The sequence below is a fragment of the Cavia porcellus genome, unplaced genomic scaffold, assembly GCF_034190915.1.
Source record: "Cavia porcellus strain 051 isolate PalLab524CR breed Dunkin Hartley unplaced genomic scaffold, mCavPor4.1 scaffold_1, whole genome shotgun sequence".
Lineage (NCBI taxonomy): Eukaryota > Metazoa > Chordata > Mammalia > Rodentia > Caviidae > Cavia > Cavia porcellus.
In genome coordinates this window covers 135949634-136093812 of record NW_026947484.1, presented here as the reverse complement: position 1 = coordinate 136093812, position 144179 = coordinate 135949634, and the positions used below count along the sequence as shown (strand labels likewise).

At 39.9% G+C, this 144179-nt stretch overlaps 1 protein-coding gene and 1 pseudogene across 3 annotated transcripts; one reads left to right on the top strand and one right to left on the bottom strand.

Annotated features, from left to right (window-relative positions):
• Window positions 1–1286: 1286 nt before the first annotated feature.
• On the bottom strand, window positions 1287–53791 carry Vangl1 (VANGL planar cell polarity protein 1). Of its 3 annotated transcripts, none has more exons than XM_003479260.4 (8): window positions 53673–53791; window positions 44744–44944; window positions 38076–38208; window positions 33828–34435; window positions 17240–17373; window positions 15877–16009; window positions 12549–12783; window positions 1287–8245 (listed from the first exon to the last, which is right to left on the bottom strand). In XM_003479260.4, the coding sequence occupies exons 2-8, from the start codon at window positions 44812–44814 to the stop codon at window positions 7985–7987; spliced, it is 1575 nt and encodes a 524-aa protein (XP_003479308.2). In that variant the 5' UTR covers window positions 44815–44944; window positions 53673–53791; the 3' UTR covers window positions 1287–7984. The 3 variants fall into 3 exon arrangements, with proteins under 3 accessions (XP_003479308.2, XP_012998508.2, XP_063112081.1); XM_013143054.3 differs by lacking the exon at window positions 53673–53791 and adding an exon at window positions 53057–53621; XM_063256011.1 differs by lacking the exon at window positions 53673–53791 and adding an exon at window positions 52732–53002.
• A 4660-nt stretch (window positions 53792–58451) lies between these two features.
• LOC100733927 (mortality factor 4-like protein 1) lies at window positions 58452–112654 on the top strand (annotated as a pseudogene).
• The last annotated feature ends 31525 nt before the right edge of the window (window positions 112655–144179 follow it).

The following is a 144179-nucleotide window of genomic DNA, read 5'->3' as shown; positions in this document are numbered from 1 at the left end:
TAACAATCTGACTTCTTTAGAGTAATGATGATTATAATGCAGACTCTCACAAGTTCTAACAACTACGCTAAAATATTCGTATGTGATTAGAATTGTGGCCAGTAGTTTTAGCAGTGTTCCATCATGATCTAATTCATTTGCTCTCTCAAAAATTCAACTAATGGACCTTGCAGCTTAGCATGTGCTGATCACAGGAGACAAAAAGTGGGTAAATGGTAGAGCCAAGAAGAGAGCTAGGAAAGAAAAACTGTTTGAAGCACTTTGTGTTAATTCCATCAGTGCATCATTTTACCCAAAATACTACAGAGACACATCTCAGAAATATATTCATATATGTAGACAGAGAATGCACTAAAGATTACACTATAATTTTTTTTTTTTTTTTACCAAGCTGAGCCTGTATATTTAGAAGCTGCTTGTGTGAGACAGACATCAAGAGGGAACCATGTCTCTCCAAAAGCAGGGAGACTTTAGTGCCCATGCATACTCTGGTGCCATGAACCAATTCTGGCTCTGGGCTTTACCTGGTCTCATCCTGATATCCCTCATTCCACTCCCATAATCTGATATTTTATCAACTGGGATTCTCTAACTCTTGCAAATTCTATAGCTGCATCATGGGTAATGAACAAAAAAAGTCTTTTATTTATGTATGTGGTCTTTATCTTTTCTTTAGCAGATTTGTTTTGCATTTATGAACTGTGCACATCTTGATGGCCCAAAGGGCTTATCAATAATCTGTACAAGTATCTTCAATTTAATGTTCTAATCCTTACCCTTGCAACTAGTACAGACGTGTGCTATTAGCATTCTACACAGGTAAAGAACAGTTGTTAGCAAAAGGCAATTAACATTTCTTTGTCAAACAATCGTGTTCTCTTTGAAATGACTTAACCTACATTAATACCTTAATTACCAAGTCACTCTCAAAAACAAGTCAATACCTGCCCCTCACTCCCGAACCTGGGTCTCACACGTTTGTCTCCTTACTTGACTTAAATATCTTTGTTACTTGGTTAATTTAAAATGTCTGCTTGGCCTGAGTTTCAAAGCCTAAGAACTTCATTTTTAGTTATCTGTTCATTTAGAACATTGTCACCATAAAATAGTTGGAAGTATAGTTTTGTTACAACAGTAATTCTTCTTTCCCAATCTATCATGATTGGTTTTCACAGAAACATGATGGGTTGTCTTTAAGACAGTATCAAAATTGTGAGTGAAAATGTTCCCTAAAAAAACAAACCACTTTTCATGTTGAAATAATTACACACAGAAAAGAAACAACATACAATTTAGGATTTAGATTTATTTTCCAAGTTTACAGTATAAAAAACATAATGTTTTAAAATGTGTTATAGCTAATTGGGATGGAGAAGGGCTATAACTGGAGGACGCAAAAGGGAACAAAATAACTTGGATACCAGGTACGATGTGTCCATGACAGATCCCATCACAATGAGAAGAGGTTTCATAGTATAAACTTTATGGAAGCAAGAAAAGGGACTTGTACAGATAGTTGCTGGTAGTGTAAATCACTCACATGTTCCGCGATGGCTCAGTGGAGCCCACCAGCCAGTAAATACAGCAACTCACACGTAGGCTTTGTCATCCGTATTTGGTAACAGGTGATTAGAGGTTAGTTATCAAAACTGTCCTTCATAGTAGGACAGCAGCAACTAGTAATCAGAAAGGACACAAAGAATCCCCTTTCATCTTTTTTTTATCACAGTTGACTGCATCAGACAGAGACAGATGGTTTTATCACTGAATTTGCTGGATTAATGCTGAATTCAAAATTCAAAAATGTGAAGTCTTGCTAACAATAGCAATTCTGAAATAACTTCTTAAATAACATCTAACCCAGGCGCCTCTGGTTTTCTCACTAACACCTTTGTTGAAGATGCAGACCTCCAAGAAATGGGTTAAATTCCCTGCCCCTGTGAGACAGTATGTGTCCCCACCTCATCTTTGCAGGTGTCCAGCACTCTATCAAATAGTTCGTGAATGACATCTTACAAATTAAATCTGGTTATGCATGTCATAATTTAGGGAATCCAAGAGGAGTTTTTTCCATTTAATGAAAACCCAGAATGAATGTACCATAAAAATAATAGGCTGGCGATAGCACACGACTGATTCCTCAACTGCTTGGGAGGCTGAGGCAGGAGGACAAGTTTGAGTTCAGCTTGGGTAACAAAGTGAGACTCTCTTTCAAAATAAAATAGAAAAGCTCAATATAGTTCAGTGGTAGAGCACTTGCTTACCATGTGTAAGCTCCTGGGTTTGATCTCTAGCACTGGAAACAAAATTATTAAGGTTTAGACTTTTTTAAAAGAAAAAAAAAAGAATGACAACCAATAGTGAGTATTTCATTATTCCTATAACTGAGGGGCACTGGCACAAGAAGGCATTGGCCATATTTTCCTTCCTGGCATACAACCACACAAGGGTGCACGTGTGCCTGTAACATGAGTTGAACTAAACTTGTCACTTGCATATCAGTTGCTCATCACTAATCCCTGAGAAAGTCTAGGTGCTCTCAGATGATGATGCTCTCCTAGGCTGAGGGCTTTGTATGGTTTAAAACTCCTAAGTAAGAAGCAATTTCATAATGAACACTTCTGCCCACAAGGGAAAGCATAGATAAATACAGACCCATAAAACCAGACAACTGTACATTCAAATATTGTCATCCCAATATTGTTTCAGTGCCAAAAAATGTACGAAAGCCACTCTTAAGATAAAAGCCTGGGAGTTTGTTGCATCTGTTCCCAAGGCTAAAATAAATGTCTTTTTTTCCATAAGATAAAGAGAGAACACTGCTATTTCTGAGAGATATCAATATTGAATTCTCAGTGCCACACTGAAAGCAACCTCCTTTCCCTGCCTCGGGCTTTAGGAGTCTTTGTGGTGTTGGAGAGATCCTCCAGCAGTCCACGAAAGAGATTTATTTCACAGGCAAAACAAACTGAGTTACCTAACTAGATACTTGACAGAACCTGGTGAAAAGGACTCAGAGTCCTAAGATCTACTCAGTAGTTTTACATTTCCTACGCACCCTTGAAAGCTCAACTTCCAATGAGAAGCGAGGCTGAGGGACGTGAGTGCCACCCTTTCTTTTGTCTTCTATTAAAACATCAGGCAGAGAAAGATGGTTTATGTACAGCTGAATCAAAACTCAGAAAGTAGAAAAAGGGACCTTTTTTTTCCACAGTCCTCCTTATGTATGTTCTAAGCCCTGAGGGCAAGAGCAGGCAAACAGTGGGTGCAAATTGCTCACTGAGAACACGCTGTCAAGGAGCCAGGAGAGAGGGCCCCCCAGCTGCAGACCTCCCAAGGCAGCCTGCAGGTATCTTCTTCCTGTCACTGCGGAGGGGAGGGGACCTGGCCCTAAACCAGCAAGGGATCAGCTCGGGTTGCTGCAAGCCTCCCCCAGCCCAAGGCCGATGCACGCTCTGTCTACACCAGCAGGAGCGGCAGAGCAGGGAAGCAGGAGCGCAGGACTGCTGCAGGAACGGTGGCGCCACTGGGTCTCACAGCTATGGCACTGCTAGGGCCGGACTTTCCTGGGAGAACGGGTATTCTTGGGTTCTTCCCACAAGCTGCCCCAGAAACCTGCTGGTATGGTGGGCAGTTTCCTGAGGGACCTCAGGGAGTAGATCTGTCTCTCGTGGAACACCCTGCTTGGGTCCTGACTCAAGATGGTAGCCCTAGATCCCTCCTCTGCATACAGAAATGCCAAACTGTAGAACCTGCTTCAAGGTGAAATGGACAGACAGACCGGAGTGAAATATCTGTCTAAAATTTTGTATACTAGCCAGGAGTCAGATCTCCCTTTTTCTCACTTGTAAAATGGAGATGGAGATTCAAAGGCTGTGTAGAGCAGTATCTTACACATAATACCTTAGAAACATGTTAGTACATTTTCCTTCCATGACCAAAACACAATGCTTTATCAAATGTGAGCATCTATTTGATTAAAGCTTACTAAGTTGGCTTGATGGAATGTCTACCCTCTCTCTACATGGCTATGCTGAATACCATTCAAGAACTGCACTATGGGCTTAACAATCTGTGTTTTATTTATAATGGGATATGACAAAGTTATATAGTAATAAATTCACAGTAGTGATTTTTTTTGTATGTAACAAGATCCATAAAGTACAAACTACCCAGAAATACATCACTTTACAATCAAGTCTGTCTCCGCTGCAGAGCTAGTTAAATAAATATGTTAATATTTCTGTGCTTCTAGCAACCAATCATTGGTTGTCTTTTTCTTTTTACCTAAGATATATTAAGATATACTAAATAGTAAGGCTTTCAGGGTGGTAAAGTTTGAGCAGTAATTCTCGTAGAGCTTGATTGACCTTCGTTTCCTACCGTTCTGGGTCATAGGGTCCTAAAGCAAGACAGAACAGAATGGACATTGATGCAAGACAGCCAGCCTCCAAGAGACATTGGTGAGCTAAAGCCCATCACTCCTGGACAAGAAGACAGTGTAACTCAGAGAAATGACTAAAATAAGGGAAGGAGAAGAAATTGGCTTTAGAATTGCTTTTCAAAAGACAGGAGCTATTAGGAAATCTCAAACCAAGACATATGTAGAAACACATATATCTTCACACACAACTTATACACAATCACAAGTATGTGCTGAGATAGATATTCACCTTTTTGCCACAGGTAACATGGATGTGAAGATGGACAAAATGCAAAACTGCCATCTATCTGGTAATACAAATTCAGAAAAACGCAGACGTAGATGGATACAAACATCCGCCTTCAAATTTGCATCCTCATGCAGGCAGCCTTTCCCAGCAGGCACCAGGCTGAAGAGGGTGAATCAAGGAGTTGATTTCGTTGGTTTCACTGGGTGGCAGAACACTCACTCAAATCAGGGGCTGGTAATGAGGAGGGACAGGTAATCCATTTCTGTTAGTCCAATATGCTGGTGGCATCTTGCGGTCACAGCCATTTTATAAGTACAAGCGCTTGACACAGGAGACACTAACCAAGAGAACTGAACGCCACCACAGACTGCACGGAGGAGGCAGGTTAGCAACCCTTCCCTCTCCAACACACCATCACAGCCAGCCTCCCCATTAAAAGGAAGCCCCTTTCAACGGAGATCTGCAATGTGGCAAACACACCAGAGCCATCTACCTTTCATTTTTTGTTGAAAAGAATTTGTCCTTTTTGTAGATTTCAAAGGGGAAAGACAGAGGAAGAAATAGAAGTAATAATAATTGGACAAAAACTGGTGGTCAGATATTTGCAAGGGCTTACTTTCTGAACCTTAACACAGGCTTATGAATTTTGACTTAATGGATAATGCAAAAGATGGAGGAACTACATAACCTTAAAATCCCTTCCTACTCCAGAATGTACTTTTTAAACATTCAGCTCATAGTCTATTAAAAATTGCCACATTTTTACAAACACACTTATGAACAAACATTATCTATTGGTTAAAACACCACCAGGGAGGACAGCAATCTCAGACCTACACTCCTCATTAAGTTCTTTCACAGTTCATGTCAGAATTTTAATAACTTAAGTTGAAAGCTATAGAAAAATCTATAAACATTTAAGGTAAATGAAATCCTGTCTCCTCTAATAGGAACACATATTCTACTTGCCTTAGGGTACAGTTTACCCTGTTCAGAAAGAATAGCCTACTGGTTCCAAGAACTGAAATCTAAATTTACTGTGTTCAATTGTGTGATTCAGCTTTCCAGAACCTTACTTTTTAAAACTATCATTCACCTAGTTCCCACTGCATTAGTAACTCAAACTATTTAGAGGTTGAAAGTGCAAAGGCTTTAGAAGGATTTTGCATTTGATTTTGTTACTTAAAAAAAAAAAAAAAACTCAATACAAAGTTAATGTAAAAAAAAATCGATATTCAATTTAAAAAGAAACAGTAATTTCAGAAAGCCTGACAGTTTCCTATGTAAAAAGTCAGAGAAGAGAGAAAATAAGTTCCTTTAAACCTGTCTTCAATCTGCTGGGAATGTACAAGCAATAATGAATGACTCTAACTTAATCCTTTCTGGACTGGCAATTTAAGACAGGGTTGGAAGCACAGGGCTTTTCAATGCTGATGAATAGCGTCATTATTAATTCTGTCTTACATTTGGCATTTCCAACTGCACCGCATTCGAGCACAGCAGCTGGTCTGGGCCATCAGCCACTTACACAGTCAAAGTCTCACTCACATTCACCATCCCTTACCCTATCCCCCCAAATATTTCCTGAGAAACACAGCATGAGGAACTTCCAGCCTGAGAGGAGCTAGAGGCAGAAACTAAGAACAAAAGCACCATGGTTACATGGTATGTGTTTTCACAAACAGAACCATGTCATAAGATAGTACACCCTGGCTCCATGCCACACCTTGGGTTTCCCCTTCCTCCTTCTCCAGCGCATCTCTTTCAGCTGAAGGCTGTTGATTCCAGGACAATGTTTACTTTTTCAGGTACAGGTGTACTAAAACATTCAAAGCCGATCGCGATTTTTAAAATGACACACAAGATACTATACCACTTGTGGAATTCATAAGACAATAAGGTTCGGTGCACACCTACAAGGAGCATTTCATAGCATTATCCTGAAGCAAGGTGGCTGTCATAAAGAGATAGAGAAAGAGGAGGGTGAGCACTTTTTAAAGGTATATTGAAGATACAGGAAGGCAAACAGAGGCAAAGGTTACCCACTGCTGCATGCAGGATGTGGCTCCTGAGGGGTGTCTCTGCAGCCAGGCTCCCCAGAGGGCTGTTCTCCACAGCAGAACAGCTGGGAGAGCCTCTGAGACCAGCTCCAAAAGGAAACACACGGCAGAAGAACAACTCCAGCTGAGAATACTGGCTTCCTACTCTCCCCTTCCCCCAACTCCCCAGCGTCCACTCCCCTCCACTTGACAAGGACTAAAAGCATGGCACAAGCCACGCAAGGCCCTTTCCTGATAATAAGTGGCTGAGGTGATAAGGTGCACAGTGATGTGGTCAGATGACACAGGGCTGGATAGCAGCAGCTGCCAGTTGGTCGGCACGGTTTGGTCTTCCTCAGCAGGGCAGCATGGTAAAAAATTCACCTCCCTGGGACATCAGATGGCCCCAACAGGGACTTGCCAACCTCAGTGTCACAGTGTTAGTCTCCCCTAGTTGGTGTGGAGCAGGGGAAGAGGACTGGGCAGGGTCAGCTTTGGCTATAGCTTAAGAGAGGCATTCCAGTGGCTGACTCTCCTCTCTTCTACCTGGTAGGCCATGCCATACTTTCCCATGGAACAATCTGGGATGAATAGTGCTTAGACTGTGCAAAGGGCCTGTGGCATGTCTGCTAGGGTGAGTGAGACAGAGTGGAGCCAGGGTGAGAAAACCCAAGGCTAAGAGCAGAATGGGATCAGAAACATAGCAGGGAGGTTTTTCTTTGGGAAAAAATAAAAGTGAATCACTTAAGAGCTGTAACCTGATAGTGTACATTTTTTGTTGGACTCTTCTCTGAGAAAACTAAGGCAACAAAGAACAACGAAGAAGGCAGGCATCTCCTAAACAGCTCCAGCTCCACTGGTGATGCAGACAGCGATTCACATATAGAGGTGCAGCAGAGAGATGGTCCCCTCGGATCTTCAAGGTGGTCAACCAGAAGCGATGGGGGGCTCCGGGACTGGCTGGGAGTCAGGGACGAGTTGTAAGGCGAGGCTCCCAAAGACTCAGCAGCTCCACTTTGGTTTATAGCACTGGCTTCTCCCGAAGTCCCATCCGAGACAGTCACATGCCACCGGTCACTTTTTGTCAAGGTGGATTTCCCCTGCTTCCTTCCAAATAAAGTGCAGATGGTCAAAGGGTACTGGTCTATCACCTGCCAGCTTCAGTCGGCAATGAAGAATAAAAAATTTTAAAAAGACACCTCTCTGGACATATATATCTCTATATATATTCTTCTTCTTTTTCTTTTTTATAAAGCCTCAAATATAGAATTTTTAAACTGATGTCTCAGACTGTAAGCGAAGGACAAACTTGTGAGACTTGGGATCTATAAACTCTTCAGAGAGCATGATGAATGGGATTTTCTTCACATTGATGATGAGGCTGAAGTCCAAGCATTTAAGGACGAAAACAATTCCATCCCGCAGCCCATTAGTCACGGCCTCGTCACTAATAAGTCTCCACTGCATAGAGAGCCAGCGATCCTTGTCATACTGCAAGGTGGGGCCGGCGCTGAGGTATCGTTCTAGGAAGGCCTGAAAGTGAAGGAAGAGCATTAGTGGAGAAATACGCAAGCGGGGAGCGAAGTCCTGCCAGGGGCTGTCCTTCCCCTATGTAAGAAAAGGTTTCCCACAGGCGCCGAGGGTCTTCAGCTGGAGCCCACTTATCACACTGACTTCCCTCCTTTCACACCTCCCACTGGAGTCACTGCGGCAGGGAAGTCCTCTTGGCCTTCCTTATTCCTTTTTGTCAATACCCAACCAGAGGAGAGGTGGGGCTACCCACAGAGGCAAATAAATGGCGGGGGATGGATGCCATTAGTGATGCACCAGTCCTTGAAGGGCTCAGGCCGAATGTACATGCTTTTCTCACTTTTTCTCACTCTTTCAACCAAATGGAAAGCTTCCTGGGGAGCAGGCACAAAGGGGTACCCAGTACATGCTTGCTGAATCAATAGAGAGCCTATATTTGCATTGAAAAAAGTACCTGGTCTACCACTTACTGGGCCATGACTTAGCACGAATTACTTATCTTCTCGTAAGTAGAGATGATAGCAAGAATCTTACACTCTGGATCTGAAATGTCCCCCGAAAGCTCCGTGTTGAAGGCTAGGTCTCCAGCTGATGGGCTATTGGAAGGTGTGTCTACTAGACAGAAATCACTAGGGACTGTCCTTGAGGGGTACCCTGGGATCCTGACTCCTTCAACTGCTATTCTTTGTTTCCTGGCTATCATCAGGTGAGCAGCTTTGTTACCCCATACTCTTATCTGCCATGATGTCCTGTGTTAACATAGACCCAGAGACAACAGAGCCAAGTGACCGCAGACTGGTACCTCTGAGCCTATGCGCCAATAAATCTTTCTCCCTTTTAAATTGTTTTTCTCAGGAATTTAGTTATAGCAATGGAAAGCTGACACTGCAGGGCTTAACACTAACAAATGCTAACACTGGAAGGATTAAGGCTCAGTAAGCCCTCAGCTCTGTACAGTAAGCAGTCAGGGTGAGTGACGGTTATTTCATGTTGAACTGTGCACAGATGGCCAGCCCAGGGACCGAAAGGCCAATGCACCCCTCCTTCTCCCAAGTTCTTCTGCAGGGGCACCTGCTTCACTAGAGTTTGTTGATCGCATGACATCTTCACATGTGTCATTTCTCCTCCACACTGTTCTACAAATTCCTCCTTGACCTTCAAATCTCAAACCATCTCCCTGAACCGCTCACGTGTGTTAATATGTGATCCTCAAACATTCTATAATCAATCGCATGACCTCCTGTGACAGTTTACTTGCAGATCTATCATTGTTGATTTGCTTGCCTTTTCCCATACTAGACTTCACTTTCCTCTAGAGAGAAGGAAATATGTTTTCTATTTCTAAAAATTTGAATTTCCAATGTCCCTGGCACAGACTAAAGCTTAAGAGCATGTGAATTAAATATACATAATGATTTAGCTGTGAGAAGTTAAAAAAAATGAGCCAGTAATACAAATAGAAAAGCATTAGGTTATATCAATATGGTGCTAGACAGAGGCCAAGGACAGTGGGACCCCTTCCATCCATACCTTGTTGCTCCTGCCAGGTATATTACTTCTTAGGGCCTGGGGCGCCTACTCTAAGGCAGAAAGTAGTGCCTTACCTACTGCTGTACCTCTAATATAAACACAGCTCCAAGGAGTCATGTGAAAAAGAATTAGCAGTGAGAGAAATGAAATAATTTTTAGGATACCTTAATGGGAAATTACTTAACAGGAAAAATTTAAATCACATTAATAACTGAAGACATATATATTAAAACACTTCCCCCTATAGATGGGCAGTGATTAAAAGAATGATAACATCCCATGCTGTGGGGCAAAGTGAAAGTCTCCACTGCCTGATGCAATGGTATGAAATGGTGATAGGGCTCATTGGGCAGAACCTGTAACTTCGATCCACCTGTTCTTCTACTAGAAATTTATCCTTCAGAAATGAAATACTTCCATAAACACATATGAAAAAAGATGATTACTGCAAAACTGTTTAGGACACACAATGACAGACTTTTCTATAATTGTATTTTCAGCTTTGCAAGCGGCATGCTGCAATAACTACTCAACCCTGTGGATAGCGAGTAAAAGCAGTCACTGTGGTATGTAATGTACGGAGCATGGCAGGGTACCAATAAAAGCTGATTGATAAGAAGAGCCTCAGGCTTTGGCTAATGAATGAATGTGCATCAACAGGCAATCAGTTAAACAAAGCACAGTGTTTGGTAAAACAAGATGTAGCTATTAACAGAGGAGAGCTGGATCTGCATGAGTTGAGTCTAAATTCAGAAAAGTATGAATTTTTAAATGAAATAGGAGGCAATTAGAAAATACCCTGAAATCTTGAAAAAGAAAACAACTGTGTTTCTTCATGATATAAGCCATCAGTCTGTGCATGCAAGCAATATTTTCCTTATTTATTATCAGTATTGGTGTCCTTTGTATTCTATGTTTTATAACTTAATACTTAAGGTTTTCTTCCTGAATTTAACAAGCGATACACCGTAATTTGCAAACCCTTACTCTGTTTGTAATTCTTTTCAGTTTGCAGTTATTCGAGGTTACTGTGCAAAAGTTAAAGACAAACCCTTACATACAGTCACATGTGTAATAGTCCCTGGGTGTCCACAGAAGGACTGTTTCTAGGATTCCCTGCAATGCTAAGATCTGAGTATTCTCAAGTCCCTCAAACAAAATGACATACTTTTTGCACTTAACCTATACACAACGTCTCATAGACTTTTTGTTTTTTTTTTTTTTTTTTTGTCTTTTGAGACAGGGTCTCACTAGGTAGTTCAGGTTGGCCTTGAACTCACGTCAATTCTCCTGCCTTAGCCTCCCAAATGCTAGGATGCTAGGTATGCATGACCACACCCAACCCTCTCATACATTTTAATTCATTTCTAGATTACTTATAAAATCTAAAACAATGTAAATGTTATGTAAACAGGTATCATATTAAGTTGTTTGGGATATAACAAAGAGAAAAGCCTGTATGTTCAGATGGATGTATTTTTTTCCCCTCAATCATTTTCCATATGGAACCCATAGATTTGGAGAATTGACTGCATATCTGATTATGCCATATTTTAACAGAGGGATTAGTGAGTCAAAGAATATGGAAAGCCTTAGAGTTTCTTACTGAACACTTCTGTGAAAGCTTTTCCTAAGGCTTGCAGTATTGACAATGTAACCACAGGATACATACATACCGCAATACACAACACAGTTCTTTTTACAAATGGCTGCTAAATGTTACTTGTACACTGAAGCTGAGCTCTTTCACTCTCTACCGTGTGATGCATGTATCATATTGCTATGTGTAACATCATTCTTACACAACCCCACTGAGGAGGTATTAATAGCTCCCTTTTATAATAATAGCTCCATTTTATAAGAGGAAACTGTAGATTAACTTGTGCAGTTACAAACCATTTGATGGTAGAGCCAGGATTTGAACTCACTGCTTGCTAAGATAGTTTTTCCCACATCCTTAATCTACTTTACCTCCTTGGCCACCCTTCTCTATTGGATACATCAATATTTATCATAATAACTCGAAAAGTACACTAATATCATAATCCAAAAGACCATTCAATGAAACTAATTCTGCAAAACCACAACGACTAACACAGTGATGGCACGATTTCTACCGTAACAAGCTACTTAGTCTTTATCTTATATTAAGTACTATTTTAAACATTTTACATGAATTAATTCTTTTAGCTCCCTAAATGACCAAATGAGGTCGATATTATTATCTCTAGCTTACAAGTTACAAAAATGAGGCTGAGAGCCAGTAAGCTATTTCTCTATGGTTGTAAAAAAAACTTAGTGAAAAAGCCAGATTAGAATGAGTAAACTCAGTCCAGTGCCCACAGAATATTCCTAACCATTATGCTGCGCTGATTCTAAGGTGAGACTCTCTACTCAGAAGCTAGACGCCTCTGAAAGGCACCCTTAAGAACAACTATGTGTATCACTAATTCTTACCACCTGGGCACCAACATGACACTATAGGTCCAATGCATAAAACTCTGTTTCATTATTAAAATAAAATTATTAAAAATATTCAGCCTATGTGTATGAACTGTGTATAAAGCACAAGTGAATTTCATATTTAGACACGAGTCTCACCTCAAAGGTATCTTATTATACATATGCAAATATTCTGAAACCTGAAAATAATGCAATATCTGAAATACTTTTGGTTCTAAGCTTTTAAGATACGGATACTCAATTAGTAACACTCTAAATTGTGATTGGCCAAAGTTGGTGACCCCTCGGGCTGACAGCTGGCCACATATCACACCTTGGGGGTCATGCTGTTGGTGATGCAGAAGGCCAGATGTTGGAGGATGCTCTCCATGCTGTGGTAGTGCTGCTGCCGAGTGGTTCGCAGGTACTTCTGTAGTGCCCTGGCCATTGAGGGGAAGATGGCCTGTGCCGCCTCCCTGGGATCCATCACTTCCCCTGGGGCTTTCTGCTGCTCCTCAGCCTGGAGACGCTGGATGTGGATGAATGCCTCTTCCACTGCCACCACCAGCCTGGGAAGTGACATGACGTAGTCATCAGAGTAGAACCCATCACAGTGCTTGAGAACAGTCCCATGGGGCTTGGAGGGCCACCTGCCCAACCTGATCCTGTCATTAACTTGCCCAAGCCTTGATCACATTATCCTCCAAAGGGCTGGGGGAAAGAGAAACAAAAGCAAAAATAAGATGTGGGGTGGGGGCGCTTGGAATGGGAGATGAACTCTTTTTGCAATTCTGCTACTAACAAGCTTGGGAATCTCCAATCAAGTTTTCATTTCTACAAAGAGAGTTTAGCTTTAAAGAGTTTGGAGACCCCATAAAACTCTGCCCTAAAAAGGTCTCTGCATACACTGAGAGGCAGTTAGTGCAGAAGCAGCTTACAAAGGACCAGAGATTGGTCTCTGAGATCTAGTCACCCATTTCACTTGGTCCAGCAGCCCCTGGGAAAAAGAGGAGGTGTAACACACATAAGGGAAACCACAGGCTCTGATATGGATCAGAAATGTTCATCAAAAGGTCATGTGTTCAGAGGTGGGGCTGTGGAAAGTGATTGGATCGTGCAGGTTCTAACCTCATCAATCCACAAGGTTTATAACCAAATGGTCTGTTAGGAAGTGAGGCCTTGCTGGTCACTGCAGGCATAACTTGCAAGGCATTATCTTGTCCCTGGCCTCTTTCTCTTTCCTCTGCTTCCTGGTTGCCATAAGGCAAGCAACCATCCTCTTCCACCATGTTTCTGCTGCACCACCAGCTTAAAGCAAATGGGGCTGGCTGACCATGCTGAAACCTCTGAAACCATAAGCTAAAATAAATCTTTCCTTTTAAAAATTTACTCATGTGAAGTGTTTTGTTACAATGCTGGGATGTTGACCAACACAGACTATGGTATTGAGAAGTCATTGTTATACCTACACCTCACCATGTTGGTCAGAAGCCCTTAGACCTGGTTGATGGGATTTTAGAAAGGTTTGGAGATGCTGACTAGAGAAGCTCTAGGATGTCACACGTGGAGCTTAATGGGCAATTAGGGTATATACTCAGAAGACCAGAATGCTGGTGGGAATGTGTTCATGAGGTTTCCAGTGGGAATTATACTGGAGGTAATGCAGGTTACATTCTGGCAAAGAACTTGTCAACATTCTGTCCATTTCCTAGGACTATAAGGATAAATTTAAAGATGACAGACTAATTAATCTGGCAAAGAAAGTTTCAAAGCAGCAAAATATTCAGGCAGTGGCATGTGTACTGCTGACTGCTTTTAGCCTCATTTATAGTATGAATCATTAGCAAAAAAACAGAGTGGAAAGATTTAACAAACTTGTAACTTTGGCCAGAAGTGCATTCAAAACTGAGGAAAATGAGGGTGTGGCTGAAAAGATTAGTGCCATTAAAAAAAAGTGCCAAGTGTTGTGCACTGGGATACAGGAAAGATGCCTTGAGGCATCTCAAGAATTGGTCTAACCTTGACTCACTGCAGTCTTATGGGGTAAATCTGTGAATTCATCTTACGGGGTAAGTCTGTGAAAGACTGCTTTGACTAGAGACTACCAATATGCCGTGTTCCTGCAGGGACCCCTAGGAAGTTGCTTCCCAAGGATTCATTTCACGGTGTTCAGCCATCAAGGCACTCAGAGGCCACTGCATCCAGGGTTCCAGTAGACCCAGCTACTGCTATGGTTAGTGGCAAACCTTGGCATCATCTCCACAATATTGGTTTTTCAGACACACAGAATGCAACAGTTATGAGGTCATGGAAGCTTCCATTTTAAGACTTCAAAGGAAGATCTCAGAGAAAGGCCTGGAAGACTAGATATTTTCAGCATTGCTACAGGCAATGCCCAAGAGGTCAATGCAAGAAGTTGTAGCACTCAAAGTGAAGCTGCAATAGAAATTCTGGAAAGTAGAGATACCAGAATCATGGTATGTCTGTTGAGGAAAGCCGCAGAAGGTGGGCGGAGTCATCCCAAGAAAGATGCCTTGTGAGTTGTGAGTTACAACCAGCCATGCCATAGCAGTAGAGATATGCAAGACTTTAGCTCACATCATGCTACCATATTCTCTGGATGCTGAACACCCAGCTATAAGATTTAATGTTTGTCCTGCAATTTAGTCTTGCTTAGGTCTCATCTCTCCTTTCTATTGGAATGGGAATGCTTACTTTGTATCATTGGATCTTGAAACTATGTAACTCACTTCCTGAGTTTTACAAAGATTCACAGCTAAGAACTTCACAGCTAAGAATTTGGACTTTTGTTAGAACTGTTGAGACTTTACCTACTTCTGGAGATGGACTAAATGCATTTTGTATAACAAGACAGCTACAGACCTGGTAGGCATGAGCAGAATAATATGGCTTAAATCACAGACATCTCCCAAATGTCTCATGTAATTAGAGGTGGAGATTTGGAAGGTAACTGGATCATGGATCCAGGCATCAACATCAATGGATTAATAGTTGAATGGGCTGTTAGGAGGAAAGAGCTTGCTTTAATGAATAGGTAACTGAGCGCATAACCCAGAAGAGCATATCTCCACTCTCTCCCCATGCCCTACTTCATGGCTGCCACAGATGTGAACCTTTCTTCTACCATTGCCTTCCACCAAGGCAGATGCTTCTGCCTTGCCAATGGAGCCTAAGGCAACGCAGCCAACTGACAAGAACTATAAGTCAAAATATACCTTTCTTCTTCAAAGTTGATCTATGTCAGGTATTTCGTCACAATGACAGAAAGCTGATTAACATCCCCCCCCCCCCCCGCCTTTTTCTCTCTAACTTACAGGAGCAGACATGGAAAATTAGCAAAGGTTGAATGGGCAGGACAGGCCTACTCCAAATGTGGGCCACAGACTAGCAGCAGCATCCTCTGGGAATCTATCAGAAATGCGAAGTCCCAGGTCTCATCCCAGAACTACTGAAATGGCATTGTGACCTTGTGGATGGGTCCTGAGCCCAAGATCTAGGTCAGCAAGCCCTTTCTGTGAAGGGACCATCTGAGGCAAGCGCACTCCAAGGGCTCACAGAAGTCATGTCTGTAAACAAAAGCTTTGTTTTGCCAGTGAAAAAAAGAAAAGAAAGGGGTTCTTGGAGGAGGGTTGGCCACACACCTTGCTCTCCGCTTCCTCACCCGACGCTCGTGCTCAGCTTCTTCATAATACAACTCATTGTGGCTCGAGTCCCTGCGCCTGGCGGCTGCAGCGATCATGGCCCGGGACTGACCGGTGGCGTTGTTACTGGGGCCTTGGAGAACGGATGAAGGGAGAAGCACAGCTTTAATACCAAGGGGCTGGGAATGGAGCAGAAAATAAGCACCAGGGTCTATCAGTGCTGTCCATCCACCCACTACAAAGCAAACACACAGATCCTAATAGTATCGTCCCAGGAGAGATACTCCACATTCCCTAGTCCTATTCCCTTTTTCTATTTCTTCCAGTCAGGAAATCTGACACAATATGACTGGAAGAAATAGAAAAAGAACTCAGAAGGGGATAAAGAATGTCAGTCAGTCAAAAAAACATATGGAGTGTGCTGAAGATGTCCTTTATCATCTGTTACACAGAGTTTCAGTTTGGCCACAAGGGCAGTTGGGATATCACAATGAGAGAGAATCGGTGGGATAGGAGAACAAAAGCAGAGGAAAAGAAAACCAAGGGACACTGATCACATATAGAAAAACAAGCTAAGCTAGAATGTCATGGGCAGTAATGACATTTTTGGAAAATACAAACACTTGAGGACTTAGAACTCCTATTTCATCCCCTGACTGCTGACCACAAAGACAAGGCAGAACCCAAGCTTATCAATGAGTTATTTGGCTGGAGACTTGGGTTCCCCAGTGGGTACATCCTAAATTTCCAGATCAGAGGTGAAATTTCCAGAACAGGATTCATAGGAAGTCATACATTCATATGCAAAGAAACCAAATTAAAAAAAAAATCTAAGGGAGATACTGTCACTAAAAACTGACACTACACATAAATCACTTTACTTGTTGAAAACATGATCTCCTCTGGAATCCGCAAAGCTCTTGCCCTGACCCAAGGTGCCTGGCAAGAAATGACACCGTGTCCTGTTTCTTACACTTGGACATCTGATACCTTCAGCCCAGTTCACACTTCCTTAGTCAGCCTCCAGCCTTTTGCTACCACTCAACTCCGGTCCTAGCCAACACGGAGAAACCAGGCACCTGAACTACTGAGATTTCTACTCTGAAAGGACTTTGACTACCAACATTCTGAAAATTAGTCCTTTCCTAATAGCTTTCAAGATGAGGGAGTCCCAACAGGAGGCAGAACATATTACTATTGTTTTCAACCATAAAAATTCTAAAGAATGAAAGTCCCAGATATTTAGACTATAAATCAACAATCTTCTGAAAATGTCTGCCTACTTTTTTGAAAAAAAAGTAATTGGTCTGAAACGAGAATGTACATAAGGCAAGCACATCACAGACAGTTTTAAGGCACATACCATCTACATTGTACACTTTCAGCCCGGCCATGTGCTTGGCTGCTCGGAATTTGGAAGCCGTTAGGAGGTTTGGGTTATAGATGGTGAAATCTTTGTAGTAATTTTCCAGAACCACCAAAGCTGCTCTTTGGATACTGCAAAAAGAAGATGAAATTAATACAAAGTAAATTAAGCAGGTCTGAAGTAAAACATCCTTTTCTCTGAGTCAACGAAACATCACACTGAAGTTTGTAGTTTCCATATACCTTGTATCTCCAGGATTAAAATTTAAAGACCCAGCTAAGTCTGGTCACCAAGTGGTTTCCTTGCCAAGGCTCCGGCAGTAGCCATATCCCATCTAGCCAACAGCAGAATGAGGAAGTTACAACTCATAACTGACATTTAGGGTTAGGTTACACAGAACTTTTCCTATTTTCTCCAGTTCACGAAAAAAGGACACTGAGACCTTGGAGAGGCAAGAGACTTACTGGTGTCACAGAGTGAAAGAACAAAGCACATACTCAGGTTTCTTAGGACCCAGTTCAGTGCTTTGTCTCACAGCTCACCACTCCTGTGTGTGAGGAATTCTGGGTTTAGGTCTCATGTGAATCAGAAGAATTCTGGGTTTTAGGTCTCATGTGGATCAGAACAGTGGCACTCACAAAGGGTGCACTTTAAAGAAGACTCCATCAAAGATCATTTGAGGATTAGGGTCCTCAATGCCTCTTGACTCTTGGACTTCTATCTCTGGCTCTCAGTAGAGGGGTCAGTCTGAGTTCATCAAATTCTAATTTGCTCAGATCTATAGAAAGCAGCAGGGAAGAAGAGGACAGGGAATCTCTACAGTAGGACTGTGTATGTGGGGAGAGTGCCCATACTCAGAAATGGGCAGTGGTGACACAAGAACATATTCTTGGTCACACAAACAGGATATCTTCTACCTCGCAGAGAAACTTGCAATGGTGCAGTGAAGGTTTTTGCATAGCCTATCTTATGTGAACCTTATGATCATTCAAGATAAGAAACTGACGCTCTAAAGTCTATGATCAACACCATCATCTAATACACAAGAGAGCTAGAACCCTGATGCAGACCAACAAACTTCCAACTCAAGCTCTTTCCCCTGTAAGCCTGTGTCTCCCTGCAGCTCTCTAAGATGTTCACCAACCACCAGGAGGCTAAATATCATGCGTACATCCTTATTGTACCCCTTACATTCACATTCCTAGTATTCTGCTGAATAGATGGGCTCATGAGGTTACTAGAATGGCCAGAGGACCAGGGCATAGCTCTCTTTGATTCCTGGATGACCACAGTGCACTCCAATGCTCTCAGTGGCTTGGAGATCCTCATTTCACACCAGGTAATACAGTGCCCACGCCACCAGGTGGAGATTTTGTCAATCTACCCTTTCAGCTTGGATCTAAAAGGATCTAGAAGCTATTTAATAGCTAATTAATTTCCTTGAGAGTACATCAGGCAGTGTTTCCTTAGTTATATCACCACCAGCACTATGATTAGTGCTCTGTACCGATTCTACATACATACAATGCATGGAAGTACTGTCAGGGAAAATCTGATGAGCATAACCTTGCATTATGGAACTATCTTTATGATTCCTAAGAATAAATTCCCATTTTGAAAGTTCTAGCCAGTCCACTCAGTTACTCACTCACCAGTCTCATATTTAAATACCTGCATGTACTTACAACGACAGATAGGAAAAGCTTCACCGTGGCCAGATACACAGAGCACAAGCCATTTGACAAATGCGTCCTCACTCTGTAACACAACGGGGTTAACCAAGCACACAGGACAGCTTCCATACTAGGAAAGGACAGCACACAAGAACAGCTTCCCCCGGAGTTGGCACTGGAGCTGAGGTTTGTGTCATAGATTTTTGCACAAAAGTCCACTCCACTTGCTGTGATCTCCGGCAGGACTCAAGCTTAGCAGGGCTCCAACCTCCTTCTTGTCTCTTTGCCTGTGGCATTCTCCAGAGAAAGGCAAGTATTTCTTCATCTCTCTTGCATCCAGATATTTATCATGACCCTCTTCCTGGTAACAAACATGTGCTCTCCTGCATACCTCTGCCACGTACTACTCCAATCACCTGCTGATTTTCAAGTCTCTAAACTTTCATGAGAAAAGGAGTCCCTCTGTGCAGAAATAAGCCCTAGTTATACACACAGACTTTGTGTGTTCAAACCATTTCATTTCACACATAAAAATTTGTCTTGGCATCTAAATTACAGCAGAAAATTATTTTCATAATCAAAATTTAAAAGTTAAAAGGCAATTTTGGAAGTTTTTCATAGGCCTGTTTTCAAAGCAAAACTCTCTTGTGGCTGTTGAGTTTTACATTTTTGCTCATCCAGGCCACCAGGAAGAATCCAGCACCTCAGTTGGGTCAGTAAAGGAAACTGTCACATTGCTCACCACACATCACAATCACAGGCCACTGCCTTGTTCTATCTCGGAACTGCTCCAGCAGGAATCACACTGTGCCACCTTCCTCTGGCAAATGCTGTCCATACTGGGCAAGGCCACAGCTACAGCAAAGTACCTCGGAGCAAAGTGCGAGGCCTCCTCTAGAAAGAGTCCAGACACCTGGGTGTGAACCTCAGCCTTCCCAGGACTGAAGAAGAATCCTCTGCTCCAAAAACCCCACAAAACAGAAGATCAGAGTCCTGCTCATCTTGCAGCATGGCTTCTCAGCACTGTGACTCAGTGCTGGTGTGGACCTGGCTGGCCTCCCAGGCCAGCACAGTAAACTGGAGGCGAAGGACTCTCAGTGCCAAGTTTACAAACGCCTGCAAGAGCTGAGCACACTCTTACCTACAGAGCATAGTTTGCTTGACATTCAACAAATATAGCAACTCTAGGGACTGAGAATTACTACACAACTAAAGATAACACATAATCAGTGTAGACAGCTTTAAAAAATGGGTATAGCCTTTTGGATTAAAATCCCCCATGTATCCTCCACCTTGTTACAAAGTAAACTATAGCACACATTGGTGCCACTTGCGAAGATGTTTACGCCTTCATCACTGAACTGCAGTGTGTCTGAACAGTGAAGACACAGGTACAAACAGCAACCAAAGCTGTCTGCCCCTGTGCTCCATGCGCCAGGACACAGTGCAGTCTGAATACTTGAAGCTCTTTGGTGTTTATCCCTTACTCTGTTCTGTTACTACTGGCTATCAAAGTCAGTTTAGTTGCTATACTCTGGCACTAGTCTCTGTCACAGTCCCTACAAAGCCAAGATGTAGGAGGACGTATCCCCCTAGCCAGAAGAAGGGCTCAGAACTCTACCTGCCTTTACTCCTGCAAATATGGTACCACATGGGGCCGAAGTAGGATTGAACTCTTTCAGGAAGCTTCTCCACACTGTCTCTCCTTAAACCCACAGCATCCCAAATCTTCCAAGGAGTCAAGTTATTCTTGCCTGTTTGACAGCTTGTGTGTGGTTTCTCATGCCCAAGGGACATCTCCTTTGATTTCTCCACAGGCATAATGTTTATTGGCTCCACTTCTGTATTCATGAAACCCTATAATTCTATAGATCTAAAGATCAATTTGACAGTATAATTCACAAAACTGTAATTTCAGAGGCAAAAAGGGTCAGAGAGATGAATGAAAGCAAACCCTTTAACTAATCCCAATCTCTAGACCAGGTAGTCTGGGGGAAGAAAGCAGACAAGAAAAATCAAGGCAGTGTGGATTATGCCACCTCTCGTCACTACTTTATTCAGAGGCAAAAGGTAGTAACCCGGTCAGCAAGCCTCAGGAACTCTGTACCACAGTAAAGGGGATCCTGAGACCCAAGGCAAGGGCCTTCTCCACCAAAGCTGATGCCAATAGACTCTATTCTGTCACTAACCCAGGAGATATTCTTCCTTCACAGGCCCCATAGATTTGTGGAAAACAACACATGGACAAACGCCTAGTTAAAACAGAATTTCACTAACGTCTACATATAAAAAAAAAGCACACTCCAGATACAAATATGAAAAGACAACAGAGAAAACAGAATACTCAGGCTTTGGAGAGGCTGATGTCATCAACTGGAAAGGAGCCTCCACTACTATGCTTGGGCCCAAGTTGCTTCAAACCTGAGCATATGGGAAAAATACAGCGGCACTGGATTAGCCCAAATCGCTGAAGAAACTGACACCCCATTTCAGTTTAAAACTCACTGCTGACTGGGTGGCCTATTTTCTTGATAGGACAAAGACCAAAGGTGAAGTGGTAGGGTCTTTTGTGCTAATCAACCACAGAAACACTTCATGTCATTGCAACTGTTACAACGACACTGGGGCAACAGGGAAGAGGAGTTTACCCTTTATCAGACCAGAGGAGAGCAAGCACCTGGAAACAGTTCAAATTTCAGTTCACAAAAAGCTGAATGATACATTTTTGAAAGATAAATTTTGAAGAAAACAAGAGCACACACCAAAACAACAACAAAAATGTCTATATTCCCAACACCTCCCCCACGCTCCATGCAGGCCTGACTCTAGATAAAAGGACTATGAGAGACTGCACACATAATACGAATGGTGTGGGCCACCAGCATCAGACTATATTAAGCTTGGCTCTGTCATATTCTAGATCTTAAACAGTTATTAATTTCTCCAAACCTCAGAGTTTTCATCTGTAGAATAGGAGTAACAACCCAGGAAATCTTGTTATATCCTGGTAATGTTATAACCATATAAGCCATGTTATATCATGGGCTTCAAAATATTCATTGTTATAAAATTTATTACTGAAAGGATAATAAAACTGTGAGACAGGCCAGTGCAGCCAGCAATTCTATTAAGAGTCCACTAGATCCAAATATAGCAGGTGGGGGCTAACATTGGCACTGCCTTGTGCAAGTTGTCTAATGAGCTTTATTATTGTTGAGGAAAATTCTGAGTTTAAGATTTTCTGAAATTATAGATATAATCAGCACACAGGCCAGGAAAAAAATAACCTGGAGACTTGGAAGTTCACTCTCTACTTTCCATGATTTAGGTTAGTTTTAAGGATTAATAATTAGGATCATACATTTTAAAGTGCTTGCTCCAAAGCAAATGCCTCAAAGATGTGGCTACTATGACCTTCTAGAATTCATGTACACTGGAAAAGACAATCTGTCCCCCATGTGCACCTGTACCAACCTCCCCAAAAAAGGCCCTCGATAAGGGTATTGGCAGGAGGGGCCCTCTGCAGTTTTCCTTAGGAACAGAGATCAGAAAGTTCTGCTATACTTCGTTGCAGTCATCTGTGTTTCTTGTCATCTGCGAGCCTCCTGAAAATCAGATCTACCTGGAAGGTGGCATTCATCGTACACACAGTAAAGCAGCACTAAGAGTCACAAGGTCTGGATTTCAGACCAGATCTTGGCTTTTTTTTTTTTGGGGGGGGTAAATTTATAGAAGTGATTTCCCTTTTCTCAGCTGGTGATGGAGAGATAATAACAATCACTACATCTGGTTGTTGAAAAGAGCAGATAAATCATGCCAGTGAAAGCATTTACAAACTATAAAACATTATGCAAACACAAGATACCCTATTACTAACAGTGAGTATGATTATTTTGTAGCTGAGTCAGGGTTGGCTGATGGCTAGAAGATTCATGCATTCTTTGGGCTTAAAAACATGACTTGATTTCCCTTTATACTGATCACTATACTGATGTGTACCTTAAATGGTCCCCAGTGGCCATGCGCTGAAGGCTGGTCACCAGTCTGCGGTACTATAGGAAGGTGAATCTTTAAGAAGGGGGCCCAAGTGGAAAGAAGTTAGAAATTTAGAGTGTGTGTTCCTGAAGGAAATATTGGGACCCTCTCCCCTTCCTATCTCTCCCTTTGCTTCCCAGGTGCCAAGAGGCAAGGGGCTTCCTTGGCCACATACAGCCTACAGTGATATTCTGTTTAACCAATGCAATGGGGCCAAGCAATCATAAACTGACACCTCTGAAACTGGGAGGCAAAAGGAATCTTTCCTCTTTCTCCGTTAAACATCTCAGGTATTCTCAGTTATTTTGTCACACTCATAGAAAGCTGACTCAATCAGTGAATTCGAGAAATGAAGGGAATCTAAGTGTTTAGCCAGAGATTCAAGAAACAAAATCAGAATGTATCTCAGTAGTTTAGAAACTCAATCTATGTAATAACTTTTTGGTAACACAATCTCTGGCATCTGAGAGAGTTTATTTTCACAGGGTACTGAAAGAACCCTTCTGTAAGTTCTAACTAGTCCATCAACCACTTCCTCTGTACCAAGCCCATCTTTCTTGTCAAAGCCCCTCAAATACCTGAAGGAAACAATTGTGGCCATGAGCTACCTCCTCCTTCCTTCTTCCCTTCCTTCTTTGCCCTCTTCCTCCTTCTTCTTCCTGCCCTGTGGTCCCCTCCTCCCCTTTTCTCCCTCTTTGTTTTCTTCATGTCGGGGTACTGAACTCAGGGCTTTGCCCATGCTAGGCAAACACTTACTACTGAGCTGCACTCTTAGCCACAAACCATCTTCTTTTAACTCCCTTTTTTTACAGATAAAAGCACTGAGGTCTAGAATTGTAAATACACACACACACACACACACACACACACACACACACACGCACGCACACACACATGCACGCACACACACGCACACAAAGGGTCCCATATTTCCTATTTGTTCTCTATTCCCTGGCCTTACTTGGGATGGGGGGGGTGCTATAATGAAACCAGGTCACATTATTAAATCCAGGAATTAACGTTGATCTTTGGAGCTCATCAAAGCCAAAGACTTCACACTTCACAGCCTTCAATTGCTCCCAGAGCAGGAAGAAAAGAGAAGTCATGCAGTTAAGCCCCTTTCAGCTTTTGGGCACATCTTTTCGAATATTAACTGGGTCCCCTTCACAATATCAACAAAAACAGCTTTCTTCACAGCTGAAAAACATGAAAATACTTCTCGCATGCTAATGCTCCACCTCTATGGCAGGATATTATTGTGATCACCTAGGAAAGTCACTGAACACTTTCTCATCACATAGTTAAATCTGACAAGTTTCCTTTTGGGGTGTGTCCTCATCATCCCATGAGGCAACTAAGGATGCTGACACTCAGAAAAATCCTAACCACCCCTGTCTTCCGCTTTATCACAAGAAGTTATGAGCTATGAACACCTGCTAAATCTTAGGTACTGAGATACGGATCTGAGCCAGACTCTCAAAGGGCTTTCACTCCAATCAGAGGTGACAATCACTCAAACATTGAGCACAATCATGAGATTCACACTGTGACAGAACACAGGTATAAGGAGGAGAAAAAAAGGGAGTGTCCACTGATTTCCACAGGAGAGGCAAGGCTGAGTTTCTGAGTGAAGCATCAGAAGTGTGGGAAGCAAATTCCAGGCAGAGGAACTAGCATGAACACCAGGTGTTAAGTGATCCTGTCAAATATCAACAATGGAAACGGCAAGGCCAGTGTTCGGTCACAGGACAGCTCCAAGAAACTATTTTGGGAAGTGTGTCTTGAAATTTGTCTTTACCTAGAACCTCAGAATGTGAATTTTTGAAACAAGAGCTTTAGAGCCGTTATTATAATTTAAGGAGGGCCACACTGGTGTCTTTAAAAGAAGAAACAAGGACACACTGGGCTGATGGAGGTGGAGACTGGTGTGATGTAACTGTGAGTCAGGAAATGCCAAAGACTGCCAGCAATCACAGGGAGCCGGGAAGAGGCAAGGAAGGATTCCTCCCCGTCGCCTCTAGGGGGACACGGCCCTGACATCACCTGGAGTTTGAATTTCTGATATTGTGAGAGAGAGTGTTTTGAGCTGCCCACTTTCCAGTCATTTGTTAAAGCAGCTTTGAAGAAACAGTACCTGTGTGTTTGGGAAGGAAGCACGGAAGCAAGTCAAGGGCAGCGCTGGACTCACATCACTGAAAATGAGGCTCTGGATGAATGCAAAGGTAGAGAGGATAGGGAGCAGGTGAGTGGGCCGTTCTGATCCCGAGGACAATGACACTAAAGGCTCCCGGAATACCCTGTCTCCTCTTTGCAGTGTGTTTGTTTTTTAGGGCCCAAACTTGATTTTGTAAAAAAACTCTAAAACACAGCACCTCTAAGTTATTTCAGTCTTTCATGGAAAGCCGCAGTCAGGGTAGAAGTGCTTTTAACTGTTCCTCTGCCCTGCAAAACTCTCTGATAGCTGAGTCTATCGCATGTGTGGGCATCACTGCTGCCCAGACCTGGATGAAACTGACAGCCAGGAAGCCTTACTCATGTGGGTCCCTGAGAAGCAATATAATTAGCCCCTGAGCACCACCGCCTCTGCTGACAACCAGGCACAGGCGTGTTTACATTGCCTGACCCTCTGCCTTTTAATTAAAATGCTTGTCACGCAGCTGCATATTGGACATTACTTCTCTGAAGACCCACACAAATAATAGGCAATGATCACCTCAGAACTTGAAAGGATAAAAAAATGTCAAAAACTAGACGCAGTGTTCACTGACCTTGGAGAAAGGGCCCCTGGCTACCTGGATACCCCAGGCTTGCTAGCACCTCAGGTAGATGGAAGTTTCAGTCGTCAATTTGCTTCAGTCACTATTCAGAAGCTGACAAGTGTCCCTGGGCTCTGCTTTGAATATCAGGCCGTGGACAAGCCTCATAGGACATACCTCCTGAAAGATGAGCAAGCAGGCTGGGTGCCAGGATATCCAGTCCCAGAACTCCACGTGATAGAATCAAGAGGACTGAGTAATCATACACTGGCCTCTGAAGCGCAGGCTCAATGTTCTTCACTGTCCACAATTTAAGTTTCTAATGATAAAAGTGTAGTCCTGAAAAATAGCCACTTTGATAATACCAGTAAAATCATACCCAGGGGGAATCACTGTATTTACACTGGGAAGTCTTCTGTTAGGTTCACTGTTGAGGAGACACAAATCTGTTACCACTGTACACCCCCTCCAGGTATAACAATATGATCCCACAGACGATTATGAGTTTGGTGGCCGCTGTTGGACACAGCCTTCTTCTGAGCTGCTGATCAGTCTTGGTGAGGCCCCTCCTGGAGGACAGAGATGCTGGATCTGCTTCTATCTGGTACCTGGGAGTCACGTTCCTGCAGGTGACAGGTTTGGCTCTGCCACATCTGCCTAGACTAGCAGCCCTGCGTGGAGGCTACAGCATAGACCCTGCCACGTTGCCACCTTCCAGCACGGTCCAGCCTGGGCCACATCTCCCTGCCTGGAAAGGGAAATTAGCTTTCTCAGTGTTTTAAATTACTGTGCTGAATCACACCAAGATAAACAGCAGACTTGGTGATCACAGCTAAGTGCTCTAAGAAGTATATCTAGATTTAGATTAAGTGCACTTCCAGACCTGCTTTCCGTGGGATACTTAACTGGTCTGGTCTTTCATTCCCAGCCTCACCTTCCTCAACATCAGTACCTCTGGCCTTGGGAATGCTCCAGGAACATGGATGACAAATGCGGAGTCCAAGAGCGATGGGCCTGCCTAGCTGTATCTCTGCTAGCTGGGACTGGGAAAGGAAGATTCACATTGCACAGTATGAAATCACATCCTAGTGCATGGTGAAATGTAGGCACAGGCCAGTCTATGAAGATACATTGAGTGAAAAGAGCACAACTGTGTCCCTTCAGGAAGGTCATCCAGACTTGTGTGCCTCCCTGGAAGGCTGTCTAAACCAACACCTCTCTCAGGAAGGCCATCTAAACCAGTATGGCCCTCAAGAAGACTGTCTAAATGGGTGTGGACTCTGGAAGATTGTCTAAGCCAGCATGGCTCTCCAGGAAGGTCATTTAAACCACCTAGTGGCCAAGAAGGCTGCAGAAACCAGAGTGGCCCCCAGGAAAGCGATCTACCAATGTAGCTCCACAGGCAGGCCTTCCAAACCAGCCTGGCCCCAGGAAGGCCATTTAAACCAATACACTCCCAAGAAGACTGTCTAGTCTAGCATGGCCCCAGGGAAGCATACATAAATCAGTTTCCCTTCATGGAAGCACTGAGTCCTCTGGGCCAGCTTGCAGCTGTGGGCAGCCGTCCTGCGCAGCAAGCCATTCCAGCTGTGGTTACTGCCAGAAGGCAGCTGTATAAACACAGGGCTCCAGTGTCGGCCACCTTACACTCTCATTAAAGTCACTTTTAAAAGGCACCACAACACCAAACCACAAACGGCAGCTCCGTTCCTGCCTTCAAAATCCCCCCACAGTAAAGCAGAGTCTGCAAAAAGTTTCACACTCCACATTTTAAGTGCTTGTTCATTTTCTTTTTTTTAGAGAGCAGGGATGAGACCCGGTGAAATATCTTCATTTAAAAGTAAGTTACACAGGTACAAACCATGTATTTCTATAAATAGCACTATACATATAAAACCATGATGGTAATAACGTAAGCCAAAAGCCCTGATGATCATTTGAAACCACTCCCTGATGTTGTAAGCAAGGGTTCTGGGCTCCCCTGAGACTATTGGTGCTAATCCAAACTGTGAGAGGGAAGGGCCTGCCCAGCAGGATGGCCAAATCTGATCCACAGTACAATCACGGGCTCCCACATTACTGGACTCAGTATCAGAGACATAAGCTGTCCTGAGAGTACTGAAGTAACTTTAACCTTCCTGGAAAACTCTATCTTGTATTTAACTAGAAAAACAAAGTAAAATCAGGAGAAGCAAGACCTCCATTCAAGCTAGGAGACTCCATGTGTGAGATGGAAAGAAGACAAGATGAATTGTTTTCATCAGGACCCTTACTGACCCTGAAGCTCTGGGGCCAAAACTTGCTAGTACTACAGGTGTGGTTGCCCATGCCTATAGCCTATGCAGAGGCTGAGCAGGAAGGTCACAAGTCCAAGGCCAGCTCGGACAATTTAGCAAAACTCTGTCTAAAAGTAAAAATAAAAATAAAAAGAGCCAGAGATACAGCGTGTTAGTAGTCTTCCTGGATTCAATCCCAAGTATTACATGAAAAAAAAAAAGTCACTACTGTTCATAATGTTTCTATCTAAGCATGGGCTGCCATAACAAAATACACAAGACTGAGTATCTTGTACAACAGAAATTTATATTCCCACAGATCTAAAGGATAGAAGTCCAAGCCAAGGTTTCAGCCAATTTTCTTCTAGGAAAGGGATCCATTCCAGGGTTTTGGATAGCTGCTCGCTTTCTATGATTTCCCAGGGCCTTCCCCACGGAAGGGGAGATGGCTATGGAAATACAGTAAGTTCTCTGTATCTCTGCCTACAAGGACACTAACCCTATCAGATCAGGTTCTTAATCTGTGAAACCACCTAATCAATTACCTCTTTTTTGTTTTTTTCAATTATTTCTTCCTCTTTTTTTTTTTTTTTTACTGGTTCCAGAGATCGAACTCATGACCACGCACTTGCAAGGCAGGCACTTATGCCGCTGAGCTAAATCCCCAGCCCATCAATTACTTCTTTAGCAGCTCACTTCAAATACAGTCACTGTGGAGGTAAGGGCTTCAACATACAAATTTGGAAGATATTGAGAGAAGATATTCAGCACATAGCTATTCCTTTTCAACACAATACAACAGTCTTGCACAACGATAAACTTCCAATTCTTGAGAAACAACCAAAGATCATCTCTTCAAACACAAGAAACTTTATGATTAACTACCAGAACTTTCACAAAGAAGTCTATAATATTCAGTGTCAACTTACAAGATATTTTTAGTCTCAGTGAACAAACCATGCATGTAACCCTAATGGTTAAAACCTGCTGGCTGAATTACGAACAGTGGAGTTCAGCAGTATGAAAATGTTACAGAGAAGATCATTGTGAATGGGGGTCCCCCCAAAGTGCTCTAAACTGTCTCTGTTTTTGTGAGTTCCTTGCTCATGACTCTCAGCTGTCTCTTTTCAAATGATGTTTTGTGGCTACTGAAAGCAGCTCATTCCCCTAACTTGAAACAAATTATTTCTGCCTTTTTAAAGGAATAAAAATCAATAATTAAATCTGTTAGAACTATATGCAAAGTAAGAATAAATATGCTGAGAATAGGAGCCTGATGTTGTGGGTGTCTGCTAAATTCAACTAGGCCAACTATATTACCCGCTTGTGCAGTCCTTACTCCTTGAGTCTGGGCTGGTTTATGATCCATTTAACAGAGACAATGTAGCAGGAATAATACTGGGCCAGTTCCACCCTTGCTTGTGAGCTCCCGAAGCTGAAGCTTCTGCTCTTGTGCTTTTGGAAGCCTTGAGCTGCCATTTAACAAATCTCAAAATACAAATGCAGAAACCAGGAAACGAGGCCCTGTGGGGAGGCAGAGCACTCCAGAATACATGGAAGAGAAAAGCCCAGCCCTAGCTGGCTCACATGAATGTAATCACACAGGCACCTCCAGCAGGACCAGCAAAAGAACTCTGTTGCTGAGCCCACCCAACGTTGTAGAACTGATAATAAGGTGGTTGATTTAAACTGTATTTTCACAGCAAGGGGTAAAAGACATCTTCCTTAAAACATGTGAAGAACAGAAAGTAAAAAGGACTAACCAAAGGCTTCCATCTACCACTATGGTCTTAAGGACCAAGTTCTGCCCACTGAGTGAATGAAAGAACCAGGGAAGCTAAGGACCGAACCACAGTGCATGAGTTAGCATCCATGTGTATCCTCTTCATGCCGCCACACCAACCTTGAAGCCAGAAGTTGAATGAAACACGAATGGGTAGCCAACACATGGCCTGACATGTAGTAAGCATGTGACACTGCTCAGGAGTTTGCTTACCGGCTCACAAAGCAGTAAATGCCAATGTGAACTCTCCGCTCAGAGGTAGTAGGGTGAGTAGCTGAGATACTTTTGGAACTTGATCGCCAGGGCTAAAATCCTGGCTGAGACAATTATAAAAGTGGTAAGGGCTTGGACAACTTACTTATCTCTCAAAGCCTCAGTTTCCTCAACTAAAAACAAGGTTGACAATTCCTAACCTGGAGGAACGTCATAAGCAATCAGTTGTATGTGAAGAGCTGAGAAGTTACCTGATAGGTCCTAAGAATTGTGCAATTGTTCACTGTCATGGTTTGCTTTGTCTCTGTTCTACAGTTTTGCATCTCAGAATCAGCTACATTAATGTCTGTGTTCCAACATGCACAGGGTTTTCTTTTAAGGATTTCAAAACTGAAAAATTATTCATTAGGATAATTAAATGTCATTTTAGGTCTCTTTATTCTTATGAATTTCTTCTCAAATACAATTAGATCAAAAATCACTAGTTTCTAGCAAAACTATAGAAAAGTTAGCAAGTCACTGTAAGAACCAGGCCAAGAAAAGTGACAAATGGGGTATGTATGGAGAATTAGAAACCAACCACAAAGAGACCATGGTGCTAAGGAGAGAGAGAACAAGGGTATGACACACAGCAGGGCTGGAGTCCTCAGAAGTTACATTCTGGCCCAGTGACTCTTCCAGTCACTGCTGGGTTTGTACACCCTGGACTCTACCCGATCTGCTCTCATCTCCAGAGGAAGGGTATATTAAGACCAGACCTATGAACGGTGCTGGATGAAGGTGAGGCAGTCTCTTCATCTATTTATGGCATTTCACATCTTACAACAATAACCTTTTACATCTCTAAAAATTTTCAACCAAACTTCGATCTCTGCTCCTGCCAGCAAGCAAAGCCACAGCAAGTGCCTTTTATGAGAGCTAGCCAGAGGCCTCTTTTCTCTAAGAAGCTAAAAGAGCAGTCACTCTTTTGACAATTCTCAAAAATAGCTCAGGCCATTCAATATCACCATCTTTGAAGCCATGAAAAAAGAACTCCCTGTTGCTCTGGCCCTCACCGAAGTAGATCTCTCTAGTGGCCAGGTTTTGCATGAAGGGAAGGCGAAGGGTCTGAGCCTCCAACTGGGTCTGACGAAGACCTGGTATTATGAGGCCTAGGAATTGCTTTGCTCATCCCCCTTCCCTCTTGTGCTTACACTTCAAAAAAAGGGCTCAAAAGTTACATTCTGGTCCAGTGACTCTTCCAGTCACTGCTGGGTTTGTACCAGATTTAGCTCAGGGTCAGCAGGTGACTGGGACCTCAACAGTGTCAAGGGAGGTGTCCACACTGTTCCAGCTCATGCAGACTGGCTCTGTAAGGCATACATCCCTGCCTGGGGGCTCTGTACAGATGTCTCCCATTTCCCAGCCATATGACCTCAAAATCCAATTGTCCCAAGGAGGAGCAGAGAGGGCTTTATAAAAGGGAAGGAAAGGAGTCAAAAGAAAGATCCTGAATTAGAGCGCATTCAAAATGCTCTCCTCCAAGGCAACTGGACATCTGTGGGTCTCCCTAGGGAGCTGGAGTGGCTAGCTTGCATTTAGAGAATGAAGACAGTATTGTCTGTGATAAAACAATGAGAACTGCCTAAGAGATCTGCACAACCCTGTGAGCTCTGTGGCATCATCAGTCTGGTGTCTCCCACCCAGTTCAAACCCAGACCAGCACAGCTCTGTGGCTCCACGCAAGTCTCCATGTCTCCCTGGGACTGTCTGCTCCCCTCTGGCCTCTACCAAGATTTTACTGTGCAGACCACATTGACCATCTTAGAGGGAGAAGCAATGTGGGAAAGTCAGTCCTGCCTGCTGGATTGACCCAGTATGACACAGCCGTGTCCACATGGAGTTCAGAGTTTGCAGAAGAAAACAGGTAGAAAAATAAGCTGCTCAATCAAAGGGAGAGATGCCACAACGGGGCGTTAATTAACTCAGTCCTGACCTCATGACATGTGAGTGAATCCTGAACAAGATTAGACATAGTATTTAAGGAAGATACTACTCTTGCCTTTCCAGGTGGGATTCACCAACTACAAATGAAAGCCAGAAGGAAAAAGTCACTGCACATCTCACTTCTGGCCAGAGTTCTGGTATCTCACAACTAGCCACAGTTCCAAATCCTATGCATTTCCACTGTGACCACAGCTGAATTCCTCTCCATTGCTTTAACTTCAGCAAAACCTTTCCTGAAACAAACTACTACTGGCTGAGATTTAATGCTGCCACTGTCTTAAATTTGCTGCCTCTTACACCCAGTCGTCTGTCTTTAGGTCTATTCCAGCAACTAGGTACACTCAACAGTCTCCTGGCTTCTGCCCCAAGTGACTGAGCCACCAGAGTTTGGAAACAAACTCTGACTATAGCCACCCCCAGGTCGCTGAAGTCCCAAGGCTTGGGTTCTAGACACATAAGTCTGCTGACCATTCTCCAGTGTAGTATGGTGAAAGAAAGCTCCCAGAAATGAATATGGGAGGTATATGGGCAGCTGAAAATCCCTCACAACAATAGATTTTATTGCAAAGACTATGTGAATTAGACACCAATTCCCTCTGCAGATCAATCAGGGTGGTGGCAAGCTTCAATACTAACATCATCTAGTCCTCTGGTGCTTTGAGCTGAGCCAGAGGAATGAAAGAGGATGCATGCCAACATGATGATGGTTTGGCAATGTGACCCGACTCCAAGCTGGGGCTGGGCTACCTCCCTGGGCTCCAGCCAAAGCTACGAGAGAGCCAATTGTTCTGGTGCCCATTAAAGGCCTTTGCCAATCTTGGTTGCTTTACCATCGCACATGGCAGTTTATACCCTTCAGTACACACTGCCCAGGAGGCAGAAGAGCCCAGGGGAAAGGTGAAGCTTTGAAGTCAGGCATCCTGAGTTATTATCCCAGGAAAAGCTTTGAAGTCAGACATGCCAGAGACAATCTGATTGTCAACACCTTGCCAGGCCAGACACTGAGGATACCACAAGGAATAAGACACAGCTATGTCCTCAGAGAGGTCACAGCTTGCAGAAAAAAACAGGTGGAAAAATAAGCTGTTCAACGCAAAGGGAGAGACGCCAGCATGGGACATTAACTCAGCCCTGACCTCATGATATCTGAGTGAATCCTAAACAAGACTAGACATATTATTTGTGCAAATTATTTAAATCCCCTAAACCTCAGTTTCTTCATCTGTAACAGTGATTAAATTGCAAGGCTCTGTGGAGACTAGATATGCAATCTATAGAAAGCAAACTTACTTTTACTTTGTTATAAAATAAATGCTTCGCACTCTTTTAGCAACAAAAATAATTAGGTTTCATATACTGATTTAAACTATGGCATCCTGATTGATATCTAACCTTTTCTCGTGTGCATGTTTTCAACGCTTACATCTTTGGAGTCTTTAACCCACAGTTGATTCCTTACTGGGAGATCAGTAAGATGTCCATATAATTTACTGCACAAGCCAGGATATTAGGGTAAACTAGGGGTATCATTTGGGGCAAAATAAAATTAACAGTCACTGCATTCATTGTCCACAAGTCAATTTCAGGGTCAAGATAGGCAGCCATAACTATACCTGTGCATCACACCAAACAGTGTCCCACTAGCTTGAAGGCAGGCTAAACCAAAACCTGAACCTGGCTCACAGCCAGTGAGTCAGTTCATGGACACTGCACCACATGTCCCCAGTTCACACAGCCTAACACAAAACCAGAAAAGAGGCTTACATTCTGTCATCTGCATCTGTCATCACTACTGCCACGCTGAATACCAGTGACCTTCTAGATATCACTTGCCCTTTCTGCCTCCAGAACGCCCCCCCTTACCTCAGGTGTCCCAAGCTGTAGAAATGGGACTCCCCATCAGTGGAGCGTACAACCTGCAGCGTGAACATGGGCTGAAGTTGTCTGAGTTCCAGCAGGACGATGGCCAGGTAGTGTATGAAGAGGAGGGCATCCACGAGGGAGACTGCATATTGCACGATGCCCTGGTAGTTTCGGTCCCGAGAGTCCAAAATGCGGACTCCATAAAATAGCCAATAGGAAACCACGAAGAGAAAGATGAGGACCAATAAAACGGCACGGAACACAAACACTCGTGGCATGTCTGCTCTCTGCTTCCGGAAGAAAAGCGCCCATGTCCCAATGAGCAGAATAAGGAGTTTGAATGACACAGAAATAAAAAGTCCCTCACAAATTGTGCCACAAGGCTCAAGCTCATCCCTCCACAAAATTGGGGGCAATAAGATGAAGGCGATGGGGGTGAGAAAAACCAGAAGTCCAAGGAATGAGGCGATGGTGAGGGCCAAGTAGCGTTTGCAGTCCAGCCCCACGCTATCCTCCATGTCCTTGCTGATCCGGGCAATGTCCTCCTGGGATATGCTGTGCTCTGAGGTGCCTGTGATGGCCGTGGTGGTCTCACCCCAGTTGTCATCCTGATGAGAGAGGACAATGGCCATAAGAAACTGGTCATTTGCAAAAGACACAATGAACTTGGAGGACCTGCTGATTTCATTCTATCCAACTCTGTGTATTAGTCTTTCATAAGAATGGGAGCTGAATCAACTTTTAATCTAGAATTTTTAAAAACCTTCTAACAATTTTCATTGAAACTTCCAAAATGTATTATATATGTACCTTTTGCAACACAGAAAATATAATTGAACCTTTGGATCTGCTTGGGTGACTCACTGACACAACACTAATTATAATCCTGTGTTGAAAAGCCCTGAGAAGCTCAAAGGCTTGTGCCTGTTTGCCTTATCAGAAAACATCCAGTTGTTAGATTAATCTTTTGGGAGCTCACCTATTGAAGAAACCCCTCTGTGTTCTCCTCCAAATTCATGCAGAGTCCTAAAGGCTTACAAAGTCCAAGTTCTGTAAGCAGGGAACAATACTACCCCACCATATACCTCTATGAAGCAAAGAGCACAGAAAGAGAACTTATATCACTGCAGGAATCCAAGGTCACCTGCAGCTGGCACATAAATTATTTTTAAACATATAATGCTCGAAAGTCTTCCTTAATAAGCAACACTGTGACAACATTTCTCACCAACCAAACTGAACAATTCAAGAATCTAATTATGGTCAGACAAGCTCAAAAATTCTTTTCAAAACATGTTTTCATGACAAACTAAACATCAGGGGCACACAAATAACTACAATTATTATAATGTACATTTACTGTCTTATATTCGCTCAGTTTTTAAACTTATAGGTAGTTATTAGAGCAATTTATCTATTCATGCAAAAAGACTCAGTTGCTAGGAATTGTAAACACATTCGCTGTTTCATTGGCAACTGTGATTCCATTCCAGGGCACAACAGAGCAAGAAAAGCAATGGGGGATGCACAGAGGTTTTGCCTTAGAGATTCAGGGAAATGATTTAACTCTGAAAAAACAGACATAGCAGCAATATTGGTGAAATGGGGATATCAACTTAGAGAAATACATGGAAGTTAACAGTTGAAAGCAAGAATCAGCAAGGCAGATAACTAGTAATATCTCAAATAACTAGTAATATCTCAAATCCAGTAATGATAAAAACAAGCTTTCATGATTTATGAAATGTATAATAGGGTATGATTAAGAAGTGGCAGTGGTGGTAAAGTTCTCAACCCTACAAACAAAAGCTCTTTTGGAAGGTTACAACTATCACCCACCACAACAAACAGTTGGATGTAACCAGTACGCCCAGACATTGCTGGTGGAAGTATAGGATGGTTTGACACCGCTTGAGAAGTGAGTAATCCTCTAACTATATGTCCATATTCCACTCCCAGGTTTTACCCAAAATTGATGAAAATATACATTCACAAAAGATTTGTAAATGAATGAGTATTCTTAATGATTTTATGATTTTACTTATAATGGCCAACATTGAACAACTCAAATGTCTACCTCATCAGGAGATTGGATAACAAGCTGGAGTAAATTTCTACAATAGATTAGTGTTCAGCAAAAATAAAAACTGCCTACACACATCAAAATCTAGATAAATGTAAAAATCATTATGCTGAATGGGAGAAAAATCAGATGATTCCAATTATATTAAATTCTAAAATAGGCAAAACTAATCTACATAGGTAGAAACAGAAACAGTGGTTGCCATGGAGAGATGGTGATGGGGGTCTGGATTGATTAGTAAGAGTCTACAAGCATTTTTAGTGGTGAGGAATGTAGGTTGCATGTACTTATCTATTACAATTCATCAGAGATTTACTTAAGATCTGTTTTGTTTCTCTCTGTGTAAATTCACAGCAATTTGTCAGCAAGAGGAAAAGCCACAAAGTCAAAGCTATATAATTCTCTTTAATAAAAGGTCAATTCACATGCTATATAGAAAATAACTTATTTTGTAACACACTTAGTGAAGATGAATAGTGGATACCACATTTGTGTTAAGTCTCATATTCAGTTGCTGAAAAGTTATCACTAGTACATCATAGAGCCCTTGTTGCCTACACACTGCTGCAATGTAATCTGCTCATCTTTTTTCCTGGCCATTGTTACCAAGTCCCCTGAACATTTTAAGGATCTGTGAACATGTGTGTCTTTAAAAAACAAGGTAGATATAAAGTAGAAAGGATTCTCTCAAATTTGAGATTTTCAGAACAAAAATGATCTAAACTCCTCTAATCCAGTCCTCTAGATTTTCAGTGAAGAAACCTAAAAGGTTGCAATTCACCATTGTAAAGCTGTGAAAAATACAACTTCTACATTCTTTTTCTACCACATCCTTCTGATGCAAACACCAATGGCTTCCCAGCAAGTACAATGTGTAGAGAAGCTGAAAGAAAAGAAATGTCTTTGTGGTGGGCCACCAGCACCTATGGATCCACTTTTAGGAGAAAACTGACCCGTAAACTACGTAAGTGTGGTGCAAATATAGGATTGGCCCCACTTCTCCATCCATCCATCCATCATCTACCGAGTCACCCACCCACACCACCTGAGCCAAGCCAAGCAGTAAAGCTCTATCAAAGGCATCTGCTCATCACTGAGTAAACCCTATGTTTAACCCATGCCTCTAGATTGAGTCCTAAGAGCACCGTGTATGCTCTGAGGAAACGCAGTTGCAGTCCCTTTATCTGATTGCAAATGTATATTTGTGTGGCCCTACAAGTGTGTACAGATACATGCTTATCTATAGTCCTCCATCTTTACAGCTGTGTACCCAAACACAGCTTTTGTTTACATCAGGCAAGGCTGGGCATGCATATATTCCAGGATGTGCGGAGGGTGTGCTAACATGTTTTTGAGTATGGGTCAGCTATTTATTTAAATCAACTAAGGTGCCAGACAGTTGAAATCTAGAGAAGCACCCACATTTCTATCTTTTATAAAAGTAATGAACTGTCAATTTTTGAAATTGGGTAACTTCATATAAAATCCTAGCAGCTAGTTCTCCTTAAATATTGTGAGATCCAGGATCACTGAGTTCCTGCATTCCTGAGAAGCAGGAAGCATCCTGAGTACCGGTGCCCATTCCCTTGAGAGAACCAACTCACTCTCAGTTTGCCATAGCTCCTTTGCTCTGTCCAAGGCTGTGCACTGAGGCACTGCACAGATCTCTAGTTATCCCAAGGCTTGCTTGATGCATTTTTGTCTGTTCTTTCTGAGCCAAGAGGTTATCTCGTTCATTCACATTTCCCAATCAGACATGTGAGTGCCTAGACACTGGCTTATTTCATCTGGGGTGTCCTAACCTTCTCTCCCTTTTTCTCAACACTACTTAGGCTTTCTGTTGCATTTTGAAATGAGTCTCCTGAGACTCTAGCCTGTAACTTTTCTCTTCTCTGCCCTGTCATCCGCTGTGCTGGCTTCTTTTCAACATCATTCAAAGCACACCAGCCAATCACACTTCAGAATAATCCCCCAGCTACCCAATGGCAAAACAGGCTGTTCTTAGACCAACAAGAAACCGCAGGACATAGATAAACTAATTATTATGCTAGAAAAATAAAGATAAAAACCCAAGAGAACCTATTGCAACAAGACTTAGAAAAATATTTATGGAAAAGAGACTTGGCCAAGTAGCAGTATGCTTACAGACTGCCTTTGATCCTTACCTGAACCTCCTCAGTCCTAGTAGAATCATTTGCCAACAGGGGTTCTCCAGTGGGAGCTTGAATGGTGACAGATTTTTCTGACCCCCTGCCATCTTTATTCCGAGGCGATTTATGTCTCTCTCTACTTCTCTCCCTGAAAAAATAAATAATAATGAGCTATCAAATTTATGCCATGTAAGTAACTGATCCATCAAAATAGAAACCTCATTTTAAATTTAAGAAAACTCTACACTTAAAACTCTGCCCATATGCACACACACACACACACACACACACACACACATTCCTGCAAGGAGTAAACTGATCTTTACTCTTCACTTAATTATTTCCTTTCTGCCACTCTATGACTTAAGAAAAGACTTATCACTTCACTACAACAATGATCAGATTTTCTCTGAGAGCTTAAAATGGTAATTTTAGATTTCCTGGCTAAGGGACATTTTACTAAATAATTACTTAGTTGACTTGAGTGATTTGCCTAAACTAATTTTCTAGGACTTTTTATTAGGAACCCAGTGCAGAATAGCTAAAGCTTTGGTCTGTACAAAAAAAAAAAAAAATCTGGGACACACTGTCACCCTACCCTTCATCCTTTTGACAAAAAGAAAGGAAACTAAACTAGGACAGAGAAATCATTCTCTTCTCATTCTTACAAATTCAAAACTGAAAGTCATTCCCATAGGTTCTGAATTCAAAGACACCCACAGAAACAAACAAAGCGATGACAAATGACACCAAGAAGTGAGAAGGGTGTGTGTGTGTGTGTGTGTGTGTGTGTGTGTGTGTGTGTGTTTTCAGGTCTTCTAAGGAAAGCAGGCTGCTGCATACTTTTATCCCAGGTGAACTTTCTGGGTGGTCTTCCAGAGTGACAGGAGGGTATATACTACTATGAGCCAGTCTGCAAATTACAAAACTACTCAATCACTGCGGCCAAGACCAGAGGTGACATCCTGGTCATTAACCACTTCTGGAAACTGGCAGTCTGCCTCCAGATGCCAACAGAGTCCTGGAGCCCCTCAGTCGTAGACTGTAAGTTCCCTTAGCCTCCTGTCCCCACCAGCCAGTTGCCATTAGTCTTCCTGCCTACAACCCTTTGCTCTCATTCCTGCTCCCAGGAAAGACAGAATTATGAATGTAGATTTTGCAGACAAGTAGTGAGATCTCAATCTGTCCCACAACATGGGTAACCTTGCACAGGTCACTCGATCCCTGAAGTCTCAGTTCCCTCCTGTGGGATATGGGGACAATGACGATGCCACACAGATAATGTACACACCATTGGTGCAGGGTGTGAAGCACGTGTACTAACACAGTGCCATTATTATTGTATTACTGTTAGTTAATGGCAAAAAATGGTGTCTTGACTTTGGGAAGTAGCGAAGTTACCTTGGAGAAAAAGATGTAACTAGAACCAGGAATACATCATCAGACCTCCTTCCACTCCATCCACAAATCTTGTATTAACCTACGACTCAGCAATATCAATGGAATCCACAACAGAAACATGTCACATGTAGGTTTCTTGTCAAACACCTACTTTATCATTATGAATGTAACATAACAATAGCCATCACTTCAATTTATAGAGCGCTGTGTTAAGTGCTTTATTACATGAGTTTCATGAAATCCTAATAAACCTTTGGGACCATTATTACTGTTCCTATTTTATAAAGGAGGCAAACTTCACAGAACTTTGGTGAGTTCTCCAAGTTGTAGTAAGTAGCAGAACTGGATCTGAACCCAGGTCTGATGCTGTTACTTACCTGCAAACACTTCTGAAGAAGTGGAAGAATTTATAGCATAAATATTCCTCCTGCTTATCCTCACACTGACATTTGTCATACTTACCAGAACTATGAAACATGCCCTGCTAGTACCACCACACTATTTGTGAGACCAGCATTCCCCAGTATCACTTCCAAGGGCATTCCTCATTAGAAATAATAACAATGTGGGAGAGATCGCCATGTGCTTAGTCTTCGGAATGAACATCAGATCAGGGCCAGAATCCAAGCCCCACAAGCACCAGATCCACGGGCCCCTCTTCTGTCTCATTCCATTTCCAATTTCCCTGCTGCTCTCACAGTTCTCACTCTCTTGGCCATCAGCCAAGTCACATGCTTTCCTTACCCACCTCTCTATGCACAAGTCCCATGGGTCAAATCCTGTGACAGCACAAATTCCACTGGAAATCAGAATCTTTCACTGAGTGCCAATTCCCAGCTCCTGAACACTATCAGGCAGAAAGAGATAGGGAACCACCCAGGGCTGGAACAGCCTCTCTCCACCAGCCCCAGCTCCCACCCCCAACCTATCCACCCCAGCTCTTAAGGGGCCCAAAAGCACCCGATGCAGAATAACTATCTCACAGCTCCCCAGTTTAAACCAGATAAGATCCTTTCATTTGATAACCTGAGGAAGGTTTCTCATCCTCCAGAACCTGAAATCCAAAACCCATGCTTCTCAACCTGCAGTGTGATGAAAACCACCCTAGGTGCAGATATTAGAACAGATTTCTTGGTCCCACTGTCAAAGGATTTGTCTGGAAAGGCGACAACAGGAATCTACATTTCTCACCAGCATGCCAAGCAATCAGAATGCAGGCTGTCTTAGATATTTTCCCCACGGCTCTTTCTCCCAGCTGCTCTTGAGGATATATAGAGTAAGTCCTACCATCTCGGCACCGGCTTGGACCATCCTAGCCTTGTTGTGGAAGGAGCAAGACCTGCCACAGAGTTTTAACAGAAACTGCCACTCCTCTAGAACTTAAGAGAGATTCAACCAAAACAATTTTGTCCGTCCAGCGCTTTCTGCTTTGCAGAATAAATCATAATGCTGTCCCTTCACTGCAGTATGTATCCACATGCTCATGCCTGTGTCTCCAGGTGCTGTGACTCAACAGGGATGACAGGGCACCTGAAGCTGCCAACTGTCCTCTGGAAGTGGACTCCTCAAAGATGAAGACAAGTGGTCTATGTGTCTAAGCATCTAGAAACAGATGTCCCGAGAATAGTCTACTCATCAGTGGAGTTTAACAATCACATTCACCTTTGTGCCTTTCACTCATTTTGCCAACACATGGGATCACCTACGCGCTTTTGCTGGGCAGCTATGTTACTCATGGGCATCTATGTAGCTTTGTCTCTGAATCTGCCCCAAGCACCATCTATCCAGCAAGGAAAAATTTATCTGTGTGAGTTTGCACATGTACACTCAAGCGGGTGGGAAGAGCAAGAGGCAGCGCACCAGAGGAACCTGCATGTGTGTGCTCAACAAGTGTGTGTAAATGCATCTATGTAGGCAATTCAGGAGCTAAGTTCTTGGGGGCCAATGTAATTTTCTCACCCCAGCCAGAATCCTACAGTTCCCACACTGTGCTCACTTATAGTTAGCATTTCCTGGGAAGATTATTTGGTCCTGTTTCTGTTGTCTATTTCTATTTAGGGAAAGCTGGCCCCACCGGTTACTCCTCCCTTTCCTTCTCTACCACCACCCACTCACTCACTACCTGTCCTTCCCAGCCAACTGCCCGGCCTGGCTGACTGCTTCCTGTCAGCACTGACTAGAGTGGGAGGGCTGGATGCAGGGCAAACTGGCCCTGAAGTGGCTTCAGAATCCTCCACTGCCCAGAAAGATCTCCTTTGGACAATGTACTTTAGTAAATCACTCACTTGAGTTACCCTTCATGTCTCTTTCAAAAGTGGCATTTCCTTTCCAGTGGACCAACAAGCCTGAATCCTGCCCAGGGCATCTATCTGCATCTACTAAGGTTACAATCACAGGCAACAGTGCTTTTCCCTGTGCCTTGGTGTTACCTCCTGTGAAACAGGACTACTACTTCTCACCGCACCAGGTCTGCTGTGAGGATAAAAGATATTAACTATGAAGGGCCCAGCAGGTACTCCCAAAGCTATCTTTACCGTCACTGGAAGCTGCTGTACTAACCCAGTAAACTTGCACCGTAAACTCACAGGTTAGACAATGTCAGTTACAGTCTGTACCATTTTCCCAGCAAGTTAGCTCACACTCTCTGGAAATTTCAAGCATCAAAAAACCAGGCCATTAACCTCTTTGTTATAAAAGAGGTGCTGGCCATCTGCTTGGAACTGGCCAACCCTCCAAGATAATCATGGTGTCATCAGGCATCTTGAGTTTGGAACATTTCGTTTTTCCTCTCTGAGCTGGAGTTGGACTAAAATTAGCACAGGGTAAAGTCCTTTCCCTTTTTTTCTATTCAAATTCCCTGCAAATCACTGACCAGTGAGCAGCTTCACAGTGGCACTCCTGGGATACTTACTATCAATGTCCTTGATTGTGTTTAGGGCCTGTTCTGTGCCTGTGCAGGGTAGTGTTACCATTCAACATCCTTTATGCTGGGTCAAGTACTCCACAGCCACACTGCCAACAGATTACAGCCATTACCCCCAGTTCCTGTAGCCGATTTTGCCTTTAGGGGAACCCTTCACCACCAGGGATGGTGGCATTGCTTCTAAAGAAGGCACACAGTGCATCTACAAGTCCCTAAGGCACAAAACTCTGAGCAGGCATTTGGTAACATAGTTTGATTAACCAATTCGAAGTCTTGGTTTGTATTAACACTTGCCAACAACTTGGTTTGTATCAACATTTGTCAAGGATCCAAGAAGGCACTAAAATTTCTGCATGTTGCTTTAATATAGTTACAGTCTTTTAAAGTTCCCATAACAACATCAGAGTATCACTTTCTGGTGGTCCCAAGAGGCCCAAGGAAACAGCAGAGAACAGCAATGGGTCCTCAAGTGTGGAAGTCAAGATTTGAGCATAAACAGGAAGCTACCAGCATAATTCCTCAGAATCCGGCAAGCTTCTCTCTCCTACTCATCCCAACAACCAAGAAAATCCCAAATTCTTACTTTAGTCCTAGCAAGCATAGGAGAGGAAAGATACTGATGAGAGAGAGGCTTTTACTAGTTAGGGCTAAAGAGCTGGTATTTTAAAGGAGACTTTTAGAGTATTTTATAACTAATCTGTAAATTCACCCAATGGTTGAAATCGGCAATTCAAGTTTTATCATCACAGTGTTTCTATTTCAGGATCTAATTTCTGACATGTCTCACCCCTACAGACTCCCCTCAACCCCACCCCTGCTGCAATAGAGATGGACATCCTGCACTTCCTGTCCTGACTGCAAAGGCCAACCACGGCTCCAGCACCTACAGACAGTTTTTATAATGAGAGCAATACATGAAAATGTAGAAAAGCATGTAAGTAAACGCCTACACTCATGGACAGACAAGGTCAGTATGTTAATATATATAAATGTTACACATTTATATGTAACATTTTGAGTTTTGAATCTCATTTTTAAAATAACATGAGTGTATAAATTTTTTCTTGTATCCTTTATACTCCTGCATCTCTCATTTTTTTTCCATGTGGCTAAGGCAATGTTCATTTTATTTTCACTCACTTTCTTAAAAATTTACCAAATATATTCTTTAAAGTCAAATAACTACAGAAAGACCAGGCACAAATGACAGGACCCATCGCGGTCACTCTGCTGCTGAGCCTTCTCCCTGTGTCTGTCTGCTCTCGGCAGCTTGGAGAACCCTCTCCAGGGCTCTTTCTATGTACGTGCATACACACAGCCTGACTCGAATTAGATGTACACATTGTAACATGGTTTTACAAAACAAAGTCTTACTCTGCACTGATATTTTTTATGGGGAGAACTACTCATCAAAGGAAACAGCACTACAGCCACCTTTTCTACACCATCACTGAGTTGTGATCACAAGTTGTGATCTCTTTGGGCTAGAGAAGGCTGAATATGGTGCTGAAATGTGAAAGTCATTGACAGTTTTAACACAGTTGGTGACCTCCAACTACGCACTAAGTTATACGTTTAGCATGTACGACCTCATTTGACTTTACAACCCTGTAAGCACTTACTGTACTCACTGTGTGGGAAATCCTGCAGATGGCAGAGGGAGCCCTGTGCCCATTTTACAGATAAGAAGAAACTATATTCTGAACTGCTACAGGTCACCATTCATTCATTGTATCACCCATTCCTCTACCCAGCAAACATTCTGCAGGTTAGTAACAGTAGACCCTTCAATTACTAGTGCAGACCTGTTTAATTTGCAGAGGATGGGGAAATTGGCCCCATCACCCCAACATATTTTTAAAACTCAGGCTGTTCACTGGGAAGACCAAGGATAAGAAAGGCACCAGGCCAATCATGCTGGCTTGTGTGCAAGCCATGGCAAATACATAATGGACAATGAGTCAGCAGTTTTGGTGAAAAGCAGCAAATTAGCACTTGTTTTTTTTAACCCTGCTTTACATTATTGTTATAGCTCAGGAGAACTGACATCTGCAAAGTACTTAGAAAGGAACAGTGCTTCCACTGCAGGGGGAGACTTTAATTTAAAACTAATTGTGAGAAATTAAGGTCATCAACAGTAATGGTGGCTATAAAATGTAAATTGAGGTGGCTATAAAATGTAAATTGAGGATATAGTTACTCCAAATCCAAGTCACCCACTCTCACAGCTCAGGCTTCTGTGGGCGGAACTGCTAACATCAACGGCTCTGCAAGTGGCTGTTTGCAAACTGAGTCTTAAAGGCCCCACCAACCTGCAGATTTCGCAAATGCAAAGCACAACAATCAGTGGTTTACATACCCTTGTCTGTGAGACTTTTTTGAATGGCTTGAATAGTATGAATATCCAGAGTATGTGGATTCGGTATCCATAGCAACGGAGAGTTGTGTCTTGAAGGAGCAGGCACTGTTTCTCCCTGGAGGTAGACAATTTCACCTAAGAGCTTCTAAAGCCTCAAGGAGTCTGAATTGGAAGAGGACTTACTCATCAACAGGAACAATTCTGGGAAAAAGGGAAAAAAGAGAGCTCAATCTTCAAAGCTAGTGTTAACAAGGCAGATAGCAGCAGTCTCTCAAAAGCAGCCTCCTCCTCTTCGGGTCGTTATTATGGAAGGAGGGGAGGTTGGGCGAAGCACTGGTCTGTAAATGCTCAGCGCAAGCAGGAACAGGCTTCCCAGGTACGTGGGAGAAAGGCTGAGTGCTGAGCAAGCTGAACCCCATCACAGCAGGAAGAAGATGGGCAGTGGGAGAGAGCTGGGCGCCGGTCCATTTCCTGCGCAGAGTCACCTTCCTCACCATTTTTGGCTTCTGCAACAACCCCGAGTGCTCAGCTCCCTCAGTCCTTTCGTGGCCAGTTTTCTGGTATAAAAATAATACCCAGGGAAGGTGCTTTTCAAGGAATTTATCATCATCAAAAGTAAAAAAGAAAACCTTTTAATCCAAGAAGCCAAAGTCTGAAGAATGTATCTTAGAGAAGTAAATCTTCAAGAAAATTATTGCCCAACTGTCTGTAATAATAATTTTTTAAAAACCTACTCTTGATGCCCTTGAAACAAAGGGAAAACATGACTCATCCATCCAAAGAAAAATCATGCAGCTATATGAAATGATAATTAGAAAGAATATTTATAATAGAATGAATTTAAAATTGGATTGCAGATACATACTGAATTAACATTACCCCTACATTCTATATCAAACAACTTCTGTAAGGACAAGGATTCAAAGGGGACATCAGAAAATGAAAGCAGGTGATTTATTAGTTGCAAGGTTCTTGGGTCCTTTCCCACACTTTCATTAGATACTGCTTTGCAATAAAAATAAATTGGAAACATTTCCAAGTACATTCCTAAGCTCCCACACAGGCTAATCCTTTACTTTTAGAAAACATCTAAAGCTGTGTCTCCCCGCACCCCTCACCTCAGTGCTGGTCTCCACCCACTACAGTTCTTTCTCTCAAGAAGCTAAATTGCAAACAGACCCAGAGAGGTAAGTGTGAAGAAAACACAAAGAAGTTGCAAATACCTTAGCCCAGCCCCACAGGGAGGAGCCCATGTTCCCAGATCCCAGCAAGCACCACCTGGGCAATCAGGCTGAAGCAGCACTCACCAACACAGATCCTAGAACTTCAGCCTGGAAGTGACACTCTTTCACTGCCAAGGTTGGTCACCCAAGGCTAGCTTCCCTTAGCCCACACCCAGGTGTCCAAAGTCAGCCATGAGGAAGCCTGGGTTCCAGCCCTAGTTAAGCCACTGCTTCTCACAACCTGAGATAAGCCACTGGTCTTCTTGGGCCTGTTTGCTCATTTGTTAAAGCAGTTACCAACCTCACTGGGTGGATGTGAAGATACAAGCAGACATGGTATCGAGAGTGGGGTTTCAATCACAGACTCCATTTGCTCCTGAGCTATGGGACCTCTGTCAAATGATTAAACCTCACCGAACCTGCACCTGCAGGCTGGGACTGTCAGGACTACTACAATGACCACATGAGCACATGCACCCGGTAATGACAGTGGGTGGCCAGTCTTACTCCAAAGCTCCAAGTTCTCCTTCTCCTATTGATGGAAAACCTCGGAAAGCATCAGGGCAGTAAGCAGGAGGCTCACCTGTAGGCCCACCATAAGCTGGGAGGTCACTCTAATTCCACACCCTACCAGGCTGGTCCTGCATCCCACCACTTCCTACCAGGTTGCTACTGAGTAAGGCAGTCAGACCTTGGTGTGACCTCAGGTTTCCTACCCCATGAAAAGGAAATAAGATATTCTATACTGAGGGAGTGACTCTAAAGATTAAATGTCAAACATACAGGCAAGCGTTTTTTAACGCTTTCCAGAAAGACTTGAGAGCCGGGGGATCTTTTTTCACACTTCTCTGTCTCCCACCATTTTCACCAGCAATTTCAATGAGCTTTCAGAGCCTTCCAGTCTCACTTCCTCTCTGCTCTGGGCTTTGCTGCATTTTCACCGGCTTCATACCTGACAGACATCAACTTTAGGAAGCACAGCCAAGATGTGCAGCCAGTATAAACCAAGACTCTCCCTGGGAGCCCGTGGCCTTGCTCTGCTGACTGCCAGTTCCAATGTTTGCTCTTTCCCCCCCAAAATGGACCTGCCTTTTCTAGATGCATAACTGACTCTCCGTAACCTCTAGACTTGCTTGTGCCTTCTAATATGAAACTCTTGAATACCTGTTCCATCCAACCCTTGCTATTTGTCACTAAATGATGAGAGGTGTCATGGGACAGCCCAAGCCCTACACTCCAGAGGTGATCCTGTCTTTTCACTTCCCAGCTGTGATGCCATGAAGCAGATGCTCTAAACTTTGTGTCTAGGTTTGTCTCTAAGCTTCTGTCCTACCTCCCACCACAAACCCCCAGTAAAATGAGAGCATTTAATAGTTTCTTCCTAAGGTGGTAGTGAGGATTAAAAGCAGAGCATATATAACCCAATTTTCATTCCCTCCCCTTTTTGCCAATGACCATCACTCCTCATCCTCATTAAAACTTGGCCATTCATTTAGATGCCAAGAAATGACAAACCCCAAGTGCTCTTTAGATGCAGGATTTTCCTAACTCTACCAACCACCCATGCTCAGTTTCTCTCCCAAAATTCCTGCCTACACTTAACTAAGGGCTGTCAGTACATGCTGTCACTGGCTCTCTCTCTGTTGTCACCAAGTCTTCCATCCTTATCTCTCTAAGTTGGAGCCAGGTACAAAGATGATATCCTTATCCTCCTCTAAGTCCTTCTTACCCCCACTGATTCATTCCTATATCTATATTTGAGCAGCCATGACTGTGATTAGCAACGTGAGGGGTATGGCAATGACAGAGGACACTGCCTGTCCTCAAAAGGTGTTAATGTTGGCACCTGTATATTCATTCTGCTCCAATACGCCCTCCCTTGTCTTCACATCTTGTTATCCCTTAGCATTCAAAACATGCCCCGAGGGGCTGGGGATTTAGCTCAGCGGCATAAGCACCTGCCTTGCAAGCAGGCAGTCGTGAGTTCATCCCTGGTACCGATAAAAAGGAAAAAGACAAAAAAAAAAAAAAAAACATGCCCCGGGGCCGGGAATTTAACAGTAGCATAAGGGACTACTTGGCAAGCACAAGGTCATGAGTTCAATCCCTGTACCAAAAAAAGAAAAGTATCTCTAAAACATGCCCCATTCTTCCCCATTTGTGGATTCACAATACTGAAGAATAAAGCTCAGATGCACACTTCTTGCTAGAAAGGACGTCTCTTGCTCCACTTGGGATGACCATCACCCCCTCCACGGCTGCTTTCTCACATCCTGGCCTCAGCTTGCCAATTTCCTCTGCCCACAATTTCCTCTCCCATCACTCTGCACTATGAAGCCAACCCTGTGCCATTCTCAGTACTCTCCCTTCTTCATTCCACACATGCAAACATCGCTAAGTTCCACCTGTCCCCAGAATACAGTATTCCTGTTATTTTGTCAGCTCACAGCAGCCCAGGCTAGTCTACAGTAAAGCCTCCCAGTCTCCTCAAGGATTCCAGGCTGCACAGAGCCAGAGCCCAGCCCTTCTTCTAAATCATACTACTTGCATCATGCTTATCAACACTTATCCTTATCTGAGTCACAATAAAGGAGAAGCAAAGGAAGCAAACTCCTACAATCTACAACTCATTTTAAAAGAAGATTTGAGCACAAGTAAGAGCTCCTATGGAAATGTCCTGAAGCTTATCACTATAAGGACTTTATGTACCTATGAGACCAGTTCCTCTGCATACACAAGGAATTAATAGAACTCATGACAAGGCCAGAAGAGACTCCTTTATCAGGAAGGACAACAAACTATGAAAAGAAGTCAGCTTCCCTGAGTAATAAGCTGATGGGCTACTGCACTGGCCTGAATGCGCTGGTTTCACGTAAATGTGAAAACATGGAGCTAAGAACCTGCCTCTCTATCATTCTGATCTCTCACATGACCAATACTGTGTTTGAACCAGGATGGGCAGCAAAGACAGAGATCTTTAAATTACAATGCAGATACCACTCTGCTTAACATCCTTCCATGGTGTCCTTCTGAGTACTGAATAAAATACAGAATCTCCCATTTTATGTGTGATGTCCTGCCTCAACGCCTGTTCTTCTAAGGTATCAGAGTCTCTACAGCCTCAGGGCCCTGGCAGAGGCCAGTATATCTGCTGATACCCTGCTTTGCCCAATTTCTCTCAATTTAAATGCAGTACTACCTCTCTCAAGAGGCTCTTTTGATCCTGCAGCCTATATCAGGCTTTCCCAACACTTAGCACTCTTCCTTTCTTAATTTTCAGTGAAGTATGTACTTGTGTGATTACTTAATGTCTGGTTCCTATAACACACTATAGGTTTCATGAGGGCAAGAGCCACTTTCATTACTTTCATTCCAGCTCCTACAACATACAGTAATTGGCATCCAGTAAATGTTTCCTAAATGAATGTTTGGCAGCAGAGCTCAGGACAGTGAGGCATATGCTTGCCATGGAAGAAATCTTGCACAGATATATTGAGAGTGAAGTCATCTTGCTGGCTCATAAGGCAGCTCACCAAGCAGAAGTTTACAATGTAGGTGTGCTAAATAGAAACAGCAACAGCCTCTTTAGCCCTTCCCAAGGGCATCCTGACTGTCCCACCATCCCCTTGCTACAGTCAAGGCACACTGCTCAAGAAGGGTTGTGGGGCCCATCAGCAGGGGCTAGGCTCAGCAAACCCCATCACATGACTGGCAAGAGGAACACTTAAGATAGGTGGACTGGGTACCTCAGTGTCTTGAGATCTGAAATTCCTAGGCAAAAATGCTGTACAGAACCTACTTTACTGTGGTTTATTAAAAGCAAAATGAACGTCAGCAGTGTCAGAATCTCCTCCTAAGGTCATGTTCACTCATATAAAATACACTTGACTCCTACTTAAAAGGAAATAGTGTTCAGAAAATCACATGAGGGAAATGATAGGTTATGGTAATGACAGTGGTAGACATAAGCTAATTGTCACCAAAAGGAAATTACAAAAACATCAACAGCTCTGCCTATAGCTATTAAGTAATTAAGGGGCCTTGACTGGGAAGAGAGGAAGTTAAACATGCAGGGGGTGCAGGGACACATACAGCATTTAAAGAGCCACTGCACTCCCTCTGCAGTGGCTAATCTAGGTGTCCATATATATTGTGTATATTGCTCTATTTGATTTTTATTATACATAGAATTGTAAAGGAATAACTCCATGAATTATTTATATCTTGAAGGTAAGAGTCTTCTCTAAGTTCTCCCTTTTAACTATATGACACTCAAGGGGAAAAGTGACAACATAAATAATTTTGCTTAGAGTCTACTTTTCTCCTAGAGAGGAAGAGCACACGGAATCAGACATCACTAACTTATCAGCTGTGTGACTCCAAGGCAAGTTGTTAAACACTCTGCACCTCAGTTTTCCTACTGTAGTAAGAGTTACACTTACCACCTTTTAAGATCGTGGTGTGTATTAAACAAAATAATCCATAAAAATCATTTAGAACACTGCCTAACACAGTAAGTAAGCACTCCCAACTGTCAGCCATTACTTCAGTAATTCAGAAAAGTGAAAGGCTTTCAATTAGGAAGAATACCTTTGTAGGGCACATGACTTACAGGCAGCTGTCATTTCACTGTGTATATTGTTTTGGTCTACACTAATCCGTTTTTAACAACTTTTATTAACTAACAAATTCATATCCATTCAGTCTCTGGAGGCCTCTACTTACCATTCTTCAGTCTGGAAATGAATGTCAGAGAGAGTAGAGAACACTGCATGAGTTTATCTGGAGGTAAACAGGACTGAGAAGAAGGGCACAGAGAATTATAACCAGGCCCACAAAACATTTTGCCGGACTTGTAGACTGTAACTAGAAAGCATCACCCAAGTCAGTGACGTGAGGATCTGTAGATCGTATGGCACTGATGACAAGTCCAGTGATACTTTCATGGTATCTGAGTTCTTACAAATCTATGATTGTGGGCCACTAACCACAAGAAAAGAAAATGCTCACCTCATTTTATCTGTGTTGTCACTAATTTCAACTCACCTTCCCAGAATAACTTCTCTTGGCTAGAGTCATTAATTACATCTAAAAAAAATAAAGAAAACACTTCCAGAAGCTGGATATAGATTTCTGTAGAGCTATGAGTGACTAATGTGGATAATCAAGCCAATCCTTTGTCCCCTGCTTGATTTTTAAGCTTCAGGGTAACAGATTTCATGAACACTACCTTCTCAGTGAATCCCACGAGCCCAGTGACTTCTGTTAATAAGTGTACCTCAAAAGGACACAAGTGGACAGAGCTTGAATCAGAAAATGCAGGCAACTTTTCTTGAGGCTTCAGCAAGCTCCAACTGCTGGCAGAGACAGACAACCACAGCCACACGCCACCTCTTCTTGCCCAACTTAAGGAAACTGCAGAGCACATGCACAAATCACCTGCCACATACAGTTAGACACCCGGCCACAGCTAGTGCACTTTTCAGAGAGATGATAGCAGTAACAGTCTAGCTACAATTATCAATTGCTTATTATGTGTTGAACTAAATCATCTGCATATAACATCTCACTTAATCCCCAGAACAAGCCTATAAGGTAAATAAAATATTAATATCATGCATAATTAAGGAAACCAAGTTTGCATATCTGGTATTTGACAACTTGAATTGAGTCTAATTATGAACTTCAGTTCTTAACTATAGAAAATTTACAGCAATGTAATCACCAGAATCATTTATTTACATAAAGGAGGGTATGCAACAATCACAAATGCTCCAAAGCACATATAACCTCACAAACAGTTTTGCAATTTCAACTCCTACTCACTGGTTCAGTATGTTAAATACTGTGAGGAGTTCAAAAGAAATAAATGATCTGAATCCTGAAAAAGTTCTATCTCTGAAGGCGCCCATGGCCCAAAGTTGGAGATCACAATTAAAATCCAAAGTGTTAAGGACTCAAATAGCAGCTGAAATCTAGAGTAACAAACTGGTTGTGTTTTTGTATGTATCAAGTAGAGAGAATACGTCCCTCCCACAACACTTATTAATCCATCTTAGACAAAGATGAATGGAATTGTTGTTGGGTAAGGAAACTTAAAATTTTCTTTATGGTTTCATCCTATTGCTCAATATGTAAAACAACAAAAATGTACCACTTGGCACATAGTCCTTATAAATATACCACTCTCAAAATTATTCTCTCATTTTACTTGCAAATTAAATTGCAACCAAGTCACACTGTCAACACAGTAACAGTGAAAATTTCACAAAGGGTGTTTTCATCCATGTAGAAATGATACGAACTCACTTGCAGATAGGTGAAGTGGGTTACTTCTTTGAACTGGAGAATAAAAATTTCCTCCCACAAATCAAAGCCCTAACTTTATCACACTGATTTAATTCCACTCTAAAAACTCTAATTAGTGGTTACATAAAATGGCTAATTATGACTCCCTGGATTCAGCCAGTTTCTGCCATCTCACCTAAAGAGCCTAGGAGCTGTATAATCAAACAACCCACCTACTGGAAAGAGAATGCTAATTAGCATTGTTGATTGGTGACACAAATTATAATATTTTTCAGCAACCCTGTAACATTTACAAACATGTCAGTGAAAACACCAGATTCTCAACAGCCTGCTAGCTAAGCGTCTAAGAATACCCGCATTTCCAACCTCAAAACTTTTAATAGAATGCACATGCCAGCCACGCAATCATAATAAAGAGTTTTACCATTTCCCCCAAGAACAGCGAAAGGAGCTCACATTCTCCACGAGGACATTACGGCTGGTTTGAAAGCATGAAAACAAATTTCTCCTCTTCAGGTCTCACCAGCTCATCCCAGAGCCGCCAGGCCGCGGCTCCGCCCCACTCTTGCCTCCACCACCGACGCGTTTTAAATTTTTTATAAAGCTTCACACTTCTCTGGGCGCGTTGCTTGGGGGCAGTTCAAAGACTGCAGGAGGAAATGAGGCTCTGCCGGTGGCTAAGGCTGCCCCGGCGCGGTGAGATTTTCCAAAGCAAGGACCCTTTGGGCAGACTGGCCGCAGCCTCTGCTCCACCCAGGGGCTTTTGAAAGTAAACTCCTACCTGCCTGTTGCGCTCCCAGATGCCCAAACAGACGTTCCCCCCAGGCCAGCAGGGCCGCCTGAATTCTGAGAGTGAGGTGAGAAACACAGGCCAGCTCTGTCTCGGTGCCTGGCCACCGGCCCGCTGACCCCGCACTGGCTAGCACCACTGGAGCCCGGCGGCGGAGTGGGCAGCGCGGTGCGCGCACGGCTCCCGAAGAGCGCAGGGCGGCCCGGCCACCGCCTGCACCGCCAATCGGAGCCCCGAGCCTCCACCAACGCTCGGCCACTCCCTGGTTACCACCCGCCGCGCCCAAGGGGCGCACCCCAGGGCCAGCCCGGAGAGAAGGGGCGTCCGACCTATGGGCAGGGCTCCCCAAGACCCGAGAGAGTGGGTGCGCCCAGGGCGCACGGCTGGGACAGAAGGGCGCCCCGTGCGGGATGGGAGGACAAGGGTCCAGGCGAGCACGACCCGGGCGCGGTCCGGAGGAGCCCCCGGCAGAGGCGGGAGGCCCGCGAAGCGTTGAGTCCCGCAGAGCGAGTGCAGGAGGAGCGTGCGGGGACACACAGATTCGGGGACGCTCCCGCCGGGGTTCTGCGGGGCCGCCCCGCGACGCACAGGCTTCCGTGGGACTCACCTTCGCGCCGGCCGGCGGGCTCCGCGGCCCGCGGTCTCGGCTCCCGGGGGCCCGGGCTGTGCGGCCTGCGCTGGGCTCCCGTACAGGCAGCGCCCCGCCGCCGCTGCCGCCTCCGCCGCTGCACTGCTGCTTTCCGCTTCCTGTCCCGGCGCCGCCCTGCAGCCCCAGCCCAGCCCAGCGAGCCCGACGCGGCCGTGAGCCAAGAGCTGCGAGCGCTGCGGGCCCCCGCGCATGCCGGCCCACCTGCAGCAGAGGGCGGAATGGGCGTGCGCGGTCACAGTGGACACCCGGGATAGGGCACCGACCGTCCTCCATACACACACATTTGAACATAGACAAGCACAATCCACGCCCAGCGATTGACCCCCACCACGCACAGTACCCCAACAGACTTGCACCCTGAAACTGAAACTTAGAGGAACATACTCACAATTAGGCACAAAGCTCAAGGCCTTGTGCTTTGAGGCCCCACTCACATATTTACATGTGTGCCCCCTGCCCCACAATGCATACGGCCACCCACTCACTCATACACACACAGCCACCCAAAGCCAAGAACTGACCCACAAATACTCAAATGTACCCACACCTTAAGCCATATAGCACTCGTATTTGAGCTCCTGTGTAGCCAGGAAGTAATCATATAACCTCACATCCCTACAGGCATGCTTCTCCCTGCTTCTGCCTAATAGCAGGTGCTAGCCCCTGACCCCTAACCCATAGACTCTAGGGACAGCTGGAAGATCACAACTCTGAAGGCAGGTAGCTCCAGGTACTGTGCCTTTGGAGCTTTGCTTTTCCTGTCTAAAGAATGGCCAGCATGCTAATATGCAACTTGCAGGATTTTACTGAGGACCATAGAAACCTGCCATGCTTAGTTAGGCAAGGAGCAGAGGGTGACTCAAAACGGAGCGAATATGTGCAGTCTTCTTAGTTGTTTTGTGCTGTTAGGGTTAGGAATCCAGGCGAGTATGCTGGAACTAGCTGGGGCTCAAAGTTGCTGCTGTGACACAATTTTCCAGTGGACACAATGGATACTGAAATGCTGAGTTTGCAAGGATTGTTACAGGAGTATTGTGAGTAGTTGGGCTGAAAAGGGCTCACTCTGAACTAGTCTTGGTCAGGAACTTTTATCCCAAGAAACCCTTGCTCCAGCAACCAAGGCTTCTACCTTATCCCCTCTAGCCACCATTCTCTCTCCCATACTTGGCACTCCTAAGAAGATACCCAAATGTTCAGTGTAGCTGATTTTTACTGCTTCCCGCCACCCGGCTCCATTGTCCCCCTTGCTGGAGCAGATCATTTGCACCTGAGTGGACTCCCAAGGTAAGTACTGGAGACTAAAGCAGCCAAATTCCTCACAGGAAAGCCACCCCACCCCCATTAAGCAGTCAGGCACAGAACTCCAGAACTGTGCAAAAAGTTCTCTTTCATTTTAAAACTTAGAATCTTCAAAGCAGGTCAGAACTTTCCAAATCAAGTTGTGATGCTGCTGAGTAGCCCAATGGAATCTGAGGATCCTCAATGATTTTTCATGCAATAACTATAGTGTACTTTATGTCTCCTGCAGTGCTTTTCTGGGAGAGAAATGTCCAAAACAAATTTTTAAAATAATAAATTCATCCTTAAGTGCTGTTTACTATTCATTTTTATCCAAGAATCTCAGTTTATCCAGAATCCAAGTACCAAAGTTGGAAAGACTGGCATTGGAAACTGGTTCAGGCTCAGATTGATGTCAGTACAACCTTTGAGGCCTGGTTGGCTTTCACCTGAAGCTGTGTCTTGCAGCTTGGCCTCTGTTAATATAAACGTAAGCTAGTGAGTGCTCTCTGCCATTCTGCCTCCCCAAGCTATTTATTTCAAACTCAGTTGGGGAAGAAAACTGGGTTTTCTCAAGCATTTAGCATGGCTGCTTTGCACACATGCATGTGCATATTTCTCTCTTCTTTCCATCCCGTAGCTTCTCCCCAAACCTTGGAATATGACTCACTAAAATCCTTTCTGCGTATCAAGATCTATCTCAAATGCCACCTGTTACACAAAGCCTTCCCTAGTTCTTCCAGCCAGAATAATCTCTCTCCACATTTGAATCTCCAAAGCACTCTGAATTTTTGTGTTTATCTTTTTGCCGCATCGTGGCAATTTGCACCTTTTTCCTTAATAATGTGTAAATATCATATTATTTTCTATCACAGATCTCCCCACATAATAGTTACTTTAAATTATACTTAGCAAATGAATGAAAAATAATAAAAACTTTCTCCTTTGGAAAGCTAATAAACTAACCAAGGAACAATCTAATTGAAAAGTTACATCTGTGCATACAGTTAGATGTTTTACAACAGATATATGTAATACACTAAAAGCAATGAAGCATGCTTTGTTAGAAATCATGTATCCAACCTGAAGAATCTTAATATAACCAAAAAACAAGAGTAAAAAAAAGACTGATTAAAAAAAAAACTTGTAAAAGTCTATTTTAAAGTACATACACTTATAAATAGGGGACTGTCTTGTCCATGCTCAGATACTGGTATGCTTAATTTACAGGCAATTCTAATAACCAACATTATCTGATTACTAAGCCCACTGTACAGTAGAGACATCTTAAAAGACAGCTGAAGTTGGCCTTAGGGATATGCCAGAGATTGTAAAGAAGGTCATTGAGATTCCAAAGAGCATGCGCTTTCCTTTACCATTTCTCCTCCTGGAACACAGTTCTATCACTGAAAATAAGTTGTGTGCACAGGGACAAGCCTGTGTTGTAGCATTCCAGCTGGATGTTCCCTACAAGTATACTAGTCCAGTTTAAAGATTGTTTTCTGTAAAATCTACCCTATTTAATATGCTTACTGGTTAATAATATCATGATGAAATGCTACATATGGGTCATCAGTGACAGGGGAAGATCACACAGGCCTGAGTGATCAGGGAAAGATTCCCAAGAGAAGGCCAGTTTGTCATCACCTAGAGGAAAAGGAGAGACGGAGTACCCATAGGTGGAGGGCTGAGGCTGTCACAGTGACTGGCTTATCCCAAGTACTGTGTGACTCTACACTAAGTAAATGGACCAGTAGTGTGTCTGTTTGAAGTGGGGTGCAGAGAAATCAATGCCTGGATATATTCAAGGGAGCAAAATGGTTAGGACCAAGTTAAGAGCTTATCCTGAGATCTAGGAGATTTAAAATTGTGTGACTAGGATTAGAAGGTAGAGAACATTGAACCTAGCCCTAGGGTTTGAACTCTTGAACAGGCTAGCAGGTGATATTCATTCAGCCAAGGACAGATACAGGGATAATCTGAGTTACAATAGTTCTACTTATGATTTTTTGACTTTATAACATGCTCAACAGAAACCATACTTTGCCTTTTACTCTTTTTCAAGGTTAGTGTAGTGAACCACAAATCCTGGGCAGTCTTCAGATCAGCAGAGGAGTCAACAAATCCATAGAATGCTACATGGCCAGTGTCGTTTGCATACACATGTCCAACAAATTACATGAGATATCAACACTTTATTATAAAATAGGCTTTGTGTTGGGTTTTCCCTAAATATAGGGTAAGTGTTCTGTGCATATTTAATGTGAAATAAGCTATGCAGTGATGTTTGATAGAGTAGGTACATTAAATGCATTTTGGACTTGTGATGTTTTCAACTTAATAGATTTATAAGGATGTAACTCCATTATACATAGAGGAGCCTCCATACTTAATATCTACAATGTGCCAAACAATAAAGCTGATCAGTGATTCAACAGTTCATTGACTATTTATTGACCATAGTCTTAGTTACTTTTTCATTCCTGAAACAAAATACCCAAAACACACAACACTAAGGAGCAAAGGCCTATTTTGGTTTTCAATTTGTACAGTTTTCAGTCCATAGCTAGCTCTAAGGCAGGGCAGCATGGCAGAGGGGTATAGCAGAGGAGGCTTGTTTATGGCATGGGGGTGAAGCAGTGAGAGATAAATCAAGGAATAGGGAAGAGACAGACCCAGGCCATGCCCCCAGGAGTCCCCCTCACCTTTCTGGCTAGATCCCACCTCCTAATAGTCAGTCATAGCCCCCTAATTCAGTCACCTTCCAAAAGTCCTGCCTACAAGTGCATGTGACTTTGGGAGACATTTCAAATATACTGTAAACCCTAACAAGCACTTACCATGTGCCAATCACTGCTTTCTGCTTTTGCTCTGGGGACACATTAAAACAGACCAAAGCTTTTACATTCTTAGAGTTTGTATTCTCGTGGGGAGAGATGGACAGATGAACATGCAAAGGAAAAAGCAAGGCAGAAAAGATAGAAGATGGAGGAAAGAGTGTACAATCCCCTCCTGGGGGAGTTCAGGTGCTCTGCATGAAGCTGCTATCTAAACAGAGCCTTACAATAGAATATGATGTGCTGTGACAGAGGCCAGGGTAGGATGAGTATTTTGGAGCACAGAGACGGCATACCCACCTCAGCCTGTAGAAGCAACATGGCTTCACTTAGCAGTGGCCCTGGAGCCAGAGTAGGATGAATATTTGGTAGATAGAAAGATAGGCAGCTTTCTGGTCAAAAGCAAAGACGTGTCCAGGAAGGTGCATTAGATCCATGTGCAGTGCTGTATGCCATAGAGGGAGAGGACTGGCAGGAAGCTGCTGGCCCTGGTGAGGGGGTAAGGCCCTGACATGCTGGAGATGTTATGGGAAGAAAAGGGAGGTAGCGAATGTTGAGGCAGGATGGTTCTTTAGGGCACCTGTTGACAATTAGGCCGAGGTAACAAAGTGTACTGGGCTGGATGGGAGAGCATGGACGTGGGCCTTCAAAGAAAGAGGCAGAGGCCAAAGCTCAGGGGTCCCTATGTCTGGGCTTAGAAGTTAGGATCCATGTGGTAGGCTGTGGAGAGCCATTGATGGGTGTTTATGGCGAGGAGAAGGATGAGCAGACCATGATCGAGTGTGCAGAATGGCTCTGGGTAAGGACACGTGGAAGAGAGAGGATGGATGGCTAGTGAGACATAGGATGCCCAGGGTGGCAAATGGACCTGAGTGAACACAACTGCACAGGCAAATGACAATCACAGATGGGGATGCAGGAGGAGAAAGGAACTTCAGGACAAAATGTAAGTTCTAAGCATGAAGGGTGAGTGTAAGGTACCAGTGTTATGGCTCAGATATGAAATCCGTCCCGTCTCCACTCATAGAAAGTGATTGGCCCATGAAGGTGCTCCCCTCATCAATAGATTAACCCACTGATGAGTTGATAGCTGAATGGAGGAGGTGGGACCTAGCTAGCGGAAGTACAGGAGCATGCCTTTGTAAAAGGTCTGGCCCCTGACCCCTGACCCCTGACCCCTTTGTCCCATCACCTGCTTGTGGGAGCAGCTTTCTTCAGCCACATCTTTCTAGTACAATACTTCTGCCTCACCACAGAGCAAAAGTAATGGAGCCATCTTACCATGGACTGATGCTTCTGGAATTATGAGCCAATAGAAACCTTTTCTCCTTTAAATTGTTATTCTCAGATATTTTGTCACAGGGACCGAAAGCCAACATGTGGAATGTGCAGGAGCAAAGAATAGTTGCTCACATCTCCTGAGCATTTGTTATGTGTCAGAAACTGTACTCAGTATTTGACTGGTCTTATTTATTCCTCACAAACTTCCATGATACAGTATAGGTATTATATTATCTATATTCTACAGAGAAAGAAAGGTTAAATAAATTGCCCAAGATAATAGAGGTACTAACTAGTGAATACAGGCTTTGATCCTGGGTGGCTAAACACAGATTCCTCATTTTTTAATCCATAAACTATTCTACTCTTTTGATAATGGTTTTTAAAAACATTGTGACTTTTTGCAGTATTGGGAATTGAACCCAGGGACTACATTGGAATGTGTCTCCAGACCTTCTGTAACAATTTTTGAGGCACTCTTGCTAAGGTGCCTAGAGTAGTGTCAAACTTGCAATCTTTCTGCCTAAACCTCTCAGAGAGCTTGGGTTACAAGTGTGTGCTATGATGGCCAGTACTGGACTTAGAACTCATGAAGAGATAGGCTAACAAGAATGAATATAACTTTTGGAGATTTTTGTGTAGTACAGAAAACAATGTGGTACAGAAAAGAAGGATGTATATAGGAATAGACCATGTGAACCAGAAAGATCAGATAGGGAGCTGGGATACTGAGACAGCTGCTGTTGTTTCAATACTGGAAGCCTTTTGATACATCAGGGAGATAGCACCAGAGAATGGTTCAAAATTTAAGAAAGAAGGGGTAATTTGGGAGTCAAAAGGGACATGTCATCAAAAGCACAGGTGGGAGGTCTGACTCCGCACAGGCCTAGGCAGAAGAGATGACCAACTTAGCACGGCAGGTTTAGGGGTGCTTCGAGAACCTGACTGCCACTGAGATGGCAGATAACCACAGATAAATGTACATTCCCCAGTGTTTTCACAAGCAATTTGAATACACCCTGAGGCCCTTTTGGGAATGCAGGCACAGTGCTGTCTAAAGTGTCTTCTATATCTAAGAATTTGTATCTCTAGTGAGTTGGTTTGAAGGTGGGATGTTTAAATGGAAATTTGGAAAAACAATTGAAATGTTGGGTTTTCCCACTCAACCTCTGAGGAGAGTGTAGTCTGTGGATGGGATCGAGTGTATTTCTGGTAAAGTCCCTCAGCCTATGGGGGGCCTAAAAAGGCAGACACGATCTGTGGACTAAGTGCACTAACTCCCCAGGGGTATCCATCCTTGTGTCCGCCATAATTCTCTGCAAGCCTGGGCAGGCAAGCCAGCTCCCAGGCCCAGGAGGGAGTGCTATGTCAGATAGAGATCTCAGATGTCAGAAGGAAGATCCTGCCAAGCCTACAGTCAACCATTACACTTGGGCAGCCTTGTTATCAGTGAAAAGGATATGAGCCAAGCCAAGAAGAAGAGGGCCTATTGAAGGCACCAGTCAGTGCACATGGCCTGAGGGCTACTACGTGTTCCAGAAATGATTCCACTTGCCTGGGCAGTACACACGATGATACTCAGGCCCAGTCATGGCAGAACCAGGCTAAGCTACCAATATCTTCTGGGATCCAGAAGTTTCTTCTTTACTGTTATTTCTTAATCTATAGCATCATCATCAGTAATTCATTAATTATTTATGAGAAACACTTGAATAACACAACACACGTAGTGTTAAGCTAATTATTTGGACAAACACCAGGTGGCATCATTTTCCAAGGGTGAGCCAGCCACTGGAGCTGCGGCCCAGCTCAGACTCATCCAGCCTCAGGAGGAGAGGCCAGCGTGGAAGTCAGGTCAGGGCTTCTGGCCTGCTAACAGATCTACTGTCTTTCCTGGGTCACAGATGGTCTCTATGGAAGCTGCAGGAGGGAGAGAGTAAGTCTGGACATAGGACGATATTGTTAGTCCATTTTAGCAATCATGGGTGATTGATCATGCCTTTTTGTTTTCATATTTCTGAAGCTTTGACATGGGGGGCTTTGTTCATCTTAAAGTGACTGTCCCTCCCAGCACTTTCTAGTTCCCAGAGAAAACAAAGACTCCCCTGGGAGCATCCTGCCTGTTGGCAAACCAGGATGTGCACCCAACCACTCCATATGTTGGGCTTTTGTGGGGCTCTGACTCTCTGGACCACTAGCCTCCTTCTCCAGTCACCACAGGTCAAGTACCCAACAAACAGATAAGGCCTCTGGTCCCTGTAGCTTGCTGAAATTATTCAAACTAGTCAATCCTACCCTGCCTTGCCTGATCCTTCCCACAAGAGTCACAGTAAAGTGTCTGACCCATGCTTTGCTTCTGCTGCCTCTGCCTCATCCTGACTGGCGCCTTCCCATGTAGCCCTACACAGCCTAGCCTGCCTCCTCCTCTGGGGATTGTGACTAATAAACTATATTTTCACTGTCAATTATTTCCTGATCAGTTGGCTTTTCCACTCCTGAATAATAATAAAAACCTACTTTTAAAAATATTTTATTGATACAAGGTCTTACTCCAGGCTAGTTTTGAAACTGCAGCCCGTCTGTCTCAGCCTCCTGAGTACCTGTAATTATAAGTATGTCCCACTATGCCCAGCTCCTACCTACATTTCAAAATAGGGTTTTTGGGCTGAGGATTTAGTTCAGTGGCATAAGTGCCTGCCTGGGAAGCACAAGGTCGTGAGTTTGATCCCCAGTACCAAAAAAGGAGGGGGTATTGAAACTTTGCTGGCCTGTGAACTGTATTAATGGCCAGAGAGAAAGGATTAATATTTACTGTGTTCTTACAGTGCTTCAGGCATTGCAGGGAGCATTTTTTCCTTAATATTTTCTTTTATGGTAACAGCTTTATAGCAAAATCTTAAATAGGCCCTCACTTCAAGGTCACAAGATTGAAGGTAAATTCAGGTCTTCTGATTCCCAGTCTGTGATCTTCCCACTGCACAGCTTATGCAGAATATTTATGGGATACACAAACCCTCAGCATCCAACAAAGTAGATATATGTAGGAGACCATTCCAGCAACTCTCCTTAAATGCAAGATCTGTGTTACTTAACACAGATCTATTTTTGTTGTTTATGTCCTCTTCTTTTTCCCTAATCAGTGAGCACTGCTTTTTCTTCTCTACCACTTCCACTTTTCTTTACTTCTTTTTTTCTTTTAAAAAGAAAAATAAATTATTTCTCTGCAGTGTTATTTGTGAATTTTCTGCAACCCCTCATGAAAATCTGAAAGACAAAAAATTATAAATTCAGGAGATAACAAGATTGCTTCTTTTGATTATAAAATGCTAAGCTTTGAACTTATTTCCATGCTTTAAATTCAATAATAAGGTCTTCAAATAGGTACTTCACTTGAAAATAGAGGGATAAAACAGAATAGAAGGGCTAGATTTATCCTCCTACCTGAAGTGATGACAAACTAAGACAAAATTTATGAAACAACATGGTAATGGAAGGCGACAACCCCTAAGAATAAGGAAACAAATGAAAGAATCCATACATTCACTCTGCATGCTGCCAAGGAGTTTCTGGGTTGCAGTACAGGCAGAGCACAGGTGGAGCTAGGAGCCAATGGAGCCCAAGGAGACCAGAGTCGGCAGGGTGAAATAGGAGGTAAGAGGGGCACAGCTGTAGACAACTATGAAGCTCCCCACGAGTATTCAACTGAGTGCTGTTCAGTGCAGATATGCTAGGAAAGCATCTATTGCGTGGACAAAAGAGAAAAATATCTAGAACTCATAGAGGAAAGTTATGACCAGCTAGGTTGAAAAAGTCATAACCCAGGGTGCAGTGAGTAGTATCATAGGAAGATGTTGCCTCAGTGGTAAAGGGAATAAAAGAGAGAGAGAGAGAGAGAGAGAGAGAGAGAGAGAGAGAGAGAGAGAGAGAGAGACAGAGACAGAGAGACAGAGAGAGAGAGACAGAGAGAGACAGAGAGAGAGACAGACAGAGAGAGAGACAGAGACAGAGACAGAGACAGAGAGAGAAAAAAAGAAGACACTGATTTTGTTGTACCAGTTTGTCAAACAAAGTTTAGAAGCAAAATCTAAAAGTATCAAAATTCTTCTTAAATACTTTGCTTTATAGAATAAAGGTTTGGAATATTTATGGGATACACAAACCCTCAGCATCCAACAAAGTAGATATATGTAGGAGACAATTCCAGCAACTCTCCTTAAATGCAAAACAATTACTGCAACTTTGACTATTTGGAGACTCATTTCCTTATACTGATATGTAGAGAGCTGGCTAGGGTATTTCCTTCTCTCTTCAATTGGCTCTAAGCATTGCAAATAAGGCTAGCCGAGGTGCTGGTATGTAATCTCTACAGCCAACAGACAGTCCTGTTTCCCTGCATAGTGTTCTCCATATAAAAGATACGAGCCCAGGGAGATGTTAGAGCCAGTCAGCTCTGGGAATGTCAACTGAATAGGAGCCTCAAAGTAAAGAGGCTATGAACTCCCCAGGCATAAGAGTTTGCAGATCAAAAGCCAAAGGGACAGCCTCCCTAAACAATTCAGTTGCTACCTTAATTAGATTATGTGAATTGATCCTTCTGCATGTATTTATATCTGCCATTTACAAAGAAGCTTTTGTCCCACCTGGTCAGCCAGCTCAAGTTACTCACATAATTCTCACCATTTTCACTGTCACTCATCCCCGAGCCACCCCCCTTCTTCACAAAATAATAAATTTTGGAAGAGGCCTAAGATCAAGGCCTTTGTCCACATGTCCTCATGGGGATTGGATTTAGGACCCCTTGGCTGCCCTCAACTTGGAACATGTGTTGGTGTCTTTACTCTTGCCATGAGCTGCATTGGTGATGGTAGATTGGAATTAACTGCTGGGATTCCAATGGTATCGGAATGGGATTACAAATATAACTTTTTGGATTGTGAGGAAAATTAGAAAGAGGATTACAATACTTGGATGACTATACACAGTATTTGGGATTACAATAGATATACAATAAATGGACCTCTATGAAATAATTTCCAAAGATATGAAGGAAGGGTTCAATAATATGGCTCATAATAAGAAAGAAAATATATCAATTGAAATTCATTAGGACAAACACAGTTGATAGAATTGGTAGAAAAATACATTCAAATGGTTATTTTAGTTGTATTTTTCATGTACAAAAAGCCAATGAAAGTATTAAACTTAATAAGCACAGATATGAGAGACATAAAAGAAATGCAAGTTGAGCTTTTAGAGATGAAAATTATAATTTCTAAAATAAAATTACACCGGATAGGATTAACATAAGACATAGAAGAAGAAAAAATTAGTAAAGTTTAATGCTTAGCAATGGATACTATCCAAAATGAAACACAAAGAGAAGAATGAATTTCAAACAAAAGTTGAAAAGCGCATCAGTAAGTCATGAGTAATTTAAAGTGGTGTAAGGTACATATACTAGGAGTTCTCTAGGCAGAAGAGAGGAAGACTAAATGAAGTAACGATGACTTCCAACTTTATAGTATGATGAAAACTGTACACACTTAGATCCAAGAAACTCAATATATTTAAAGCACAAAGAGACACAAAGAAAATGCTGCCAAGATTCACCAAAATCAAATTGCTCAAAACCAGCAGTAAGTGAGAAGCTTGTGGGACTTGGAGGTAGACAGACACTGCACATTCAGTGTCTAAAATAAAAGTAACATCATCAGAAACAATGCAAGAATGAAAACAGTGGAGAAAATCTTTAAACTACTGAGAGAAAATGTCAACACTATGTAGTTCTATGTTCAGTAAAATATCTTATAAAACTGAAAATGAAATAAGGAAATCTTCATACTTACAAAATCTGAAAAATGTTCAGTGGCAGAGTTTATTATTTGTTTCTTTTACGATGCCTAATCTGTTACTAAACTCATTCAGCTGATTTTTTAAATTTAGACACTAGTGTTTTTCTTGAAGTTTTATATGAGTCTCCTTTGTATCAATCATGTTTCCACTCAAATTTTTGAAAATATTTTCATTGTAATTGTAATAATTATTTTAAGTCCTTGTCAACTAAACTGAATGTCCGTGTCAATTTTGTATCACTTTCAGCTAATTGATTTATTTTTCGCTTATGGATCATATTTTCTTTTTTTGCATGCCAGGTAACTTACTGTACACCAAACATTGTGAATTTTACTTTATTGTGTGCTAGATATTTTTGGTATTCTTATAAACATTTCTGATGATTTTGCCTAGGATAATGTCACCTTGCTTGGAAATAATTTTATCCTTTTAGGGATTTCTTTTAGAATATGTAAGTTGAGACTTGAGTTGTGTTTAATCTAGGGTAATGACTTTTTGCCTCTTAGAAACACATTTCTGAATACTAAAATGTCCCATGGCTAGTAGGTTTCCTATTGAAAATTCTAGCCACCTTATTTTTCTGTGCTGTTATCTCTGTCACCTCAGCAGATACTCTTTTAGTGCTTTTCTGGGTTTACTTACCCAAGGCAGTAAGCTTGAGCAATACTAGGTCTCACCTTGCTTGTTCCTCATCTCTCAGAGTCTGTTGCCCAGTGTTCAGTTCATGAAATCCAGTGTTCAATATATTTTGTCCAGTTTCTTGGATAAAGGAAGGAGAGTAAATCTAGTTATTTCCTCTTGCTTAAAATCAGAAGGTCTAGACCATTTCCATTAATGTAATTATTGATGTGGCTGGCTTTATATCTACAGTACTGCTATTATTTTGTTTGATTTGTTCTTTTTGTACTTTTATTTGTATTAGTTCTTTGTGATTATTTTCATCTGTCACTAATTCTTTAGTTATATTCTTTAATTTTTTTCATTGGTTGGACCTGAGATGGTAATTTACGTCTCTATCTTATGTCTATTTTAAAATAATATCATTCCAGTTCACAGATAGTATGAAAAACTTACAATCTCTTTCTCTAATCTTTTTCTTGCTTGTTGTCATATTTTTTAATATACTCTAACAAATTATAAACTGCTTTGTTATTCTTTTTGTCTTGAGTTGGCCAACTATTTTATAATAAAATTCATAATAAATAAAATAATGTATTTTACATTTATCTTAATGTTTAATTTCTGTGTGCTTTTCCTTATAGTCAAGTTGAATTTATATCATACTCCTATTACACAAAGAACTTAAATTTTAATATTATCTACTAAAATTGATCTAGATTTTCTTTGTCTGAAAAAGACATTATCTTGCCTTCATTTTTGAGACAGATTTTTTTCTGAATGTAGAATTCTGGGTTATTGCCTTCTTCAATTATTTAAAGATACCATTGCTTTCTTCTTGTTTATATAGCTTCTGGAAGAGTCTTGTATTCCTAGTCTTTGTTTCACTATACATTTTTCTATTTTCTCTTGCTAACTTTAAGAGGTGCTCTTTATTTTTGGTACTTTCCAGTTTAGTGATGATGAGTCTTGGTGTTTAAAAAATATGTATCCTACTTGGGGTCCTCTATAATTCTTAGATCGGTAGTTGCATATATTTTATTTTTTAAAAGGAAAAAGACATTGACAGTTATATTTTCAAATATTATTTCCACACTATTGTCTCCCTTAATTTACATGTAATTTAGAGCATTTAATATTGTTTCACAATCTCAAATAATTCGATCTGTTATTTTATTTTTCTCTTTGTGTTTTAGTCTGAATAGTTTTTATTGACTTACCTTTAAGTTTACTGATTCTTTTCTCTGATGTGTCTACTTCACTCATGGGGCCATTAGAGGAATTCTTCAGCTCTCATATCATTTTTAGCAGAGATTCTTTCTCATTGTTTCCATCTTTCTGCTGAAATTCACCGGTTCTTCATGTGTTTATATTTTCCCCTTTAGCCTTTGCTATATTATTTAGTGTGTCAAAATTTCTGTCTGTTATTTGGATCGTCTCTGTTCTGATTTTGTTGATCCCTTTACCTCTTAATAATAGATTGCTTTCTCTTGCAATTTCATTTGCTTCATAATTTATTATCAAATGCCAGACATGCATAGAAAAACAGAGACTGCAATAAATAGTATTTCAACTTTGTTAGAGTACCTAGATCTGTTGGGAGGTTTGGAAAAACCCAGCAATTTGAGTGTGAGTCTGGTAAGACAGAGCACTTACCCAGAAAGTTAGTAAAGCTACTTTATTTTCAGGAGTAAGGGTCAAGAGTCACAGTTTGCTGTGAGCCGGTCCCTGATGCTCAGGAAACCTGCATGGGGCAGATGAAGTCTCATCTGCTTGTGCCACACTTTGCACCACCATAAATGAATCTCCAAGGCACTTCACTCTGAGTGTTCCTCAGTATCCCTTGCTTGGTTTTATACCCAGGGGACACTTCATGGCTAAGAGGAAGTGCTTTAGGAAATCTGGCTTTAAGAAGAATGAGAACAAAAGCCAGACTATACAGGACAGTGTTTCCTCATCTCAGAATGTTGCATTTTGGGTACATTTTACCTAAGGATTGCAAGCAAAAGAAGGGAAAAAAGGGTCAGCCAAAGTCATTTGGAGACCAGTCTTCCCATACCTGGAAATAGGCCTGCCTGTGCTATTGTCAAACCCTAGTGGTTATGAGGAAGAGCTGGTTTAAGATTCAGGGTCCAATAGTGGGCTGCCATTACCTCCACTTGGTGTGGCCGAGGTGCTAGTGAGTGCTTCTGAGTGTCAACTGGTTGCAATTGTGTACACCAAACAGGAAGTCTCTTTCACTGCCATTCCCCTTCCATCAACAGCAGAGTTCCTGCTACTCAGACCTAGGCTCAAGGTAGAGTGGGAGGTGGTCTTTCTTGTCCTTAACTTGTCTCTACTTGAAACAGACACAAGCACCTGGATTCAGGGACAGATGTTATTGACATTCCTGCTCTCCTCACTGTGGCAACAAAACTATGCTTTGTATCTGTTGTTGCCATCAAATTGACTGTCTCTACCCAGCAAGAAACTAAGCTTTTGGAAGTTATGCTCCCCCACAGGCATTTTGATGAAGCAACTGATCTGTGTGAGGTCTTTACTGGGAGGTAAGGAGGGAAAAGACAGAGATTTGGAACAGAGGAGATGAGAGTTACAAATATAGTTGTTTTTGCTTTTTCCCTTCTTCTGTTACTAGTGGCTCTTTGTCTATATCCAGGGATAAGCTTTCTATCTTCTCTTCTGGGATTACTTATTCTGCTCTCCAAGAATCCTGCATCTACAGGACTGTCTCTGGTGGCTTAAGGACTTTGTGTCATAGGAGAGAATGAGTGTGATCAACTTTTGTTTCTGTCTGCTTCTGTCTTCTTCTCTGTTGTGCTAGTCATCTGGCTTCAATCTGATGCTAATCCGTGGGGCTCATGAAGAACTTACCAGTGAGGAAAAGTACTCCTGGATCTAGAGCCTCCAACTGTTTCAAACTTACATGCTGGCCCAACTTTGGCTCTGAAATTAATAGCTTACTTTTCTTCTTCTTCCCCAATTGTTTGATGGCCAAATCACTCCCACTTCCTGCCAGGGGAGTGACTGATTTTGTCCAGCCTGGACTTTGAGGGAGTGGTTCTTCATTGAATTTAGTTTACTTAGTAGCTTTGTGATTGTAGCACTCAGAGAATTTTGAGTTGTGTGGCTTATCCAGCTTTTCCTCATGGTTAGGATACAAACAACATTTTTTCTAGCTTTCTTCATGTTGTAGTTAGGGGTTGTGCAGAGAACAATTAGAATCACAACATGCAGTTTATAATATTTTTATAATGGTCACAGGGAGTTAACACAAGAAAATTCAGGAAATCTATTCGTAATCCCAAGAACATAGAATATTTAGTCAAGGGCCTAAATCCCACAGCAATGTCCCACATGAGTCCAGATAAAAACCCAGAGCTCATGACAATGCCTCCCACAAGTCCAACTGGAGGTCCAGAGCCCAGAAGAAGAAATCACGCCAGTCTCTTTTACGGATCCATGCTGGGAAGGCCCAAAGGTCAGTGGTGGAAGCCAGAAAGTCTGTGCCAGCAGGGAGAAAGAGCTGTGCTGGTGGGATGAGGGTTCTACACTGGAGCCATGAAGTCACACTCACAACAAGACCAGGGTTGTCCTGAAAAACACCATAGCCATCCTCAGCAACACGGAGGCCCCAAGCTCCTCCTCCGACAAGTACAGTTGGGTGCATGCCAGGAAGCCAGCGTGACAAGTTCATCTTGGAGACCAAGTGGCACACGTCTTCCCCTCCAGAGCTAGGAAGCAATGCTCTCGATGTGAGGACCAGAGCTTCTCCAGGGAAGCCAATGGCTCAAACAGCAACTCATAGGAGAATCCGCAAGGCCTCAATGCAACAATGCATTAATGCTTTAATGCCTCAACAACCTCCTTCTCCTTGTCTACCTATTTATGCTGGCATCTTTCCTTAGGTGGAGCATCTTTGCTCAGTATCATGCTAATATAATCCAGCTGGCGTTAAATTGACCACCAGTTTTTAATCCATAACACCTCACCTTCAGTGGACTCTTCATTTTCTTATTTCTGGATTTTATTTCCATGATCAAATGAGATCAGTTTACCATTTTACATGCAGGAAACTAAACTGTCAAGTCCTCCACTGGAATGTGGTAAAACACCACATATGTGGGAGACAACTCCAGTGACTCCTTTGAATCCAAAACAATTGCTGTGACTTTGATTACTTGGAGACTCATTTCCTTATACTGATATGTAAAAGGCTGGCTAGGATATTTCCTTCTCTCTTTAATTGGCTTTAAGCATTCAAATATGGCTAGCTGAGGTGTTAGTGTGCAAGTCTAGCCATCAGACAGTCCTGTTTCCTCACATAGAGCTCTCCACAATACAGGATTGAGTTCATGAGATGTTAGAGCAAATAGCTCTGGGAATGTCAACTGGGTATGAGCCTCAAGATAAGAGGCTACGACTCCCCAGGGCACAGAGTTTGCATATCAGAAACCACAGGATAGACCCCCAAAACATTTCCACTGCTACCTTAATTGGGTTATGTAAATTGATCCTTCTGTATGTCTTTATCTCTGCAAATTACAGAGATGTCATTCTTGCACCTGGCCAGCCAGCTCAAGTTACTCAGTTATCCCCAACATTCTGACTATCACTCATCCCTGAACCACCCCCCCTCCTTTTTTCACAAGATAATAAATGCTGGGAGAGGCCTAAGATCCAGGCCTTTGTCCACATGTCCTCACAGGAATTGGACTTAGGATCCCTTGACTGCCCTCAACTTGGAACATGTCTTGGTGTCTTTACTCTCGCTGTGGGTTGGATTGGTGATGGCAGATTGGAATTAACTTGCTAGGATTCTAATGATGTCTCGATGGGATTAAAAATCTAACCTTTTGGATTGTGAGGAAAATTAGAAAGAAGATTACAATACTTGGGTGACTGAACTTGATATTTGGGTTTACAGTAAGTTTACCACTTCACATGCAGGAAACTAAACTGTCAAGTCATCCACTAGAATGTGGTGAAACAATAAGATCTGTTGTGAGATCTTCACTGGGATGTAGAGAAGGAAAAGATTGGGATATGGAGGAGGTGAGAGTCACAGATACTCACATCCCTCTCAGAGTATCAGTGTAATGTCAGCTAAGAGCAGAGCTTGTCTGGGTGTCTTTCTGAAATGCCCCTGCTACAAATAGTCCTCATCAAGGAAAGGAAAACTTACTATGTTAGTTACATTCCTTTTTGCTGAGACAAAATATCCAACACCCAAAGTTAAACAGGAAAAGGCTTATTTAATTCATGATTTTTAGAGGTTTCAGTCCATAATCATTTGGCTCCAAGGCAGGGTGGCACATGGTAGAAGTTCATGGCAATGGAAGACAGCAAAAGCAACAAGCATGAGAGAATGAGATAAGCCTCTTTTTGTCCTTTACATTGTACAGTCTGGAAGATTAGGGCAGTACCACTCCAATTAGTGGGCTGATTCAACAATCACTTATCCTTCACCCCAGCACTGCACTATGAGCCAATCACTCTAGATTCAGCCACCTCTGAAAAAACTCTTTGGCCACATGAGGCTTTGGGGGAACATCTAAACACAAACCATAACATTTCACCTTTGGCTCCCCAAAGACTCATGCACATCCCATTATGCAAAAGGAATTTAGCCCATTCCAGGAGTTGCCAAAATCCTAACAGTTTTAGCAATACTGAAAAGTCCAACTCCTACATCTCCTCTGATATTTAAGGCAAAATCTTAGCTGGGAGCCCTTGTACAAATGGAGAGTGTTAAACTCTTCCAGCATTCAATGGAACAAGACAGACATTTCCATTCCAAAAGTTACAAACAAGGGGATAAAAGTGAATGAGACTAATTTAAAACCAAAATTCAAGCAGGGCAAATATTAAGTCCTGTAGTTCTTTGTGTAGCATCCAAGTCAATCTGTGGCAAGATGTGAACTTCAAAGGGCTTATGTGGCTCCACCCCTATGGTACTTCCAGTGGTTGTAGCTCCCAAGGCTTGTCTTTTGATCTGGCTTTGCGCCCTTTTTTCAGATTTCCTCAGATGATTCACATTTTTGGGTTTTCTAAAGTTCTGGGGTCTCCATTGCATCTTTGGCTTCACCCTCACAGCTTCACACACTGCCCTCTCAGAAGCACACTGCTGGGTCTCATATACCTTCTGAAATTGGAGTGGAAACCTCTTTTAACCTTAGAACCCTTGCATTCTGCATTCACCTAAAACCAGAGCCACAAGGTTGATAACAAGGTTCACTGCCAACTGGAGCAGTGGCTAGGCTTCCCTCTCTCTTGGTTGTAGGGATCAAGTGCCTGAATTCCTGGGAACTCTGAGTCCAATCCTGAGGAGGAAATTATGCTGCCACCATTGTAGAATATGGTGTGGCCACCGTCATTCTGCAACATGGTGCTCTAGCTTTCTTCTCAAAGCGAAATCTTTCACTTTTATAATTTTGAGGCTGCAAAGGGTGAAGTCCTGCTGATTCTTGTGATATCCTAAGGCCATATTTTCTATTCTGTTCTTTCTCAGCAATCAAAACCTACTCTACTCTATCTTTGAAATCCATAGCTTTATTGGTGTTACTTTTCTGGAGTAATTCAAAGCATATTAAATCATTTTACCATGTTTTTTGTTCTTGATTCTGGATTTCAATTTGACTAAAAGCCCCCAATAATAGCCATGCCACTCAACATTAGACTGCCTTGAAATTTATTGTTCTTGATTAATTAGTCTGTCACCCTTAATCTCAGTCTCAGGCAGTCTCTGAACATGAGCAAAATGTACAAAAACTTTCTGCCAAGTGATAGCTAAGTCATCTGGAGTCCAAGAGTAAATGCAATACTTCCCAGCAGAGACCTCCTAAGCCTTTTCTTTATTGGCTTTCTAGTTGAGCTATGACCAGACTCTTCTATAGAACAGTCTAAGGCTTTCCAGCTCTACTTTTTTAGCCAGCATCTCCAAACCTTTCCAAACTCTTCCCTGAAAGCATTCGCCAAAGGCTTCTGAACTGCATGGTCAGGTACAGTTACAGCAATGACCCTACCTCTGGTACAAAATCCTGTCTTGGTTACTGTTTCTCATTGCTGAGACAAAATACCTGACGTCCAAAGTTAAAGGGTGAAATTTTGTTTGTTTAACTCACAGCTTGTCAACATTTCAGTCCATAATCAGCTGACTCCAAGGGCAAGGTGACACACTGCAGAGGGGCAACTGTTCATAGTGGTGAAAGACAGCAAAAGCAATAAGGGAGAGAGGGAGACAAGCATCTTTCTGCCCTTTATGTTGTATCCAGTATACGAGGATTATAGTTATGCCAATCCAGGAATCATCCACCCTTAATCTCAGAAATATACTACAAGTCAAACAAAAACTATGGATTCACCCACCTCTAAAAATACTCTATGAGTGCATGAGGCTTTGGGGGCACATCTAGACACAAATCATAACAAAGGCTGTGGGATGACTGTGAAGAAAACATCTGCCAAAGTTCCATCCTGCCCTCAGGACAAAGGATGAATGCCTCACTATCCAGCCTCTGCCTTACCTACATTTACAGCTAATTTGTGATGTGCATTCAACCTCTGTCACTCATAATGTACAGACCCTCCTCTGCTGCCAGTAGCCATTTTTCCAGCACACACTTTCCTTTACTCCTTTTTATGATCTTTTTTGATGTTATTTTCTAAATGGTGTTGCTGTGTTCTATTTCTATAGTCATTCTCTCTGGAATGTTCTGCTGTCCAAAGGGTAGCAGGGAGAGGGCACTCACACAAAGGTATGAGACACTTTAGAGGGAACTCAGAGTGAAAAAGAGGCAGACACAATGGAATTGCCAATGTCACCACAGTTGTGGAGTATTCCTGGAGAGAGGTATATGCTTGACCAGCAATTATGTTTCAGGTAGGATATAAGGTCTACAAGCAAGGCAGAACTAGCAAAACAGGGCAATGATGGCAGCACATGCTGGGAAAATACTCTGTGAAACATTTGCCCAGTATTGTCTTTTGAACATAATTAGTCTTTACCAACCAATGAAGTGGGAATGCAAGTTTGAATACTCATTATGAATACACTGCAGAGAGGAGCTTGAACCAAGCTTATTTCTGAGTACACAATCAGTGCCTTTCTTATCATCCTAGATGACACAGGCGTGCTCTAAGAGAAGAATGCTCTTCTAGAATGAAGGGCAAGGACCTCATGCTACCAGAGAGGATAAAGGCATCTATGTGTTATGGCTTGAGAGTATTGGGAAGGATTTTTGCCCAACTACATGAAATTTCCACCATTAAGGTTTGGTACTACTAGTGCCATGGGTCCTGAGTGGGCCTGCAGTGGCCTCCCCACTCCCAGCTGTACTTGGAAGACTCTGGAGTTCTAAGCAAGCAAGTGGGTGCCATCAGTTCCAGAGGCTGGGTGGCCTGGTGTAAGTGCCCCATGCACTTTCCCCTGAGTCCAGCTAGTTTGAGACCCTTGTTCGGCTCTGGACAGAGAACTTTGTGACTTACAGGTGCACTGGACAGGTCCTAAGTGGAACTGCATTGCCCTCCCTCCTCCCAGTGGTGCTTGGTGGATTCTGGACTTCTAAGCAAGCAAGCAGGCACCATGGGTTCCAGAGGCTGGGCTTGAGCTGGCCTGTCCCACCCACAGTGAGCCTCTCTCAATCTGGGGAACTGGGTGGCCAGAGTCCCAGGAGCTGAGGGCATAGAAGAGGATTTCCAACAGATCCTGGGGAAGTCTTGGAATAACAGTTGATACACAGAAATACAGGAAAATGACAAAACAAAAGACCAAATTACAATCTCAAACTTCCAGCCCATCCCTAGAAACCTTAGGATGATGTACATAGAAGAAAATATATGCCACATACCTGAAATATCAGACATAATAGCAAATGAAATAAAGAAGCAACTCCAGAAAGCTTTAAAGGAATTCAAATAAGAACTAATCTTTCAGGTAAAAGAAGAAATGATAAAAGAAATGAAGGAGATGTTGAACATATCTAAAGAAGACACAGTTAAAAAATTGGAGGAACTAAGCAAAAAGATAGAATCCCTGGATGAGCAATATAAGAAACAAACAGAATACATAAAGCAGATGCAAAGAGATATACAGGAAATAAAAAATTCCCTTCAAAGCTGTAAAAACCACCTCAATGAATGTGAAGATAGAATTTCAGACCTGGAAGACAGGATTGCAGCTAGTCAACAGGAAAGGAGAGATCTTTTAAAAATAACAAAGAATCAGGAAATAACAATTCAACACCTGCAAGATGATGCAAAGAAAAACAACATAAGATTGATGGGGATTAATGAAAAAGAAGGGGACAGCATAAGGGACATCAAGAGGATATTTAGAGAAGTAATAGCTGAAAATTTCCCAAACATGAGATTGGAAACCGACATCAGGATCAGTGAAGCATATAGAACTCCAAATAGTCATAACCAAAATAAAACTGCAGCCAGACATATAATAATCATCATCCCAGAAATCCAACGTAAGAATAGAATATTAAAAGCTGTCAGAGACAAAAGACAGATTACTTATAAAGGAAATCCTATCAAAATCACAGCAGACTTCTCAGCACAAACAATAAAGTCAAGAAGAGCATGGAGTGAAGTACTTCATGTCCTAAAGGAAAATGATTTCCAACCTAGACTGATGTACCCTGCAAAACTGTCTTTCAAAATCAATGGAGAAATAAGAAACTTCCATGACAAAGAATAGCTGGAGAACTTCATGATCACCAAGCCAACCCTGCAAAGAATATTTAAAAACAGTTTAGATACACTTAGGAAAAACCATTAAGCAAAGCAGACAATTAAACAGAACAGCAAGATAAAGATGCAACAGCAGAAAGATAACATGTCAACAATAAACCAACATATAACAGTTATAACTATTAATGTAAATGGTCTCAATGCACCAATTAAAAGACACAGACTGGCAGAATGGATCAAGAAACAACATCCAACCATATCCTGTCTACAAGAAACCCATCTGACCCAAAAGGATATTTTCAGACTGAAAGTAAAGGATAGAAAACAATACTTCACACAACAGAAGCTCCCCAAAAAGCAGGAGTAACCATTCTGTTGGCAGACAATGTGAACTTTAAGTCAATAATGATCAGAAGAGATAAAGAAGGTCACTACACACTGGTTAGGGAAAATCTTCAAGAGGAAGAGATAACTATCTTAAATATATATGCACCAAATTCCAGAGCACCCAGTTATATAAAGCAGTTATCAACAAGAATGAAAAACCAAATTAGCCATAACACAATTATAACTGTAGACCTTAACACACCATTGATACCAAAGAACAGATCAACCAGACAGGAAATCAGCAAGGAAATAACAGAACTGAATCACACCTGTGAACAAATGGACTTGATAGACATATACAGTGTTCCCTCCAACAACATCAGAATGCACATTCTTCTCTGCAGTACATGGGTCATTCTCTAAAATAGACCATATATTAGCTCACATAACATATTTAAATAAATGCAAAAGCATTGAAGTTATCCCTTGCATGTTATCGGATCATACACTATGAAATTAGAAGTTAATGATAAAAGGTACTGCAAAAATCCCACAAACACATGGAAACTGAATAACACACTCTTGAGTAATCAATTTTTTACAAGGGAAATCAAAGAAGAAATTAAACCATATCTACAAGCAAACGAAAATACAAATACAACTTACTGGAATCTGTGAGATGCAATGAAAGCTGTCCTCAGAGAAAAATTTATTGCGTTGAGTTCCCACGTCAGGAAAACAGAATGGATACAAATAAATAACCTGATGCTACATCTCAAACACCTAGAAAAAGAAGAGCAAGTCAAGTTCAAAGCCAAAAGAAGGGAGGAAATTACAAAAGTCAGAGCAGAAATTAATGCAATAGAGACTAAGAAAATCCAAAGAATCAATGAGTCAAAGAGTTGGTTCTATGAAAGAATAAATAAAATTGATAAGCGCCTGCCAACCTTATTTTAAAAAGGGAAGAAAAAAGCTCAAATTCATGCAACAAGGCAAAATCCCTACAGACTCTGTAGAAACAGAAGATCATCAAAATCATCAACACCTATTTTGAAAACCTCTACTCTCATAGGTTTGATAACACAGAAGAAATAGACAGATTCCTAGAAATATATGAAGTACCAAAGCTGGGTTAAGAAGATATAAAATGGCTTAGTAACCCAATTTCTATTAATTAAATTGAAAATGTAATTAAGTCCTTACCTACAAAGAAGAGTCCAGGTCCACACGATTCACTGTAGAATTCTACAAGAAGTAAAAAGAATGCAGACACTCCTCACATTGTTGAATGAAATTGAAAGGGAAGCAATCCTTTCTAAGTCATTCCTGGAAGCAAATATTACTCTAGTAATAAAACCTGAGAAAGACCCAACTAAAAAAGTAAACTATAGACCAGTCTCCGTAATGAAATGGATGCAAAAGTCCTCAATAATATATTGGCAAATAGGATGCAGCAAATCATCAAGAAGGGTATACACCATGATCAAGTGGGATTCAACCCAGGCATGCATTCATGGCTCAACATATATAAATCAATAAATGTAATCCACCATATCAATAAAGCCAAAAGTAAGAATCACACGATCATTTCTATAGATGCAGAAAAAGCTTTTGGTAAGATCCAGCATTCATTTATGATAAGAACTTTACAGAAAGTTGGAATAGATGGTCTTTACCTCAATATAATAAAGGCCATCTACGACAAACCAACAGCCAGTTTCATTCTAAAAGGGAAAAAATTGAAGGCCTTTACTTTAAAATCAGGCACAAGACAAGGATGTGTCTTATCCCCGCTCCTATTGAATATAGTACTGGAAATACTAGCCAGAGCAATTAGACAAGAGAGAGAAATAAAAGGCGTAAAGATAGGAAAAGAAGAAGTTAAATTATCATTGTTTGCAGATGACATGATACTCTACACAGAAAACCCCAAAACCCAATTGAAAGACTCTTAGATATAATAAATAAATTCAGCAATGTAGCTGGATATAAAATCAATACTTAAAAATCAATAGCATTGTTATACACTAACAACAAAATCACTGACAGAGAAATAAGCCACACCCTTCACACTAGCCAACAAACCAAAAAGTGAAATATTTATGAATTACTCTCATGAAAGAAGTGAAAGACTTATACAGGGAAAATTATAATACACTCAGAAAAGAAATTGAAGAGGATCTCAGAAAGTGGAAAGACATTCCTTGCTCATGGATAGAAAGAATAAATATTGTGAAAATGGCCATTCTCCCAAAACTCGTAAACAGATTCAATGCAATCCCAATAAAAATGCCATCAAAATAACTCATAGGTCTCGAGAAATCACTCCTAAAATTCATCTTGAATGAGCGGAGATCTAGAATAGCAAAGACAGTTTTAAGCAGCAAAGGCAAGGCAGGAGGCATCACAATCCCTGACTTGAAGTTATACTATAAAGCAACCAGAGTAAAATCAATATGGTACTGGAATCAAGACAGAGCTGAAGATCAGTGTAATAGATTAGAAGATACAACCACAATGACAAACACACTCAACCACCTTATCTTTGATAAAGGGGCCAAACAGGTTCACTGGAAGAATGACAGTCTCTTTAACAAATGGTGGTGGAAAAACTGACTCTATGTCGAAAACTAAAACTAGACCCATGCCTGTCACCATGTACTAAGTTAAAACTAAATGGATCAAAGATCTGAATATTAAAACAGAAACACTAAATCTATTGGAAGACAAATTGGGTCAAAACCTTGAAGACAGAGGAGAAGGTAGAGAATTCATGAACAGGACTCAAGCCGCATGCGAAATATTTCCCAGAATCAATAACTGGGATCACCTCTTATTAAAAAGTTTCTGCATGTCAAAAGAAATCTCCAGCATAGTGAAAAGAAAACCCACAAACTGGGAAAAAATTTTAGTGAGCTGTCCCTCAGACAAAGGACTTCTGTCTAAAACATATAAAGAATTAAAAAAAATCAGACCCCCAAAATTCAAAGATCCAATCCAGTAATGGGCATCTGAGATGAATACACATGATTCAGATGAAGAAATACAAATGGCAAATAAAAACATGAAAAAAATGTTCAGCATCATTACTCATTAGAGAAATGCAAATCAAAACCACACTGAGATTCCATCTCACTCCTGAAAGAATGGCCGGGATTAAAAAACCACCAACCAAAAATGCGGGAGAGACTGTGGGAGATAAGGAACTCTGTTGCAAGGTTGGTAAGAGTGTAGACTGGTGCAACGCTGTGCAGGTCAGTCTGGAGATTTTTCAAAAAGCTGGGTTCCTGCTATTCCACTGCTAGGCATACTGATATATGTGCACCCATGTTTACAGCAGCACAATTTGTAATAGCCAGATCTTGGAAACAACCTAAGTGTCCATCAACTGAGGAATGGATAAAAAAGTTATGGTATTCTTATACAATGGAGTATTACTCAGCTATAAAGAAAGATCACATTGAGATATTTATAAATAAATGGGCACAGCTTGATACCATGCTCATAAGTGAAACAAATCAAACTCACATGTATGAATACCGAATAATTTCCCTAGTGTAAGAAATGATACAAATATATAAAAGTATGTGGTAATCATGAGTCCCTATTATATGGCTTTGAATCCTTATAAAGTTTTCCCTCATTAATTGGAATAGTTTTATTCTGGGCTGTTTGATATTATAGTCTGTGGTGATATGAACAGCTATTTTGAAGAAAACAAGACATTATAATAGTTAGTTCTGATTTAATATCATCTTGTTTTGAAGTCCCATCAAACTGTTGTTCTTGTGTCTCCATTGCTTTTATCATGTTGTATCTTACTGGATTTTATTAAATGTGATAGGATAAACAAAATTTTTTATAGGCGAAGAGATAATACAGAAACCATTGTTCGTTTTCTGTTAGCTGATTCTAAATAACCTGTAATACTTTTATCCTCTTGAATGGTTTCACGCTATCTTGATATGTTCGATGCTATGGTATGAGAAGTTATACTCAAATATTTCAAGGAAAGAGACTCTACGATAACTACTATTAAGTCGAATTATCTGGTGGTGACACACTATGTTGCTTGAATTGTTCTGTTCTAACCTGTATTGTTATGTGTTTATGTCCTCTTTTATCTCAATCTCCCCCTTTTTAAAAAATGTATTTTTTATTAGTATTTTGCTAATTAAGGGAAACATTTTTTAAAAATTTTAAATTTAAAAATTTTTAAAATTAGCAGGATATATTATAGTAACTGTTGCTATAAAGCAACACTCAAGCCCTGTGTTGCTCTCAGCATCTTGTTTTGACTGATTTTACTCTATTCTGTTCTGTTTGATATTATCAAGTTTGAGGGTATAGGCAACTACTTTGAAGGCAGTAAGATTCATTATGATGCCCATTATGGTTTCACTGTTATCTTCTTTTGAAGTTCAGTAATGTCTCCAATGTTTAGGTTTTATTGGTTTTGTTCTGTACTGTTTTGTTCAATGTTATTATACCTGATCATATAGGCAGTTCTATTTAAGGTAGCATGAGGCAATATGGTAACCATTGTTGATTACCTTGTATTCTCTTTTTACATCATGTACATGTCCATCCTTTGTTTCAACTGACTCTGCTTTGTTTTTGTCACATTTGGTTTTAATCTCTTCCAAAAAAAGTAATAAGAACTATGGGAGTAATAAAACCCTAAATGTGTAATTGGTATTGTAAAAAAGAGAGGAAAAGAAAGTGCTCTAAAGGATACAACTGCAAGTGTGTTTAGGTATGTAAGATAGATAACCGTATTACTAAGTTTTTGTTGGATCATTGAACACAACTGTTTGCAGTCTCACTGTTTAAGTGTCCACTTTGTATGCTTTAATTTTGTAACTTGAACAACTATTGCTAAGATGAAAATATGTAATCTATTAACTAGTGATTTCTTACTGTTTATTTTTTTGAAATTCTGTATTACTTGTACACTTTTACTGTTTTGTTTTGTTTTTCTTTAAATAAAAATAAAAAAATGATTTGGTACTACTATGCTCTCCATATTATGCAAATGTTTTAAAATGCAAATGTTTCCAAGAAAAGTGGGATAGTGTATAAGCCACCATAGAGTTCATATGCAGAGCAAGAACATAGAAAATAAATAAACAACTAAACATAAAATATGTTGATCAGTAAATGTTTAGAGGAAAATTAAGCAAGAAGGTCAGTGGAATAGGGGTGGTTCACTAATGCAATGCTTTAAAGATTGGCTAAGAAGACCTCTTTTCTGACGTGATATTTGAGCAGCGACCCAAAGGAAGCAAGGCAATGAGTACCAGATATCTGGAAGAGGGGAGGGTACACACAGTTTCGAGTTTGGAGCATGCTTACTAGGACTGAAGAGCAGTGAGGAACCTGGATGAGAAAATGGGAATGGTGGGGATGAGACAGTTCTGGGTTTGTCGCATGTCATGCAGGATTTGGTGAGAATGACAGTTTTTACTCTGAGTTGATAGTGGCTAGGTAGTATGAGAGAGGAGTGATGCAGTCCTACTTTTGTGTTGGTGCTGTGTGGAGTGGGGATGGGGTAGCATAAAACAAGGAAATGATTTAGGAGCAATTTCAATAAAAGTAATTAATGGTGATCTGACAATGAGGAGAGCAAGGATTCAGGACAGAAGGTGGAACTTACGGATATTATGATGGACAGAGAATGACATATGAGAAACAGAACAGCCCAAAGGATGGAACTGCCCTGAATATAATGGCAGATTGCCAGAGGGGCAAATCTGGAGAGGGGTGAGATTCTAGGTAGTTTGGGATGTTGGGTTTGATGTTCCGAAGGAACAGCCACATAGACATACAAGAAATAAGAATGGACAAGTGAGGCAGGGCAGCATTCAGGGGATCCATTCATTCCTTTCTCCATTTAAGTATGCAGAAAAGGCTCTGAAAATGAGGGGCAGCCATCTGCAGAGGCTCCACCTGTTCATACCAGGCTCCATCTCTTCCTGACTTTGAGCTTATATATTTGTACACAGAGAAGGAATTGGACAAGATAATCTAAGGTTGACAGCTCTCTGGGTAGCTCATGAAGATTTAGATGCACTTAGACAACAAGTAACACATCCACACATCATTTGTGTGGATTTATCTACTAGTTGCTCATGTGAGAATGCAGGGGAAAGATCCTAAGACTTATAAGTGCAAATGTTAATGGGGGTTATGAGTTGGTGGGCGTCCATCTAGAAGAATTTGGGACAGACATGCTTTTCAAAGTAGAAGGGAATAAAAAGTGATGGGCTTCATGGTGCTTCCCAAGGCTGCTCTGAAAGTCAGCTTCTCAGGCCGATTTTGCAGGAGCCTGGTCATCATTGCAGTTGTGAGGCATGCATTTTTCAACTGAAACCCAAATTCTTAAGAAAATTCATTGCCTTTCTGAAAGGGGACTACATGACCACATGGAAGTCCGTCACGCCCACAATCATACAGTTCAGTGCAAGCCTCCAATTTTATGACTAACTCAGGGAAGTAGCTCTTCAGCCTGGTAGTTTATACCTGGAAGCCCCTCAGGCAGGGTCCATATGATTAGTTTTATGTGTCAATTTCACTGGGCTAAAGGATACCCAGATAGCTGATAAGATACTATTTTTGAGTCTCTTTGAAGGAATTTCCAGAAGAGATTAGCATTTAAATCAGTCAACTGAAGAAAGACAATCATCCTCACCAGTGTGGGTGCCATCATCTAACCAAGGGAGGACTCCAGAAGAATAAAGAAGGCAGATGAAGAGCAAATACTTTCTCTTCTAAGTTTGGAAATTCATCTTTTGCCATTGTATATCAGAGTTGCTGATTCATGCACCTTTAGGCACAAGAATTTGTCCCTGTATTTTCACATCTGCTTGGCCTTTCTCCACACTCTCCCTGACTCTCCCACTAATTCAGTCTATGTCACACGTCCAGCTTTCTGCTTCTCAGCTTGCATATGGCACATTATGTGCCTCTTTGGCTTCCATATCCATGGGAACCAGTTCCTGTAATAAATCTCTTTCTATACTTCTATGTATTTCCCACTGTTTCTGTTTCTAGAGGAGATCCTCAAGCAATTTAGCAATGAGATAGAGAATTCACTTCACCAATAAAGAAATTAAAGACTATAATTAGCATTTCAAGTTTTCAGACTTGAACACATGGAATAAATATCATTAAATAGAAGTCAAGTCAAACTAAACAAGAATATAAGTCTAGGGATAAATACAGGGCATGCTGTAATTTATGTGAAAATGGTTAAGTAATATACTCCCAAAATGTTTCACTACTGTACAGGGAAAGTCTTAGTTCTGGGACATTTCCAGCAGGGACTAGGATGCCATCTCTATTGGCACAAGGGAAGGCTTGGATATGAATCACCAGGGGCATGGTTCATAGACTCTGGCCTATATAAGAATCACTTTTAAATTTACAGAGTGTTATATCTGTCTTCAAAGATTTTCATACTTGAGATATGGGTATTTGCATTTTAAAAAGCATCTGCTTTAAGTGATCATAAGCACACCAGAAAAAATAGGGAGGATTACAGGTTTAGGGAAATGTTTTGTTAATAGTGAAGACAGAACTACAGACCAGCAAGATAGCAGTAGCATCAGGTTCCTAATTCAGCCCGTGAAGATTCAGGCATGGTGGTCCATTCAGGACCCAATGGTCCATGCCCACAAGACATGATTTTGGCCCTCCAAATGACAGTTAAGATATTGAAGGAACCTAGAAGGGGTGGACAGGAGAAATGTATGGATAACTCTGTACTTAGGATAAGTAGGGAAAGAAAAGTAGATAATTTGCCACCAAACTATGTGATATGGTATTATATCTAGATGCTCCTCAAAACCTCATGCACTCATAGGTGGGGCTTTTCAGAGGTGGCTAGATCTAAGGTGCGTGCATATGGATTGTGGGCATATGCTATCTGGATCAGTCCACCGATTATATTAGTATAGTTCTGGGTATAGCTGAATGGATTACTGAAGACAGGGTCCACCTTGGGCATGAGTGGTACCAGTCAATAAGCTTGTAGTCTAAATGCAATAAAAATGGAAGGAACACTTGTTGTGGCTGCTGCTTTCTCCCTATGCTATCGTAGACTATTTCCCCTCTACCATGACCCTCTGCCATGCTGCCCTGCCTTGGAGCCTGCTGAGTATGGACTAACCGAACCTCTACTAAATAAGCTAACATCAAATAAATCTTTCCTCCTTTAACTTGTGGGTTTTGGGTATTTTGTTCCAGCAAGGAGAAAGTAACTAAGTGCAAAATCAATTTGTGAGGTAAATCTGTTTGTGTGTTTCAACTATTGCTAACTGATAGCGAAAGACTTTGTTTCCAGAAGATTCATTAATATGGATGTTGTCGCTACCCTGGTTTGTCTCTGACTGAGTATATAAAAGGAGTTTTTGTGAAGCATGAGTGAAATTTTATAAATAAGAAAGACTCTTATGGAAGCCCATGCATCTACTTGGGAAGATGCACCCTGAGAAGGGAGGCTAACAGAATTTTCTTTGCATTTTTGTTGGAAAAGAGAGCTTAGACTCTAACTCTGTTCAAGACGTGTGAACCCACCAGGCTGTAGTTATGAAGGAGAGCTCATTAGCATGTGTGACCACCCCATGTAGGAACATCACCTCCAGCTGTGTCAACACTGTACTGTAGACAAAGTGGGTGGGGAGACAGGTAAGGAAGTCTTGTGAGAACAGTGTATAGACACATCTCAGACCAGTCAGTGAAAGTCAACACTTCCCAACTTGTGCCTTGAATAGGTTCATTCTGCTAAGATTGTGACTTTTCCCCCCTTTAATTAAGAGGAAAATTTATAGCCCTGGATAGGTTTATAGGTAAGTATAGGAACAAAAGAAGGTGGGTTGTCCTATGTGAGATATGAAACATGTCTTGAAATCATTAAATCATTACACTGTATTTGATTTGTTTGTTTTTCTGTTTTCAGGATGTTCAAATTGAGAAACAGAATTTGATTTACTACATTTATAAGGTTGATTTATTAATTTACAAAAATGAATAATTGCTGAGAAAAATTTGCTTATTAAGTCTGCCACGACAGGAGTTTCAATTGCCTGGGAGAGTCTGAGTATTAAATATGTGATTGCAGTTTCAAATGTCTCAGAAAATACAATTCATTCAAAAATAAGTGAAGTAATCATTTACGAAGAACTTAATCTGTTAAATTTAAGTTGGTGGAACCTTTATCCAAGAGCTAGTAAAAAGAATTTTTAAAAATACTTTAAATTGCCAGATTTGTAAATAGAATATAGGTTGAATTTAAAGGCTTAAGATAATCTGTGTTTCAAAAATTAAAACTTTAATATACAATATACTGTATTTTTAAAAATTAACAACTTTAATTGCTATTTTCCAGATGCAAAGCGTCTTCTCATTTGAAAAAAGAAAAGAAAAAATTACAACCGCATTGTCATCATACCCTTACAAATTACTCTAGGTACTTTTTCTTACTGCTCTTACTAATTTCTGCTAATATTAGGAGTCAAAAGTGACATTATTGTTGTCATATTACATTTTATACATATACATTTACATATTACATTTCTATTACTACACTGAAGTTGAAATTATTTTCATTTTAAGTAGGACATTTCTGAATGTCTCAGAATTTTTACTGATCCTTCAGTAGATAAAGACCCTGGACCCATCCTCACCTTCTTAAAGATTTGTTAAGGGATAGCGAAAGTCATCTAGAAGTCCCCACCCACCTTGGGTCTACAAAGAAAAAGTAGCAGGTCCCTGAAGAAGGAAGAAACTCTTACAAGGGAACCAAACATATTGGAAAACACTCTACTTCCTTTTCTTTCCTCGTGTGAGGTGATCCCTGTCAAGTGAGGGATAAAGAGCTGAAGAACATCATCCATAGAAAATGGCAGAAGTACTTTGCATCCAGAGAGGCTACAGACTTCGTTCTATACTGGCTGGCTGTCTGCTGAGAAGGTGGAGGGAGATGGAGGATCCTATGCATTCTAACAGGGTTCATAGTGAGGACTGTGCTGAAAATGAGGTTGTTTCTCTCACTTTGCCATTTTGAGATCTCCGTGCCAGCAGAGCAACATGCTAAGAAAGGAGCCGTAGTATTAGTAGATGTGACTGCCCTGGTTACCAAGAGGCCTAGACCTGCTGCCTGCAACTCAATGCAAGCACGTCTGAAACTGAGGTACAAGAAGCAGATGGAAAGGATACAAGAAAAAGTGTAACTTTAAAATTTTTAAGATAACTTTTAAGATAACTGCCGTTTCAGGACCAGGCATATAGCTCAATAGGTGCAACACCCACCTGGCAAGTGTGAGGCCCTCAGTTTGATTCCCAGTACCCAAGGAGAATAGAAAAAAAAAAAAAGACCAAGAAAACTGCAGATTCAAAAAACAGCCAGTTACTCAAAGTTGCACTGCCATTTTCCCATTTTTACCCCAACTTGCTTTTCTATCTAGACTTCTCACTTCTAATTTTGTAAGAGTCTGTAAGTTGGGTTCCGTACTTTTCCTCTGATGCTATAGATTTGCACATCCCACAGGCTTCCACCATCAAGGGAACAACATTATTAATTGGACACTATTAATTAAAGTATTGCTAAACTTTAAACATACTCAAATAAATTGTATTCTAATCTAGTCTGCTAAAAGATAACCTGATAGATTCTAGAATTATACATCCTAAATCATCTGTATTGATGACAGCCAAGACCATATAAAATCCTCAGCCTCAAACCATAATGTACCTCACCCTCAAGTATCCCTGCTCCTTTCTGTGTGACCTTTTTTTGATACTGCTTAATAATTCTGTCTATGCCTTTCACAGACATGTCCTTTGCTGTGAGGAAAGTCAGTGACATCCTCAGAGGGGGATGGGAGACGAGTTGAGATGCCCCGTCTCCTCTTATGGGGGACTTCCTTGGACCCCACACAATAAAGGAATCAGGGTACATCTTTTCCACAGCCAAGTAAGGGCCATAAGCCTTGTCAGTAGGCGAGGAGCATCACACCAAGCAGGCAATCCTATAAGGGATGGCTCCCTCTTCAAGTTATCTGGTAGAGCAGAAGGAAAGTCTAGAAGAAGACCTGGAGAAAGATCGTGGGGAATTGAAATTATAACTTGGCAACAGGGGTGATAGTGCAAGCTCTATAGTCTTATTACATCTTGTTAAAGTCTGGTCATAGCCAGAATGCCCTGTGACAATTTGAGCTTCATGATAGGCATAAACCCAAGTGGTGCAAAGTGTTGTTGGTTGTACCAGGCATTTCATGTCTGCCTTCACACTTTCTGTTAACCTTTGTTCCTCTACTAATTGCTGAGCCAGCTCGTTGGGCACAAGGATAAACCAACTACAGCTGACTGCAGCTGCATGTACATAGCTTTGCATACCTAGCATGCATCTCTTCCCTGGGGTTTCTGTGGCTCTGCCACTTGCTACCATGATAAGCCTGTGCAAGAGCATTCAGCCACTCTGCAGCATGTGCCAATCTGGGAGATTCAGGGAGTCATATCTTGGGGAAACCTTCAATGATATTAGTTGAATCTTCCAAAAATCAGACAATGACCTGGAGTTAGGAGTGCAAGTTATTTGTTTGGATAGTTTCTATGAAAAATTTAAAGGTTATATGTGGAAAAAACACAACTGAGAAAGAAGAACTTTAAGGTGCAATGCAGATCAGATGCCCGCATAAAGGTGAGGTGGTGAGAACTTCAAATGCTTAGTTCCAAAGGGAACTCTGAAACAAAGATTGCTCCCAGTGGGCAGAAATGATAAGGCCCTTGGACCCAGACCACACTCACCCAGTATCTGGCTCTGCCTCAGTCACTGTAGCTGGAGGCTTTTGGCTAAGAGCTCCTTACTGAAGGGATATCCCAGTAGTACACCTCCAAGACTGCACAGGAATCCATGCAGCAGGAAGTCAGTGGATCAAATACTCCCCTCCCCTATCTTTTGGGCAGTTAATGCTGCCTTCTTCATGGCTTCACATGAGTTCCCAGAGACCTTGAGCCCTAGCTGACTACAGCAGTCATTAGCTTAATAATCCACTCTTGGTTTGACTTACCCTCCATCCTGTTACCCTTTCCCTAATTTCACTCTTCCGTTCCCTGAGATCACTTAGAAGAAATGATCTCCTTGTGAGCCAGGTTCTCTAGTTTTGCAAACTCTATGCAAGACCACTGTTCACTGTTTTTTTTTTTTTTTTAATTCAATGGTGCCCTCTTCTGTTGGTACAATGAAGCTCACTTTAATGAATACTATTGCTCTGTGTGTGTGTCCTAAGTAGTGTGCGTCTGATTTTATAATACTATTTTTGAGGACATTTAATTCAGATTTTTTTCCTTCTTTTCTTTTGTGATCAATCCCATAAGGAATGCCTCCCAGTTTCAAGGAACTAGTTACCTTCCACACTTTCTAAGAAATTTTGCTCAGAAACCAGTTAGCTTTAAACCCACTATCACTATCCCTTAGCTCAGGATGGAGGGAGCTTCTTCTGATGCTGTACTCCGGTAGAGGTTATTTAGTTTCTGCTACTGCACAGATTTTGTCGCACCTCTCTTGCAAAAATCTCTGCTTGACTCTGAGTCTTCTCTCCAAAAGGAGAATCTTGTGCAGTTGTGTTCTCCACTTGCATGCAAGTTGCCTTCTAAAGTAAGGATTGCCAAAAACTAATCCTACTAATTCTACTTACTGCTCAGTAAGGAGTATGTTGGTGGACAGCTTTTTATGTAATTGTTTCATCATCTTTCACCTGTAAGTTGCCTTCAAATTCCATATATTTGAAAATCAAGCAATATATTTATTGACAACTCATTGGTCAAAAAATTACACTGGAAGATTAAAAAAGAAATAGTAAAGTTATGAGAAGCTAGTGAAGTGAAAAACAGAGACATAGATCAACAAACTCAAACACTGACTCATTGGTATATGAGTACTTTAGAAAATCTATAGCAGTCAAATTCATAATGAAATGTGGGACAAAACTACAGTAAAGATTTTTTAAATAGTAAAATATTTTAAGTAAATTTTATCTTGATAAACTTGAAACTCTTAAGTAAAAATGACAGTTTCCCAGTTGAAACATCAATGCTGACTCAAGAAGTAATAGGAAAATGAAATAAAGTTGGATTTATCCTATTATTCCATCTCTAACTTCTTACTCAGAAAGTTAACTCAGTCATTTTTTATCTTTTTTATGTATACAGATTTTTTCCAGTATAGATATCTAATATGGGTATTTTTCTAATCTTTTTCTTTCTTTATTTTGCTGGTGTGTGTGTGGGGGTGGGTACCAGGAATTGAACTCAGGACCTCAAACTTGCCAGGCAGGAACTGTGCTGCTGAGCTGTCTACCCAGGCTTATTTTTTGTAATATAGCTATTTGAAGCATGAAGTTTCTTTTTAGGCAGTTTGTCTTGCATTTTCTAAATTCTAGTCTAACAATCTTTCACTTTTTGCTAGAGCTTTTGAATCATTCATATGTATGATGATTAGTGATTTGTTTCTACTACCTTATCTTTTACCTTCTATTTGTCTCTCGCCTTTTAATTTATTCTTCTTACTTGTGGTTATATTTGTTATTCTATTATCATTCTATTTTTAATTTTCTTCAAGTATTACTATCATTTCTATATTATAAAGACAATTCTATTGAAATTTATCCACATCTTTCCTGTTTTGTTTTTTCATTCTCCTTTTACAATGATTTCTTTTGGAAGAAATTTTTTAAAATTTTATTTAAAGAAAAACAAAACAAAATAGTAAAAGGGTACAAGTAATACAGAATTTCAAAAAAAACAAACAGTAAGAAATCACTAGTTAATAGATTACATACTGTCATCTTATCAATAGTTGTTCAAGTTACAAAATTAAAGCATTCAAAGTGGACATTCAAACAGTGAGACTGCAAACAGTTGTGTTCAATGGTCCAACAAAAACTTAGATATATGGCCATCTATCTTACACACCAAAGCACACTTGCAGTTGTGCCCTTCAGAGCGCTTTCTTTTCCTCTCTTTTTAACAATAACATTTACACATTTTGAGTTTTATTACTCCCACAGTCCTTTTGGAACAGAATAACACCAAATGTGACAAAAACAAAGCAGTCAGTCAAACAAAGGATGGACATAGTACATGATGTAAAACAAAACACAGGGTAATCAACAGTGGTTAACATAATGCCACTTGCTACCTTAAAAAGAATTGCCTATATCATTAGGTATAATAAAATTAAACAAAACAGTACAGAACAAAACCAATAAAACCTAAACATTGGAGACATTACTAAACTTCAAAAGAAGATAATAATCAAACCAGAATGGGCTTCATAGTGAATCTGATTGCCTTCAAAGTAGTTGCCTATATCCTCAAACTTGATACTATCAAACAGAAGAGAATAGAGTAAAATCAGTCAAAACAAGATGGTGAGAACAATACAGGGCTTCAAATCAAGTTAATAGGAAATCAAAAAAGTTACTATAACATAAACCGCTATTTTAAAAAAATTTTTCCCTTAATTAAAAAAATAATAAAAAAATAAATTTTTTTAAAAAGGGGGAGATTGAGATAAAAGAGAACCTAACAACATAACAATCCAGGTCAGAATGGAACAATTTAAACAACATAGTGTTTCACCACAAGATATCCCGACATAACAGTAGTTACCATAATGTCTCTTTCCTTGGAATATTTGACTATATCTTCGTATACTATAGCATCAAACATAACAAGACAGTGTGAAACCATTCAAGAGGATGAAAGTATTACAGGGTATTTAGAATCAGCTAACAGAATATGAACAATAATTTCTATATTATCTCTTTGTCTACAAAAATTTTTGTTTATACTATCACATATTGTAAAGTCCAATAAGATACAACATGATAAAAGCAATGCAGACACAAGAACAACAGTTTGATGGGACTTCAAAACAAGATGATATTAAATCAGCACTAGCTATTATGGTGCCTTTTCTTCAAAATAGCTGTTCATATCATCATAGACAATAATATCAAACAGCCCAGAATAAAACCATTACAATTAATGAGGGAAAACTTTATAAAGCTTCAAAGCCATATAATGGGGAATCATGACTACCACATACTTTTATGTATTTGTATCATTTCTTACACTAGGAAAACTATTCAGTATTCATACATGTGAGTTTGATTTATTTCACTTATGAGTATGGTTTCAGGCTGTGCCCATTTTTTTTAATAAATATCTAAATGTGATCCTTCTTTATAGCTGAGTAGCGCTTCATTGTATAAAAATACCACAACTTTTTATTCATTCCTCAGTTGATGGACACTTAGGTTGTTTCCAAGATCTGGCTATTACAAATTGTGCTGCTATAAACATAAGTGCACATACATCACGGTGGTATGATGCTTTCAGTTTTTCTGGTAATATGCCTAGAAGTAGAATAGTTGAAACAAATGAGACTTCTAATCCCAGCTTTTTGAGAAACTTCCAGATTGACCTCCACAATGGTTGCACCAGTCTACACTCTCACCAACAGTGCAGGAGAGTTTGTTTTTCCCCACAGCCTCTCCAGCATTTGTTGTTGGTGGTTTTCTTGATCCTGGCCATTCTTTCAGGAATGGGATGGAATCTCAGTGTGGTTTTGATTTGCATTTCTCTAATGAGTAATGATGATGAACATTTTTTCATGTATTTATTTGCCATTTGTATTTCTTCATCTGAGAAGTATGTATTCATCTCAGATGCCCATTTTTGGATTGGAACTTTGAATTTTGGGGGTCTGATTTTTAAAAATTCTTTATATGTTTTAGACAGTAGTCCTTTGTCTGAGGGAACAGCTCACTAAAATTTTTTCCCAGTTTGTGGGTTTTCTTTTCACTATGCTGGAGATTTCTTTTGACATGCAGAAACTTTTTAATAAGATATGACCCCAGTTATTGGTTTTGGGAAGTATTTCCTATGCGGTTTGAGTCCTGTTCATGATTTCTCTACCTACCTCTATGTCTTCAAGGTTTCTACCCAAATTGTCTTCCAATAGATTTAGTGTTTCTGTTTTAATATTCAGATCTTTGATCCATTTAGATTTTAATTTAGTACATGGTGATAGACATGGTTCTAGTTTTAGTTTTTGGCATACGGAGAGCCAGTTTTTCCAACACCATTTATGAAAGAGACTTTCGTTCTTCCAGTGAACCTGTTTGGCCCCTTTATCAAAGATTAGGTGGTTGAGTGTGTTTGTCGTTGTGGTTGTATCTTCTAATCTATTACAATGATCTTCAGCTCTGTTTTGATTCCAGTACCAAGTTGATTTTGCCCCAGTTGCTTTGCAGTATAACTTCAAGTCAGGGATTGTGATGTCTCCTTTGCTGCTTAGAACTGTCTTTGCTATTCTAGGTTTCTTCTCACTCCAGATGAATTTTAGGAGTGATTTCTTGAGATTTATGAGGTATGTTGATGATATTTTTATTGGGACTGCATTGAATCTGTTATAACAGTTTTGGGAGAATGGCCATTTTTCACAATATTTATTCTTCCTATCCTTTAGCAAGGGATATCTTCCCATTTTCTGAGATTGTCTTCAATTTCTTTTTTGAGTGTATTATAATTTTCCCTGTATAGGTCATGAACTTCTTTCGTGAGAGTAATTCATAAATATTTCATTTTTTTGGTTGCTAGTGTGAAGGGTGTGACTTCTCTTATTTTTCTGTCAATGATTTTTTGTTAGTGTATAGGAATGCTATTGATTTTTTGAGTATTGATTTTGTATCCAGCTACCTTACTGAATTTAATTATTATATCTAAGGGTCTTTCAATGGAGTTTTGGAGGGTCTTCTATGTAGAGTATCATGTCATCTGCAAACAATGATAATTAGCTTCTTCTTTTCCTGTCTTTATCCCTTTTATCTCTCTCTTTGTCTAATTGGTTTGGCTAGTATTTCCAGTACTATATTAAATAGGAGCAGTGATAAGGGACATCCTTGTCTTCTGCCTGATTTTAAAGTAAAGGCCTTCAATTATGGCCATTTAGTATGATACTGGCTGTTGGTTTGTCGTAGATGGCCTTTATTATATTGAGGTAAAGACCATCTATTCCAACTTTCTTATCATAAAAGAATGTTGGACCTTATCAAAAGCTTTTTCTGCATCTATAAAAACAATCATGTGATTCTTACTTTTGGCTCTATTGATATGGTGGATTACATTTATTGATTTACGTATGTTGAACCAGCCCTGCATGCCTGGGATGAATCCCACTTGGTCATAGTGTATAATCTTCTTGATGATTTGCTGCATCCTATTTGCCAATATTTTATTGAGGACTTTTGCATCTGTGTTCATTAGGGAGATTGGTCTATAGTTCTATTTTTTAGTTGGGTCTTTTCCAGGTTTTGGTACTAGAGTAATGTTTGCTTCCAGGAATCACTTAGGAAGGATTGCTTACTTTTCAGTTTCATTGAAGAGTTTGAGGAGTGTCAGCATTATGTCTTCTTTGTATTTCTGGTAGACTTCTGCAGTGAATCTATCTGGGCCTGGGATCTTCTTTGTAGGTAAGTACTTAAAAACATTTTCAATTTCATAAATAGCAATTGGGTTATTCAGCAGTTTTACATCTTCTTGACCTAGCTTTGGTACTTCATATGTTTCTAGGAATCTGTCTATTTCTTCTGTGTTATCAAACCTTTGAGAGTAGAGGTTTTCTAAATAGGTGTTGATGATCTTCCGTATTTCTATAGAGTGTGTAGTGATTTTGTCTTTTTCATTTCTTATTGCATGAAGTTTATCTTTTTCTTCCCCTTTTAAAATAAGGTTGGCAGGGGCTTATCAATTTTATTTATTCTTTCATAGAACCAACTCTTTGATTCATTGATTCTTTGGATTGTTTTCTTAGTCTCTATTGCATTGATTTCTGCTCTGATTTTTATAATTTCCTCTCTTCTTTTGTCTTTAGGATTGACTTGCTCTTTTTCTAGATGTTTGAGGTGTACCATCAGGTTATTTATTTGTATTCGTTCTGTTTTCCTGACATAGGAACTCAGTTCAACAAATTTTCCTCTGAGGACAGCTTTCATTGCATCCCACAGATTCCAGTAAGTTATATTTGTATATTTGTTTGCTTGTAGGCATTGTTTAATTTCTTCTTTAATTTTCCCTGTGACCCACTAATTACTCAATAATGTATTATTCAGTTCCCAGGTGCTTATGAGATTTTTGCAATATCTCTTATCATTAATTTCTAATTTCATAGTGCTATGATCCAATAACATGCAAGAGGTAATCTCAACTCTTTTGCACTTATTTAAATATGTTCTGTGAGCTAATATATGGTATATTTTAGAGAATGATCCATGTACTGCTGAGAAGAATGTGTATTCTGATGTTGTTGGATGGAACACTGTATATGTCTATCAAGTCCATCTGTTCACAGGTGTGATTCAGTTCTGTTATTTCCTTGCTGATTTTCTGTATGGTTGTTCTGTCCTTTGGTGTCAGTTGTGTATAAAGGTCTCCTGTTAGAATTGTGTTACTGCTAATTTGTTTTTTCATTTCTGGTAATACTTGCTTTATATAACTGGGTGCTCTGGAATTTGATGCATATATATTTAATATTGTTATCTCTTCCTCTTGAAGTTTTACCCTAGCCAATATGTAATGACTTTCTTTATACCTTCTGATCGTTATTAGTTTGAAGTTCACATTGTCTGCAAACAGAATAGCTACCCCTGCTTTTTTTGGGTTCCTGTTGCATGAAATATTGTTTTCCATCCTTTGACTTTCAGTCTGTGAGTATCCTTTTGGGTTAGATGGGTTTCTTGTAGACAGCATATGGTTGGATGTTGTTTCTTGATCCATTCTGCTAGTCTGTTTCTTTTAATTGGTACATTATGACCATTTACATTAATGGTTATAACTGTTATATGTTGGTTTATTGTTGACATGTTATCTTTCTGCTGTTGCATCTTTATTCTGTTCTGTTTAATTGTCATTCTTTGCTTAGTGGTTTTTTCCCTAAGTGAAGCTTCATCCTATTTTACAATATCTATTGTATATTGTATATTTTGGATCTTATTTACTCTTTAAGCTTCTCATACTGGGAGACAATATAATGTATACATGTGTATGCCTATTTTACTTCACTTATGAGTATGGTCTAGAATTGCATCCAGTTGCCTATAAAAGTCTCCACTTTATCCTCCTTTGTGGCTGAGTAATACTCCTTTATATAAAAAGGTCACATATTTTCTATTCATTCTTTGGTTGAAGGGTATTTGCATTGTTTCCAAGATTTAGCTATTCCAAATTGTGCTGCTATAAACATGGCACATATATCACTGTAGTATGATGTTTCTAATTCATCTGGGAAAATACCCAAAAGATGGATATCTGGGTCAAATGAGACATCTAATCCTAGTTTATTTTTGGTTGTACCAGTCTACCCTCCCACCAACAGTGGAAAAGTGTTCTTTTACCCCTCACAATCACTTAAACATTTGCTATTGGTTGAATTCTTGATACTGACCATTCTTTCTTGGGTGAAATAAAATCTGTGTTGTTTTAATTTGCATTTCCTAAATGAGCAATGGTTTTGAACAGCTTTTTATATTAATTTACCAATTGTATTTCGTTTGACACATGTATTTATTTTAGATGGCCATTTTTGGATTGGGTCTTTGAATTTGGGGGGATCGGATATTTTTCAATTCTTTATATGTTCTACATAGAAGTCCTTTGTCTGAGGGACAGTTGGCTAAACTTTTTTCTCAATTTGTGGGTTTTATTTTTACTTTGTTGATGATTTCTTTTGATGTGTGAAAACTTTTTAATAAGATGCAGTAACAGTTGTTGATTCTTTGAAGTACTTCCTGTGCAGTTTGATTTATGATCATGAACTCTCTGCCTACCTCTAAGTCTTTGAGATTTCTACCTACTTTCTCTTCCAGTTGCTTTAGTATTTCTGTTTTAATATTTAGATCTTTGATCTATTCTGACTTTAGTGCATGGTAATAAACTTTTGTCTAGTTTTACCCTTCAGTATGTGGAAAGCCATTTTTTCCAACATCATTTATTAAACAGGCTATCATTTTTCCAATGAATATGTTTTGTTCCTTTGTAACAGATGAGATGATTGAGTATGTTTGTAGTTGTGCTTACATTTTCAACTCTGTTTCACTGATCCTGAGGTCTGTATTTTTTTTTTTATTGGTACCATACTGATTTTACCATAGTAGCTTTGTAGAATAATTTCAAGTCAGGGATTGTGATGCCTCCTGCCTTACCTTTGTTGCTCAGGATTGCATTTATTATTCTAGGTCTTTTCTGTTTCCAAATGAATTTTAGGTGTGTTTCTCTACATCACCAAATATGCTAATGATATTTTGATTTGGATTGAATTAGATCTGTATAACAGTTTTGCTAGTATGGCCATTTTTACAATGTTGATTCTTCCTATCTATGAGCAAAAGATAGTCTTATATAGTTGTTCTGGCTAATACTTCCAGAACTATATTGAATAGGAGTGGTGATAGTGAACATCCTTGTCTCTTTTCTGATTTTAGATTGAAAATTTTCAGTTTTGGTCCATTTAGTGGGATATTGGCTGTTGGTTTGTCATAGATGGCTTTTATCTGATTGAGGTAAAAACCATGTATTTTGATTTCCTGTAGGATTTTTTAAATCAAGAAAGAGTGTAGAACTATCAAAAGCTTTTTTTTCTGCATCTATTGAGATTAACATGTGATTCTTGTCTTTGGCCCTGTTGATATGGTGCATTACATTTGTTGATGTTTATGTGGAACTATCCCTGCATTCCTGGGATAAATCCCATTTGGACAGAGTGTATAATCTTGATGATTTTCTGTACTCTCTTTGCTAATATTTTTTAAAGATTTTTGCATCTTTGTTCATTAGGGAGGTTGACCTATAGTTCTTATTTTGGTTGGATCTTGCTCTCATTTTGGTATTAGAGTAATACTTGTCTCCAGGAATGAGTTAGGGAAAATTACTCCCCTTTCAATTTCATGAAAGAGTTTCAAAAGTAGTGGTGTTAGGTCTCTAAATTTCTTGTATAATTCAGCAATGAATTTGTCAGGGCATAGGCTTTTCTTTGTTGATAAGTTTTTAACTATATTTTTAATTTCATTAACTAATATTGGGCTATTCAAAATTTTTATATCTTCTTGAATCAGCTTCAGTAATTGATACATGTCTAGGAATACATGTCTAGGAATCTGTCCATTTCTTCTATGTTTTCTATCCTATGTGAGTAAAGATTTTTGATGTAGATATTGATGATCTTTTGAATTCTCACAGACTCTAGTGATTTTACTCTTTTCCTTCCTTATTGCATGAATTTACAATTTTTTTCTCCTTTTTTGATAAGGTTTGTTAAGGGTTTCTCAGTTTTATTAATTTTTTCAGAGAACTAACTCTTTGATTCATTAATTCTTTGTTTCATTTTCTTGATCCCAATTATGTTAATTTCTGCTCTGTCTTCAAAATTTTTCCCCTTGTATGAGCTTTGGCTTGACTTGCTCTATTTTTCTAAAGGCTGGAGGCACAACATTGGGTTATTTGTGCATGTTCTCTTTTTCTAATGTGAGAATTCACGGATCTAAATTTACCTCTTAAAACTGCTTTCATTGCATCTCACAGGTTCTAGTAAGTTGCATTTGCATTTTCATTTGTTTTTAGATACTGTTGATTTTCTTCCTTAATTTTGTCTGAGACCTATTGATTGTTCAAGATGGTGTTATTTAATTTCCATGTATATATGGAGTTTTTTGTTTCTTTTGTAATTTAGTTCTAATTTCAGGGCACTGTGGTCAGATAATATGCCTGAGATAATTTAAATTCTTTTGCATTTACTTAAACATGTTCTATGATCTAATATGTGTTCTATTTTGGACAACATCCTGTGTGCTGTTGAGAAGAAAAAATATTCCAGTGTTGTGGAGTGGAACACTCTGTAGACATCTACTGAATACATTTCTTTACAGGTTTGGCTCATTTCTGTTGTTTGTTTGCTGATTTTTTTTTTTTTTTTTTTTTTTTTTTTTTTTTTTTTTTGTCCAGCGGATCTATCTCTTTGTGATATTAGGGTCTCCCATTAAAATTGTATTAATGCTTATTTGGTTTTTCATGTCTATTAATATTTGTTTTATAGATTTTGGTGCTCCTGAATTTGGTGCATATATGCTTATGATTGTTATTTCTATCTCTTGAATTTTTTCCCTAATAAGTGTATAGTGACCTTCTTTATCTCTTTTGATCATTTTTGGTTTGAAGTTCATATTTTCTGAAAACAGAATACTCCTTATTTTTTCTGGGTTCCTGTTGCGTAGAGTATTGTTTTCTACTCTTTGACTTTTAGTCTATAAATTTCTTTTTGACTTAAGTGTTTTTCTTGTATACAGCATATTGTTGGATCTTGTTTCTTGATTCATTCTGACTGTGTCTTTTGATAGGTGAATTGAGACCATTTATATTGATGGTAATAATTAATATGTACTGGCTTGACTTTGTCATGTTATCTTCTTGCTGTTGGTCCCTCACTTTCCCTCTCTGTTTAACTGTTTGCCTTGCATGGTGGTTTCCTTCTGTTGTTGTTCTTAGAATTGTGTGGTTTTTTTCCCTGTTTTGTCTCTGCCTATATTATCTTTCATAACCCTTTGTAGTGTTGGTTTGGTGGTCATGAATTTCTTTAGTTGTTCTTTGTCATAGAAGTATCTTATTTCTCTATTAATTTTGAAAGATAGTTTTTCCAGGTATATCAATTTAGACTGGAATTTATTTTCTTTCAGTCCTTGAAATACATCCCTCCAAGCTCTTCTTCACTTCAGGGTTTGTGTTGAGAAGTCTGCTATAATTCTGGTGGGCTTTCCTTTATAGATGATCTATTTCTTTTATCTCACAGAGTTTAATTTTCCGCTCTTGTGCTGAATTTCTGAGATCTTGATTGTTATATGTCTGGATATAGATTTATTTTGGTTATGGTTAAGTGAATTCTATATTCCTTACTTATCTAAATGTCAAATTCTTTTTGCATGCTTGGGAAATTTTCTATTACTTTTTTTTTTTTTTTTTTTTTTTTTTTTTTTTTTTTTTTTTTTTGCACCAGGGATTAAACTCATAGCCTTGCAATGGCCAGACAGGCGCTTATACCACTGAGCTAAATCCTCAGCCCTACTTTCTATTACTTCGGTATATATTTTTTAAAAATTTCATTTGTGTGGACTCTTGATTTTTCAGTGACATCAGTTATTGTCATATGATTTTTCTTTGTGTTATCTTGCAGCTGTTGAATTTTTATTTCCTGAGCTTTTATTATGTTCAGGAGCTCTTTCCTTTCATGATCATTAGTTGCAATCCTGTCTTCAAGGTCTGAAAATCTGTCTTCAGTTTTGTTCAAACAGTTTTGCCAGCTTTCAATGGAATTTTAATTTCTTGGATATCTGTTTGATTTCATGCATTCTATTTTTTTTTCCTATTTTGATGATTCAGTGTTTGAATTCTTTTCCTATCACCATCTTTTTTTAAAAGTCTATTTTAACTCTAGGTTTGTGGAGAAATTCCTTTATAAATGTTGACTTTTTTTTTTACCTAAGAGGTTATTTATGATCTGATTTCCTCTATAGCAACATGTATTGTTTCATTACTTTGGTTGCTATTATTTCAAAATTTCAGATGTATGTTTTCCAATTTCTTTGTGTCAATCTTTTCTGGACTTGTTCTGGGTGTGCTAGAGGTCTGAGATTGCATTTTCATTTATCATGACATTTTCCATTTCAAAAATTTTTTATTTTGTCTTTCTGATGATGCTTGTGGGTTTTTGTATTAAGTAGCAATATTACTAGTATCAAGGTTTCTCTAGAAAAAAATCTATTCTTCAATGATATCTTTTCTGTTTAGAATATTGTTGATTTGTGTCTGTTATAAGACTTATCTTCCAAGTTAATTAAGGGTGGGGTATTGGTATCTGTTTGGCTCTGTTTGGTCCTTCGATGTAGGGCTGTGTTGAGTTTATTACCACAGAGCCTCTGAGCATTGTTACAGAAGAGAGAACAACTGACTTGCAATAGATATGATATTCTAACTAAAGTAAAATTAACAATAACAATAGCACCGAGCCCAATTTAGAAATTGACATACTGGTGACTATTGATTTTGTACTTTAGATCATAAGAGCAGAGTTTATAGTTAAGTAACAGAACTGATTGTAAATTAGGAATTTGTATGCAAAGTCTTCCCTTTGGTTCCTTTTGGTTTTGCTCTGTGGTGGGGAAATTTATGGAGGATAGTGTGTAAAGCATAAATAACTGGAAATGAAATAAAGCAAGGCAGGCAGACAAAGGATGATCATGCAAGGTTTGGGAAACTAGAGAAAAGAAGGAATGAAGAAATATTCAAGGGATTATCTGAACTTGGTCTCTATGTTTGGGGGCATTAGTTTTCTCTGGTTGGAGCTCTTTCTAGTCATTTATGAAAGAGAGAAAAAAGAGAAAAAGAAAGAAAGAGAAAGGAAGAAAAGAAAGAGAAAGAAAGAAAAGAAAACAAAGAAAGAAAGAAAAAGAAAAAAGTGGTAGATCTGTGATTTGAGCCAACACAGTCAGGATATGGAGTTTTCTTTATAAATGCAGGAATGTTCAAGCTGTTTAGCTCTTTTAGTGCCTTTGATAATTTGTATCTGTCAAGAAATTATCTCATTTTATCTAAGTTTCGTGGAATGTATTCACCTAAAGTCTTTTGCACTATTTCTTTGTTATCCTTTTAAGTTTACAGATGATTTATATAGTGACATGTCCTCTTTCATTGTTATTGCTGATAATTGGCATCTTCTGCTCTTATGTTTACTGTCATTGCTTGCTTTGGGTTTAATTTGTTCTTCATTTGCTAATTTTTTAAGTAAGAGTTAGTATTACTGATTCAAAACTTACCTAATATGTAAACATGAATATAATCAGTTTCCTTCTGATCACAGTTTCATTTTGATCTCTTACAATTTCATTTACACTGAGTTCAAAATATTTTCTAATTTCTCTTGTAACTTCCTATTTAAATGTATGAGCTATATGGATTGTTTTTGTTTAATTCACAGATATTTGGAGACTTTTCCATTGTCTTTCTAGCTAAATTTCACTGTTGTCAGAGGATATACTTTTCCTAATTTCACTTATGAAGGGTACTTTAAAGCTTAGAAAATAGTCTATCTTTGTTAGAATCTCATATGTATTGGAAGAATTTATATTATGTTATTGTAATTGTGTGAAGCATTCTATAATTGTCAATTAGGTCAAGTTATTTTAACAGTATTGTTCAAATTTTATACTATTGCTGATTGCCTTTCTGTTTGTTACATTATTACTACTGAGTAAAGAGTGTTGAAATCTGTAACAATTGTGAGTTTATTGATTTTTCCTTTCAATTTTATTAGTTTTTGATGTCTGTATTTTGAAATTCAGTCATTTGGTACAGACACATTTAGAATAGTTATGCATTTTTTGTTAACCCCTATAGTATGTATTTGTGACCATTTTCATTATCCCTGATAGTATTCTTTGTTCTGAAGTTTACATTGGCTGATATTAATGCAACTATTCCATTAATTTTCGCTTGGAATGACTTTTTATGTTCTATGGCCTTTACTCTATGTACGCTTTTATCTTAAAGTGGGTTTCCTGTAGAGAACAGTAATTCAGTCTTCCTTTTTTACAGCCAATTGAAAATGATCATTTGTATGTAACATCATTTGTGATTTAGGTTAGCATTTTATCATTTGTTTCTTATTTATCTGTTTTACTTTATTCTTCTGTTCTTTTCTTTTACATCTCACATTGAGTTAACATTTTACTCCATCAGTGAAAATATAGAACTCTTTATGTTCTTTATTCTTATCTTTAAAAATAACTTTCATATACATTTCATTGACATACTTTAGAAACCCCACCAGACGATGTTATGCATTTTGATTTCAGCAATCATGCATACATTAAGGAAATTAAGGGGAAGAAATAGTACAATATATTTACAGTTTCCTTTGTTCTTTGTTCCTGAGTTCCACAGTTTTCTCTGGTATTTAAGCACAAAAGACTTCCTTCAGTATTCCTTAGAGTAGATTCACTTTACAAATTCCATTAGTTGTCTTTCATTTAAGAAGGTCTGTATTTAGCTATCATTCTTCAAGTACTTTTCCTGGATATTACATTCTGAACTGTCATTTCTTATCTTTCCTCACGTTAGTGATCCTGTATACTGGTTTCCATGATTTTTGATGAAAATATCCATATCCTAAACCATCATTTAACTCTGTATGATTCGTTGTATTTGTCTGGCTATTTCCACAATTTTCCTCTGTATCTTTGATTTCAGGCAGTTTATGATGTGTTTAGTCATTTTTTCAGTTTATCCACCTTGTATTTGTTTTTCATAAAATTAGGAAGTGTTTGGCACACATATGTATTTTTTTTCTTCCAATTTTGTTCTATCAGATTGTGGCAAAAATGTTTTAAATTCAAATATAGTAAGAATAGAGAGGCGAGGATATAAAAAACCATCATAAAGCTTTCGCCCAATGGCTATGTGGCTTTAGAAAAGAAGATAGACTGATTGGTAATTACATGTTTTCTTGTTTGGTGCCTGGGAATATTATGGTAGCTAAAAGACATAAAGATGAAGGAAAAAGGGTCATGGTGGTTAAATTTATGTAATTTATTTACAGATATCAGCTCACCCGAGGATCTGTGGAGAGCCATCTAAAGACTCAGGAGAGAGCGAGAGGAAAAAAAAAAAAACCTCAGGAGAGTCAATGATATGGTTGTATTTCAAGAACCGTGGGCTTCAGACCCAAGAAGAAAGGGGAAAGGCTTTAGTTAGTCTGAAGGCAGGAAGAAACTGCTTCCTAACCATGAGGCAATCAGGCAGAAGGAAGAGGGTCAATGCTACATGTTCCTAAGATCCATTGGTCTTATCACGTTTATGTAGGTGGCTTGATAGGATGATGAAATGGCTTTTTGAAGAGATTTAACTACAATACCAACTTGATAGCAACATTTTGTGGTTCTGGGAGCAGTTTCTCCAGAAGACTCTATGTATTTTGAATCAGTGTCCAACATATGGTACTACTTCTGTGTTTTCAAAAAAGTCACTTTCAGGAGTCACAGGTTTAGGAATCAAGGGGTGGAAATGGGAGTGGTGCTACCCACTATTTTAGAAGCCCACTAGTAAAATTTTTGTTTTCTGTTCCTATGACTTTGTTCTTAGCTGACCTAGGGACCTTAACTCCAAAGGAAGGTATCATTTCTCGAGATAACACAATACTAATCCAGTTAAACTGAAAGTTAAGACTGCTCCCTGGCTGTTTTGGGCTCCTCATGCCTCCAAGTCCACAGGCCAAGAAGGAAGTTATGAGGTTGATTGGGGTGATTGATCTGGACTACAAAGGAGAAATTGAACTACTTCTGCAAAAGAATGGATTTGTATTAGTCCCTTGAGCTGTCATTTAATATTAGTACTCCCTACGATTATGTCAATGGGAAATCAAAACCATCTAATTCAGGCTGTATGACTTATGATCTAGATCCTTCAGGAATGAAGGTTTATGTTTTCTACCAGGTAAAGAACCATGACCAGCTGAGGTATTGCTGAAGACAGCAGGAACATGGAATGGGTAGTGAAGAGTGTAAGATATACACATGTATGAAGATTTGTCTGTACAAATGGAATAGGTTTATTTCCCCCTTGCAAATTTTATATCTTAATATTTAACTTGTGGGGTATTAAACACTCAAGGACTTTCCAGCTCTCCTCTGGAAGGAGCCTGCACATTTTAAATTTATGCAGGATAGTTGCATCATTGTAGGTGGCTGTATGAACATGCTATTGTTTTCATTTGAAGATTGAGGATAGTTTAATTGATGCATATGTATGCTAATTCAGCAAGAGGTGGACTTATTAAGATTGATTTTATGTACTAACTTGGCCTTGTGGTACCCAAATATTTGGTTAAACATTACTTTTGGCATATCTGTAAAGTCAAACAGATTGCCTTCTGTAATGTGGGTGGATTTTATCCAATTTGCTGAAAGCCTCACTATAACAGAACATGGAACTTCCCTTATTAAGCGTGGGCTGAAACTGTTGGACTTTTGCTATCTTCAAACTCACACTGAGTCTTGTCCCTCCCAGCTTTTGGACTTCTGAGTCTCTTAGGAGTCACCAGTTCTACTGAGTCTCTGGTTCATTGATTGAGAACTTTTCCTAGCTTCCAAAATTGCCTGAGCCAATTCCTATAATAAATTTCTTTCGATTCCTACCTATGAACATCTTTTTGGTTCTGTTTCTCTGGCTAACACTGACTAATATAAAGGTTATTTTCTTTGTCTTTAGAAGGTAACACAAGATATTTGTGTATTTGTAACACAAGATACACATATTTAGGTGTAAGTTAAGAGGTGTTGAGATTAAGAACACAGAGGCAGTCATACTAATCTATTTCTGGAATCCAAACACACCAGATAAAATTTAGGAAATTTTGCCTGAAGATGCAGATCAGCATGGCTCTCAAAACCAAGCACAATAGAACACTTAGGAGACTGAATCTTACATGACAGTGATTCTCAAAGTATGATCCAGAGATTTGTCTCATAAGCACCTGAAATGCTGGTAAGAAAAACACATTCTTGGATTCCACCCCAAACTAAATTAAAATCTCTGGTCTCGAGACTAGAAAAACTCATTTTTGACAAGTGTTTCAGGTGTACACCAAAGTCTGAGAAAAGATAAATTCATTGTTATCAAGTATTCCAGGTGCACACCAAAATCTGAGAAAAAATATACAGTAAGGCTAAGGGCTGTCTGAATGGGGTGCAGGTGGGCCTTTGTCACTAGATGTCGCCACACACATTCTAGTTCTCCACTTTGGCAAATTTTCGGCATAATAGGAAAAAAACTTTCAGCCAGCCTCCACACAGGAAAGGAAAGACAATAGTAGCAGGCTGACTAAAATGTGGCCACTGGCACTATCAGTCACCCTGAGGAAGGTCATTCCGGAAGAGGCTAAGGTTACTGCAGAGAGCAGGTGAGGATAATCCTCTGCTGAATGCCTTCACTTGCACTTTGATCCAACAAGCAATAGTGGGAAGCAATGGTGTGGATTTCCCAAGACCTAGAGGCAGTTCTGCAAGAGGCAGAGCTGTGGGGAACCCAGGGATTCTTTTTCCTTTCCAGGTGGCCCACCCTTCTGGTTAGGGTATTCACCTGTCCCCTTAAGGGTTAGGCACCCGTCACTTCCCCTAATATGAAGCAGATTCCCCATCCCCTTTTCTTCAAAAGCAATTTCTCTTCTGCCTTTCCTAGAGGACCTGGTGGTGCTACAGTTGGCTCCAACATCTGGCTCCTCCTTTCCTGTCTTCACACTGACTTAGTCCCCAAGCCTCGAATAGTACCAGAAGCAACACTTCCCTTCACCCTTTGCTTTCATCCCTGGCTCCCTGTGCCTCACATGAGCCATTTCCATGGCAGTCCTTGATCCCCTCTGTGTGTGTTCAGTGGTTAAAGCTGAAAGCACAGCTGTTCAAAAGTATCACCCCTTAACCTGGCATTAAGGATGATCACATTCCAATCCTTTGGTATAAAAGACTGACAGGTTCCTCTACTGGTGGAAGAGCACAGACATGAAAAGGAGACCTGGGTTCCACTGAGTCTCTAGAGAAGGAAGGAAGGAAGGAATATCACAAACTGAGGAAAGTGAGTGAACTGGGGAGTGTATCAGGCAGGACCCCCATGGAAAAGAAAAGGGATGCCCAAATGGGGTGACTAAAAAGAGTTTCATGAAAAAACAGGGATAAGAGAATAAGCAAGATCAGAAAAACCAAGAAGTAATGATTTACAGTTCTGTTAACAATAGGGGAGAAGAGAATAATCACCCTCTCTCTTGACTTTCTGTTGCTATATCAAAAATTGGGGGCTGGGTACTTTGCACAGAAAAGAGTCTTCTTTAGCTTGCAGTTTTGGAGGACTAAGAGCATGGTACTGGCACCTACTTAGCTCTGATGAGGGTCTCCAAGCCATATCACAACACATCAGATAGTGTCTTGGGAGAGAAGTGAGAGAGAGAGAGAGAGAGAGAGAGAGAGAGAGAGAGAGAGAGAGATATCGATCTCATAGAGAGATGATAGCATGAAAGTAAGAGCTGAGACAGCTGGCTTGCACTATAGCAACCCATTTTCATAAGAATGAAGACTAACATTAATCCCTTTCAGTGTGGAGTCCCGTTACCTAATTGCCTATCGGTAGGCCTCAACTCTTAAAAGTTCCACATCTTTCAACATTGCCACACTGGGGACTAAGCTTCTAGGACATGGATCTTTGGGGCATACACTCAAACAATACCTTCAGTGTAGCATAGTCCTATGGATGAAGGCCGAGAGGAATAAGAAGTCATTGGGTTCTGAGGAGGGAACCAAGAAAGTAAATGATCCCATCATGCCTTCCCTGACCTCTGCTTTCTCTCAACATTCTTCTCTGAGTTTGCTGTTGGGGTCTCCCAAACCCAGTGAAAACCCAGAGGACAGGTGACCCATTGATGCCAGCATAAATTTAGGCAGAAAGCTGGGCAGAAAAAATCAGGACAAAGATGCTGGGGAAACAAGAGAATATCCAATACTTTGATGCTCAATCCTTCTCTATCACCATAATGTAGGGTGGTAAATGCTAAAATATTAGAGCACAGCCCTAAAACTTACCTGCAGTGGGTATTTAAGACAGGTTCTATGCCCATTATCAACAAAGGGACTATCAACAGGTACAGTCTAGATGTCTTAGGTTCAAAGAGGAAGTATAGCAGCACATATTAGGTTGAAATTGCTGATACTTGGTTTTCTTTAAATCTACTGAATGATTCTTCTTCACTATATGAAATTGCTGGAGGAGGTGCTCACTCACAGTCTGATAGTGACTTAACAGATGACCCTCTATTATCCCTCCATTGGCTGTGGGGACTGTGTGAACTCTCCTGCCTCACTACATGCCTAGAGACCCAGAGCGTCTCATGCTTGTGTCTAGGTCCTGGGACTGAGAGGTCACAGGTTGGATTCGCACCTGGCCAGATTTGACTGAGCCCACTCAGCCACCTCACTCCATTCTTGCAACACCAAGTCCCAGGGGGGCTAGAATGTCCTATTCCAGAGACAAAGAGCTTTGATGCCATGAAATTATCTTCACATTGTTAGTCCACCCTTTTTCTCTGGTGGTTGGGTTCTGCAGTCCTGCTTTTTGTGTTCTCTGTGCACCAACCTTGAGCCCAGACAGAGCATGGTAGTCTCTTAGGGCCCAGACCAGACCACAGAATTGACTCTTTGTCCGGGGACTTAGATGTGTATCAGAAAAAGACTATAAATCTACAGAGGTGGGGGTGGTTGCTGAAATGGAGTGCTTTTGAGGCTGACTCTTGGAGGGAGGACCAAGGTCCTCTGGTTCTCCCACAGCCAGGCCAGGAGAAAACTAGAAATCATGTCCTCCATGCTTAGCACCAGCCTTACCTTTCTAAGTACCAGGGTACTTCCTTTCCTTTCCACAGCAGCTTACCTTGGACACATACACGCTAGCCCTCTGCCATGGCCCACCCGGGGGACCACAGTAGACAGCAAGAAGTATGAGTAGGGTGAGGAGGGCCTGGGCCTCCTTTGCTCAGAATGGTGTCCCATTTCTACTCAATTATAACTTTTTGTTAAAAGTATGAATGAAAACTTTATGAATTACCCTTTGATGATCCATGCAGTGATGATGAACCCCCACTTGCTGTTTGTAACACTGAACACTCTGAAAGGTTCACCATCACTACATCTAATATTTATCCAATTCTTTACATTGTAACAGAAACTTCGAGAATCAAAAGAGTATCAGCCTCTCTCAAAGAGTGAAAAGCCTTGCTCTCAGGGTCACAGCATGTTGAAGATGAAATAGGTACTGGGTACAGAAAAGTTCAACTTACACTCCCTCCACCCCATTCTTCCTCTCTTGGGGACCACCATGAGCTAGAAGAAGCCTACAAAGCAGATGCTGGGTCAGCCTGAGACCTGGGGCCACTCCTCCTATGCTCTGTTCATCTAGGTGGGTGGGCCAGCTCTCCACAAACATGCAGGGCCAGGCTGTGATACACCATAGAGGGGCCAGCTCTTCCAACTCAGAGTCTACACCTCTGAAGCCAAAACTCACAATTGTAGAATCCACAAGGGATGCTTTAGATACTCCTCCAGGAAGAGACTCCTAGGCTAGAACGGTCACCTGGGGCATCAGAGCCTCAGAGTCCAAACAATACACACACCCAGCTCAGGAAAGACACAAATGCTGCTGGGCCCAGGCCTCCAAGGGCAAAAGCTTTGGCAAGTAAAAGCAGCCACAGAGGATTAAAAGTGTGTTAAAGGCGAGCCATCCGGTCAGCCAGCTTATTAACTTGCTAATATAATAGACCAGAGGGAGAAAGTGAGGATAACAGTACAATAGCTACCATTTATTTTGTGCCAGTAACAAAGAGTAAATATTTTACAGACCTTATCTGCTTAAGTCCTAACAGCGATACAAGAGTTTGGATATTGTTTTGCTCTCCCCCAACACATTAAGAAAACAGAGAAAGATTTTGACCAGATCTACCTCAGTGGTTTTTTATTTTTCTCTTTTCCTCACACCATTTTAATTTTATTTTTATTAATAGGTATTAATTATACATACTAACGAGATTCTCCGCAGAGTCTCTGAGACACAGTGGGACAATCCTGTCTTGCAGCAGAATCCAAAGCAGACCAAGGTAGCGTTGTGAAGAGCTTGGTTTTTTTCTGTTACCCCTGATTTTAAAGGTTTATCTCACGTGAAATCTTAGCTCAAATTCTGTCTCCTTTCAGCTGCAGATCCTCACTTCTTCATTCCTTGGCTGGCTATCAGGCCGTCATTCCATCATCGTGTTTTCAGCTCCTGTGTTGTGTATGTGCTGGGCTTCATCTGAGTCATCAGCAAAATTCAAGCTTACAAGGGCTTAGAGAACCTAGAAGGGAGAGTTCTTGCTTGGAAGGGGAGATAGGAAGGCTTCCCTGAGGAGGAGGAGGAGGATATATTTTCATCAGTCTTGGAGGTATATTTGGGTTCAATGCAAAAGCACTTGTAATGTAGAAGTGGTGAAGATTTTAGGCATGTTAGAAAGCCATGTCATGGAACTTTCTCCACTAGACTTCACCAGCATGTCTTGTACGTTCACTGTGTGCTGGGCTGTGGCTATGTGGTTCCACAATACAATAGATAGTATTATACATTTTTGTGATACTGACCTGCTGCAGTGATTGATCAGAGGGCAAACAACTGCCACTCTGCTGTTCACTATGTTGCTAAGCTGTGATGTTTAGTAAGTTAGGTACATTAAATGCATTTGCAATTTATGGCTGGATTATTGGACTAACATAAGTCAAGGAGCATCTGTATTTTTTATGGGGAAGATACACCTCTAAAACTATAACAATGGTGTTACCGGGTGTGGTGACACATGTCTATAATTCTAGCACTCAAAAGGTTGATGCAGGAGAGTCACTTTGAGTTTGAGGTCAGTATGTGTGATATCGTGAGTTCAAGACCAGCCTGAACTACATAGTGAGGTCCTGTTTCAAAAAAAAACAAAAAAACAAAAAAAACCTCCACAATATCAACAGCATAACAATAAGTAAAAAATGAATCTGGAAATCCTAACTCAGATTACTGTAGTCTAAAAGTTTTCTAAGCCATGTCAGCTCAGAACACTGAACTAAAAAGAAGACTCTTTGGAGTGTCAGTAGTTTGCAGTAACTGGTATAGTCCTTCCTCTTAAGCCAGGAACTATGACTGTCCTTTGTGAAAAATAAAAATTCTGGCCTGTAACTTACAGCGGAGGCATCCTGTAAGAATCTGAGTGAAATAAAAGCTGTCTATGCATGACAGTGGCAGGCAATGCCTAGCCTATTCAAGTGGAACGTTACTGTACCAACCATCTGCTTTTTGTCACAACTAGTTCAAAAAACTAAACAATAATCCTTCCAGCAACTGGACCCAAAGGCCAGTTGCTTAATAATTGACAGCTTCCCTTACTTGCCCCTACTACCAGTTTTAGGACCAATCTGGAAAAAGTCCCAACGAATCGCATAGGATATCTCGGTTCAAGTTAGCCTACATAGAGTCTGCTCATGCCATCAGCCTCCAGAGGAAGCTCATATCTCATCTTCTCTTTTTGGCCTCTATAAAGTTTTCTGTCAGATGCTTAATGTTCCCCAATAGACACTTTTTATTTTTCTTCTGCTACTTCTTCAAACACCTTGCAGCCAGCCTTACTACAAGTACACTAAGCCATTCTGGGAGATAATTTGCTTTGGCTGTAGTGGGTTTGGGGTTCAGAAATATCTCAGTTGACTCTTCCCTGAAGCCCTCCTCAATGAAGGGATTCCCTGAAGTCCTCCTCTGAGAGAGGCTTCTCTTCTACCCATAAATAAGTAGAAAATCTGACATTGTACCTATGTGAAGCTGACTTTTTTCTGTATCATTAACAGGTCCAGTCTGTGTGCTGTCCTTCCCTAGGCTGCTTTATCCTAAAGCATCCTTTTGGATGGCATGTTCTTTCCTATTCATTATTTCTTTTTAGGTAGAATGCCTTGAACTGCTACACTAAGAGCTGGTGACATCACAGGCCATTGTTGCTGAAACCCAAGTGCAGTCAGGACTTGACTTGTAACAGACTTCTAGCATAACAAATGGCCAACAGCCAGAGCTGGTAACACTCAACGCTGCTGGCAGTAAGAGTTGCTTGAAGCTGGAGGTGGTAATACTGAAGACAGCAAAAAAGCTAGCAAGCAATTGCAGACAGTTTTGGGAATCTAAATTGCCAGAGGCCAGAAAAGTTCCTGAAGACTGTAGGTAAGCTGCTTGCTCCAAGGGCCAAGGATGGCTGCTGATACTAAAAAAGCTGAAAAATTTTCAATGAAGCCAACAATGACAAGAAGTCTAACAGAATATGTACACCAAGTGAGGTGAGCAGTTAAATAGAAGGGAAAGATACGAATTCAGCAACAGGAAAAGAAGGGATTGGCATCAATAACTTTCAAAGTGAATGGCTTCAGTTTTCCAATCAACATACAAAGACTGGCAGAAAGAATCAGAAACAAAATCCAATGGCATGCTGTATACAAGTAATACATTTAACTCAAGAGAAATTCATACACTAAAAATTACAGAATGCAAAACAATATTCTATGCAACAAGAACTTTAAAAAATCAGTTGTGGCTATCCTATATTCATTCTAATCAAAAGAGGCAAAGAAGGGAGCATTCCAACAGAAGAAAACAATTATTAAAATATATGCACCAAACAATGACACAACAAACTTCACAAAACAAGTGCTACTGGAAATATAAAGGCAATTGTACCAGGAAATTTCAATACTCCATTGTTACAAGTAGATTACTGGATAAAAAACATCAACACAGAAATATCAGCTTTGGACAAAACCTTTGAGCAGATGAACTTAATAGATGTCTACAAAGTGTGCCTCCCAACAACAGAATACATATTCTTCTCAATAGCACATGAAATGTTCTCAAAAACAGACCATGTACTAACCAATAAAGCAAGTTAAGCAAATGTAAAAGAATTGAAATTGCACTATCCATATTATCCAATCATAATCAATGAAACTAAAAATGATTGACAAAAGAAAGCACAAAAATTAAGCAAATGCATGGAAACAAAACAATATACTTTTAAATAAATAATGGGGTATAAAAGAAATCAAGGAAGAAATGACAGCTTCTAACAATAATGCCAGTACAGCATACCAAAACTAATGGGACACAGTGAAAGCAACCCTAAGAGGAAAGGTATAGCTGTGAGTGTCCACATCACACAAACAGAGCTAGTCCAATAAGTAGTCTGGCTGGCTGGTGGTGGTTGCAGTTATTGCACCGTGAGATGAGCAAGCACTGGCAAATAGGGTCCAAGATGTAGAATAGCTGTGCCTGAGGGGTGCATCTGACTGAGTTTGAGTGGGGTAGAGAGTGGAGGAGCAGCAGTGAGACAAGGAGTTGGTGAATCACTTATAAATGGCACCCGAGCAGGGACCCAAACCTCAAGTTCCAGAAGGGTGAATGAGCACTATGCTTTCATGGGCCTCGTCTTTATGAAGCAAAGTGTGCAAAGGTTGCCATAAAGGACAAATGAGTAAAATACTTTATATATTACATTGGTTAGAACAAAAATTAGGATGAATGGGTTCCAAAAGAAGACTATTCAAATATTTGGACACCAATCTGCAGAAACAGCAAGAACTTCAAAAAGGCAATCAGGAGAATTATGCAGAAGAAAAAATGAGAAGGGTTGCTCCAGGAAAGAAGTCATCTGGTCTGCAACAGAAAAATATCGAAGTGAAAACAAAAAAAGACAAACTAAAAACCCCTGGTGATGGAGACAGGGGCAGTACCAGTGAGACCCCTCAGCCTCCTTGGAAGACGAGGACCTGGATAGATTCTACTGTTGTTAATGAAGAAGAGAGTTGAAGTTAAAGTAAAAATCCCTGAAGAGCTAAAACTATGGGCTGTTGATGACTGGGACTTAATTACCAGACAGAAATAGCTCTTTTATCTTCCTGTCAAGAAGAATGTCAATCCCATTCTAAAGGACTGTGAAAATTATAAGAAATCTCAAGGAAACACAGATAATAAGGAGTACACTGTTAATAAGGTTGTAGCAGAGATAAAAGAATACTTCAGTGTGACACTGGGCACTCAGCTCCTCTACAAGTTTGAGAGACAACTGCATGCTGAGATCCTTGACAACCATCTGGATGTGCCCATGCCTCAGCTATATAGAGCACCACAGCTACTGAGATCATTTGTATAAAATGGAGTATTGTTGGCTTATACACCTCTGGATGAGAAGAGCCCTGCTTTATTACTGAATTATCTTTGTGACTTCCTCAAGTATCTGGTGAAGAATTCTCAACTTTGCTAAGTGCCAGTGATTATGAAGTGGCCCCTCCTGAGTATCATCACAGAGCATTGTGAGACACTCTCACTCATGTTTGGATCTCCGTCAACCCACTTTTGCTCTTCATCTTTCTCTTGTACAAATGATATACTTTGAAGGTGTTAGTGTATAACAGTTGGTGAGGTTTTTGTTTGATTTTAAACAGAGAAAATAAAAAGGGTTACAGCTCCTTTTTCCTTTCTTTTTTCTCTATTTCAAACTCGCTACTAGTGTATTTAGTGATGGACAATAAAAATACATGGCTTTATTGCCTAGCTGGTAAAGTTACTTTTGAATGCTTGTGGTTCTATTTCTTTGACATTATGCACTGGAAAAGCTACTTTTTGAATGCTTGTGGTTCTATTTCTTTGACATTATGCACTTTCATAGTATGTGTTAGTGTGTGTGACAAAATGCTTTCATTTCTAGTGCCAAAGGTTCGATTCAGAGTATATAACTGAATGCATTCATTTATTTGTGCTCTATTTTAAATGGTACTTAAAAAGCTCATCCTTATCAAGTCATCCATGTTGTTCCTTAGGCATTTTATCTTTATTCAGACTCTTAAAAATGATGAATTATTTCATCCTTTTTGTATTTGTATCTAATGAGTATTTTAATAGTATAGATGCAATGTATTTTGTACATAGTTTCTGCAAAAGGCAATCTTTTAGGATTTTTTTTCAGATCTTCAATAAATTTATTTCTTTAAATAAAAAACAAATAACCTAATGATGCGCCTCAAGGTCCTAGAAGATCAAGAATAATCTAAACCCCAAAATACTGAAAAAGGAAATTATAACTATCAGAGGAAATGAAATTAAGACAAAGACCTCCAAAGAATTACGAATCAACTGGTTCTTTAAAAGAATAAGCAAAATATACAAATTCTTAGCCAGTGTAACTGAGAAAAAAATTTAAATCAATACAATTAGAAATAGAAAAGCTGAAATCACAGCAGTCTCTGCCAAAATAATAAAAAAAGATTATTAACAACACTTCACAAATCTGTATGTCAGTAAATTGAAGAATTGAGAAGAAATGTCTAGATTCCTAGATGTATATGAATCACCAAAACTGAACCAAGAAAATGTAAATCTCTAATAATTCGGTAACAGGAAATGAAATTGAAGCTGTAATTATAACCTACCAACTCAGAAAAGCCCAGGTCCAGATAGCTTCACTACTAAATTCTACAATAACACTGAGAGCAATCTAAGACCAATACTCCTCAAGCTGTTTTATAAAATTGAAAGAAAGGGAGTATAATTCAAGTCATTCCTGGAATCAAGCATTACCCTGATTCCAAATCAGAGAAGGGTTCAATAAAGAGAGAATTATGGATCTATCTCTTTAGCAGATATAGATATAAAAAATCCTCATGAAGATACTGGAAAACAACTGCTTCCTGGTTGCCGCAGATAACAGCTTTCCTCTGCCAGTTCCTTCCACCAAGCCCTTCTGCTATGGAACCAGCTGGCTTCAGACTGAAAATGAATCCAAAATAAACGTCTCTTTTTTAAGTTGTTGTTGATGAATTTTGTGTCTCAGCAACAAGGAAGATTTGAAAGCCACTGTGCACAGTCTGAAGGAAGATTTGCTGGTTCAGGTGTAGGCAGTCAACAAAGACAAGGTAGAGGGAGCTGGCTTATCTGTAAAATTCTTGCATTTTTGACTTCCAGGAAGATGGTGGAGTGGTAAGTAGCAGAGAAAGAGCCTCTCTGACATTTGCTACACAGACACTGGAATATAGCAACGTAAAAAGAGAAGGACCCAGGAAGGATCTAAAGTGAGAGTTGAAGACCTCCAGGAGAATGAGAAAGAAACTTCAACAGAGCAGAAGGAAGTAGCAGGCAGCACCTTCTCCTTGAGTCAGAACTCACTGTGTAGGGGAAATGGTTCAAACCTGTGGACACATGATGACTACTGAGAGGTCTCCATGGAGTGGTGCAGCAGTGCAACAGAGGAGTGGATGCCATGGGCTGCACAAGCCAATAAGTGGAGCAGATTTGGCATTCCTGAAGGAGAGGGTGATTGGCTGGGAGCCATCTTGGAGAGGGACCAACTGAGCTTGGAACTCGGAACTGTTGGTTCCATCTAACAGCTTCATGAATCCCAGCAGAATGAATCTACTAGGTAAGGCAAACAAACAGAGGGTAAAAAAGGAAGCCAACAACAGAAAAATAACATGATGAGTATAAGTCAATATATATCAGTTATAACCATCAATTCACCAATCAAAAGACACAGGCTGGCAGAATGGATCAAGAAGCAAGAGTCAACAATATGCTATATATAAAAAAAACACATTTAATTCAAAAAGAAATTCATAGTTAAATGTCAAAGGATGGAATAAAACACTCCATGTGACAGGAACCTGGAAAAAAAAAAACAGGAGAATCAACTCTATTTGGAGACAAAGTGAATTTCATGGTGAGGGTGATTAAGAGGGATAAAGAAGGTCACTACATCCTTGTAAAGGGAATATTCCAAGAAAAAGAGATGATAATCATAAAATATATGCACTCAACTACATGAAACAAATATTAATGGACATGAAAAATCAAAAAAGCACTAATATAATTGTACTGTGGGATCTCAATACCTCACTGTCACAAAAAGATCAATTAGAAAAAAATCAACAATGAAATAATAGAATTGAACTAAGCTTTTGAACAAATGGATTTAGTAAATGCCTACAGAGTGCCCCCCTACATCAGAATATACATTTTTCTCAGTTGAACACAGTATGGTTTACAGACTAAACCCCATACTAGTTCAGAGAACATGATTAAATAAATGCAAAGGAATTAAAATTATGCATGTGATCAGACCATAGTACAATGAAATTGAAAAATTAGTGGCAAATGAGATCAGAACAACTTCAGAAGCAGATGGAAATTAAATAACACCTTGCTAAACAACCCATAGGTCACAGATGAAATTAAAAAGGAGATTAGACAGTCTCTACAATTAAGTGAGTGCTGATAAAACATACTAGACACAATGGAACCATCCCCAAGAAGGAAATTGATAGTCACGAATACCTATCTCAGAAAAATTGAGTGAACTCAAATAAGCAACTACTCAATGTTGAACTTCAAGCTTCTAGAAAAGGAAGAGCAGGCCAAGTTCAAAGCTCATACAAGAGAGAAATTATGAGGATCAAAACAGAAACTAATGCAATGGAGACTAAGAAAACAATGCAAACAATCAATGAATTGAAGAGTTGGTTGTTTACAAGATTAAATAAAATTGACACACCCGTAGCCAACCTTATCAGAAAAAGGAAAGACAAGACTCATATCCATGTAGTTGGAAATAAAAAGGTCAAAAATCACAATGGACTCTTCATAAATTCAGAAGATCATGTATATCACATTGAAAGTTGTACTATAGTAAGATGGAAAGTGCAGAAGAAATGGATATATTCCTAGATTTATGTGAATTACCAAAACTGAAGCAAGAAGATATAAAAATCCTAAATAAGCCAATATCAATCAATGAAATCAAAGATGTGATTAAAAGCCTGCCAACAAAGAAAATCCAGCCCTGGTTAATTTATTGCTGAATTCTACAGGAAATTTAGAGAAGGTATAACACCACTACTCCTCAAACTCTTTAATGAAATTGAAAGGGAAGCAATATTCCCAAGTTTGTTCCTGGAAACAAGCATTACTCTGATATTCAAACCAGAGAAAGACCCAAACAAAAAAGAGATCTACAGGCCAATCTCTCTACCAAATATAGATGGAAAAATTCTTAGTAAGATGCTAGCAAACATAATACAGAAAATAATCAAGATTATACACCATGAGCAAGTAGAATTCTTCCCAGTGATGCAAGAATGTATCAACATACACAAATCAATAAATTTAACATGCCATATTAATAGAACCAAGGTCAAAAAGCATATGCTCATCTCAATAGGTACGCAAAAAGTTTTTGACAAATTCCAGCACCACTTATGATAAAATCCTTACTGAAAAAATTAGAATAGCTGGTCTTTATCTCAATCTGATAAAAGCCATCTATACAAATCAACACCCAATATCATTCTGACTAGATAAAACCAGAAAGCTTTCAATTTAAATTTAGGGACAAGACAAAGATGTGCACTGCAACCCCTCTTATCCAGTATAGTTCTAGAAACTTTACCCAGAGGAATTAGAGCCAAGAAAGAAATAAAAGGAATAAGGATAAGAAAGGAAGAAGTTAAATCGGCATTATTCATGAGTGATCTGATGCTTTCCATAGCAGACCCTAAAGACTCTTAGATTTCTCCAAAAGACTTTTAGATTTACTAACCAATTTCTTTGGCATGGCTGGATACAAAGTCAACAATAAAAAATCAATAGCCTTTCTGTACATTAATAACAAACTCACCAAAAGAGAAATTAGGGCAACAAAAGTTCTCACAATAGCATCCAAAAAAGTTAAATACATAGGAATCAAACTAACAAAGGAAGTAGAAGACCTCTACATTGAAAACTACAGTACTCTGAAAAAAGAGAACGAAGAGAGTATCAGGAAAGGGAAAGATATCCCTTGGGTTGGAAGAACTAATATAGTGAAAATGTCCATACTTCCACAATTATCATGCGATTTCAATCAAAATTCCAACAGCATATCTCATAGAACTAGAGAAAACAACCCTAAAGTTCATTTGGAGCCAGAAAAAACCTAGAATAGCAATGGTAATTCTGGGAAACAAAGGCAAAACAGAGGGCACCACAATCCCAGAATTGAAATTATGCTCAAATTCACAGTGCTACCATAAAAAGAGCATGTAACAGAAAAAAAAAAATCAGACCTGAGAATCAGTGAAATAGGTTGGAAGATGGAGAAACAAATCCATAACAAAGGGGCCAAACATGTTCTCTGGAAGAAAACCTCTTTTAAAAATAGTGATGCAAAAATTGGCTTTCTACATGCCAAGGATTAAAATTAAATCCATATGAAATGGATCAAAGATCTAAATATTTAGACAGAAAAGATTAAATCTGTTGGGAGATACAATACACTATACTACACTACACTACAAAACTCTTGAAAACATTATGCAGCCAAAGATTTTATGAACAAAATCCTGATCACATGGGAACTGTTACAAAGAATCAACAACTGAGATATAATTTTATTAAAAACGTTTTGCACAGCAAAAGAAACCACCAGAAGAGTGAAGAGACAAGTCACAGTAGGGAAAAATATTTTTCCAGCTCTTCCTAAGACAAAGAACTACTCTCTAAAATATATAAAGAACTAAAACAACAGAAACCGAAATTCCCAAGTGTAAAGACCCAATCCAAAAATGAGCACCTAAAATGAATATACATTCTCAGATGAAGAAATACACACAGCAAATAAATACATAAAAAAATTTCAATATCACTTGTTATTCAAGAGATGCAACTTAAAACAATGCTAAAATTCCATCTCATCCCAGAAAGCATGGTTATTATTAAGAAATCAACAAATTAATCATGGCAGGGATGTGGGGAACAGAAACTCTTTTCCAGTGTTAGTGGGGGTGTAGACTGGTGCAACCATTGTGGAAGTCAGTGTGGATATTCTTCAAAAACTGGGACTGTTCATTTCCTTCAACCCTACTATTTCTCTTCTTGGTACCTTCCTGAAAGAAGTAAAAGTACCACATCACAGCAATAGATATACATTCATGTTTATAGTGACACAGTTTGTAATAGCAGTCTTGGAAACAGTCCAAATGTTCCTCAACTGGTGAGTGAATAAAGATGTGGTTTTTTTTTTATGCAATGGAGTACTATTCTGCCAGAAAGAAGGCTAAGTTCAAGAAATTTCTAGGCAAACAGGTGCACCTTGAGATCAAACTCTTTTTTTTTTTTTTTTTTTTTTTTTTTTTTTTTTTTATTTTTTTTTTTTTATTTAAGAGGAAAAAGAGAAAAACACAAAACAAGACAAAGCAGTGTAAGGTTACACATAATACAGAACTACAAAAAAAAAATAAACATAACAGTAAGAAATCACCTGTTAATAGATTACATAATATCATCTTGGAAATAGTTGCTCAAATCACAGTATCAAAGAATACAAAGTAGACATTCAAACGGAGAGACTGCAAACAGCTGTGTTCAATGATCCAAAAACATTAATATAGTCAGCTATTTAACATCCCTAAACACACTTGTTGTTATATCCGTTAGAGCTCTTTTTTTTTTTCCCTCCCTCTCTTTTTTATAACAAAATTTACACATTTTGGATTTTATTACTCCTCAGTTCTCATTACTCTCTTGGGGGGGAGATAATAAAGTCAAATATGGCAAAACAAAGCTGTAAGTCCAAACCAAGGATAGACATAGTACATGATGTAGAACAGAGTACAAGGTCATCAACAATGGTTATCAACATTGTCTCTTGTTTCCTTAAAAGGAATTGTCTATCTCATTAGATATTATAAAGTTGGACAAAACAGTGGAGAACAAGACCAATAAAACTTAGGCATTGTGAACATTGCAGGACTTCCAAAGGAGACAATAGTCAAACCAGAATGGGCATCTTTGTGAATCTTATTGCCTTCAAATTAGTTGCCTATACCTTCAAACTTGCTACTGTCGCACAGAATGGAACAGAGTCTAATCAGTCAAAACAAGATCTTGGGAGTATTACAGGACTTCAAAACAAGTTAATAGGAGATCAAAAAGAGTTACTACTATATATCCTAATTTTTTAAGTTTTTCCCTTAATTAAAATAAACATAAGAAATAGCTAAATAATTTTTTTTTTAAAGAATAGTAGTTACCATAGTGTCTGTCTTTTTCCTTAAAATATTTGGATAAAACTTCATATACTATAGCTTCAAATATTTCCATATCAAAAAGCCCAGAGTAAAGCCTTTCTAATTAATAAGTGAAAATTTTATAAGGCTTCAAGGCCACATAATGGGGAATCATGATTATCACATATTTTTATATATTTGAATCATTACTTACATTAGGGAAACTATTCGGTATTCATACATGCGAGATTGATTTATTTCACTTATGAGTATGGTCTCAAGCTGCGCCCATTTATTGATAAATATCTCAATGCAATCCTTCTTTATAGCTGAATAATACTCCATTGTATAGAAATACCACAACTTTTTTATCCATTCCTCAGTTGATGGACACTTGGGTTGTTTCCAAGATCTGGCGATTACAAATTGTGCTGCTATAAACATAGGTGCACATATATCCCTGTGGTATGATGCTTTCAGTTCTTCTGGGAATATGCCTAGAAGTGGAATAGCTGGAATAAATGGGATTTCCAATCCCAACTTTTTGAGAAACCTCCAGACAGATCTCCACAAAGGCTGTACCAGTCTACACTCCCACCAACAGTGCAGGAGAGTTCCTTTTTCCCCACAGCCTCTCCAGCATTTGTTGTTGTTGGTTTTCTTGATCCTGGCCATTCTTTCAGGAGTGAGATGGTATCTCAGTGTGGTTTTAATTTGCATTTCTCTAATGGCCAATGATGATGAGCATTTTTTCATGTATTTATTTGCCATTTGCATTTCTTCATCTGAGAATTGCGTATTCATCTCAGATGCCCATTTTTGGATTGGATCTTTGAATTTTGAAGGTCTGAGTTTTTTTAATTCTTTATATGTTTTAGACAAGAGGCCCTTGTCTGAGAGAGAGTTCACTAAAATCTTTTCCCAGTTTGTGGGTTTTCTTTTCACTATGCTGGAGATTTCTTTTGACATGCAAAAACTTTTTAATAAGAAGAGGTCCCAGTTATTGATTCTGGGAAGTATTTCCCGTGCAGTTTGAGTCCTATTCATGAATTCTCTACCTACTCCTATGCCTCCAAGGTTTCTACCCAATTTGTCTTCCAATAGATTTAGCGTTTCTGTTTTAATATTCAGATCTTTGACCCATTTAGATTTTAATTTAGTACATGGTGATAGACATGGGTCTAGCTTTAGTTTTTGGCAAATGGAGAGCCAGTTTTTCCAGCACCATTTATTAAAGAGACTGTCGTTCTTCCAGTGAACCTGCTTGGCTCCTTTATCGAAGATAAGGTGGTTGAGTGTGTTTGTAGTTGTGGTTGTATCTTCTAATCTATTCCATTGATCTTCAGCTCTGTTTTGATTCCAATACCATGTTGATTTTACTACTGTTGCTTTGTAGTATAATTTCAAGTCAGGGATTGTGATGCCTCCTGCTTTGTCTTTGCTGCTTAGAATTGCTTTTGCGATTCTAGGTCTCTTCTGGTTCCAGATGAAATTTAGGAGTGATTTCTCTAGATCTATAAGGTATGTTGATGGTATTTCTATTGGGATTGCATTGAATCTGTATAAGAGTTTTGGGAGAATGGCCATCTTCACAATGTTTGTTCTTCCTATCCATGAGCAAGGGATGTCTTTCCATTTTCTGAGATCATCTTCAATTTCCTTTTTCAGTGTAATATAGTTTTCACTGTATAAGTCTTTCACTTCTTTTGTAAGAGTAATTCCTAAATATTTCATTTTTTTGCTTGCTAATGTGAATAGACCAGTTTCCCTTATTTCCCTCTCTGTGGTTTTGTTGTTTGTGTATAGGAATGCTATTGATTTCTGAGTATTGATTTTGTATCCAGCCACATTACTGAATTTATTTATTGTATCTAAGAGTCTTTCAATGGAGCTTAGGGGGTCTTCTATGTAGAGTATCATGTCATCTGCAAACAATGACAACTTAACTTCTTCTTTTCCTATCTTTACCCCTTTTATTTCTCTTTCTTGCCTAATTGCTCTGGCTAGTACTTCCAGTACTATATTAAATAGGAGTGGTGATAAAGGACATCCTTGTCTTGTGCCTGATTTTAAAGTAAAGGCTTTCAATTTTTGGCCATTTAGTATGATGCTGGCTGTTGGTTTGTCATAAATGGCCTTTATTATATTGAGGTAAAGACCATCTATTCCAATTTTCTGTAGAGTTTTTATCATGAATAAATGTTGGACCTTATCGAAGGCTTTTTCTGCATCTATAGAAATGATCATGTGATTCTTATTTTTGGCTTTATTGATATGGTGAATTACATTTATTGATTTGCGTATGTTGAACCATCCTTGCATTCCTGGGATGAATCCCACTTGGTCATGGTGTATAATCTTCTTGATGATTTGCTGGATCCTATTTGCCAATATTTTATTGAGGATTTTTGCATCTGTGTTCATTAGGGAGATCGGTCTATAGTTCTCTTTTTTAGTTGGGTCTTTCTCAGGTTTTGGTACTAGAGTGATATTTGCTTCCAGGAATGACTTAGGCAGGATTGCTTCCCTTTCAATTTCATTGAATAGTTTGAGGAGTGTCGGCATTAGGTCTTCTTTGTATTTCTTGTAGAATTCTGCAGTGAATCCATCTGGGCCTGGGCTCTTCTTGGTGGGTAAGGACTTAATTACATTTTCAATTTCAGTAACCGAGATTGGGTTATTCAACAGTTTTACATCCTCTTGATCTAGCTTTGGCACTTCATATGCTTCTAAGAAACTGTCTATTTCTTCTGTGTTATCAAACTTTTGAGAGTAGAGGTTTTCAAAATAGGTGTTGATGATCTTCTGTATTTCTATTGGGTCTGTAGTGACTTCTCCTTTTTCATTTCTTATTGCATGAATTTGAGCTTTTTCTTCCCTTTTTTTAATAAGGTTGGCTAGGGGCTTATCGATTTTATTTATTCTTTCAAAGAACCAACTCTTTGATTTGTTGATCCTTTGGATTGTTTTCTTAGTCTCTATTGCATTGATTTCTGCTCTGATTTTTATAATTTCCTCTCTTCTTTTGGCTTTGGGCTTGACTTGCTCTTCCTTTTCTAGCTGTTTGAGGTGTAGCATCAAGTTATTTATTTGTATTCGTTCTGTTTTCCTGATGTGGGAACTCAGTGCAATAAATTTTCCTCTCAGAACGGCTTTCATTGTATCCCACAGATTCCGGTAAGTTGTATCTGCATTTTCATTTTCTTTTAGGTATTGTTTGATTTCTTCTTTAATTTCTTCTGTGACCCACTGATTACTCAAGAGTGTGTTATTCAGTTTCCATGTGTTTGTGGGATTTTTGCGGTATCTTTTATCATTAATTTCTAATTTCAGAGCGCTGTGATCCGATAACATGCAAGGGATGATTTCAGCTCTTTTGCACTTGTTTAAATATGTTTTATGAGCTAATATATGGTCTATTTTAGAAAATGATCCATGTACTGCTGAGAAGAATGTGTATTCTGATGTTGTTGGGTGGAACATTCTGTATATGTCTATCAAACCCATTTGTTCACAGGTATGATTCAGTTCTGTTATTTCTTTACTCATTTTCTGTCTGGTCGATCTGTCCCTTGGTGTCAATGGCGTATTAAGGTCTCCCGTTACAATTGTGTTACTGATAATTTGAGTTTTCATTTCTGTTAATAATTGTTTTATATAACTGGGCGCTCTGGAGTTTGGTGCGTATATATTTAAGATAGTTATCTCTTCCTCTTGGAGTTTTCCCCTTACGAGTATGTAGTGACCTTCTTTGTCCTTTATGGTCATTGTTGGTTTAAAGTTCACGTTGTCTGCAAACAGAATGGCTACTCCTGCCTTTTTTTGGATTCCTGCTGCATGAAGAATTGTTTTCCATCCTTTGACTTTCAGTCTGTGAGTATCCTTCTGGGTTAGATGGGTTTCCTGTAAACAGCATATGGTTGGATTTTGTTTCTTGATCCATTCTGCTAGTCTGTTTCTTTTGATTGGTGCATTGAGACCATTTACATTAATGGTTATTACTGTTAAATGTTGTTTAATTGTAGGATTCTTATCTCTCTGCTGTTGCATCTTTATCTTTCGGTTCTGTTTAATTATTTGCTTTGCTTAGTGGTTTTTTCCTTTGTGTATCTAAACTGTCTTTCAATATTTTTTGCAGGGTTGGTTTGGTGTTCATGAAGTTCTTCAGCTGTTCTTTGTCATGGAAGTTTCGTATTTCACCATCTATTTTAAATGATAGTGTTGCAGGATATATCAGTCTAGGTTGGAAATCATTTTGCTTTAGGATCTGGAATACTTCACTCCATGCTCTTCTTGACTTTATTGTTTGTGCTGAGAAGTCTGCTGTGATTCTGATAGGTTTTCCTTTATAAGTGATCTGTCTTTTCTCTCTGACAGCTTTTAATAATCTATTCTTGTGTTGGATTTCTGGGATGGTGATTATTATATGTCTGGGTGTAGTTTTATTTTGGTTATGACTATTTGGAGTTCTATATGCTTCACTGATCCTGATGTCAGTTTCTGATCTCATGCTTGGGAAGTTTTCAGCTATTGCTTCTCTAAATATCCTCTTGATATCCTTTATGTTGTCTCCTTCTTTTTCATTAATCCCTATCATTCTTATGTTATTCTTCTTTGCATCATCTTGCAGTTGTTGAATTGTTATTTCCTGATTCCTTGTTATTTTTAAAAGATCTTTCCTTTCCTGTTCACTTGCTGCAATCCTGTCTTCAAGGTCTGAAATTCTGTCTTCACTTTCATTAAGGCGGTTTTTACAACTTTCAGTGGAGTTTTTTATTTCCTGTATATCTCTGTGCATCTGCATTATGTATTCTGTTTGTTTCTTATATTGCTCGTCTAGGGATTCTATCTTTTTGTTTAATTCCTCCAATTTTTTATCTGTGTTTTCTTTAGACATATTTAGAATCTCTTTCATTTCTTTTATCATTTCTTCTTTTATCTGAGAAATTATTTCGAGTTTGAATTTCTTTAAAGCTTCCTGGAGTTGCTTGTCAACTTCAGTAGCTATTGTGTCTAATATATGAGGAGGATGGGATATATTTTCTTCTAAATACACTTCTCCTAGGGTTTCCTGAGTTGGGCTGGAGGTTTGAGGTTGTAATTTGGTCTTTCGTTTTGTCATTTTCCTATATTTCTGTGTTTCAAGTGTTATTTGAAAGCCTCCTCAGGATCTGTTGAAAATCCCCTTCTATGTTTGCAGCTACTGAGACTCTGGCACCCCTCTACCCCAGGCCATTGGGCCTGCAGAACCAATGGCCCTTCTCTGCTTGATCAGAACTCCGCGGTTCCAGACAAGCTGGGCCTCAGGGACACTGTGCACCCACCTGCCCCTTGGTAGATCCACAGCTCTTGGATCGCAGCCGGGTTAGGGTACTCACCACAGACCGCAGTGCCTCAGGAGCCTGTGATCCCTCCCTGCTTGCAGAGATATCCACAAACCTCCAGACAAAGGAAGGGCCTCCTGCGGGCACTCCGGATCTACCCCGCTCCTCCTCTGCACGCAGATGGCTATGCGCGGCTGGGCTCAGGCCGAGGTGCCTCAGGAACCCGGGACCCCTCCTCCTCCAGACAAAGGAAGGGGCCTCTGCAGGCGGCTCCGGGTCCGCGCAGCTCCTCCTCCGCACACCGATGGCCAGGCGCTGCTGGGTACGGGCCGAGGTGCCCCAGGAACCCGGGACCCCTCCTCCTCCAGACAAAGGACGGGGCCTCTGCAGGCGGCTCCGGGTCCGCGCAGCTCCTCCTCCGCTCACCGAAGGCCAGGCGCGGCTGGGCACGGGCCGAGGTGCCCCAGGAACCCGGGACCCCTCCTCCTCCAGACAAAGGACGGGGCCTCTGCAGGCGGCTCCGGGTCCGCGCAGCTCCTCCTCCGCTCACCGACGGCCAGGCGCTGCTGGGTACGGGCCGAGGTGCCCCCGGAACCCGGGACCCTTCCTCCTCCAGACAAAGGACGGGGCCTCTGCAGGCGGCTCCGGGTCCGCGCAGCTCCTCCTCCGCTCACCGAAGGCCAGGCGCGGCTGGGTACGGGCCGAGGTGCCCCAGGAACCCGGGACCCCCCCTCCTCCAGACAAAGGACGGGGCCTCTGCAGGCGGCTCCGGGTCCGCGCAGCTCCTCCTCCGCTCACCGACGGCCAGGCGCTGCTGGGTACGGGCCGAGGTGCCCCCGGAACCCGGGACCCTTCCTCCTCCAGACAAAGGACGGGGCCTCTGCAGGCGGCTCCGGGTCCGCGCAGCTCCTCCTCCGCTCACCGAAGGCCAGGCGCGGCTGGGTACGGGCCGAGGTGCCCCAGGAACCCGGGACCCCTCCTCCTCCAGACAAAGGACGGGGCCTCTGCAGGCGGCTCCGGGTCCGCGCAGCTCCTCCTCCGCTCACCGACGGCCAGGCGCTGCTGGGTACGGGCCGAGGTGCCCCCGGAACCCGGGACCCTTCCTCCTCCAGACAAAGGACGGGGCCTCTGCAGGCGGCTCCGGGTCCGCGCAGCTCCTCCTCCGCTCACCCTGAGATCAAACTCTTAAGTGAAATAAATTGGTCATGCATGTGTTAATACCACATAGTTTCTCTAGTGTGCTAAACTGAAAGTGTAAATAAGACAAAAAATGAAATAGAAAGAAAATATTCAAATGAGGAGGGGAACAAGAAAGGAGACAGCAGGAAAGGAAAGAAAGGAAAAGTAAAAATCAAAACAGAAAAGAAGGAAAAAATAGAAACAAAGCTTTTGTAAATGGGGAAGGGTAAAAGATTTGAAGAGCGTGTAGAGGAAGGGCAAAAAGAGAAACAAGTTACACCATGCATGTGTACAAATCCTCTATGATAGGTGTAATCATTTTGTATATATATAATTTTATATATCTAAAATAATCTGATTGGAAAGAAAAAAGATACAAATATAATGATACCATGAATCATCAAAAACATCATATATCATGAACAGTGAGGCTCCATATCAAGGATTCAAGGATGGTTCTACATAAGCTAGGCAGATAGAATAGAGGGTGCAGAAACAACTCCAAGCACATTCAACTATTTTATGTTTGATAAAGAGGCCTAAAATTTATACTGGAGGAAAGATATCCTCTTTAATAAATGATGCTGGAAAAAGTGACTTTCCAAATTTGAATCTGGACTCAAATCTCACACTATGTACTAAATTAAAATAAAAGTGGATCAAAGAACTAAATGTTAAGACAGAAACATTTAACCTGCCTCAAGATAAAATAGGTGAAACTTTTTTTATTTTTAAGAGAATAAAACAGCAAAATCAAACAAAGTCAATTAAAAAAAACAGTGTAAGTGACACAGGACTTTAAAACAATAGAAAGTCAACAATGGTAACTATAATGCCTCCTGCTATCATTAAAATAGCTGTAGATAAATTCAGACATAGTAAAAAATCAAGCAAAACAGAAAAACAGAACCAATCAAAACAAAACAATGGATGCAATACAAGACTTCCAAATAAGATAATAGTAAATCCAAAATGGCTATCATAATATATCTTGCTATCTTCAAAAGCACTGCCCATGCTATCAGACACAATAAGATCAAACAGAACAAAACAGAACAAAACCCAACCCAACAAAACAATGAAAATGATACAGGACCTCAAAACAAGACAATTAGAAATCAACAATGGGCAGCACCTTCAGAAGGAGATCACCCCATAGATGCTACATTGCATATTATTATCCTCTGAATAGATGATCAGACCACTGGTTTTAGATGTGCAGCCAGTGACATTACACTACACTACATTACATTACACTACACTATACTACACTACACTACAAACACTAAACACTACAAGCATTAAATTGTATCCCACCCCAATACCTCTAGATCAACTGGTTATTTATGGCAGGGGTGGGGGGTTGGCTGTTCTTGTTTACCAGTCCATGAACTGGAAGGGGCTGGCATCTTGCTCTCCCTACAGTGGCCCACACATGGCACCAATTCACGGGGAGGGCTTGCTTCTTGGTGACTTCTTATTCTCTTCCCCCACAGTCCACAAATGGTGTTGCCTCACAGAAAAAGGTTGATATCTCTGAAACTCTTGAAGTCATAGGCACAGGCAAAGACTTTCTGAACAGAACCCCAGTTGCACAGGAAATAGTACTGAGAATCAATAAATGAACAGTGTATTAAAAAGTTTTTGCACAGCAAAGGAAACAACCAAGAGAGTGAAGAGACAATGTATAGTACGAGAAAAAAAATTACCAGCTATTCCTAGATACTAGAGGACTAGTATCTAGAATATATAAAGAGCACAAAACTAGCCCCCCCCATAAACGGCCCACTCAAAAAATGGGCATCTGAAGTGAATAGACACTTCACAGAAAAAGTATAAATGACCAATAGATACATGAAGAAATGTTCCACATTGCTGATCTTTAAAGAACTACAAATTAATTCAATACTGAGATTGCATCATAAAGCAATTAAATAATAAGAGCTGGTGAGACTAGAGAAGAGGAACCTATCTACATGGATGGTGGGAATGCAGACTAACACAACCACTATGAAGATCAGTATGGAAATCCTCCCCCAAAACAAATAAATAAATAAATGTAGAAATTTCTTTTTGCCCAATTATTCCCTTTCTTGGTGTCTTTCCAAGGGAGTTAAAGACATTAGATTACAGTGATATATACATATCCATATTTGTAGCAGCACAATTCATAGTACTTATATCATGGAAGCATCCTATATACCCATAAACAGGTGAATGGATAATGAAAATGTGATATTCACACACAATGGAGTACTGCTCTGTCATAACAAAAGATAAACTTGAGCTATTAGTAGGAAAATACATGCACACTGAGCCCATAATGTTAAGTGAAATAAATCAGGTACACAAATATCATATGTATTCTCTTTCATGAGAAACATAAATCATAAATAAGAACAAAACAAGAGATATATGAAGTAGAGAAATAGATCTTTGTGAAATGGGAAGGAGTCAAGATATGAATCAACAATGGTTGGTTTTCCCAGGTTGGTCTCATGGCTGATGGGTCCTTTGAATAATCCTCCATTTACTTCCTGATATTCAGGGTATGTCCTTGAGGACATGATGAAGGGGTAAGATGGGTCTGGGCATGTTTAAAGAACAACTGCCATGTTTGTAACTTTGCAAAGATAAAAATTCAAGTGGATTAGGACCTGAGCTCAGGTAGAGCTATGCCTGTGCTTCAGAGGTTTAACAGAGGGATTCAACACCCATAAAGATTGGGGGTTGAGTGGATTAGTATATTGCATTCGTGACATTATGTGATAAAGGATGAGGGAGATACTGGAGGGGGCTTTACAGTTCCAGTCCAGGGACTCTCATTACCGAATACAGGAAAAGGGGAATCAGACCAAGTTACCAATTCCAGTTAAGGGACAGTTTGTCTCAAATGGGGACTTCCAATTTTATTGTACAACTAACTATGGTAAGTGAGACCAGAACAAGGATCTCAAGGGTCTTTACAGATCCCATGCATTGAATAACTTCATCAGTTCAGTGAATCATCTTCTCAAAGCTTCTGTGGGGCTAAAAGCCTCTGGAGCCTGAGTTGTCTGGGGCAACAGAAACAGAAGTTGGTTGTTATTCTTTTCCATGTAGAGATCTTGCATCTGTGGGGTTGAATTTCTTCCTCCAAGGCCATGATAGGGTTTCACCAACAGTGCTGGCAACCAACCTTCTGTAATGACATGCAAGCAAACCCTTGATTCCTTGTTAAAAGAGGAACAGGGCTTTTTTAGAGCCCTGAGTTAGCATCCTTCCATAAGACTAAATGTTGATCTGTTTGATTGGACTCAGTAGTCCAGTGTCATTCTGCTAGGATGTAGCTTTGATTATTAATAGTGAAAAAATTAAGAGTTTTAAAGGGTTATATGGGCTGGGCATGGTAGCACATGTCTGTAATCCCAGAACTAGGGAGGCTGAGGCAGGAGGATCACTGTGATTTTGAGACCAGCCTTGGCTACACAGTGAGTTCAGGGATTTACCTGAACTGCCTAGCAATAACCTGTCTCAAAAAGCTAAAAACAAATATTAAAATAAAAATAAGAATTTATGTAGCTACATTCAAGGATCTGATTTTCTTATACTTCACCCTCTTTGTTTTTAAACATATTTTAAAATATTTGATGGGCTCTTTCAACTAGTTCTTGGCCTTAAAGATTATAGAGAATGTAAATTATATGTAAAATGTTACATTCTTATGGAAAAATGTTTGAAAATTAGAAGCAAAAGCAGGCAGTCGTGAGTTCGATCCCCAGTACCGATAAAAAGGAAAAAGACAAAAAAAAAAAAAAAAAAAAAAAAAAAAAAAACGAAAATTAGAAGCAAAAAAAAAAAAAAAAAGACAAAGACACACACACACAGAATATAAATTGAGCCATTGTTGTTTTAATCTGTTTAGGAGTAACAATATGAGCAATACAATTAAGGCAATGGCATATAACATGAGAAGCAGTTTCATTCTGTTGTTCAGTGGCATGAAGCATTCTTGAATAAGTATCAATAAAAACATGTACATAGAAGAACTGCCCAAACAAGTGATATGAATAACATTCATTTGCCAACTTTTATTAGGTCCCAGACATTAAGGGTTACCCCCTGCATTGGGTCAGTGATCATATGATTTTTGTCCATGGCTCTGTTGATATGGTGTACTACATTTACTGATTTAGTTAAGTCAAACCATCCCTGCATCCCTGTGATGAATTCCATTTGGTCATGATGTATAATCTTGATAATATTCTGCACCCTGTTTGCCAGTATTTTATTGAAGGTTTTTGCATCTATGTTCATTAGGGAGATTGGCCTATAATATTCTTTATTAGTTGGGTCCTTTTCTGGTTTTGGTAATGCTTTCTTCCAGGAGTAAAATTGGGAGTATGGCTTCCTTTTCAATTTTATTAAAGAGTTTGAGAAGTAGTGGTGTTACTACTTCACTAAATTTCCTGTAGAATCCAGCAGTGAATCTATCAGGGCCTGGGTTTTCTTTGTTGGTAGGCTTTTAACTATATTTTAGATTTCATTGATTGATATTAGTTTATTTAGGATTTTTATATCTGCTTGATTAAGCTTTGGTAATTCATATGTATCTAGGAATATGTCCATTTCTTCTGCATTTCTATCTTAATATAGTACAATTTTCAATGTAGGTATACATTATCTTCTGTTTTTCTGCAAGGTCCATTGTGATTTCACCCTTTTCATTACTAATTGTGTGCTTTGAGTCTTTTTTTTTTTTTTTTTTGGATAAGATTGGGTAAGGGCTTGCCAATTTTATGTAGTCTTTCAAAGAGCCACCTCTTTGATATATTGATTCTTTGCATTGTTTTTTAGTCTCCAATGCATTAATTTTTGCTCTAATCTTTGTAATTTTCTCTCTCATTTGAACTTTTGGCAGTCTGCTCTTCTTTTTCTAAAGGTTTAAAGTTCACCATTAAGTTCCTTATTCGTGCTTGCTCTGTTTTCTCAATATGTGTATTTACTGCTATAAATTTCCTTCTTAGGACTACTTTCATTGTGTTACATAAGTTCTGGTATGTTTTACTGTGATTATCATTCAGTTGTAAAAACTGTTTGATTTCTTCTTTAAATCCATCTGTGACTCATTGGTTGTTCAGAAAGTTGCTACTTAATTTCCATCTGTTTTTTGAAGTTCTTGTGGTTTCTTTTGCTGTTGATTTCCAATATTGTTGTACTGTGGTCTGATAATATGCATAGGATAATTTCAACTCCTTTGTATTTACTTAAGATTGTTCACTGGCTAGTATGAGGTGCATTTTGGAGAATGTCCCATGTAGAGCTGAGAAGAATGGGTGTTCCAATGTCATGTAGTGGAACACTCTGTAGACATCTACTAAATCCATTAGTTCAAAAGCTTAGTTCAAATCTAATTATTTCATTGCTGATTTTTTTCTAGTTGATCTGTCTTTTTGTGACAGTGGGGTATTGAGATCCTCCAATACAACTGTATTAGTGCTTCTTTGATTTTTCATGTCCATTAATATTTGTTTCATATAGTTGAGTGCAGGGATATTTGTTGCATATATATTTATGGTTTTTATCTCTTCCTCTTGGACTGTTCCCTTTACAAGAATTTAGTGATCTTTATCTCTCTTAATCACTATTGGTGTGAAATTCACTTTATCTACAAATAGAATAGATACTCCTTTTTTTCCCAGGTTCCTGTCACATGGAATATTGTTTTCTATTTTTGACTTTCAGTTTATAAATTTCTTTTTGAATTAAATGTGTTTCTTGTATACAATATATTGTTGACTTACTTCTTGATCTATTCTGCCAGTACCTGTGTTTTTTGATTGGTGAACTGAGACCATTAGCATTGATAATTACAACTGATATGCATTGGTTTATCCTTGTCATGTTATTTTTCTGCTGTTGGACCCCCCTCTTTTTTCCCACCTCCCTCTTTTAACTGTTTGTGTTGCCTAGTGGATTCATTCTGTTGGGGTTTATGGAAGTGTAATCCTTGTTATTGCTTTCTAGAATGTTCTTCAAGGTATTTAAGAATGCTGGTTTGGTAGTAATGAATTTCCTCAATGTTGTTTGTTATGGAAGTATACATTATTTCTGCATAAGTTTGAAAGATAATTTTTCAGGGTGCATCAATCTGGATTGAAAATTGTTTTCCTTAAAACTTGAAATACTTCGCTTCAAGCTCTCCTTAAGAGTTTGTTCTGAGAAGTTGATTCTTATGGCTTTTCCTTTATAAATGACTTGTTTCTTTTCCTTAATAGCTTTTAAGATTCTATTCTTGTGTTGAATTTCTGAAATCTTGACTATGATGTGCCTGGCTGTAGATTTTTTTGATCGTGGCTAGTTGGCGTTCTACATGTGTCACTTATCTTATGTCAAATTCTTTTTCTCTACCAGGAAAGCTTACTAACATGGTGTCTGTGAACATATTTTTTATATCACTTGTGCTATCTCTTGCTTTTTAATTGACTCTAGTCAATCTCAAGTTTTGTTTTTTTTTCTTTTTTTGCCTCATCTAACAACTGCTTGATTGATTTCTCATGGTTCCTTGCTATTTAAGAAATCTTTCTTTTCATGATTGCTAACCGTAAGCCCATCTTCTATATCTGATCCTGTCATCACAATGCCTTAATCTACTGCAAATACTTTCAGTGGAATTTTTATTCTCCTGGATATCTGCTTGAATCTGCGTTATGGATTTCTTTCCTCTTTCCTACGCGAAGCATCCATAATTTTATTAAGCTCATCTTTTTTTTTTTTTTTTTTTTTTGGTCTGCATCTACTCTAGAATCACCAAGCATGGTCTTCATTGTGGACACCACCTCTGCAGTTAGTTGAAAAATTATTTCTGATTTTACTTTTTCCAGAACCTTACTCAAGTGCTTTGTTGTTGCCATGTCATAGAAGCCAGGTGGGAGGCTTTTGGATCATCCCATCTCATTGTACCCTGGGTTTGCCTTTGGTGAACTGGAGGTCATGGTTTGCATCTTGTTTAAGTGTCTCCTCATTTTCTTTTCTTTTTTTTAGTTTAATTCCTGGGAAAATAGTTTGAATTGCCTATGGTGGGTTGCTTTACTGCTAGTCTTTAGAACCTTTAAATAATGACTACTTCTCTGAGATGCCTTCCAGTTGTAGCTGGTTTTTGTGGTTTGAGTCTATTGGAAGATCCTACCTCCTCAATTTGTTGCAGATGAGAATTTGCTGCTTGTTTGGCCCAGTCCCTGGTTCTTTGGCACTGTGCTACAGTATTTTCTGTGGTCCCCTAGTCAATTTCAGTCATGGAATGTCAGGAATAACAGCAATTTAGAACAGTTATGTCAGTTTTGGCTACAGTGGTACCATTAGTATGAAACACAGCCTAAAAAATGACAAAGTGAGGTAAACCATTAATTTGCCACTTTTAACTGTATGTACTTGATTTGTGGTTATGAAAAATATAAATCAAATAAGAAAATTATATACAGTATCTCAATCCTTAATATGTCAGTTTTGCTCTTCGGGGTTAAAATTTGAAATGGGTGAAGGAGAAAATAGAGAAGTGGAGGAAGAAGATGAGATTAGAAATAAGATTGGAGGACCGAGAGGGAACATAGTAACTTTGGGAAACTGGTGCAGAAGACTGGAGGGAAAGAAGCAAGAGATAAAAAGAACAGAACACAGCCACAACTACAAAGAAGCTAGAAACCATGTTCATACTCTTATAAAAACAAGATCAAACGATGAATAAAACAAAACAAAAACAAAAAGCAAAACACAACAACAGCAAACAAACAAGACAGTAAAAGAAAAGAAAAAAGTCCATTGCCAGGCTTGTCTCTGCTGTTACTGGCAGATAACATGTGGAGACAGTCCCTTTCCATGCTGAACTATCCCAACAGTAGGTTTTTGTTTTGTTTTGTTTGTTTTTTGTTTTGTTTTTGGTACCGGGGATTGAACTCACAACCTTGTGCTTGCCAGGCAGGTGCTTATGCTACTGAGCTAAATCCTTGGCAGGGCCGGGTTTTTTTTATTTTTTTATTTTTATTTTTTTTGGTAGTGGATTATTTCAGTGAGCCTGTACTTTCTGGCCAAGACCAGACACATTCAGCCTGCAGCTGTCCATGAACCTTCTGTGGGCCTGAGTTCAGCTGGGAGCTGCTAGGTGGAGCCAACAGCAGCTCTGAGTTCTGAGCTCAGCTGGCCTTTCACCTAGATGGCTTCTGGCCAATCACTTTCTCATGCATGGGAGGACTGGGCCCTCAGTGCTTCTCACCAGCTAGTAGTGCAGTCTTTCATATTCACTGCTCTCCTCCACTGCTGTATGTCTCTGTGGAGGCTTCTCAGGTTGCCAGCCATCATTGTGTATCCTCAGGTTCAAACTGCTCCTCTTTTGCAATGAGTCCTGTCTTAGGGAGAAGATGCTGCCAGCTACTTCCTTCTTCTTCACTGGCATTTCTCTCTTCACTCTCTCTGTGGGTTTCAATTCATGCTTCAGATTCTTCCTGGGTCCAGGGGACTCACTTCCCAACTTCTTGCCTTCCTTCCACATGTTGCTATATTCCAGGGTCTGGATGGCAACTCTTAAAGAGGCTCTTTCTCTGCTTCTCACCACTCCATTGTCTTGGCACTCACCCCAAATTGCTAACTTTATCAAATTGCTCTCAGGATGTTCCTCTTTATTATCCAGGCTTGCCTCTGGTTGAGCTGACAGAGCATTGTCTTCAAGATATTCTAGCTTCTCAGGTTCAGCAGTGCCTAGAGTCAACCTGAGCAGGTGTTAACCCTATTGGGTGCTACAAGGAACTCCATCATATGGATAGCCAATTTTCCCAGGACCACTTGTGTATGTTTGATATGTTTTTGGTTCCTTTGTCAATGATCAGGTGGTTGTTCCTGGGATTGTTTCTACATTCCCTATTTTAAAATTTGTTTTGTTTTTGTTTTTTTGAGACCTGGTCTCCTTGTATATCTCAGACTGGCCTTGAACTCACCGCCATCCTCATGTCTCAGCCTCCCAAATGCTGGAATTGCAAGTGTGTCCACTATACCCAGTTACAATATCTATTTTGCTCCATTGATCTACTGGAGTTGTTTTGTTTTGTTTTTATCATTGTGGCTTTGTAGTACAACTTAAAGTCAGGTATTGTGATGCCTTCTGCTTTATTTTTTAATGAAAGACAGCAATAGAAGAGAATCGAAAAAGTAGACACATGCATAGGACATTAGGAATGTCAGGGTAAATTTTATTTATTAAGTGAAACGAATCAGTGCTCATGAAATGATGATCAATTGTGTCTTCTCAAAACACAATTTACATTTATATGTACCAGAATAAAATTCATTATATTGATTTTACACTTTATGAGTTATAAAATAGCTCAAGGACAGTGAAAGTTGGAGATGACTGAGAAAACAGAATATGTTGGATAGGACCCCACTTAATTTTCTTCATACCTGTGAAAGAACAAAGAAGGAGAGTTTGAGGACATTGGTTCTATGTAGGCTCTATTTTCATAGGTAATTAAGTAAGAATCTTTCCCATATATGGCACTCCTGTATAGCCTTGGCTGAAGCATCAGTATTTTCAATTATGTCTTAGCAAAAAGGAAGATATATTTTTAATGGAATCTACAGAAATCATTGTGTTATTTTAGGCAAGTTAGATAACTCCATAGGAATTCCTGCCTTGGATGGAAGTGAGGAAGAATTACATAACTTCATTTCATTTCAGGTAGAAGCATTGAATCTACTAAACTGAAGGTAAGAGATAACATGGAAAAAGACAAAGAACTTCTTGATATATCCATTTGTTAAAAACTACACATACAAACAATATGAACAATATCTTAAACAAATAGCTAATATTAAAATAAGGTTATTAAAGTTATTAAGTATAATGGACACATGTAGTTAACATCTTTGCTGTTGGATTTTCCATTACTGGTTTGCCTTTATGAAGCTGGTTGCTTCCTGACTGCAATGAGCCTTAGAAATTTCATTTAGTCCACATAGTGTGAAGTTGTCTGAGAACCTCTTCTTTGAAATATCAGTAGTTAAAAGTCTCTGATGTAAGCATCTCTATAAATAATGAAAATCTCCTTGTAGTTTTTTGAAGATTATTTAGGCAAACACTGGAGTAAAACAAAAAATATTTGTAAGTCACAGAGCACAAACACTGAAAAGTGGGTCAATTTATTATACTAACCAATATCAGCATGTAGGGAAGTAAAATTCTCTGTTGGTGTTCAGGATAAAGCTATCTCATATATGTCTGATCAACACTTTTTCCTGAGAAGAAATTCTTTTTATTAATATTTTATCTTCTCAAACTTAATTCAGGGAAGGCTAAGTATTGTTTGCAGCTTGATAATTCTTGCTGCAGAGCTCTTATAGCAAATGTTATTAATTAAGAAATACAGAGCACAAGACAAATTTAATAATTTCCAAAATTTCTCTACTTGTAAACTAAAATAACAGCCATGTCCTCTGGACCCTGTGGACTTTCTCAAAGGTAATTTTAAATGTTAATAATGATCTGGAAATATATCCAGATCAAGCCTTAGTACTAGTCTTGGCAAGGAAAAATTTAAAAGATTGTTAGAGATTATTTGGTCACTTGATTTAGAGAAGGTGTTGTGTGACTGAAAAACAAATTTACTTAATGTAATTCTAACAAAAAATAACTATGCATAGAAGAAAATAAAAGCCTACAAAAATAGTACTTTCTCAAGTGAAGAAACTGGCTTTTTAATAGTAAAAAACAAATACAGAAGAGTATTCTGTTAGGACATGAAATCTTTGATTTCTAGTCTGATTACCAATATAATACTGATTTCTAGTCTGATTACCAATATAATACTCTTGTACATGGAGCTGAAATCATTAATTGGTAGCTAAGGAAGTAAGCCATCAAAAATTACTGGAATTTTAATGAACTTCATAATTCCTTTACAGGCTCAGTTTCTTCCTGTAACCACTTTCGACATTTCTGCTACTTGTGGCATTTGTTATCATAGACATTATAGGTTTAGTCCAGCAAGACAGAATCCTTGTGCAGCAACTCAGGTAAAGCAGACTTATTACTCACAAGTAGGCAGTGTGAATTAACCAAAGCATAGAATTCATAGTGAGTTTGTGCATGATGGTTCAGCAAAGACGCCCAGGGTGGAGGGAACTTCCTTTGCGTGAACCTCACGTCACATCGTAGGTGAATGACTTTGGGATAATTTTGCACTGGGTTTTGTACTCTGAGTGACACTGGGATCACAGAGCACAAACGTGGCAGAACATCTTGCTCTGTGAGGAAAAAACCCCAAGTAGCCTGGGTTGTTCTATTCAAGTTTTCCTTATCTCAGGACAATGTATTCTGGTAAATTCTACAATTATCCTGGGAATTATAAGCATGGTTGGGGAAGACCTGAGTTGGCCAAGACTGTGTAGAAATGTATTCTTCTACACAAGTATCACTTTGTAAGCTTTCGGAAGTTGATTTGGCAATATTTCTACCTTGACCAAGTGTATTTCTACTGTATGCTTTAGTAACTAGTATACTAATTACAATACAGCTTTCCTTTGATAGACGTTCGGTATATTAATGAAACAAATTATGAATCAAAAAGAAGACTAGAGAAGATGTCTAAGCTATAAAACAGAAACTGACAAAAATGATCTGGTAGAAATATATTAAGAAAAAACAGACCAGATATAAAAGTGTAGGAGACACTACAGGAAGTATCAATAAAGATGTAATGAGTGGCCACTTATGCCATTCTAGTGCCATCATGGAAAAACAGACTCTGAGTGTGCTACAATGCTGCTCCATGTGGGCACTTGGGTAATGGAGATCCTTGTAGGGAGGCGCCCTTAGAAAGGAACTGGAACTTTTCCTCAGAGTCTCCTTACACAACAAGTTGATTACCCAAATTCACTTATAATCATTAATGAACATGAAAAAATATCCAACTTACTAGGAAGTTTCTATTTCATCCCTATGAGCAGGATTCTCTAAATTCTCTTGATCAATGTGCACATTTACCCATCTACTGCTATGGTTTGGATGTGTTCCCTAAAGGCGCGTGTGCTGAAGGCTTAGTTGCTAGCTTGTGTTATTGCTGGGAGGTGGTGGGACCTCCTGAAAGTGGTGCTAATGGAAGGAAGTCCGACAATCAGGGATACAGCCTTGAAGGAGATATTAGAACACTAGCCCCTCCTCTTTTGCTTTTTTTTCCTGGCCACCCTAAGTAGAGCAGCTTCTTCTTCCAGATGTTCTCACCATGATATTGAGCCAAAATAAATCTTTACTCTTTTTCAATTGAAGTCAATTGTTGTCACAAAAAGCTGACTAAGCCAGCCATAGTGGTGCACTCTTGTGGTCTTAGCAGTAGGGAGGCTGAGGCAGGAGGATCGTTGCAAGTTCAAGGCCAGCCTGGGCTACAAAGCGAGCCCAAAGCCCACCTGAACCACATAGCAATACCCTGTCTCAAAAAGACAAAAAAAAAAAAAAAAAAGAGTGGACTAATACCTCCACAATTTCACTTGCCTTTTCTCCAATTGTTGGCTTGATACCTTTGACACTTCATAGGTATTGTGTGGCGTTTAGAAAGTAGAGATGAATGAACTTCATGTTATATTATTTACATTCTTTTTTTATAATTCAAATTAGCATTTATAGGTAGAGGTTTTACATTTGTCCCTTGCCATATTTTTACAATATTGTACTTTTTCAAAGGTTGATTTTGGTACTTCATACTTAATTTCTGTCATATGAAAGTTATAGGACCCAGGCATGGAACTGGGATTCAGCATGACATGATCTTTCATGAATGAGAATTAAAAAAAAAAAAAAAAGCTCTTCCTCTTAATCTTTTAGTGTAGATATGGTAATTAACTTTTAAAACATTTTTCATTTAATACAGTTTTGGTAAAGTAGAAAACATAAATATTTAAGCAGCTGTTATAGTCAGGCATTACAAGGAAAATCATTATATAGGACACATAATATTATTTATAATGGTCATCCAAGGAGTCAAATGCAAAGAAAATGTGGGAAATCTGTCCACACTAAAGACCTAGAGAATCTAGCTGAGAGCCGGATCGCATGGCAATATTCTGGATGAGTTCAGATGAAGACCTAGAGCCTGTCACAATGCTTCCCGTGAGTCTAGCTGGAGGCCTAGAGGCTGTGACAATGACTCATCCAAGTCTGTTTCATGAATCTGGCCTGGTAAGGCCCTAAGGTCAGCGTTGGAAGTTAGAAAGTCTATGCAAGCAGATGTAGGATCTGTGCCAGTAGATTGGGGGCTCTTCACTGGAGCTAGGAAGCAATACTCAAAACAAGAAATAGCACTCCCCTGAAAAGCACCACAGGCATCCTAAGTGACAACGAGGCCCTGAGCTCCACCAATGGTGAGAAGAGCCAAGTTCATATTAGGAAGCCAGTGTGACAAGTTTCTCTTGCATATGGAACAGCACATATCTTCCCCTCTGGAGCCAGGAAATGATGCTCAAAGTAAGAACCAGAGCTCCCCCAAAGTGAACTGCAGTGATTCTCAGTGAATAGGTCCTGAGCTCCTTCAATGATAACAATCAAGTTCCTATCTAGGAAGCCAGCATGATAAACTCCTCCAGAAGAACCAACAGCTCCAAACAACTCTTGCTCTCCAGGTCTCCTTTTTATGCTGGCAATGATCCTGGTGGGGGGAATTCATTCTCAGCACCATGCTGATTCATTTCAGCTGGTGTTTAAGTTGGCTATCAGTTTTCTATCCACCACAACAGCATTTTCAAAATGTGTCAAATTTCATCCTAAATGTCAATAAAGCCAAACATTTTTAAGTTCCTGACAGACAGAGCTTTTATTTGAAATAAAGTCTTGTTTGATTACAAGTATCGTTTCACAGTGTCAAACTATTTAATGGAACCTCACAGGAATTCCTGAAGATTTAATGACAATGTTGTGGATTGTTGTACCTGTGATCTGCAAAGAACAAACCTCCTGGTTTAGTTTCCTGTCATTGACTCTGGAGGTGACTGTATAACCTGTACAGCCAAGGGGATACAATTTGACATGAGCAGCACGGTAGGCATTTTGTTGGCACCCAGCTGCCAGCAAGGAAGGAAAAAATCCTAGTCTTCTCAGAATGGAAGACCATATGGGGAAAGAGAGGCCCAGCTGTCAACAGAGCGATCAGTGAAGTTACCAGCTGATCTGAGAATTGAACAGAATGAGCCTGGTAAGTGATCTCAAGCAAAACCAGTAGAAACACTAATCCTGTGCACAGAATCATGAGAGTAATAAATCAGTATTCTATGCCAGTAAGTTTTGGGGTTTTTTGTTATGCAGGAATGGCATTTATATAGTTTGAAACATTGCAGTATATAAATAAGTGTAATGGGCCATTCATCATTCATTCATTCACTGATAAGTATATATTTTTCTAAGACCTATAAATTTATATTATTTATTCTACTCTCAGAACTCACTTTGTATAAGAATTCATGAATTTTTTGTGTGTGGTACTGGAAATTAAATCCAGGGCTTTTGCACTTAGCTACATCCCATTCTCCCACCCCCTTTTAAAAAAAAAAAGGTTTTGAGACTGTGTCTCACTAAGTCACTAATTGCCTGGGTTGGTCCCAAACTTGTGACCCTAATACTTTAGACTCCAAGAATGCTGGGATTATAAGTATGCATACCACTCCCAGCTAAAAATTCATTAATCTTTTTTAATAACTCTGGCCCCAGAAAGTCTGAATCCAAAAGGTAGTGAAGGAAGTCTCAAATTAGACTAATATTCTCGATAATTTCAAAGTTGGAAAACAATAGAGTGATCCTTCATCTCCAACACTCAGATCTATATTGCAAACTTACCTCTTATCTCTAGTGATTTGACAACTAGTGTGAGTTGTATTTTGTGCTTTCCTGACCTAGTCACTTTGCCATGACTATTGTTTGTATAGTGAATTGTGGCCAACCAGTCTGTCTTTTACAGGAACTAATGCATTAATGTGGCCCTCTACAGTTTATACAATACAGTTTTTTTTTTTTTGCAAAATTCTTTCAAGTTCATCACTCAAACATGCAACCATCCAGAGAGGTTATTTGCTTCAGGTTCCTTAGAACAAACATGCCTGTACAGGGTCAGTGCTGTCACCACTTCAGGTTAGATGATTTTGAGCTCAGACCTTATAAATGGTGGGGCATTTTCATACATTTTTATTAAAGAAGATGCCTTCATAATCTTCAACCTCACAAAGATGAAGAATAATGTCTTCATAACACACTTTGAAAGGTGCTCCCTCTATAGCTGCAGAATTAGTATGTATTCAATTAGAATTCCTGTTTTGTTCCTTTGGAAGTTTTAATTAAGACAGAAAAGCTTCAACATCTACCATCCTCCACAATAACCATTAAAGGTTTGGGTTTTTCTCTTTTTGAGGCCCCTCTTCCCCCAGGGATATTTTAGCAAAAGGAATGCGACTCCAAGATTTCCAGATGTTACTTCTCAGATGTGTCTCGACATGCATCTATAAACCATCTGGTAGCAGCAACACTGGATTGGGTCCAAACACAAATGTTCATGCAGGTAAAGCAGTCCTAATATAAGAATTTTAACTGATCAGTGCTTTGTCAACTAAGTTTGTGACACTGTTTGATCAGCTGCTGAAATAAGCTCTCAGTAACCAAGACAAGCTTTTAGAATTCTGCAGTCCATTTTCTGCATGCTTAAGAGAGCTATGGTTTAGATATGGGGTGTTCTTTGGAGGTCCATATGCTGGATTATTGATACCCAGTATGGTAGTATTCAGGCGATAGAACCTTTCAGAGGTGGGGACTAGGACACGGTTGTTAAGTCTTTGGAGGCACTTCCCCAGAAAGGATTAAGGCTGCACTCCAGAGTGAGTTAATTTCCCAGACAGTGCATTGTGTAAGAAGACTGAGCCTGACCCCTGAATGGCTCTTACATCTTGCCACCCCATGTGATTCTTCCTCTCTCTCACATGTTCCCACCATGATGCCAGCTGCCATTCCAGAGGAATGAACTGATAAGTCTTCTCAATCTTACATTTTCAACCTCCTCCCTGTGAACTAAATAACCTCTTCATAGAGTATTCACTTAGGTATTTTGTTATAGTGATAGGAAATAAGAAGTCTTTATATGGATATTCCAAATCTTTGGACAGGTCAGAAATTTTATGCTTAATCTTTTTTTTTTTTTTTTTTTTTTTTACATTTTTTTGGTTTGTTTTTGGTACTGGGGATCAAACTTGCAACCTTGTGCCTGCTAGGCAGGCGCTTATGCCACTGAGTTAAATCTTCAGTTTATGCGTAATTTTAAGAGTATCTTCTTCTGTTTTATTTAAGTTTTCTGAAGCATTTATGGTGTACTTTCAAAAATATTAAAATACCCTTGCTTTTCAATGCCCTTTCCAACTAATGAAAGAAAAGTCTGTCCCTGAAATGTGCCAGAGAGCAGGGGTAGAAATATTTGTGGGTCTCCAGAATATGGGTAAATACCTGGATCATCCAACTTCTCGTGACTCAGGAAAAGGCATTAAGCATAAGCGAGTGGCAACATTCCCACCTCCTCCCCTAGTTCCTGGAATAAAAGATGATATGCCCCAGGCATCTGAATCTGGGACTTCCAAAATAATCAGATCATGCCATTAATTCAGTTTCTCCTGGGTTTTTTCTTTTAAACTTGTGATAATGAAACCAGGAGCTGAGCTAAATTTTCCTTACCTATAAATCAAGTTTACTCTGTAGATTAGCAATAATGAAGGCAATTCAAAAAAGTAATGAAATCAAAAATGATTTGGGAGGTTATATGCAAAGTACTCTAAAAAGCTCTTCTAAAATACTTCCAAAGCAATTGAATTCCCAGTTGAAGATGGTAACAGCAAACATTTATTAAACACTCATTATGTGTTAGATATTTTCTAATAATTTACATAGACTAATTTAATTATCATTTTGAATCTATGGAGTTCTCTTATGAATTCAAATTGCATGGATAAAGAAACCAGGCTATGGGATATTAAGAAATTGGCCTAAAGTCACAGATCTTATGAATAAAAATTAAAATGGAACACGAACTAAGATACTCTGATCCTATATCCCATATGCTTTATCAGTCAATTATTCAATAGTATAACTAATTTATTGCTACTCATTCATTCTTAATCATTCAACAGAATCTCATTGCATACTGGAGAATCATAGTTCAATAATGCTTGGTCTCTTTCCTTAAGCAGATTACAACACTGAATGAAGCCTGTAAACAAATTAGCTATTCAAAGAACTGTACATAGAACAAAGATAATATATATGGAGAGAGAGAGAGAGAGAGAGAGAGAGAGAGAGAGAGAGAGAGAGAGAAAGAGAGGCAGAGACAGAGAAATGTATATACACTTCAGGAGAAGAAACACTTGTATAAATATTTTGAGACAAAATTTATTGAGACATCATGAGATTAGTACAAGTTACCTTTGGTTTACACAATTACAAGGGGTGCTCAAAGTGGTGGCCATTCACTTCCAGACTTTAATTACCATAGCAAATGGCTGTTTGGGTAACCTTGGTCATTGAGATTGCTGCATATGCATTTTCAATATCTTCTCTAAGGGACAGCAGTGTAGTGGGGTTTCTGTGATATACAACTTCTAGCATCCCCAATATGAAGGTAACACCATTTGTTGGAAAAACGTCATAGTGTTTTTCTTTTCCTGAATTGTGTATACATGTTTTGGTGGACTCTGTATAACCACATACACACATACACACTTACACAGAGTCTGCTATGTGCACACCAAGGAAGAAGAAGTTAAATCACAATTTTAGAAAAAGATATCTGAGAGAAAAATTTACTTATGGAGGAGAACATGAGAAGAAGAAATGAGAAGAGGAAAGGGCATGAGATAATTGGCCATCTTGGCGATGTCCCAGCCTTATTTCTTATGACCCAGTTTTATTCATGCTAAAATCTTGGAGAAGAGAATGGATGAGCTTTAAGCAGGAGGGTGGAGGGTGCAGGGAAGGGTAGGATCAGACAGAATATTAGAGGAGAGTATTCAGAAAAGATAAGGGAGACGTGTGAAAGGTGTTAAAATAGAGACAGGAGACTCCAGAAGACTGTTATGAGCACCCAGGTCACATGGCTTAAAGGCCACAATTAAAGCAGAGGCAGTGGGAGGCAGGAGGAGCTGGAGGAAAAGAGGAGAGTAGGCAAGTCTCGAGACTAGCTGTATCTGGAAAGGGTCAGGGGAGGTGTATCTAAGAAAAGCCTTGTCTTTCTGGCTAGTGCAACTGTGCCCATGGTGATGCCTTTCTAT

Excerpts from the sequence above, each read along its gene's own strand:
- Vangl1 (XM_003479260.4), bottom strand. The coding sequence starts at position 44,814 with ATGGATACCGAATCCACATACTCTGGATATTCATACTATTCAAGCCAT. Across the intron at positions 17,374-33,827 it reads TACAGCTTGGGACACCTGAG|TATCCAAAGAGCAGCTTTGG; the intron begins GTAAGGGGGGGC and ends TTCTTTTTGCAG. Across the intron at positions 8,246-12,548 it reads CCAACAGCATGACCCCCAAG|GCCTTCCTAGAACGATACCT; the intron begins GTGTGATATGTG and ends CTTCACTTTCAG.